This window comes from Cibotium barometz, chromosome 7 (assembly GCF_041138505.1).
Source record: "Cibotium barometz isolate CiBa-2024 chromosome 7, ASM4113850v1, whole genome shotgun sequence".
Lineage (NCBI taxonomy): Eukaryota > Viridiplantae > Streptophyta > Polypodiopsida > Cyatheales > Cibotiaceae > Cibotium > Cibotium barometz.
Genome location: NC_141052.1, coordinates 12,042,580 through 12,171,909, shown reverse-complemented (window position 1 = coordinate 12,171,909; position 129,330 = coordinate 12,042,580). Strand labels below are relative to the sequence as shown.

Here is a 129,330-nt window from a genome sequence, read left to right as displayed (position 1 = left end):
TTTTTATGCATAAAAGAATAATTTTTATTATTATGAAAGTGTTACTTTCATCAAAATGGATTTTTATGCATAAAAGAATAATTTTTTTATTATGAAAGTGTTACTTTCATCAAAATGGATTTTTATGCATAAAAGTGTTACCTTCATCATTATTGATTTTTATGCATAAAGGGATGCATAAAAGATTTTTTTTATTATTATAAAAGTGGTACTTTTATTATTATTGATTTTTATGCATAAAATAATGCATAAAAGGATTTTTTTATTATAAAAGTGTTACTTTCATCATTATTGATTTTTATGCATAAAGGGATGCATAAAAGAAATTTTTATTGATTTTTATACATAAAGGGATGCATAAAAGAAATTTTTTTATTATTATAAAAGTGTTACTTTTATCATTATTGATTTTTATGCATAAAATTATGCATGAATGAATATTTTTTTATTATAAAAGTATTACTTTCATCATTATTGATTTTTATGCATAAAATAATGCATAAAATAATGCATAAAAGAAAATTTTTTATTGTAAAATTGTTACTTTCACTAATGTCGATTTTTATGCATAAAAGGATGCATAAAAGAATTTTATTTTTATATCAAAATAAGAGTTCTCTTTAATCCTATGTCTAATTTTCCTGAAAATCGGTAAATGATTAAGTAAATACTCTGTGAAAGAAAATCCTACCGTTTCATATTCTCTAAGATGACAATGAGAAAATTCAATGAAACTATCGAAATCAAAATTTTAGATAAATGATTCCTCATAGGAATTCGTGATTAGTTTTAAATTCAGTAAAGTAGTAATTGAAATATTTTCCTTTGATAAAGATAGTTCAAGAAGAACCTTTCCAGACTCAAAACTTGAATCAAACTATAACCAAGACATAACTCCTTCGTCAGTTTCAAGAAATGACGATGTGACCAGTTCCATAATCTACACTCAAATCACCCACCGAATCTAAAACTAAGTTGAGACCTTTGATTTTGATCCGAGGATTAAGAATTCAGAATTCGAGGAAATCTGCTTGGGAATCCAGACTCTAATCTAGAAGTCTTGGGATACGGAATTAAGATATACTCATTGTATTCAAAACAAAATCAAAACTGAAAACTTGCATAGAAACCCTGTTTTCTTAAAAGACTGTCTTACGCGCCAGAATGCTGGAGGGAGCATTTGGTATATGTGTTTTCTAAGGGAAGTTTGGTTGCAATAGCTGGCGAGGAGTGTTCAAAGGACAGCTCACGTGGCAAAGCCTGCCCAGGTCTTGACCACGGTATGTTTAAAATGGTGCGCTTCCGGTACGATGGACGAGGGCTGACAAAGCGGTCCCTGAGTGAAGTGCCAGGACACCTAAGGAGGATCCTGGAGGGTTCTAACCAGGTGATGCACGGGCTCACGGTGCTGAGGACACCCATGCGTATGTCGAGGAAGATATTGTATGATGGACCAATGTTTATTGTAATCTATTATTGGATCTCGTTGTTGACCCGTTGGTTTGATACTGTTTTGTGAGAAACAAAGACTCAATGGGAATTTTGAGTTATGACATGTGTAACCAGTAATTGTTTGTTTGTCAATGGATTGTTTTATAAGTTAAAGTTTAAAGAGGAGTGTGTGCGTATCTGTATTCTAAAGCAAAAGTTAAGAAAGGCATTCAATTATGGGTGGGTGGGTACTTGTCTGGTTTTACCATTCCAGTGGTTGGGTGGTGGCTAACCCATGGGCCAGATGGGGTTAGGTTGGAATTAGTAGAGTTTTAATAATAAAATTGATTAATAGGAATACGCTTAGAACTCGAGTAATTAATTAGAATCTTGAAGACTTCTCTAAAGAATAAATCAACGGCTATGCCTGATTCAATTAGGAAAAAAGCGTTGATTCTTTCAAGTTAAGTCTGTAATAGTTTCCCTTCTATCTGGTTTATTCAGATGAAGGTTAGTTCAGTATCTTGACCTCGTTATAGAAAATTTCGTTAAGAAAATAAAAATGGTGGAATCGTCCCCGCTTTGCGGGCATGAGGAAAATTTTCCGGTTTCGGTTTTTGGAAGGACCACCAGCTTAGTCTCGGGCAACCAAAGAGAAAGAGTTCCGCCTCAGACCGCAGCAGCCAGAGCAGTCACAATTGCAGAAGTAGTGGAAGAGGAAAGAGGACAAATTTATGCTGCAATTGAAAACCAAGGGCCAAATCGTCAATTCTCCGTCATCAATACTCCAGCTGAGTATCAGGGTAAGCCTTTTAAGCTTTTGATTGATTCAGGCAGTACTCATTCTTTCATTCCCCCTGGATGCTTGCGTAAGCTAGTCTTAGATCAGAAATCTGGGAAACCTATGCAAGTTGAATTGGCAACAAGTGGGAAGATTCTTTTCACTCACCTTGAAACAGATCGTATTCAGTTCAATCTAGATGGGAATTTAACTGACTGTCAGTTCAGAGTTATACCTTTGGGAGTTGTCGACGGGATCCTTGGAATGGATTGGCTCCACAAAAATCAAGCTGACATTCACTATCATAATGGAACCATTTCCTTCCGTGACCTTCATGGAAACAAAGTTCAAGGAACCGAAATTTCAGGATCCCCAAGTCTGCATTTAGTAAAGGCTTCTAAGTTACTAAAAGGACTTAGAAAGAAGCAGCACATTTATCTTGTCAAAATGAATCCGGTAGACTCAAGGTTAAAAGCTAAAGAACTTGAATGGTTAAGTGATTATGATGATTTATTCCCAGCAGAGCTAACAGAGATGCCTCCAATTCGGGAAGTAGATCATGTGATAGAATTGACCCCCGAAGCTCAGCCAGTAGCCCTGCGCACGTACAAAATGCGAGTTCTTGAAGCCATCAAACTCAAGGAACATCATAGATAGCTGTTAGAACAAGGGTTTGTAAGACCTAGTGTTTCACCTTGGGGTGCGCCAGTTCTCTTTCAGAAAAAGAAAGATGGAACGCTAAGACTCTGTGTGGACTACAGAGGTCTAAATCAGCTGACAGTTAAGAATAAGTATCCTATCCCCAGAATTGATGAGCTTTTGGACAGGCTAAGTGGAGCCCAGATCTTCACAAAGATAGATCTTAAATCAGGGTATTATCAGATCAGGATTAATGAGCAAGATATCGCGAAGACAGCCATCAATACTCGGTATGGGCATTATGAATTCACTGTCATGCCATTTGGATTGACAAATGTCCCAGCTATATTCAATCGCTTAATGTAGGACATTCTTAGAGAATACTTGGATGATTTTGTTCTTGTTTTCTTTGATGATATTCTGATTTACTCAAAGAATGCAGCTGACCATGAAGCTCATGTCCGAAAAGTTCTTGAGATTCTAAGGATGCACCAACTCTTTGCAAAAAAGAGCAAATGCACTTTCTCTGCCGACCATGTTGAATACTTGGGCTTTCTGGTATCAAAAGATGGAATTTCTCCAGACTCCGCAAAAGTCCAAGCAGTTATAGATTGGCCTGAACCAAAGACAGTGAAAGAAGTTAGAGGATTCTTGGGATTGACTGGTTGGTATAGAATTTTTATATCAAAGTATGCTCTCATAACTTCCCCCCTGACTAGTGGGCCATATCTGATTACAAAGAAAGTAGGTGACTTAGCCTACGAGCTTCTTCTGCCTCCTCATCTTAAAGTACATAATGTATTTCATGTCAGCCTTCTTAAAAAGTATATACCAAGCTCGAATCATGTGCTTGATGATGAAATCTTAACTTCTTCAACCCAAGGGAAGATGGAACTCCAACCTGAAGAAATCCTTGATGTTCGTGAAAAGGTTCTCAGGAAAAATGTGTGGAGAAGATAAATAGAAGAAATAATGAAAATCCCCCCAAAAATGAGTAAATACTCACATAAGATGAAGAGTGGACTAAGGACCAAAGGAGAAGCTTAAAAAATGGATTGTTGACACCTCACAATGGGGATTCGCCCCCTCATGAATGAGGCGCCTACTTCACATGTGGAATGGAGTTTTAAATCTTCAAAAATTGAGATATTTCATCTCTCCTCTCTCCTAATTCAAGTCTAGTTCCAAAAAGTAAGCTAAACTGACCCAAAAATTGACCAAACTGATTTGGAAAATTCTAGAATCAGTTTGCTTGGTTAGGAGCTCACTTTTTCCTACAAATAGAAGCCTCCCCCTTTGTTGAAAAATAATAGTGTTTATGCACTGTTACTCTACTCCTCCCAAGAGCCAAGAACTGTGAATTTCTTAATAATTCACTAGTTTTTGACCTTTCCATCTTCTAAAGATTGGTGGCCACTCTTGTTACAAACAAGAGTAGAACCCTCAAACCATCAAGCCAAAGGAAAGCTCCCAGAATTTATGTAAGTTAGAAATCTTATATTTTTCTTTATTCTTTTTATGCTTTTTTATTTTTTGTGTTATTTGAAGTGATAAATGGACGCTATGCCTTGTGGAAAGGCTTTCCCCCTCTCTCATTCTTAAAATCAGCCCTTCTTTATCCTAGTTAAGTGAACTAATAGTTAGAATTAAACTCTCATATTAATTCTCTTTTAAAAGTGAAAATTGTTTAGTTTAGAATGCTTAAAACCAATTGAGGTTAATTTTTAAGTAAAAATAAGTAGGAAAATTTGAAAAATGGTCAGCCATACAAAGGAGGTTATGGCGAATTTTTTTAAAAATTTGAAAATAAGTATTATCTTTTATTATTCTAAAAGAGTAATCCCTATCGTTTCTATATTCTAAAAGTGTCATTTTCATGTATAGAAGATGCATATTGATTATTATTTTTTATACATAAAAGAATAAATTTTTTAATTATGAAAGTGTTGCTTTCCTCAAAATGGATTTTTATGCATAAAAGAATAATTTTTTTAATTATGAAAGTGTTACTTTCATCAAAATGGATTTTTATGCATAAAAGAATAAATTTTTTAATTATGAGAGTGTTACTTTCATTAAAATGGATTTTTATGTATAAAAGAATAAATTTTTTTAATTATGAAAGTGTTACTTTCATCAAAATGGATTTTTATGCATAAAAGAATAATTTCTTTAATTATGAAAGTGTAACTTTCATCAAAATGGATTTTTATGCATAAAAGAATAATTTTTTTATTATGAAAGTGTTACTTTCATCAAAATGGATTTTATGCATAAAAGAATATTTTTTAATTATGAAAGTGTTACTTTCATCAAAATGGATTTTTATGCATAAAAGAATATTTTTTTATTATAAAAGTGTTACTTTCATCATTATTGATTTTTATGCATAAAGGGATGCATAAAAGAATTTTTTTTAAAATTATAAAAGTGTTACTTTTATCATTATTGATTTTTATGCATAAAAGAATTTTGTTATTATAAAAGTGTTACTTTCATCATTATTGATTTTTATGCATAAAGGGATGCATAAAAGATTTTTTATTATTATTATAAAAGTGTTACTTTTATCATTATTGATTTTTATGCATAAAAGTATGCATGAAAGAATATTTTTTTTATTATAAAAGTGTTACTTTCATCATTATTGATTTTTATGCATAAAAGAAATTTTTTTATTGTAAAAGTGTTACTTTCACTAATATCGATTTTTATGCATAAAAGGATGCATAAAAGAATTTTATTTTTATATCAAAATAAGAGTTCTTTTAATCCTATGTCTAATTTTTCTGGAAATTGGTAAATGATTAAGTAAATACTTTGTGAAAGAAAATCCTACCGTTTCATATTCTCTAAGATGACAATGAGAAAATTCAGTGAAACTATCGAAATCGAAATTTTAGATAAATGATTCCTCATAGGAATTCGTGATTAGTTTTAAATTCAGTAAAGTAGTAATTGAAATATTTCCCTTTGATAAAGATAGTTCAAGAAGAACCTTTCCAGACTCAAAACTTGAATCAAACTATAACCAAGACATAACTCCTTCGTCAGTTTCAAGAAATGACGATGTGACCAGTTCCATAATCTACACTCAAATCACCCACCGAATCTAAAACTAAGTTGAGACCTTTGATTTTGATCCGAGGATTAAGAATTCAGAATTCGAGGAAATCTGCTTGGGAATCCAGACTCTAATCTAGAAGTCTTGGGATACGGAATTAAGATATACTCATTGTATTCAAAACAAAATCAAAACTGAAAACTTGCATAGAAACCCTGTTTTCTTAAAAGACTGTCTTACGCGCCAGAATGCTGGAGGGAGCATTTGGTATATGTGTTTTCTAAGGGAAGTTTGGTTGCAATAGCTGGCGAGGAGTGTTCAAAGGACAGCTCACGTGGCAAAGCCTGCCCAGGTCTTGACCACGGTATGTTTAAAATGGTGCGCTTCCGGTACGATGGACGAGGGCTGACAAAGCGGTCCCTGAGTGAAGTGCCAGGATACCTAAGGAGGATCCTGGAGGGTTCTAACCAGGTGATGCACGGGCTCACGGTGCTGAGGACACCCATGCGTATGTCGAGGAAGATATTGTATGATGGACCAATGTTTATTGTAATCTATTATTGGATCTCGTTGTTGACCCGTTGGTTTGATACTGTTTTGTGAGAAACAAAGACTCAATGGGAATTTTGAGTTATGACATGTGTAACCAGTAATTGTTTGTTTGTCAATGGATTGTTTTATAAGTTAAAGTTTAAAGAGGAGTGTGTGCGTATCTGTATTCTAAAGCAAAAGTTAAGAAAGGCATTCAATTATGGGTGGGTGGGTACTTGTCTGGTTTTACCATTCCAGTGGTTGGGTGGTGGCTAACCCATGGGCCAGATGGGGTTAGGTTGGAATTAGTAGAGTTTTAATAATAAAATTGATTAATAGGAATACGCTTAGAACTCGAGTAATTAATTAGAATCTTGAAGACTTCTCTAAAGAATAAATCAACGGCTATGCCTGATTCAATTAGGAAAAAAGCGTTGATTCCTTCAAGTTAAGTCTGTAATAGTTTCCCTTCTATCTGGTTTATTCAGATGAAGGTTAGTTCAGTATCTTGACCTCGTTAGAAAAATTCGTTAAGAAAATAAAAATGGTGGAATCGTCCTCCCCGCTTTCTGGGCATGGAAATTTTTTTCGGTTTTGGTTTTTGGAAGGACCACCAGCCTCGTGCCCGGACATTCGAGGGCTAGGCCCCGAGTGAGAAACCCTGCCCCGCGCAAGAGGAAGGTACTTCCGCTGCTACCATCCGAGAATCCGTTGCGCAGAGAGGGCGGTGGGATCTCACAGTGTGTGCGGTGTGTACATGTGTGTGTGTGTGTGTGTGTGTGAGAGAGAGAGAGAGAGAGAGAGAGAGAGAGAGAGAGAGAGAGAGAGAGAGAGAGAGAGAGAGAGAGAGAGAGAGAGTATGCATGCATATGCATACATCTGCATCTATGTGTAGAATGTGCTTGAGAGAGAGTGAGATGGGACAGACCTGGAGAGAGAGAGAGAGAGAGAGAGAGAGAGAGAGAGAGATGTAACGAGGGAGAGGGTGAAAAGAGAGAGAAAGAGAGCGAGAGAGAGAATTAAAAGTAGCTTTTAATAAAATATAAACAAAAATATAAATTAAATAAAAAACATACATGTATATGTGTGTATTTTTATTTACATTTATACATACATACATATGTATGTATGTATGTATATGTATATATGTGTGTGTGTGTGTGTGCATGTGTTTCTATGTGTGTATGATATATCTACCATAGCTCATCACCCATCTCCGCACATTAAAATTTAATCAAAATTAATTAAATTATATCGATGTTTGTATTTATATTTTTAAATACATGTATATATGTATAAGTATATGTGGCTATGTATCTAAAACATAATATTGTATATACTATATATTTACATATGTGTATGTGTGCGTGAGAGAGAGAGAGTGTGAGTGTATGTATGCATAAGTGAGTGAGAGAGAGAGAGCGCGCGCTTCTATGTGTGGGAGAGTGTAAGAAGAGAGAGGGGGGGTGTGTATGTGTGTGTGTGAGAGAGAGAGAGAGAGCGGATGTGTATATGTGTGCATGTGAGAGAAAGAGAGTTCCAACATTTGAGAGTGTACGTGAGAGAGAGAGGGAGAGGGTCATGTGCATGTGCATGCGTGTGAGAGAGAGATGGTTGTAGAGAGGGAATAGTTCTTTTCTGGAACCTTGATCTGCCGCAGCAATGCGCGGGTGATATACATGTGAGTTTTTTTTTTGGATGTGGATTTTACATGTGAAGTGAAGCGAGAGGGAGTGAGAGGTGGGTTGCCCAAGCTTTTAAGGAGCATCGGCTACGGTTTTCTTAAATTAGGGTTTCGGGCCTGATACGGTTAGCAGAGATGCAGAGAAGCTCAGAAATGGCGCAAAATGGGCGACTGATCAACCAGCAGAGCACTTCGGAGCTCAACCTCACGGTCTTGCAGCGGATGGATCACCATGTTGAAGAGATTCTCATCACTGCCGGGCATGTCACTCTCTACGAATTCGATGTGGACAAATGCCAATGGGTGAGTCGAATTTTTCTTTTGCTTTACTAGGTTTTGCAAACAGACATTAGGGTTTTTCTCTTCTGCATAAGATATGTTAGGTTTTCCTACTGCGTGACTGTTTATTTGATTCATTCGGTCTTGGTTGTCCGTAACTGGGAGTGCATCCGCGTGTCTACCGGTCTCTGTGTGTGTTTCAGATCATCTGGTGTTGGGCCTTGGATATCTTATCTGTTCCCTGTCACTCCATTATAATGCTCCCCAGCCCTCTTCTATGCCTTCTTATTTTGGGAACAAAGAGATCCAAACACTGCTGATCAGTGTATTGATATAAACTTGAGTGACGCTCAAAATTCGCAGTGCAAGCGTTGTGATTGGACTCTGATCTGATCAATAGCAATTCCAATACATGTAATATGCAATAAACGATCCATATAGAAACCATCTTTGTGGGGAGATTTGGTGGCTCAATCGTTGTAGGTGCCTTAGCCTTTGAATGAGTCCATCTATATCTGTAAGGATCTATTCTTGTATATGTGTGTGTGTGTGTGTGTTGTGTTTGTGTGTGTATATATATATATATATATATAGAGAGAGAGAGAGAGAGAGAGAGAGAGAGAGAGAGAGAGAGAGAGGTCTAATAGCAGGACAACTCAAGGGCCAAAACCCAAGCCTTTTTGAAAAGTGTGTGTGTGTGTGTATATATATATAGAGAGAGAGAGAGAAGAAGAAGAAGAAGAATGTATTATCGTCCTCTGGGAGCCGATAAACGGCCCATGGGACCTCCACGAAATTATTACAAAGCTGTAAGAAACAAAAAAAACAAAGCCTCCTCCCTTCATTGGAGGGAAATACAAAGCCTTCTCCCTTCATGGGAGTGATATGGAGCTTGTCGTATGGTCGCATTGTGCTGTAAGGTAGCCATGATGTTTAAGAATCTTGGTGATATAAATGCCTACAGCAGCAAGCTTGGCATGTGTGAGCAGATCCACCAAGTCATGATATCCTTCTAGAATGGTACTAAAGTCCTTTCTTATGTGGTCATATTGTGGGCATGTTAAAAGGACATGTTCCTCCGTCTCCACTGCTCCCAAAGTGCATACTTTGCATAGTCTTTTCTCTTTTGGGATATTGCTCCATGCTCGTTTTTCAATCTCGAGTGTGTGTGACCTAGTCCGGATAAGTGCAAGACCTCTCCTTGCATTGGCGGGAATAGGCATGCTTATGTATTTCTGAGCATTGTCTTCTTCACTTGAGTATGTGACCCAATAGTTTGGGTTGATGTGTGAGCCATAATATTCAAATTTAGCCCTTTTTTCTGATGATTGCCATTTACAGTGGAGTGCTTCCAATAGTGCTTGATGAAATGCCTTCTCATCTACTTCATCTGATGCTGCATTTAGATAGGAGTCTACCTCCCATCTTTGAAACCAGCCGTTGATGTCATGCATCCATCCTGAAGATAGCATCTTGCTTTTGTTTGTTTTCTGAGGTCTTTTACTTGCTAGCAAAGCTTTCTTCGGTAGTCTCCCCATCTGCATGGACTTGACCTTCTTTATGTACTTGAAAACCCTTTGGAGTGCTCGAAGCTCGATGGGTCTGCTGCGTGTTTCAAGCATTAATATAGAGTAAGGTGTAGTGGTTTTGACTCCTAGGTGTGAGGAACGCCTTTTGCATCTTCTCAATGTCATTCCATGTTGATGGTGAGATACTTCCACCCCATACCTCTACTCCGTATAGCACAGTTTGTACGACATAAGCATCAAATAAGATACGTCTGATGTGCCATCTCCTGAATGTTATTGTTGCTGCAATCATTCTCAAAGCGGTAATATTTCCCATCCAGCATCAATCCTTCTTTGTATGCACTGATTCCATCTGTGGTTTGCTGGAATATCAACTCCTAAATATTTAAATGAGTGCACCATTTCAATTTGCTGACCATTGTACATAATATCTGGAGCTTTGGTAGGCTGCAGTGTTTTCACTACCATTATTTTGGTTTTGTCAACATTTACTGCTAGACCACTTTCCTTGCAGAAATTTTGAAGCGTGTGCATCATTCGCTGCATGTTTTCTGCTGTGTATGAGAAGAACACTACATCATCTGCATATAATAGCAGTAATATTGTGTTTTCCAAGAGTTTGGGGCCTTAAATCTGTTCAGCAGATGCTGTTTGCTTGATCATCTCTTCCAGCCTCTCAATGCATAAACCAAACAATGTTGGTGACAGCGGGCAGCCCTGTTTAACAGTTGCTGTGGAAAATGGACGACATCCCATTTGTGGCTTTAAGTTGACACACCACCTTCTCATACAATTTATTTACAGCCACTCTCACGTCGTTTGGCACCCCTAAGTGTACCATTCTCTCCCACAAACTATTTCTTGGCACTGTGTCAAATGCTTTCTTGAAGTCTATAAAGCAACAGAAGAGGGGCTTTCCTTGCAAGCGGCTCTCCTCCATGAGAACTCGTATTGTGACCAGATGATCCGCAGTATTGTGGTCTTTTCGGAAACCAGCTTGTCCAATGGCGCTTTTTTTTGTGCATTTCTGTCCACAAACTGAGTTTGCTCTCAACTATTGTGCTAAATAGCTTCGCCATAGTGGATCCAACCATTATGGTTCTATAGTTGGTAAGCTGGTTTCGATCTCCTCCTTTATATATAGGTTTAATCCAGTTCTCTTGCCAATCTGGCGGAAAACAATTAACAATTGCATCATTCAATAGGCGGGCAATACATTTTTGTGTGTTCTCTTCTGTCCATTTGATTAGCTCAGCATTGAGGTGTAGTGTATCAGCGGCCTTTCCATTAGCCATTTTCTTTAAACCTTCCTTCACATCTTCTAATGAGAAAAATGCCTCATCATGGAGGTGGACTGTGGTTGTGACCATGGGTGGAGCATGCGGGTGTGTATACAATTTTTTGACATATTGGAGCATTTCATCCTCAGTGAAATCTCCCATTATATCAGTTTTCTTCCCTTTGGTGCCTCTCCATGTACCTCTTGGATTTTTGGCAAATTCAGTTGCATCCTCCCACTCTTTATCCAACAGGTATTTCCTCCTTTTTTTACGGGTGAGTGTGTGAAAATGCCTTTCAGCTTCCCTACGTTCATCACCATTTTGCATTTGTTTAAGCTTCAGCCTGGCTTCCTTACATTCTTCATCGAACCATTTATTGTGTGGCAGCCCTTTGATGCATCTCTTCTTACTCTTTTTGCCCAATAGTGAGTGTGCCGCTGATAGTATAGCTTCTTTTACATCAGTCCAACTCAGCTTGTGTGTGATTTTGAGTGATTTGTCAATGGTTTCAGCATATTCCTTTCTCTTTTTATTGTCCATATTGAAAGACCAATCTGCTGCGGTGAATGTTTCCATTTTTGTCATGCCTGAAATGTTCACTTTGAAATAGAGAGGAGTATGGTCCGGCGACTCTGGGTATTTGGGGCCAATCATATAATCCACCATAAGATGTATAGCATCTAGGGAGACCAGAACATAGTCTATCATACTCGATCCTCCACTAGCAGGAAAGCATGTTGGGACCCTTGTGTGTGGGAAAAGACATGTACCATTCATTACTAGCATGCAAAGGCTGTTTACCATACTGATCATTGCTCTGCCATGTGCATTGATCAGTACATTACTAGAGAGAGAATGGTCTAATAGCAGGACAACTCAAGGGCCAAAACCCAAGCCTTTTTGAAGTATACATATCCTGGTCTCACTGGCTTGTGGGGAAAAAGATGGGGCCAGCTGATGAGAGCAGTTGCCTTTTCCAGCGCATATGTTCACTTGTTTGTGGGAGGTCTGGATCTCTAGGAATGCCCTGATTTTTGGAGAGGCAATACCCAAAGGGTGCAAAGAAGTGATTAATGTAGTCAAGATTAATATTGCAAAGTTTGTGCAGGTGACTTCTTGGACCTATGAGCCTGTTTCTATTGTGACATAGAGAATCTTGCAATAATACTCAAGCATGTAGATAAACAGATGTGTGTGTATTAGCCTGCTGATCTGGGCACCCCTCATATGAAGTGTTTGATGCTGCCTGCATGGACCTTGAATACAGTGACTGTTGGAACCATAGTGACAGGGGGACGCCCACGTGGGACGTGGGAACGCCGTCCCGACTAACGGCATTTGCGTAACGGCGACGGGACGGCCTGGGGGACGGAACGGACGGGCGTCCCCGCCCGGGGGGACGGGGGGACGTTGTCAGCTGGGGACAGGGGGACGCCTGCAACAACGGCTACAAATTCTACAACGGCTACAAATTCCAGCCGTTTTTTTTTCATGCAACGGCTACTAGCCGTTGGCGGCTGGCCGTTTGAGAGTTTGAGAGAGAGAGAGAGAGAGAGAGAGAGAGAGCTGGTTCCTCTCCACCATCTCCCTCTCCTACTCAAGCTTTCCTCTCCACTATCTCCCTCTCCTACTCCACCACCTTCCTCTCCACCCTCTCCTACTCCACCACCTTCCTCTCCACCCTCTCCTACTAGACTACTTCAATCTTCCCTCTACTTCTTCTCCTACTCTACCCTCTAAGCTCTCTCCATCCTCTTCTACTAGACTACTACTAACTTAGTTACTAACTATTCATGGCATCCTCTTCTCGTGCGGGCGGTAGGAGTAGAACGGATGGGTGGTCATGGTGGGATGAGGTCAACTTCGAGCCTCCTACTCATGCGGGGGGTGCACGTCCATGGACATGCAAGCTTTGCCCATATAAGCGTGTGGGTGGGGCCAATAGGGTGAGGGCCCATTTGTTGCACGAGCCCGGTCATGAGGTGAAATTTTGTGAGCGGGTCACACCGGAGATAAGAAAGGAGCTTCTTGCAAAGCTTGCCGCCCATCAAGCTTTGAGTGCAAGCCAAAGGGTGCGTGGAGTGGATCCCAACACTTATGTCACTCCAACCCAAACATCAGGTTCTACATCAGGTGGTGGTGCATCTTCATCTACCCCTCTATCACGTCCTCCTCGTGGCACTACTCGAGGCTTCACACAAGCCGCCTTCTCAATGCCGCAACCTAGTCCACCCTCTCTCTCTCGTCGGCAAAGTACTCTTGAGGGGAGTTGGGATCCCAAAAAGAAGGAGGAGGTTGATGCCGTGGTGGCCCGTTTCTTTTTTCACGACACTTTGCTTTTCGTGTGGCACCGTACGTATTTCACTCACATGATTTCATCATCATGTCTCACGAGTCACGATTCACGGGTCACCATTTTGCCATTCTAATTACTTACCCTCTTTTTTTTTGAAATGATAAATAGGTCCGACTACTTCAAAACGATGGTGAAGAAGATTGGCGAGTACGGTCCTCACTACACACCTCCATCCTCCGAAACTTTGCGGACCACTATGCTTGACAAGGAGGAACGCCTTATTGAGCAAGCGGCGGCAAACACAAAGAGACAATGGGCTCGCAATGGAGTCTCTTTGATTGCAGACGGATGGAGTGACACGGGAAAAAGGTCTATCCATGGCCTTGTGGCATACTCACGGGGGGAGATGTACTTTGTCTCCTCACATGATGCTTCAGGGACGGGAAAGAGTGCGGATGTACTTGCTGCTGAGTGGAGTAGTGCTGTCGAGATTATCGGCCCCGAATGTTTGATCGGTTTCGTCACGGATGGTGAGGCGGCAAATAGGGCAGCGAGAGCTATTCTTGAGAGTATGTATCCTCAAATCACCGTCTCTTTTTGCATGGCACATTGTCTCAATAATCTTTTGAAAGATATTGGGAAATTGTCATGGATTGAATCGGTGATTGATGATGCATGTGCAATTGTGACCTTCATCAACAATCACACATACCTTCGATCCGAGTTTGGGAAGAGGTCCACAAAGGTCCTTCTCAAGTACTCGGACACTCGCTTTGCATACAACTTTCTTATGTTGCATCGCTTGAAGGATTGTCAGGGTGCCGTGCGGCAACTATTCATCAGTGATGAGTTTTCTCCTCATCTTTTGCACGTACACAGGTAGGGATTTCATGCAAGAAAAAGGTCGACGATGCTGATTTTTGGGAGGACCTCAAGCGCACTGACGCCATGGTGCATCCCATTGTCCACTTGCTCAGGATTGTTGATGCTATGCAGCCATGCATCGGCAAAGTATATGAAGCCATGGACCAGATGATAGAGAGTCTTGAGAAGCTTGAGCCAGACGTAGATAGATATGAGGAGATCCACTCGCTTTGTGTGGCGAGATGGAGCTCATATTCCTCTCCTTTACATGCAGTTGCTTTTATGGTGGACCCAGAATTTCAGGGAAAAGGGCAGGAGGGTGATAAAGAGGTGAGCAACGGTTGGAGACTCATCTTGGATCGCCTCACGCCGGATGCAGAAATCAGGCGCAAAATTAGAGACTAGCTCAATAATTACAGGGCATTTCAAGGCTCATATGGATGTGCAGATGCGCAGCAGGACAGATTCAAGGTTGGTGGTGGGAGGACTTCGGATCAGATGGACCAGAGCTACAACAGTTGGCGATCCGGATCTTGAGCCAGTCCGTTAGCTCTTCTTGCCTAGAGCAATTATGGTCCTCCTACAGTCACATTTCATCAAAGAAAAGAAATCGGCTTGGGGTGGAAAGAGCTAATGATCTTGTCTTCATTAGTGCAAACTTGCGCATGCTTGGCAAGAGTGTAAGATGCAATGCCGATACTTTTACACAGTGGGAGATGGAACAAGAGGAGGCAGCTACAACTATTGCACAGGAGGGTGGGACAGATGGTTCTCATCATGAGCCTTCATCGGATGACACAACCCCCATCCACACTTCACGCACTCATGATCATGAGGCTAGCACCTCTCTTATTGGGAGCGCAGAGTAGGAGAGCGAGTGACTTATATTTTGTATCGCCTAGGCCCCAACATCTTTTGAGTATATCTATTTAATGTTATCAACTTTAAAGTCTTTCTTTTCCGACTTTGTAAGTCTTGACTCTTGACTCTTGCACCTCGTAGCGTAATTTAATTTTAAATGTAATGTGTATCATGATTAATAACTTTTGGAGTTAGAAAGCTTGTTGTTATTGATTGATTAATCTTGATTCTTTACTCCTCTAAAATTAACAATTTTGAGTGCCGTCCCCACCCCCCGTCCCCGTTCCCTACCTTTAGCCGTCCCCGTCCCCGTCCCCTGGTAACTATGGTTGGAACCTGTAGTTGTTATTACCTCATGTCTCTGGATGCTGCTTTTGCTGGGTCAGATCTGTAAGGATGAATGCTGCTAGGACCTCCCCATGGACCGCAGAGAGTTTTAGCCTTTAGGAAGAATGGTGATGGTTTCATTGATCTGGTTATTGGGTCATAGAGAAGCCCAGGGCTCAGTGGCAGATTGGGGGATGCTGTGTTGGCTGGCTCATAAGCCCCAGAGAGTTATAAGAATGCTGATGTTGCTGGGACAGGTGTGACCCTAGTATACTTTTAAGATATGAAGTTGCTGCTGCTGCTGTGTCTGACTTTTGGACTGTTTGGATCTGGATGGTCGACGCCACTGCTGCCGTGACTGATACAGAGATCGCGGTGCTGCTGTGATTAGTCCAGAGTCTCCATGAAGTTCAAATGCCATTGTGTTTATAGTAACTTTTATAAGGGCCTGCTTTACTTTTATACATGAGAAGTGGTGCTTATCTTATGTGGGGGCTTTGTCATTCTTACTTGATGATGAATCTATGTAACCTGGTTTTTGACTAATACATAAAGCCATTTGCTGAGAGAGAGAGAGAGAGAGAGAGAGAGAGAGAGAGAGAGAGAGAGAGAGAGTTATTCAAAAGATCCAATGGGTCTATGAGATCAAAAGTGATACAATAGTGTCCATGCAATCTCATCATGGTACAAAAGAATACAAAGACTAGAGCTATGAGCTGGGAATGTCAAATCCAAGCCATATGATACTAAATGGGATCATCATCATCATACAGCCTATGGAGCTAACTGTCAGAATATGCAGCGGAGATGAAGACAAAATCTGAAAACACGAGCAAGTGCACTGCAGAAAAAACACAGCAATAGAGAGGGAGAGAGAGAACTCTACTATATACACAAGAGAAAAACCCGGAATACCCAATACAACATGTGTGGGGGCAAGGGGCCATTTTATAGGGCCCCTATGAGCCAGTCGGCTAGCCCAAAAAACAGCCGACAGGAGCAAAAAGCTGACGACCTGCTCATGTCTCCAGTCGGCCAGCACACAGATGGAGACGTGGACCAGCAGGGGCAGTCGGCCAGCATCCAGGACACCTAGACCAGCAGTCGGCCAGTGTCTGGATCAGCCAAGAGCCACAGAACAGCCTTCCACACCTGGTAAAAATAGGGAAAAAATATGGCGAGTGGGGAAGAAGGAGAAAACACCTAAATCGGGCGGGCACACCCACAACAGAGGCCCTGGTGTAAATATACAGCTAGGAGATGACTGCTAAGACCCCCTCTCAGCTCCTGGATGTGAAACCAACCCCAGGGAGCTGGAGTGCTGCCGGACAAAGCCTGAGATGGAGACTTCGTGAAGAGGTCCACCGCACTGTCCTCCGTCGAACAGCACTCTAGCAAGATGTCATTAGCAAGGATCTTTTCACGAACAAAATGCCTCTGGATGACAATGGGTTCCTCTAGTGGAAACCCAATCCTGCCAAGTAACCTCTGCAACCGTACCACCTCGTAAGCAGCACCACAAGCAGCCCGGTACTCTGTCTCTGTCGACGACAAGGCAATAGATGGCTGCCTCTTACTGCTCCATAAAACTGCTCCTGAGCCAAGGGAAAAACTGTAGCCTGATGACAAGGTCCTCGTGTCTGGCTCTCCTCCCCAATCCGAGTCACTCCATCCGTGGAGTCTGACTCCATCCATCAATCCCCCTCGTGTGTTAAAGAGTCCAAGATCCTTCGCATGCTGCAGAAACCACAAGATATGCAATCCCGTCTCCCAAAGAGTCCTCTGCAAACATGAGCTCAACAGCCTTGTCCAATTTGGTATCCAGCAACCAAATCAATGAACCATTTTGCTTCCGAGTCAAAGAGACATCATACTGCTCACAAGGATCAACACCTATTACGGTGGGATGCCAAGTCTTGGAAACCTACTGAAGACCACTCAAGGTCTTCGGAAACCTATAACCAATCCCCTCTGAATCCGGAACCACAAAGCGTGGAGAATGTGCAACATCCACCTCCTTTTGCAAGTAATCAATTGTCACCTGCCTGGCTTTCCAATAGGTCCCCGTGGAAAGAACTCTCTTAACTACATGAATTTCTTTGTCCCGAATGCTATGAGACATCAGAGCATAGGTTACTGTAAAGTTTCCTCTGATTGACGAACACAAGAACTACCAACATCTGTACTGGAAAGTTCCTGCCAACTGCTGCCATCATCTGGCAAGCCATCCACCAACTGGTCCGGGAAAGCCTGCACCTGCAGCGTATCCACACTTAAGTGGCCATTACCAGACTGCCACTCATCACAAAACTGAGGACTTGGGAGAGAGAGTGCTGAAAGTTTGTAAACTCCATTCTCCACTCCGCCTTCCCAAACTACCTGGCCTGTTGCTTTGTCTCGGAGAGCAACAAAATGCTCATCAAACTCCACCTGTATTGTCACGTGCACACCAGTCAGGTGTACAGTGACATGGCATCATTTAGCATCATTAGCATCATCAGGATTTTATCAGGCATTATTCAGGCATTTATGCAATTTTATAGGCATTTATGAGGCAGCCGACTAGCATTATTGGTATTTTATGGGAGATATGAGTCTTACAGTACTGGCCGACTGCATTAATGCTGGCCGACCAGCTCTCTCACCCATATATATTCAGGCGCCTTCCCATTCAGCCATTCAAGCACATCCTCATCTGGATCATCATGCGTTTTCAGCCTATCATCTCAGCATTCAGCATTCCAAGTTCATCATAGAAGCATTCAGCAGTGTGTTCTCCAACGCATCTCCTCCAGGAAGCATTGGGAGCAGCATAATCAGCAAACGCATCATCATCAGCATCATCTTCAGCAAACGCATTCAATTCAGCCCTCAGATCTGCAAACGCATCTGCGTTTCATCATCAGGTCAGCATTCAGCATCTGTTCCAAAGCCTCCCTTCAGCGTTTCCTTCCCAGGAGACAAGGGAAAGATAGTGGACAGCAGTTCCTTCAGCATATTCAGCATATAGGCAGCATATTCAGCAGTATAGATCCATTTGGATCTCATTGTAACCACATTCATTCATCTAATATAGCTGCATTGCATTGACACCTATTTGTCTATCTCTTAAACATCATTAAGTGCAGTTTAGTTAGACTAAGGTTGTGATTACTACGGTCATAAGCTCTCACATGCCACGTATGCCAGTCTTGCAAACCTGATGCACTGACAACAGATGAAAACCAAGTGATGGAACATACAACACCTGGGAGGAATGCTTCCCCCCTCTGCCATCGGGAACTATCTCCAACCTGCCCTCACTGTGAACTGGGATAGTGGATGTATCCCCAGTAAGAATGTGACGAGAATACCTATAGAGATCCTGTAAATCTGAACGGGAAGGAGTCATGTGCCTAGAAGCACCATTGTCTAGAATCCACTCCCGAGTATCCGTAGCGGAGAGTCCTCCAACCACCTCCCTGCACGAGGAAAATGAAACACAGGTGTCCATAACCTCCATGTGCAAAAAAGCTAGAGTCTTCACGGTTGTTGCTGAGGATTTGGCACCCTTCTCGGTGCTCCGCTTGGGACACTGCCTCCAATAGTGGTTTTTCTCGCCACAATCATTACAGGTCCTCTCGGTCTTCAGTTTCTCGCGGTCTGCGTCGGACATCTTCTCAGAAGACTTCTTCGATGAAGCCTTCCCTTTGCCCTTGTTGTTACGGCCTTTCGACCGTTGGCCAGTTAAGGCCTTCGAACCTCTGCCTTGTGGAGGGTTGGTGAATCTTTCCTCCTGGTCCAAGACCATGGGCACAAGCTCCTCCCATGTGATGGTGCTGAGCCTGCCCCCACTGGTAATCAAAGAAGAGGAAAATGCTGAGTACTGAGAGGGTAAATGCGACGGCAACGTGATGGCCATATCCTCTGATGATATCTCTTTCCCAGCATGGAGAACTTCCTGCTGAAGAGCCTGCAACTTGTTGATGTGCTCTCGCATCGTCGATGACTTTGCAGGATTCATCACCTGCATCTGTACTTCCAAGGAAATCCTCTTCATGGGCGATAGCCTGTTATAGAGAGGCCAAATGCTGCCATATACCTCTAGCCGCGTCATATGCTTGATATGATTGATCACCTGCGGTGTGCAATTGAGGAAAATGAAAGAACGGACCTTGGCATTGACACGATACCACAATTGTGCTTGTGCCTCGCGTTTCTTTTGAATTGAGGGTAACTCCCCTTCCTCTAACTCCGGCCGTGGAACCCCAACAACAATGAAATCAGCAAGGTTGTAAGACTCCAAAACAGATTCCATCATTACCTTCCATATGCCGTAGTTGTTCCCGTCCAACTGACGGTGCACTGGGAACGTGGGGAGTGTCGGGATCTTCACATGCTTCTCAGCCATCTCAAGTAAATCTGCCATTGCGGGGGTGTAACTGAAAAGGGTGGGTGGGTGGGAAAAAAGAAGAACTTAAACCTGCAAGTGGTTGTCCAGCAAATCAGCCCGCCTTCCTCTTGCTTCTCCCTCTTCCCGAACGGTCCAAAACAGTACTCCAATCAGCAACAAAACAGCCCCCCTCTTGCTCACACAATTCCCAAGATTTATCAAGAGCCTAGAGTTCTGATACCATGTCAGAATATGCAGCGGAGATGAAGACAAAATCTGAAAACACAAGAGCAAGTGCAGTGTAGAAAAAACACAGCAATAGAGAGGGAGAGAGAGAGAGAGAGGCGTGTAACTCTACTATATACACAAGAGAAAAACCCGGAATACCCAATACAAAATGTGTGGGGGCAAGGGGCCATTTTATATGGCCCCTATGAGCCAGTCGGCCAGCCCAAAAAATAGCCGACAGGAGCAAAAGCTCATGACCTGCTCATGTCTCCAGTCGGCCAGCACACAGATGGAGACGTGGACCAGCAGGGGTAGTCGGCCAGCATCCAGGACACCCAGACAAGCAGTCGGCCAGTGTCTGGATCAGCGAGGAGGCACAGAACAGCCTCCCACACCTGGTAAAAATAGGGAAAAATATGGAGAGGGGAAAAATGAGAAAACACCTAAATCGGGCGGGCACACCCACAACAGAGGCCGTGGTGTAAATATACAGACAGGAGATGATTGCTAACACTAACCCCCTGGTAGGAGGAGGGAGCCATCATGGATATCAAGCAGTGGGGTAGCTTGGAGAAGGCTCTACAGATCCACTGGGCGTTGGAAGGTGGCTCCATGCTTCTCCAAGATCTCCGCAAGCTGGGGCTGATGTTTGTGTTTCTGACGAGGTCTAGGGAATCTAGGATGACGGGCTCATTGTAGTGCCATGGCCTGATCTAATGTCACACCAAAGTGGGGCTTGGCGGGTGGTCGGGTACTCGAGAATGTGTGGCTTGATGAGGCTGTGGGTATGCCATCCATGGCTGGTGTGGAGTCCTCTCATGGTCGGAAGAATTGAGTGATGGTCACCTTGGCCGGGGTGGATGTCTCCCATTAGGTCTCAACTCTCTAATCAGTGAGTCTCTGTGGCTGTGACGCTCTAGTAGGATTCTGTAGGAAGAGGCCTAGGTACCACTGATTTGGATAATCCGTGGTCCTGGGTAAGGGTTCAAACCCCTCTCTGAAGAGATAGTGGAACCTCCCTTGGATCTCATAATATACGGTGCCTTGCATTTAAAGTGCTCCTATGACTCAAACCTCCCTCTGGCATATAGTGCATATCCTCTCCTCACGAGGGGACTAGATGTCTCCCATGAGGTCTCGACTCTCTAATCAGCGAGTCTCTACGCGGTGAAGCTCTAGTAGGAAGAGGCCTAGGCACTGTTGATCTGGATAATCCATGGTCCTGGATAAGGGTCCAAACCCCTCTTTGAAGAGACAGTGTGATATGCAGCGGAAGTCTTTGTATTGGAAGATCCTGTCACACAAATGCTCACACCGTCTTCTGTATCCTGAGTTTCGTGAGTTTAGCAATCCACTTTAATACTTCAAACTTTAAAGAGATGAGAGAGAGAGATATGAGAACTATAACACCAGATTGGGTCCCGAATTACCCACTGAAGGGCCCCCTATCCCGATAACGAGATAGTATTTGCTTTATTTCTTTAGAGCGAATGACTGTGGACTGTAGATAAGCCAAACGCAAGATCTCGGAGGATCGGAGAGTGGCTGATCTGTACACTGCTGTAGAACACCTCGATGACTTGATCTTGAGCCTATGCACTCTTCCCAAGGGCATGAGGAAGGGCTGCACACCTGAGGCTGAGAGAAGAAGAAGGTGGACTGTTCTACACTATGTTAGAATGCTGAAAACACTTATGAATGCTGTGTTACCTTCACCAGATGACTGCTGCATGTGTGGATGATGCACAGAAGGCTGGATACTGATGCAAACTGCAGATTCAGGGCTGGAAACTGCTGTAGACAGAAACGCAGATCTGTGGAGAAGCTGCTGGACTGAAACGCAGAGGTCTTCTGCTGCTGGACAGAAAAACGCAGGTCTGCTGGCGTTGAACTGGGCTGGATTGTGTGCTGAATCTGGGCCTGAATTGATGCTGAATCAGGGCTGAATGGATGCTGAAGGCAGGCGCCTAGGGCTGACTGAAGCTAGGGTTTCTCAAGGGGCTGGAGAAGCAAGCTTATGAGCTCCAAGGGCTGGATTAGTCTAGGGCTGAAAGCAAGGGGTGCTCCTAGGGCTGAGGAGGAGAGCTCTTAGCACAATGAAGACTGAATGAGAAAATAGGCTCTAGGCAAGTCTATTTATACTAACTGGAGGTTGGTCATTTAATAAAGTTTATATTTATAAATGCCCAATAATGCAAATAATGCTAAATAAATACTAATAAATATGGAAAAAATACCAGATAAATCCCAGTAAATTCCCTAAGGCTTCGGGGATGTTCTAAATGATGCACAGGCATATGAATGCATATTATGCAGGATGTAGAGGGCTTTCTGATGCAAACCCTAAGGCTTCTACTGACTCTACATGCATGAATGATTCTCTCCAAGTGGGTTAAGGGACTTGACTGACTGACTGACCCGCTAAGGCTGAGGAATGACCTACGTAGCTCGTGCCTGACTTATCCTGGACTGAGGATATACAATGGGGTCACGGCGTACGACAATTATCATCCTATTGGGTTCTAAAACTGTACAACTGTTGCACTTCTGATGATGAGCCATCTTGTCACCATGCACTGAGTGTAGAGTGCATGTGACATTCCCTCCTGATTAGCTTGGCGGCAGGTTCATGGCTTCCAAGTAGTCCGCCAGTAACTGGGGATACTCCTGGAAGAACTCCTCGTCGAGCCATACGGCTTCGTGGGTGCCTCGATCTCGGAACTTCGTATAGAACTGACGAATCTGTCGACCGGAACCATGCTTCCATCGATGAAGAAGGATCTGTTCAGGCTCAATAACTTCTGCCTCGTCTACCACGTCTGGCTGCTGTTCATCTGAAACATCAAACACTTCTGGACCAACATATGGTTTTAGCCAAGAAACATGGAAAACATCATGCATTGTCCAACTAGCAGGCAACTTTAACTTCATTGAGACATCACTTATCTTCTTAACTATTGGAAAAGGGCCAAAACTACGGAATGAAAGCTTGGGACAACGTTTGCCCACTTGTTTCAATCTCTGCTTCATGATACGCAAGTAGACCCAATCCCCTTCCTTGAAGTGGACATCTCGTCTAGACTTATTTGCCTGTCTGCTATATGCTTCCTGAGCTTTGGTCAAGCGGTCCTTGACTGACTCAATAATCTCAGAAAATACTTCCGTGGTTGTATTAGCCTCTAAAGATGGAGACACCATTCTCGTCAAAAGAGAAGAAAAACGGCGACCAAAGGCTGCTTCATATGGAGTCCGTCCGACACTGGATGAATGAGTGTCGTTCAAGATAGCTTGGACCAAAACGGAAGATAGTGCTCCCATTTGGACTGCTGGTCATGACAATATGACTTGAGGACATCAAAGGCCAACTGATTATAAATTTCTGTCTGGCCATCTGGCTGGGGATGGAATGCACTAGACAACTGCAACTTAGTTCCAAAGTTTTCAAATAATGCCCTCCAGAAATGCAAGGTAAACTTGGAATCTCTGTCTGATGTTATGGTGCTAGGCAAACCACAAATTGGATACCAATGCTTGAGAAACAAACGGGCCACGTCCTCGGCTGTGGCCGTATGCTTGCATGGGATAAGCATGCAGAACTTACTAAAGCGATCCACAATGGTAAAACACTGAGTGTTACGGGATCCAGTGGATGCTGGTAGAGGCCCTACAAAGTCCATAGATATGTCGATGAAAGGTCCGTCGGGGATAGGCAAAGGTTGAAGTAAACCTGCCTTCTTTGTATGGGGAACCTTGACTTTTTGACAAATCTTACAGGCTTGTACATGTGCATAGACATCACGCCTCATCTTTGGCCAATAAAAGGACCGTTCTAATTTCTCGAGGGTACTGTTGATACCCCTATGTCCTCCAACTAAGGAGTCATGGGCATCGTGGAGAAGAGCAGAACGCTTTTCCCGAGTAACACAGAGACGGTTCTTGTAGAACAACCAACCGTTCTATACTGAATAGTGGCCAGGCTCAGAAGTGAGGGCCAAACTATACTGAGTACCAAACTCAGGGGAGTCGACATATTGGTCTTTCATACTATCCAAGTCCTTCCCCGTGATTTCGAGAATGGTAGCTTCGTGGACTGCCTGGATGCTGGACTTTCGACTGAGAGCATCTGCTACTGGGTTATGCTTACCAGGGATGTATTCAATCATACCTCCAAACTGTTGGAAGATTTGACTCCACCTGGCCTGTCGATCACTCCACTGGGCACTTGGCATAGTCTGAAGCCACTTAAGTGCTTGGTGGTCTGTTTTCACTGTGAAAGCCTGTCCATAAAGAAAAGGCTTCCAATGTTTGAGCGCTGTGATCACACCCAAAAGCTCTTTGTCATATACCGAATAATTCTTTTCGGCGACATCCAACTTTCTGCTGTAATATGCCACGGGTCTATTGTCCTGCTGGAGGACTGCACCTATGGCTACATTGCTGGCATCGGTGATGACCTCGAAAGGTTCGTCCCATGATGCTAACTTTAATACAGGTGCTTCTGAGGCAGCATTCAGGAGTGCACGGAATGCATCAAGTGCCTTACCTGTAACTGAGACTTTCTGCTTGCGAGTCTTCACCCCCTTGAGCAAGTCGGTAAGAGGTGCTGCAAGGTTGGAAAACTGATGGACATGTGTGCTATAGGCCTGACAAAGACCTACGAATGAACGGATTTCTTGGGCGGTCTTAGGAATGTCCCAATCTAAGATCTCCTGAACCTTTGATGGGTCCAGTCTAATCCCATCGGAACCGATGATGTAGCCCAAATACTGAACTTTCTTAACACCAAAGATAGACTTTTTGGCGTTTATGTAGAGCTGATTATCTCGCAAAAGTTGCAAGACTTTCTCCACATCTTTCTCATGCTGCTCCACAGTGGCTGAGAAGACTAGTATGTCATCAAGGAATATGAAAACACACTTCCCAATGTGGACTACGAAAATCCTAGACATCATCTTATTGAACGTTGCGGGTGCATTTGTAAGCCCAAAAGGCATGACTACGAACTCGTAGTGACCACGCTCTGTCCTGAAAGCTGTTTTTGGAATGTCAGCTTCAAAAATGCGGACCTGATGGTAACCACTCTTGAGGTTGATCTTAGTGAAAAACTTAGCACCGTCTAAACGCTCCAAAATGTACTCTATCCTGGGCATAGGAAACTTATTCTTGATAGTGAGTTTGTTTAATGCCCTGTAGTCTACACAAAGGCGTGCAGACTTGTCCTTCGTTTGGACAAATAGGATAGGTGCAGCAAATGGGGAGGAAGAAGGCCGAATGAATCCGGCTCGGAGAAGCTCAGATAGCTGCTTTTCTAACTCGCCCTCTAAAGTCTTGGAAAGACGATAGGGAAACCTGCTAGGAGGATCTGATCCAGGGACCAAATCAATGTGATGGTCCTCAAGGCGAGAGGGTGGGAGACTGGGCGGGAGATCGTCCCTAAGCATAATGTCCTGGTGTCTGGATAGGAGGTCTGCTAACTGAGGGACTGAAGATGTAATGGATGCTACTAATGAGGGAATGGCTGTTTGAGCACGAACATAAAGGAGTGCTCCTTCTGCTCCCTTGCGGATAGCTCGTCTGGCCTGGAGATGTGAAATCAATGGGATGCCAAGAATGCTTCTATCCCCTCGAATCATGACAGGCTCAGGAAAACCTTTACAAATAGTAAAAGTGTCCTGCCCCCAATTGGGAATAGGCTCATACTGACGGAACCACTGAATTCCTAAGATCATGTCACACCCTAACAGAGGGGAGACGATGAAATCTCGTTGAAATGAGGCCTTCCGAACTTCAAAGGCAAACTGCTGTGCCTTCTGGGAAATGTGGGTGCGAAGACCAGGTGTAAACCCGTCCACATCCAGATGATATGGGACTAAAGTGCAGTTCAATTTATTAGCCAACTGGGGAGAGATGGCGTCTTCAGAACTGCCCATATCGAAAAGGACTACAAACTGTCGGCCCTGGGCAGAGCCATAAGCTCGGATGAGGCTCTTCTGAGCAGCATCGCTCTCACCCTCCTGCTTAGCATCAAATACCATGGATGGCATAGGATGCATGGAAGGTAAAAGTTGAACTGCATTTGAGGTAGTAGGCGGGGTTGGAGGAGCTGGGGAGGCTGTGGCAACTGTGGCAGAAGGAGCTTTGGCAGCTTGTGCCTCTTGCCATTTGTGGCAATCCTTCTTACCATGCCCTATAATATGACAGAAAAAACATCTATTTTCTGACTGGTACTTCCTTTGCTCCTCTGGAGGAAGATAACCTCCAGTAATGCCTGCTTTAGCCTTTTCATCAGGGGTTTTCTTAGGTTCTTTATCCTTCTTACCTCCTGAACTGGAGCTATTACTGCTGTCCTTCTTAGCATCTTTAGAAGATGCGTTACCTTTCCCTGTCTGTGTGCAGCTGATTGTTGCTGTTGGGGTTTGGTACTGGACTGAGATGTCTGCTTGGGCTTGCCCCCGTTGAGCTTCATTTCTTCATTCTGAGCGAGAGTCAGAGCCCGGTCATATGTACTTGGTTCAAAGTTACGAACTGTGAACCGAATGTTGGAGTCCAATCCACGAATGAATTGCTCCATCTTGGCCTGCTCAGATAACCCTAACTGCTGTGCTAAAGTAATAACCTTACCGGAAAACTGAAGCACTGGGGATCTGTTCTGTCTGAGTCCATAGAACTCGTCTTTCAGACCGGTCATGTACTGGGGCGGGAGAAATCTGGTCTTCAGGTCATGGACAAAGATGTCCCAGTCAAAGGCTGTGACACCTGTGGCCTGGTCTGTATGAATACTAGACCAATGCTGCCACCAAGTGACTGCCTCACCAGTGAGATGGGGAGCCGCTAAGTGGACTTTGTCTTGTGGGTCTGTGATCCTAGCTAATGGAAAATGAGCATTAAACTGATGAACAAATTGATTAACTGATGAATGATCACACTTACCATCGTACTTACTGAAATTTGGTTGACTGCGAATGATGGTGGTTGATGCTGCTGCGGGCTGCTGGCTGGTGACACCTATGACTGGGGAGACTGAGGAGAGCTGCTGATACCTCAAGTGTATGGCCTCCTTTTCCCGTTGGTGTTCGAGTAACATACGTTCTCGATCAAGCTCACGTTGGTGTTCCCGAGCGGTGAGTTCAGCCTGACGCCGGTCTTCGTCGATCCTGCGTTGGGCTTCCTCATAGTCTCGTCTTTCTTCTTTTTCGGGCCTCTCTCCTTTGTTGTTCCATCTGAAAGAAGAGGGAGATGTAGTCGGGTGTTGCTGGAGGTGTAGAAGGACGTGCTGCTGCTGCCTCCAAGAGTTGGAGACGCTCCATGAGCAGCTGGTTCTGAGCTCTAAGAAGAGCTATGGTGTCTGCTGTAGGCGGAAGAACAAAGTCTCCTTCGGGGGAGACGTCTTCCAGCTGATGAGTACTCTCTCCTGTAGACATGATGCTGAAGTCGGTGGTCGTGCCAGAACGCAATCTAACCATCCAAGGATGCCCCCACGCTAGGATACGGTGTGTGTGGACAATCTGAATCTGATACCAATGTGATATGCAGCGGAAGTCTTTGTATTGGAAGATCCTGTCACACAAATGCTCACACCGTCTTCTGTATCCTGAGTTTCGTGAGTTTAGCAATCCACTTTAATACTTCAAACTTTAAAGAGATGAGAGAGAGAGAGATATGAGAACTGTACACCAGATTGGGTCCCGAATTACCCACTGAAGGGCCCCCTATCCCGATAACGAGATAGTATTTGCTTTATTTCTTTAGAGAGAATGACTGTGGACTGTAGATAAGCCAAACGCAAGATCTCGGAGGATCGGAGAGTGGCTGATCTGTACACTGCTGTAGAAACACCTCGATGACTTGATCTCGAGCCTATGCACTCTTCCCAAGGGCATGAGGAAGGGTTGCACACCTGAGGCTGAGAGAAGAAGAAGGTGGACTGTTCTACACTATGTTAGAATGCTGAAAACACTTATGAATGCTGTGTTACCTTCACCAGATGACTGCTGCATGTGTGGATGATGCACAGAAGGCTGGAGACTGATGCAAACTGCAGATTCAGGGCTGGAAACTGCTGTAGACAGAAACGCAGATCTGTGGAGAAGCTGCTGGACTGAAACGCAGAGGTCTTCTGCTGCTGGACAGAAAAACGCAGGTCTGCTGGCGTTGAACTGGGCTGGATTGTGTGCTGAATCTGGGCCTGAATTGATGCTGAATCAGGGCTGAATGGATGCTGAAGGCAGGCGCCTAGGGCTGACTGAAGCCAGGGTTTCTCAAGGGGCTGGAGAAGCAAGCTTATGAGCTCCAAGGGCTGGATTAGTCTAGGGCTGAAAGCAAGGGGTGCTCCTAGGGCTGAGGAGGAGAGCTCTTAGCACAATGAAGACTGAATGAGAAAATAGGCTCTAGGCAAGCCTATTTATACTAACTGGAGGTTGGTCATTTAATAAAGTTTATATTTATAAATGCCCAATAATGCAAATAATGCTAAATAAATACTAATAAATATGGGAAAAATACCAGATAAATCCCAGTAAATTCCCTAAGGCTTCGGGGATGTTCTAAATGATGCACAGGCATATGAATGCATATTATGCAGGATGCAGAGTGCTTTCTGATGCAAACCCTAAGGCTTCTACTGACTCTACATGCATGAATGATTCTCTCCAAGTGGGTTAAGGGACTTGACTGACTGACTGACCCGCTAAGGCTGAGGAATGACCTATGTAGCTCGTGCCTGACTTATCTTGGACTGAGGATATACAATGGGGTCACAGCGTACGACAATTATCATCCTATTGGGTTCTAAAACTGTACAACTGTTGCACTTCTGATGATGAGCCATCTTGTCACCATGCACTGAGTGCAGAGTGCATGTGACAGACAGTGGAACCTCCCTTGGATCTCATAATATAGGCTGCCTTGCATCTCCTCTGACTCGACCTCCCTTTGGCATATATTGCATATGCTCTTCTCACGAGGTATCAACATGGCTCTCCCTGTATTTATCCTCCGGTGTTGGGATGACACCCGCAATTGACCCACTGCAATCCACATGGCATGTTACATGGTCCTGGATAAGGGTCCAAACCCCTCTTTGAAGAGACAGTGGAACCTCCCTTGGATCTCATAATATAGGCTGCCTTGCATCTCCTCTGACTCGACCTCCCTTTGGCATATATTGCATATGCTCTCCTCACGAGGTATCAACATGGCTCTTCCTGTATTTATCCTCCGGTGTTGGGATGACACCCGCAATTGACCCACTGCAATCCACATGGCATGTTACATGTACATGTCAAGATATTTGGCCCTCAGTATGAAACCATCCTTTGTTAGCCTCATGAAAGTATCCATGTAGTACTGCCGTTTGTGTGAGTGGCTCATGTGTTGTGATCTAGGTATCTTGGATGTGTAGTCCCAATAAATCATATTTGATCACCGGGTTGTGTCCTCCTATCATCCTGAGATAGCCTGATGAATGGGGAGTCCGGGTCATGTTGGAGTGGCGGGAGGTGATCCATCCTGAGTCCTTACCTCGTGAACCAAGTGCATACTCGACTATACTATGACTTGTGCCCATCTGGTGGTTGATGTTGGGATGACAATAGGGCGAGCCTTGGGAGTCTCCAAAGGGCCATGGCACTGATTATGTGAGCTGTCCTCTACTGCCATGGGTGTTGCAACAAACTTTGCCAGGATAATATCATGTGGGACCGATGGTTTGCTACATATCGTACTGGAGAGCATCATGACCTTGGGCATCTCTATCTTCGGCCATTTGGCCGCTGTGAGATCGGGTGCCCAAAAGGGTGCTCCATACATCAATGCCGGAGTGACCAAGGTGTCAAATAGCCACATCTTGGTTCCCAGCTCCTGGATATGGGCCTGGAAGCACTCTCTCCATGCGAGCGAGAGAAGCGTACACTCTGCAACATGGCTCATCGAGAAGACCGGTTTGGTCAAAGTGACTCCCAAGTACACATGAGTGTGCAATCTCCACTAGGCTGCCCACGTAGGTGAAACTTAGTCGAGATGTGACAAGAGGGGATGGGTTGAAGACCATAACCAAGGTTTAGTGTGAGATCCCGTTGTACACAAGTCTTTTAGTGTGTCAAGATGCCTCTGGAGAATTTCCAATAAGCACAATGTCATCAGCATAGTGGTATGTCTCCTCCCCCCCCCTCTCCCTCTTATCAACGTAGGCCGAAATCTTGTCGATGGAGAGGCCAAAGAGAGTGGGAGATAGTGGGCATCCTTGCTTCATTCTGATGGTACTGGAGATCTCCTCTGATAATCCTCCTCAGCATCTCACCTACCCTACGATTGACTCAGATAATGCAATTATTGGGAATTTTGGACTCTTATGTGTGAACTACCTCATAGAAGGCTGTGTGCTAGTATTGTGTGAACCCACTCTTATGGTGGTTCAATAATATCTAGATATTTTTTACCTGTTTGACATAAGCAATGATGTCATCCAGAGGAGCCTTCTAGGCTATAAAAGCATTGTATTTGGTGAAGCATACACATCAATCTAATCCAGTGATCATTGAGTCGTGCAATCATCCTCTCTACCACTCTCTCTCTTCTCTCTCTACATAGTCAACATGAAGAAACTTTACCCACCTTAGTCTTCTGTCTCTGCTCTTCATTGTTATCAACAAATGGTATTAGAGTGGGAAGCATCCAAACTAGCTCGTCATCCATCATTTCTCAACTCTGTGCTGCCCTACTCTGCATCTGTCCATCGTAGCCTTGAGTTGAAGCTGCTATCGCGCGCCACTATTGTCGTCGTCTTCTGTGTGCAACTGCGCCTGCCACCTGTTGCCATGTCTACAGCGCCACACTCCTCGCCTCCATTTGCATTGACTTGAGCACAACCTGCCGCTCAGTAGACTAGTGTCACTCTTCGCCACCTCCAGGCTGCCTAACCACTAGTATTGCCTATGTTACCTGTCTCCACCTGAGCAGTAGTAGCCCTCGATTAATCTCCACCTGAGCAACAGCAGCCACCAATTGTTGTAGCTCTGTCTTGTTGCACCGGTCACCTAACAAGAGCCACCACCCATCTAAGCACAAAGCAGCTAGACACTTGCAAGAAAAATCAAATGGTAAAATTCGTGCAGCTATACATCAAAAAGTTATCGCTTTCTTGATTTTTTACCTTCTGCATCAAAATTGCAGCTCTTGCACATATCCACATTTAGGGGTTTCCAAAATCAAGGCAATAATTGCCTAATTAAAGCCTACATGTAAGCCCTACGGGGCGTGCAATGATAGACTCAACCATGTGTCCAAGCGATAAAGATATAGAGAGAGAGGGGAGAGAGAGAAGGGAATAGGGATCTTGCACAATACACCACACTAAGCGGGGAACAGGCCCCGCCCCCTTTTAGGAATTTATTCAGGAACAATCCACGGACACCCTGGGCAAGATCAATACAATCAATGAATACAAAACAAACAAATATGCCGATGTAGGATATCCAAGTCAATGTCGATGTCGAGGCACGAGATCTCTAATGCCGAGCACACCACGAGGATGACCCACAAGTAGCTCCCACTGGGCTAGTACCAAATCTAATATCCAAATCCAAGTCCAATGAATCCAAATCCAAATCCAAATCCATGTCCAAGTCCAAGTTCAATGTCTAAGTTCCATCTGTAAGTTCCATGTTTCATTCCCAAACTTCATGCCCAAGCTATATATCCAAGTTGCATGTGTAAGTTCCATGCTTCATGTCTAAGCTCTATGTTCCATATCCAAGCTTGATGTCCAAGTTCAAATCCAAGTTCAAGTAGTCCAAGTTTCCATGAGTAATCTCCACAACTCCTACAACCTTGTCGATGAAGAAAACCATGGAAAAGCTCTTTCTCGCAAGAAAACTGATATAAAACCTGTTTTAATGGTTTTTGGGTGATAAAAACATCCAAAAAGTAGTTTTTAGGTTTTTTGAAATTTCTGTCCGTACAGCTCCATGCGCATCCATATTGCCCATGCCTATGCCCATACAAGTCTAGGACTGACCGTACATCTGAAAAGCAAGTTGGAGAAGGTGTTGATGGCGAAGAAGAAGCTCTCCATGATCATAATGATGCCCACACGGTTAGCAGTCATCTCCTGTCTGTATATTTACACCAGGGCCTCTGTTGTGGGTGTGCCCGCCTGATTTAGGTGTTTTCTCATTTTTTCCCACTCTCCATATTTTTTTCCTTATTTTTTCCTATTTTTACCAAGTGTGGGAGGCTATCCTTTGGTTCTGGGATTGATCCAGGTGATGGCCGACTGCTCTTGCTGCTCCCCGTCTCTCTCTGTGGCTGGCCGACTTCACACGTGTGCTGGCTGACTGGGATTTTCAGCAAGTCCGGTGTCTTTTGATGCTGTCGGCTGTCCTTGCTACTGGCCGACTGGATCATAGGGGCCATATAAAATGGCCCCTTCCCCCTACACATCATGTATTCAGATTTTGGGATTTTCTTGTGTATATATAGCAGAGTTGCACGCCTCTCTCTCTCTCCCTCTCTATTGCTGTGTTTTTCTGCAGTGCACTTGCTCTTGTGTTTTCAGATCTTGTCTTCATCTCCGCTGCATATTCTGACACACACACACTCCATGATCTCCTTCAATCTTCAATGATCTTGTTCATGGTACTATGTCAAAACTCCATAGGATCTCCTCGTAGAACGTTCCTGGTACGAGACTCGAAACCTGCAAACAAACCAAACAAACAAGAAGGGGGTGCAGGCCTGACTCACCTCCCAACCACGACAGCTGTGGGCAAGCCCACAAGGCTTGGCTGTCCCCATCGAGCCACGAGCTGAGCTAACTAGATGGACGTACCGACCAATCTCTACCTCGTGACGTCCCATACCGCCACGAAGCTACCCTTGCAAAGCCTCGAGACTGCTGTCGGCCTCGGCTGCATGAAGCAGGTGCACGTCTGCACTAGATCCAGGCTCCAGACCATAGAGCTCTCACAAATCATGCGAGACTCTATATGACTAATGACTAACCTTGGCTAACCTTTTATAGGCTCTTGGCCGATCATCGGGCATCCACACTTGGGTGCCCGCCTGTCCATACTTGGGTGCCCGCCCGTTAGTCTATCACTAACTCTGCTCGCCAATCAGCCTGCCTAGCTCCAAGCTTCCCCAAACCTCGAAGCTAGTCTTGTGTGCTATCTCGATAAACTGTCGTGCTAATTGCGTAGCTGTAGTAGTCTTCCGGGTCGGTAAAAATCTAGCCACTTTTTGTCAAGCGATCTACCACAACCCAAATAGAATCGTGGCCTTGATGTGTTCTTGGCAATTCGGTAATAAAATCCATGGAAATACTTTCCCATTTATTACCTGGGATTTGCAAAGGATGCAACAACCCAGCCTGTCTAAAGCGTTCAACTTTATTTGCTTGACAAATTTGACACTTGAGAACATAATCTTCTACATACCCTTTCATCTTTGGCCAATAAAAAGTGTGTTTCACTAACGATAGTGTCCTGTGTACCCCAGGGTGTCCAGCAGAAGGAGCGTCGTGACACTCCTTAAGAATCTTGGACCGAATGTCCGGGATTTGTGGTACACAAATTTTGTCATTACGGAATAGTAAACCATTCCGAATCATCCATTGGCCTCCTGCAGCCTGAATGGTAGGCTGTTCAGTCATCAAGTCTTGGTCAATCAATGAGCCCCCGTCCTGGATCTTCTGCCAAAATGGACCAAAATAACTATCAGTCCTGCAAAGCCCTCTCAATGACTGAAATAAGTCAGTAGAAATCTCGGTGAACGACAAAGTATTCACCTCTCTAATTCGACTAAGCGTAGCTGCAACACTATTCATGGACCCTTTTCGATAATGAATCTCAAAATCAAAATCTTGCATTAACTCAGTCCAACGAGCTTTCCTTCCTCTCAAATCATCTGCATCACACACATACTTGATTGACTGATGATCAGTCAATACCACAAACTTGGAGCCATATAAATAATGTCTCCAAACCTTGAGAGCGTGAATCATAGCTCCTTCTCAAGGGTTGGCCAACGAGATTGAGTGTCGTCTAGCTTTTTACTTTCAAAAGCAACAGGTCTACCATCTTGAAATAGAGCAGCCCCGATGGCATAGTCACGGGCATCAGTTTCAAGAACATAAGGCCGACTAGGATCGGGTAATGCTAAGATAGGTGCTTCCTTGACTTTATCTTTCAAAAGTCTGAAGGCCATATCCAGATCATTATTCCAAGTGATAGGTTGATTTGACTTACGTCCACGACCTTTCAACAAGTCAGTCATCGGTAGTGTGAGCTGAGAGTACTCTCGCACAGATTTTCGAAGAAAAACAACAAAACCGACAAAAGAACGAAGTTGTTTCACTGTTCGTGGTATAGGCCAGTCCAGAACCTTCTGAACTCGGTCATAGTCAATGCTCAATCCATCTCTAGTGATCTTGTGTCCCAAGTAAATGATGTTTGTCATAAAAAACTCACATTTACTTAACTTAGCATATAGTCGATTCTGTCTTAAAATAGATAAGACAATCGTGAGGTGTCTAACATGATCCTTAAGAGTACGACTATATATCAAAATATCATTCAGGAACACAACCACAAATTTTCCCAAATGTTCACGAAAAAGATCGTTCATCATTTGTTGGAAAGTGGTTGGAGCATTGGTTAACCCAAAAGATAATACGAGAAACTCGTAATGGCCATACCTAGTCCGAAAGGCGGTTCGTTCGACACGCCTTTCATGAATACGTATCTGGTGATAGCTAGTACGTAAATCTATCTTCGTGAAATATTTCGCTCCTGCTAACCTGTCAATGAGGTCATCTGATCTAGGGAGAGAATAACGGTTCTTAATTTTCAGCTTGTTCAATCTCTTGTAATCTATACACATTCTCCAGGTGTTGTCCTTCTTTCTCCTAAGCAACACAGGTGCACCCAAGGTGATTTACTTGGACGGATCTGGCCCATCCTCAAATAATCTTCGAGTTGTTTAGGCAACTCATCTTCCTCAGCTTGGCTCATCCTCGTAAGGTGGAATACTAACAGGATGAGCACTAGGGATCAGGTCAATACGATGATCTATTGCCCTTTCAGGTGGTAAACCCGATGGCAATCAAGTATCTTCTTTAATTCTTTGCTTTCAAATACACTTAATTCATTGACATCCATGGAAGGTATGAGAAATGAAGAAAGTGGAATCAATACACAATGGAAAGCGATATACAAAGAAGAATCCATTATATTTCCAAAATCAATTGTATTTACAAGAGGTCCCTGAGAGGGATGTATACAATCACCTAAGATACTAAACTGGGTGTTGCTATGTTGAAAAGAAAAAATATGACTAGACCAATCTATCTGGACTTGAAGAGTCTTAAACCACTCAATCCCTAATAACAAGTCTACATGTTCTAGGTGCATAATATAGCAAGTATAGTAACTGACGTACCTGGCAAAGACAACTGGTTAGCTGTCTTTGGCTTGGGTCCTGCGTTGGTCTTTGCACCCTTTTGCTTCGGGCACTCGTTACGCATGTGTCCTTTTTCTTCGCAGATGAAACAACGTCCCTCCTTCTTGAGCTTCAAAGCTTTAAGGAGACGTTTCTTCTTCGCTGGTGTCGAACTTGAATTCTTCGAAGGTTGGTCCGAAGACTTTCCTTCAGTCGAGTTAGCCATTGGTGCGGAGAACTTTTTTTTGTGCTTGTTCCCTGCTCGGTAACGGGTTTAGACTTGGAAGAGACCATTGTATCATCATAGATACGAGTGGAATGAATGGCCTCGTCCAAAGTTTTGCATTTGTTATTTTTAACTTGTAAACGGTATGAGTCGGGTAAACCGGCTACAAAGAACCCCAAAAGAGTTGTGGGATCCATCTTTGTAGCTTTCATCTGCAAGTCCCTAAATTTCTGGAGGTAGACCTCATAAGTGAGGTGCTGCGAGGTCATGGTCAAAGCAGTAAACCGGGCAACAACATCATAATCATCCTCTTTCTTGAGGAATTCTTTCTTGAAGACATCTTCGAATTGTGACCAAGTCGATGGCTTAGGGTTGAGTTCCTTCCACCAAAGCAAAGCTTTGCCTGAGAGGAAACCTGCTGCTAGCTGGATCTTTTTCCCATCGTCATATGGATGGAACTGAAAATGGACTTGCCACTTATGTAGCCAAGTGTCCACTATCTCCTTGGTACGCTGCTTTTGCTTGCCCCCGAACTGTTCCGGAGTAATGTTGGGGCCTAAAGCAGAGGCCAAGGTATCCATACCCGAAAGAGTAGATAGAGTAGTGGTCAAAAGAGAGAGAGAGTTCTGCAAAGCTTGCATCTGCACAGTGATTTGTGCTTGACGTTCCGAAGAAGCAGCTTCGAGAGCAACTTTAAACTCTTGGAAATCTGATTTTGACACATAATCGTCGAAAAGGTCGGCATCGGTATCTTCCGTAGCCGGCAAGCCTTCGCGTTCGATAAGGGGCTCCAACTCAGATTCTTGGGTCAACATCTTGAAGAGGGCAAGGGGAGAGAAAATTCGATCTTGCACAAGAAAAGTGCTAGAGAACTTGAGAGCTTGAGAGCTTGAAAACTTGAGAGATGTGTGGCAAGAAGCCCGCTTAAGGGGTTTATATAAGCTTCCCCAAAAGCAATCTTGAGCTTTTGCTTGTGTTAAAAAAATAAATAAATAAAAAATTTTAATAATAAATAAATAAATAAATAAATAAAAAATATATATTCTGTTTTCTTAAAAAAAACACCTTTAAGCTTTAAATGGGACTTTAAACTCTTTAATAAGGTTAAATTAAAAAAAAAACGAAAGCAAAGTGCATGTTTGTTTTTTTTTCAAAAAAAACAAAAGCTAAAATCGACGCTGCAATGCTTCTGTGTTTGTCCTTCACCCACCTGGATTTAGTGCCGCCTGACGCCTGTGTGGCTTGAAGTCTCCGCTGCCTGCGCATGTGTGCCCTCCGTCGGCGCATAGGCGTGGCTGCCTGCACATGTGTGCCTTTGGCTGCCTGTGCCTAGGCTTGGTCGCCTGCCGGCCTATGTTGCCCACGTCGACAGTCCATGCGTGCTTGCGCCGCTTGTACACCTGCACCCACAGCCCGTGCAAGACCCGGCCAGCAGTACCCGACTGCGCATACAATCAGCCGGCGAACTTCTCTCTCTCTCTCTCTCTCTCTCTCTCTCTCTCTCTCTTACAAAAAACAGCCGCCATGCTTTTTTGTTTTCTCTCTCTAAACTGTTCAAACAGTTGCACAACAACAACCCTTCTTCTTGCTAAGCAAACAACCCTTTCTAGACCACCATCTCCATCATCACCGGTCTCTTCGATGAAAAAGCAACATACTAATCTGAAAAACAGAAGTATGCATAGACAAAAAACAGCAAGCTTCTTGAACTCATACCTTTTCTTCGACCTCATCTTCTCTACCTACCGACTTGCTCGTTCACGAGGCATGCTCTGATACCACTGTCAAAACCCCATAGGATCTCCTCGTAGAATGTTCCTGGTACGAGACTCGAAACCTGCAAACAAACCAAACAAACAAGAAGGGGGTGCAGGCCTGACTCACCTCCCAACCACGACAGCCGTGGGCAAGCCCACAAGACTTGGTTGTCCCCACAAAGCCACGAGCTGAGCTAGCTAGATGGACGTACCGACCAATCTCTACCTCGTGACGTCCCATACCGCCACGAAGCTACCCTTGCAAGCCTCGAGACTGTTGCCGGCCCTTGGCTGCATGAAGCAGGTGCACGTCTGCAGTAGATCCAGGCTCTAGACCATAGAGCTCTCGCAAATCATGCGAGACTCTATATGACTAATGACTAACCTTGGCCACTCTTTTATAGGCTCTTGGCCGGTCATCGGGCGTCCACACTTGGGTGCCCATGCGTTAGTCTATCACTAACTCAGCTCGCCAATCAGCCTGCCTAGCTCCAAGCTTCCCCAAACCTCGAAGCTAGTCTTGTGTGCGTGTAGCACACGGTAGATACACACTGTGCACATGACATACTACAAGAGAAGTCAAATCCTTTTTATACTTGTAAGAGAGCTTGCTTTCTGCCAAAAAGCCTTCATGCTTTTGCTTTGCCTTTTTATGCTTTGCTTTTCTCTTTTTACCTTGCCTTTTGTGCTTTTTACTTTTACTAATAAAATATTACTCAACTCTTGGTGCTTTGCTTTTTTGGCTTTAAGGCCTTGCTTTTTGGCCTTAGAGCTGCTTTTTGAGAAAGCGCCTTTTAGCTTTTTGGTCCGGCTCAGTCTCCTCTTTGCAATGGCGCCCTTGGCTCGTAGTCAACCCTGTTTGACTTTTTGCTTTTTCTTACTTTTTGACCAAGAATGGTGCTATTTCTTAATCAAACCTAATGGACCCTGTCTCTATGTCTTCTTCCACATGTCTGGTGTCCGGGCATGGATTTCATCTTGTGAAAAGAGGTAGGAGGACCAAATAGTTACATTCCCTCCCTCTTACATCGCAGTTGTCCTTAACTGCGGATTGCAAGTGTTTCAAGCACATCCATATGTCCCTGGTACATCCATATGTTCTTGGTACATCCATATGTTTTACGGTACATCAACTACATCCATATGTTTCAAGGTACATCAAGTACACCCATATGTTTCAAGGTACTAGCCCTATCTGGTGAGCTTGTGCATATGGTCTTTCCTCATATCGGTGGTGTCATTTGCTCATTTGGCAACATCTCAATGCCTTTTCTTTGATCGATGTCCTTGTTCTTGATGGTACATCTTCATTACCTGTCACATGTGTTATATAAAATAAATGCATACTTACCTCCTACAAAAACTAGCCACAAGCTAGTCAACAAACAAGTATGCATCATTCGCGTCTACTGGGTATTCCAGGTATTGGCCAGGTAGTCTTGAGCCCAATGGACTATCACATGCCATAAATCCAAGTATTGTCCATACATCAAAAATAGCACACAAAGTCAAAGAAATTCAAACATACATCAGTATGTAGTGCACAAGTAATGATCCTCCTGTTCATGGATTGTCGTGTCTGGTTTCATCGAAACTGTGTTGAGCCATTTGGCCACTAGGACCGCTCAGACTATCCTCAAGGCCATCTGGTCACTCGGACCGCTTGAGAGTTCATCAATAGTCATCTGGGTCATCTGGTCGCATTGTCTGCCCGACTATGAAATCCAATATAGTCATCCGGCCATTTGGTTGCAATGACCGCCCGACTGTGAAATCCAATATAGTCATCTGGGCCATCTAGTCGCAATGACCGCCCGACTGCGAAATCCAATACAGTCATCTGGACCATCTGGTCGTAATGACCGTCCGACTGCGAAATCCAATACAGTCATTTGGGCCATCTGGTCGCATTGACTGCCCGACTACGAAGTTCAATATATCTGGCATCGTTGCCATCCAATGGGTTAGCTGGCATCGGTTCTCCCATATACGAATCTCGTATTGGCATCATTGCCATCCAATGGGTCATCTGGCATCGTTGCCTCCCATATACAAATCTTGCTCCTTGGGCTATCGGGCTTCGTTGCCACCCAACTAGAGCATGTCCAAGTAACCATTATAAGCAGAATAATGGTTAGTTCCAATCCAGTATATACACACACAATGAAGAGAGCTAGAGGCACAATCCCTTCTTGCTCATCAATCGTCTGCAAAGTACTCATCATAAGAGCATAATTCACTGTGGGAGTGGGAACCCGAGAAGATCTCCTCAGACCGGATGAAGAAGTAGAGACCTGGTCATGCAACTGACTGTCAGAAAGGCAAGAATCTCGAAGTAATTGCTGGACCCAACGGGGTGGACCAGCCCTCCTCACAAATGTGGAAGAGGAAGTATCCGCAGCTGTAATGGACGCACCCAGGGTAGCCGGGGATGAAGAAGGGACGTCCGAGAGTGTGGGAGATGATGTAGAGGCTGTCCAGACTGGCTGAGAAGTTCTGGAAGATGGTCCAGCACTCTGTATGGGGCTGGAAACAGCAGAAACAGGGGCTGAAACAGTAGCAACAGCGGGCTGAATCGCTGCCGAAGTCACCGGAGGCACAGGGGGTGATGAAGTGCCTGATGGGAGCAATGAAAATTCACCGATATCGGGCGGAAATGGATCAATATCCTCAGAAAACTGCATGGGTGAAGAGGAATCAAATCCAAAGAGGGTCTCATCAAAGCGAGCATCATGAGATATGATGATGTCCTCCAACGCAGGATCCCAAAAGCGGTATCCTTTCGACTTCGAACTATATCCCGTAAAGATCATCCTCTTCGACTTTGGGGAAAGTGTAGTCCTCTTTTGACCTGGCACCTGTACAAACGCAACACAACCGAAAACTCGTAAGTGTGAGACGGAGGGCTTATGTCTAGAAAACGCCTCCTCTGGTGTCTTCCCAATCGACCGCCTTTGTGAGAGAGCGATTGATGAGATAAACTGAGGTAGCCACAGCTTCACCCCAGAAAGAGGGAGGAAGACTTGCATGATGCAAGAGGGATCGAGCCATCTCCTTCACTGTTCGGTTCTTCCGCTCCACTACTCCATTTTGCTGAGGAGTATAAGGAACAGTCGTCTGCCGCTGGATGCCTTTAGAAGTAAGAAACTCATCAAAAGGTTCAAACTCACCACCATTGTCAGTTCGTAAGAATGAAACTTTGCTTTGAGATTGGTTCTCAACCATTGGAAGCCAAGACCTGAAATTGGCAAATGCATCAGATTTGCGTGCCAAGAAACACACCCATACCTTCCGTGTGAAGTCATCCACCAAGAGCATATAATGACGGGCCCCGCCAAGGGACTCAACCTCCATAGGGCCAGCCAAGTCTGCATGGATCAACTCAAGTCTCCGAGTAGCTCTATGTGTAGCCTCTTCTGGAAAGGACTCCCTGTGATGTTTCCCCATCATGCAAGAGGAACAAATGTGTGGGAGAGCTCTCAACTCTGGAAGTCCACTTACAAGTTGCTTGGAATGAAGCTTTTGCAAAGCGGCAATAGGCACACGACCAAAACGTGAATGCCACAAAGAAGTATCTGCAATAGAAACTAAGGCATGGGAGGGAAAGAAAAGCTGATGAAGATGAGATTCCGAGGAAGAAATCTGAGAAGAGAAGTTGGTGATCTTGTAGAGGCCTTCATCATGAACACCATTAGCCACAACTGTTAGAGTCCTCCGATCAATCACCTCAATCACCTCATCATCGAAATAAATGCCAAGTCCCTTCCGAGCAGCCATGTTCACTGAAAACAAACTCTTCGAAATACGTGGCACATGTAAAACATCATGTAAAGTAGCAGAGGAACCAAAAAAAATGTTACCAACTCCATGGACAGGTAAGGAGGAGTCATCTCCAATGCGTACAGAAGAAGAAAGTGGCTTGTAATCCTCCATAATGTGAGAATGTTTGGTCATATGTGCCGAAGCGCCGCTATCACCAATCCACTCAATTTCTTCATGTGTGGCACTCACCTCTGCATCAAAAGTGATCTCTGTGACCACAAGGAAGGAATCCTGTGAAGAAACGGGAGAATCTGTAACTACCATGTATGCCACTTTGGCATTGCCCTCCTCTGGAACCTTATCCTTGCCTTTGTCCTTGGAATCTTTGTCAGCATCTTTGGAGGTGTCCTTGACTTTGTACTTGGCGGCTTTGGAATCATTACACTTTGCAAAACACCGAGCCTCCGTATGGCCAGGCCTGCCACAATAGGCACACTCCTCTTCTTTGGAACCTTTGGATTCCTTAGAACCCTTGCTTTTGCTCTTCTCGCTTTTGTTGTTGCTGCCTCCTTTGCCTCCTTTGAACTTGCCCTTACTTTGGGCAACAAAAGCAAAATCTGTCTTCCCTTTGCCTCTCAATAAACATTTGTCATGTAAGTAAGTCACAACTTCCTCAAAAGAGGGTAGAGGCTCACGGAAGTAGATGTGATCTTTGAAAGAGTCAAAGGATGATGGCAGCTTACCAAGCAGTTTATGGATCGGGTTGTTGATCGAGCTCCCATACTCCTCAAGCTGCCTCTTGATCCTTGTGAATTCCCCAATCTTATCAATGATATTATCTGAGTCACTGATGGTAATCTTCTCAAGATCCGCCTCCAACTTAGCAATCTTCACGGAAGATACTCTCCCGAACCTCCTCTGAATCTCATTCCACATCTGACTGGCATCACTCCGGGAAGATATGAATTGTGCCTGGATAGATGGTGTCATACAATGGATGATGATGAGACGGGCGTGTGCATCCAGAACTCCACGAAACGCGGGATCCACCAAGTGAGGAGTGGTGACAGAGGGCTACACACCTGCTCCTTCAAGAAGCAATTGCGTATAAAACGACCATGTTGCTTGCAAATGAAGATCAGTACCAGGATGCAACAAAAACGATACTTAGGGCTCTTGAAAAGAGTCCCACTTTGTAGATGAATGTGGGAGAGGGTTTGATAATAATCCCACATGGGGACTTATGGGAGTCCTAGAATTTTTGTATAAAAGGTGGCTCATTTGAGAGCTTAGGTACACTTTGGGCTTAGTTCATGCAAGAGCTCCTTTGAGAGACCTACTCTCCCTCTTCTCCATAGAGGTGAAGACTCTTCTCTCACCCCATCTACATCATTGTATGAGGTAAACCTCTTCATTGAATCATTAGCAATGTCATGAGTCTTTCTCATCCTCTTCTCTAATCATTTTACTCTTATGCATGCTTTTAGTATTTCATTTTTGAGTACATGGATTGATTTGAAGCTTTCATGGAAGCTTGATGCTTGAATGTATGCATGCTTGTAGGAAGATAGGAGTGGAGTGAGGTCTTTCTCTTTGCTTGAGTGCATAGTGATTGTATTCCTCTTGCTTGTATTTGTGAATGAATGGGTGTGTAGGAATGAGGACAAGTTGAGCTTGTGTGTATGCTTAGTCTAGTGTCAAGTGATGGTAGCCATGAGCATTCTCTCCATTTGTGGATAAGCTCTTGTGCACCGGTACGGGTTGAATCCCTAGCTCCGAAAGGGATGCAAATCCCATTGGAGTGAGCTTAGTGTGGATCGTACTCCTCTTACTACAAGAGAGAGAGTTTTCCGTCTCTCCATTGGCGCCGCTGCCGGGGAGAAGACTCAAATCCGGTTGAGAGTGTGTGGAAACCACCACTATTTCCTCTTTTGGTTGCAAAACCATTGAGTGATTAGGTTAAGTTTGGGTGTGTGATCCCGGTGTGAGTGGATAAGGTAAACCATTGAGCGGTTGAGGTTTCTCCCGCATTGTTTTTTTTATGTTTTATTGTTTATTGCTTTTCAAGTACCGTTCATTATGCTTACCTTCATTGTTTTTTGTCATTTCATTCTTTCATGCTCTTCGTTAACACGTGATTAGTAAAAAAAGAAAAAAGAAAAGAGGTGCGTTGCTAAGCTCTTCCATAGCTTATGCAAGCCCCATAGACTCCCAAGCAAGAAGTCCGCTTAAGGATGAGAGGGGAGAGGGAAAGAGAAGGGAGATAGGAAGTGTTGGAGGCGACCTTTCTTTTGTTGTTTTGTTGTGTTGTTAAAGTGTGGGGAGGCATCTCCATAATCGCAGCAAAGAAAAATAAATAGATATATATATATATATATATCTATTTATTCACATATATATACATTGGAGAGGCTGTGGGCGGCCAGTTGGAGTGGGCGGCCGGCTTATAGTGAAGGCTTGTGGGAGCTAGAACATTGGAGGCTACTTTTATATATATATATATATATATATATATATATATATAAAAGTATATACATACACTGTTGGAGGAGGCGTAGCAAGAAAATATATATATTTATATATATATTTATATATGCGTTGAATCATGAAAGCCAGCTGAAAGCGAGGAGCAGAGGTCGTTTTAAATATATATATATATATATATATATATATTTTATATGTTGACATGAAGAACCTGCAGAACCGTTGTGGAGAGGTCGTCTGCATCGAGCGCCGTTTATATATATAATTTTTTTGTTCGTTGACGTGACAGCTGGAGGGAGTCGTCTGCATCGAGCGCTGCGTCTGCCAGTGGGCGCAGCCTGCAGAGCATTAGCCAGTGTGGAGGCAGCGTAGAGGTTGGCTGCACAGCTGACGTGGCCAAAGGTGGAGTCAGCTGAAGCAAACGAAGGGCCGTTGCAGTGGAAGACCGGCGTGGAGGCCACGAAAGCAAGCGTGGAGCTGTGGGCGACGTTGTGGAAGCGAAGGCCTGCAGAAGGCGGCTGGAAGAGGGAAGCGAAGGTGTGGGCGGCAGTTGGAAGAAGGGGCGACGGTTGTGAAGACGGCTGGTGAAGACGGCTGTTGACAGCAGGGTGGCGGGGCTGCAGCTAACGCCGTGAAGCAAGCAGCGTGGACTGGCTGCGTGGAGTTGGAGGGTGAAGTTGAAGCGCTGCAGCCATTAGAAGAAGCTCAGAAGCGGCTGCGGGAGAGCGGGAGCGGCGGCTGTGCTGCTGTAGAGCGCCGGCTGAAAGCGAGCGAAGGAGAAGAAGGATAAGGAAGGTGTGGTGACGTCGGCATCAACTGCAGCAAGGGCTGGTGTGAAGCGGCGCCAGCTGTGAGGCGGCGAAAAAGAAGAAGAAGCACGTGAAGAGGTGTGGGTGCGCCGGCGCAGAATCCGGGAAGCGGCGAGCGGCGAGGGATAAGGTAGGTGGTGCAAATTTTATTTTTTTTATTTTTTTTATTTTTCATGTTTTTGTTTTATTTTTAAATAAAAAAAAATAATAATAAATATAAAAAAACAAAAAAAAATATTTTTTTAAAAAAAAAGAAAAAAGAAGGAAAAAAGAGAAAAAAACAATTAAATATTTAAAAAAAAGAAAAAAAAAGAAAAAAAGAGATAGAAAAAAAAAGAAACAAAAAAGAATAGAATTTTTTTTTTAAAAAAAAAAAGAGACTAAAAAAGAAAAAAAAGAAGGAAAAAAGAAAGAAAAAAACAATTAAATTTAGAAAAAGAATAGAAAAAATTAAAAAAAAAGGAAAAAAGAGATTTAAAAAAAAAAATAAAAAAAAAAATTAAATTATTTATTTTTTTTAGGAGTCCATATTGTTTGCATATTTTTTATTTTTTTTCATTTCTGTAATTTTTAGCATATTTAGTGTAATTTGCATTGTTTTAAATTTTTGTAATATATTAAAAAAAAAAACAACAAAACAAAACAAAAGAAAAAAAAACAAAAAGAAAAAAAAGAAGAAAAAACAATTTTTATTTTGAAATCATTGTTTATCATTTAAAATTTTGCATAATTTAAGTAGCTTGCATTTTTTCTTTTTATTTTTTTAGAATTTTTGTACTTGCATGCATAATTAGTAGATTTATATTTTTTACAATTAGGCACGACATTTATTAGTTAAAAAAAAAAAAAAAACAAACCAACAAACAAACAAACAATAAAAACCAACAAAAGAAGGAAAAAACAAACAAAAGAATTTTTTTTTTGATTTTTTAGGAGTCTATTTTTTGCATAATTTGTAATTCTTCATTCTTTAATTTTTTGCATAATTAGTTTAACTTGCATTTTTTAAATTTTTTAACTTTGTGCATAATTAGTATTTTTTAGTGTGATTCATAATTTTTGTGTTTAAAAAAAAAAAAAGTAAAAATCATAAAAACATAAAATCATTAAAAAAAAACATTTAAAAAACAAACAATTAAAAAATAGGATAGATAGTTACGCCACACATATTCTTTTTAGTTGCCGTTAGTGGTTAGGTAGGGTAAAAAATATATATATATATATACATATATATATATATATTTATCAAAAAAACAAAACACAAAAACCAAAACCAAAACAAACAAAAACAAAAACACATAACAAAACCAAAAAAAATTTGACCTTATGCACTTACGGTCGGGACGTCTTGTAGATTCTGCCATAGGGCCTAGGGCACCTTCTAGAGTACCTACGCAAGAAAGTGGGACCCAATCGGTAGGCAATTTGGCAGATATTGCTGAAACCCTTTCTGAATCTCAATCCGATACCCTTTCCTCCAGAACAACTAGTTCATTGTCCATGGACAATCTAGGGCCATCAACTAGTCATCCCGTAGCCCAAAATAGGACACCCTCAAGATCCTTTAATCCATTTGAGGCCGACACCATGGGGTTAACATTCAATGTGCGACTCCAATATGTCTACACAAATGCTCAAGGAGCTGAGATCTTTAGGGACCCACAACAAAGGTACCTGGTTAAGATCGCAGACATCTTCTCAGAACTTGATAGAGCACCTCTAGTCAATGACCAGGGTAACATGTACATGGGTGGAGATGGTGTTCGCTATGAAGTCACCTACCATCCAGAAAAGGTAGACAAATTAGGGGAGCTCTCTAAAACAGAGTTTTTAGACGTGTCAGAACTTTCCCGAGCAAGGGAGTCTAGAGATGACTGGCTCATCGAGCCGGACAAGCCTGGACCTTCCAATGCCCAATCCTCAAAGCCATCCATAGATGATTTGCTTCTAGTAGATCTCAATTTGGAAAAGGATAGGAAAGGCAAGTGTAAAATGGATCAAGGGGCTGAAAGCCAATGGGAGTTTGTACGACAAATTCCTGTGACGAAGGTCTTACAGGATGACCAACTTCAAGAGGTCTATAAGGATTCGTTAGAGGGATATTATGCCACGACTAAATCGCCAGAGCTGGATCTTCCTCTAGCTTATGTAGTGGTAGTTGAGAAGTGTGCAGGACACATGAACAGAATAGTTGATAAATGGGCCAATGAATACCGAACGTTAGATTGGAAAGAGATTAGGGAACTCACGTGGAAAGGACAACCATTATTTATGGAAGTGTTCTCAACACATACAGCCAAACCAGGAGAGACAGCCTTTCTTGGAGAAACTGTTGCTCCTCCCCTACGAGAGTTCACTAGAGAGGGACCTTCAACATCTAAGTGGACCTCTGCTAGTAGCCCAACTCTAGCACCACGATATCGTCCTACACCAAATGTGCGACCACAGGTCACACCACCACAACAACATCTTTCCCACTATGACAATCGGATGAGAAGGGAGCCAACTCGGCTTCCTATAAGTGCACCTCCTGAAATGAGGGTGACAAGATCTTTAGAGGGGTTTGGTGAGGCTGGTAATAGGGTACCCACACCAATTTTGGAAACATATGGACCATCTTTCCAAAGAGAGGAACAGTTCCCACTAAGAGCGAGGGGCCGTAGGCCCTATGATGAGTATTCACGACAAGTAAGACCATCAACTCTTCAGAAATTGGTAAAGAAATATGAAGGGTCGGGAGATCCATACGACCATGTAGCAGCTTTTAGGCAAGCAGTTCGAGCTGAGCAAGTTGCTGATAAGCATACTCAAATAGAAGGGTTTGGACTCACTCTTGAAGGAAAAGCCCTTGCTTGGTTTCAGGCATTAGAAGCTTCTGACAAAACTTCTTTACGAGTTTTGGAAGAGAGATTCATTGCTGCTTTTTCTTTGATGGGAATTCAACATGACACGGTAGCACACATCTACTCTTTCAAGCAAGGAGAGAATGAGAGTGTTAGAGACTGTGTAAATAGAATGAAGCAGTACATTAATCGTTGCCCAGAAGATGAGAAGCCCGCCCAAAGTCGATTAATTTCTCTCTTCTTAAAAGGCCTCAAAAATTCGACACTGCATACACATCTCTATGCGAAGAAACATACAAGTTTCAATGAGTGTTGCCATGATGCTATGGATTTCACCGATAACTTCAAATTCCAGGATGGTTCTGGCCCTGAGGTTAAACCTAGAAATCAATGGGGTGATGACCAAAGTTCAGGGTCTAGCGCACTAGTAAATCCAGACCAAATAGCCAACCTAGTGCTAAGGAGATTAGGACAGACCTATCGTCCACCCATGCAGCCACAACAACAGCAGCAGAGAATGAGGAGTATACTTCCTACAGGGCCTCATCTTTGTGGAGCATGTGGCGGTGACCATAAAACAGAGGACTGTAATACCTCTTCTCCTCTAGTCTCAAACCAACCCACGAAGAAGTGGTGCCAAGCCTGTGCTTGGAACTTTACTCATACCACCCAGGATTGTACTCGCATTGCGAGAATGAGACAGGAACGTGAGCAACCGAGGGGTGGAGTGGCTCCACAAATGTATCAACAATATACAAATTTTGAACGTAAGCCACCGATGACACAAGAACAAGCACGACCTGTTCTTGGTGCTCAACCTCCTGCTCCAGGGACTGCTCCTGTGAGGGTTGTCGACTATGACAATTCAAATATGTGTAGAGAATTGGTAAACCCAGGCTATGTGGAGGAAGAATATGTATCATATTCATCCAAAGAAAATATCTTTGAAAGTCCCATATACCCAAGCCCAGCACTGGAGACTCAACCAGGGGAACAAAACTCTTTAATGTTGCTAGGCGGCTACCAACCTAGGACTCCAGGCCCCTCAGGTCAATGGCAGCCAAGGAAAGTAGAGGCTAAACCAATGGGCCCCTGTTATGAGTGCGGAGAACCCCATTGGGCTCGTGATTGTCCACATCGCTCAAGGCAAGCATCTAGGTCCAATACAACAGTGCAACAGTTTCCACCAATAGAAAGATATTGTCTGGGGTGTTGTGTCGAACATTTCCCGAAGGATTGTCTGTTGAAACCACATGAGGAGGGCAACTCCCAACCAAAGGTTTCACTTAACCTTGTAGGGGCAATTCCATCACCACCTTCATCTGAGAATGAGGATGTCGTGCCACTTAGAGTCATGACTCGATCACAAACACGAAACGCTGAAATACAAACTGATGAGACACCTCGAACTAGGGACGCAAAGACAAATCTAGTGGACAAGACCCTACAGTCCAATAGAAAAAAGACCACTAGGAGAAAGAAGAACAGAAACAAGCAAACTAAAAGTACATCCACTAGTTCTCAGGAGACCTCTAAACAAAACATACGGGATAAAACTTTTACATCCCAGGAAGTGCGTGAGGAACATCAACCTCAACCTGAGCCTAGTGTTAAACAAGATGAGGCTAGTACGACTGAGGATAGTTCTGGGGGTTCTGTTTTTGTGGATAAAGTGAATGAGACTCTAGAGGCCATCATTGATGCTCATAGAAGTCGCATTGCAGCCTTATCAGAGCTACCCAAAAAGCTTCAAGAATACCCAAACCCTCGTGAGGAGAAGATCAATCTAGCTGTACATCAGCAACTCATTAGGGAAGCTCAGTCGATACTTGAGGGACCACCACCACCTATTCCTCGGGGCCCAACCTCTCTTAAGCCAACATTAGAAACTATACCGGAAGTGTCATCAAGTCGGGAAATGAAAAGTGAGTTCATTTCACAAGCTCAGAGCGAAAGGTCTGCACCAATTGACACTCCATTAAAAGATGACATTCTGCCATCACCCAGCCTTGTCTTCCCATGCAATGATGAAATTATTGATGCTAATGAGGACATGGCAAATGACATGTGGGCCGCAGTAAATGAGAAAATTAATGAGAACATGTCTTCTGTTAGTTCGCCTCCATTCTCTGAGGTGGATTTCACCAGAGACTCAGAAAACAAATTTAGACACCCAAGCATCCAGGAGGAAGTTCAAACAATGGTTTCTCCTAGAAGTAAGCATACAATGAAAACCTTACCATCCTATCTGGGAGAATATGAGAACTGTTCTCAAACCTTGAGGATACCCTCCATGCATAAAAGGTTGACTAAGGAGAAAGATATGAGTATGGTGCAAGCTATTTTGTCAGCGCCAGTGGCTTGTAACTTACCTTTGCTTGAATTGATAAAGCTTAAACCTGAGTTGTGGAATGATATTGCCACATGTTTGTCAGAGCAGGTATTGCTACAAAAGGGTCACCATGAGTGTACTATACACCCTGAGACAAAGCACGTAATGCCAGTTCCTATCAACAAAGTTGGAAAATTTTGTGAAGACGATCAGGGAAATGCTACCCTCCCATTAGAAGTGCGAAAAGTATCTTCAACTGCAATACTTGATAGTGGAGCAGGAGTGGGCATTGTAACAAGGTCTATTTGGGAAAAATGGGGCAAACCAGCTATTAGGAGTACCAGGATGCGCTTGCAGCTAGCAGATGGAAGCTTAGAACATCCCCTTGGGCTGCTTGAGAACATATTGGTCACCACATGTGGGATTGAATATGAGCATACCTTTGCAGTGGTGGATTTTGGAAAGCATCCAAACTATGAAGTGATATTGGGTAGACCATTCATGCGACAATTTCAAATGATTCAAGATTGGGGATACAATTACTTGTACCTCAGACATGATTCTGTCATCACAAGGGTCAACCTAAGGAATCACTCATATCGTGATGTAACAAGGTCTCCAATAGATGAGTTTGATTCTGCTTCATCTGAGGGCTCAAAAATTACATTGTCAGATGGGCGGGAAGATCTATGGATGTGTGGAGCCTCATGTAGGGATTTCAACACTGAGAGACTTAAGGGTAATCGAAGTGTATCTGACGAGGCATACATTCCACAACCCTTCCCTGAGCATTTAATTGATCCATTAGAATGGAGTCATGTCCTTGCAACATTATCGACATGTGCTTTACCGAAGCCAATTCAATTTTGTGACTCAGATGGATATGACATTATACCTATACGAATGGTACAACCATGTGCTCTTCTAGATCATTTGTACTATAGGGATACATCCAAAACAACAGCTATGCATGTCGAGGAAGTCTCAGTTGAGAATTTAACACTCGAATCTGTTAATGATGCTGATAAGAAAGAGACACAAGCTCCAACACAAATGATGTGGATAATTGATGAGTACTCAAGTAAGGGCCATGGCTGGCATGTTCCAACTACTCTAGTTGCTGCTCAAAGAAGGCCAGGTAAGAAGGAATTATCAATGTGGCTACCCAAAGCTGCGTACAAACTTGTACCATCTAGTCCAGTTGCTAAGCCTCTTAAGAAGCACATCATTTCCAAACCCAAACCTCGGATTGTTACTCGATGGGTCCCAAAACAGGTTCTTAAAGCACAAGGTTATTATGAGGGGGCAACAGCAATTTGGCTTCCAAAATGCCATGCTTTGCTAAGGGTAAAAGAATGTTTCAAAAAGGTTCCAAGAGCCACCCTTGATTTTCCATATCAGTGGGTACAAAAGAAATCAACACAAACTCTTCAAGAAAGGAAAGGTGGCTGTGATAGCACTTACAAATCCACTTGTGTTGATCTTCCTAAAACATGTATTGAAACACCGGCTGTCCCAATTTCTCCTTATTACCCAATTCCATCATCAACTGATGTACCTAAGACTCATCCAACTTCAAATGAGTCTCATTTGAGCATAGATTCTAGCAATTCAATGCCTAAATCCTCTTATCTTGCTCAAATTCCAAGACAATTGATAAAGTTCCCACCCAAGAAGGACATACCTAAAACCAAAGATAAGGCATTAGCACTACAAATAAAGCTCTTTGGTAGATCAATGTTTGAATAGTGTGGTGCCGTACGCCTTTAAAGGATTATGTTCTTTTTGAGATAATCTCCACCACCAGCGCAAGGGTAAGTTCAACGACTCCACAATAAGAACGACAAGCCAGGGCACTTTTCTCCCATTGGGTTTTTTCCCTCGGCTATATTTGGTGATTGGCACCACTAACAAATTTTATTCTTTTGTTTTTTCTTTGTTTGTTAATAAAACTTTGTGCAGAGATCTCAGCTTAAGAAGAGCATCAGATACGCCCCTACAGTCCACCTATCGTGCACACAAATTAGGAAGGGGGGAGATATGCTATGCTTACAAAGATCAAGGAGGAGCAATCTGCACAAAATCAGCAATTATTCAAGGCAAACGAACAACATCAACAGGGCACTACAACAGGTGTATGCAAATCTTAATCTTTATTTCTTTAAGTGCTCTTATCTTTCGAATATATGGTTTGCATGTTCACACAATATTGGCTGGCTTGAGTTTTTGATTTGTAGTTAAAATATGGTGAGTGAATTCTAGAGTCTTAGAAGACTTAGTAAAAGATATGTCTATCCAAAGACAGTGTAGGATATATACCAAGGGAGTATGCCAAGTACTTATGTCTTCAAGGTATATTAGTTATCCCTAGTGGTAGTTATCTCTTAGATATGAGCTAGGTGCTACGAGTAATAAAAATTTATGAAAATATACCCTACAAAAATATATATACAAGGTGAATTGCGACATGAAGTGTCTACCGCCATGCGAAGTGCTTGGTAGGACCTGGGGATGTCTCAGCACCTTGGGGCCGATGCCTTGGTTTCCATGGGGTGAACACTGATGTTTAGAAGCTTCAGAAGAAGACCTTTGAGGAATCTATCGCCTTGATAGATGTTGGTAGGACTCGGGGGTACACTATGGGCCCTCAAGACCGATGCCCTCATCTTCAAGGGGTACTCTTTAGGTCATAAAAGAAAGAAAAAGGGTCTGTCGCCCTTGAGATACTTAGCGGTCTTTAGATTCTCTTGGCGGAGGTCTCTTGGCCATTGCTTGGGTCTCATGGGGATAGAAACTTAATCTTTATCACCTTCTATACACATATCAAAAAAGAAAAAAAAAAAAAAACCAAGAGAAAGCTCCAATCACCTTTGCTCATACTTAGGAGTAGGGTTGCCACTTAGGAGTAACTTACATACTGATAGGACATTGAGACTGCGGTCATAACCGGAGGTGTACAACGACACTTGCCTTTGCATAGCATTATCTACTACCTAAGTCTCACTTTGACTAGTTTTTACTCACCTCTTTTAGTACTCATTAAAACTTTAATCAGCCTTGCACTTGTATGCTCACGTGTGTAATTATTATTGCTGATTTTGCTTTTCTTTTCTTTTTATCAATAAAGGACTTTACTCGTATCAATTGTTTTTTGTTGCAGCTCTTGCTACTACCGCGCTCGAGGACGTGCGCAAAATAGGAAGGGGGGAGTGTTGCTTGCAAATGAAGATCAGTACCAGGATGCAACAAAAACGATACTTAGGGCTCTTGAAAAGAGTCCCACTTTGTAGATGAATGTGGGAGAGGGTTTGATAATAATCCCACATGGGGACTTATGGGAGTCCTAGAATTTTTGTATAAAAGGTGGCTCATTTGAGAGCTTAGGTACACTTTGGGCTTAGTTCATGCAAGAGCTCCTTTGAGAGACCTACTCTCCCTCTTCTCCATAGAGGTGAAGACTCTTCTCTCACCCCATCTACATCATTGTATGAGGTAAACCTCTTCATTGAATCATTAGCAATGTCATGAGTCTTTCTCATCCTCTTCTCTAATCATTTTACTCTTATGCATGCTTTTAGTATTTCATTTTTGAGTACATGGATTGATTTGAAGCTTTCATGGAAGCTTGATGCTTGAATGTATGCATGCTTGTAGGAGGATAGGAGTGGAGTGAGGTCTTTCTCTTTGCTTGAGTGCATAGTGATTGTATTCCTCTTGCTTGTATTTGTGAATGAATGGGTGTGTAGGAATGAGGACAAGTTGAGCTTGTGTGTATGCTTAGTCTAGTGTCAAGTGATGGTAGCCATGAGCATTCTCTCCATTTGTGGATAAGCTCTTGTGCACCGGTACGGGTTGAATCCCTAGCTCCGAAAGGGATGCAAATCCCATTGGAGTGAGCTTAGTGTGGATCGTACTCCTCTTACTACAAGAGAGAGAGTTTTCCGTCTCTCCAGACCAAGTATGGTAGTTTGTAGCAGTCAGCTTCATGGAATCACTCACTTGAGGGGGTGAATAGGATGGCACATGGGAAGAGGTTGGGATGAGGGTTTGTGGGAGGGGAGAAACAAGAGAAGTGGTGGTGGTGGGGAATATGGAAGGAAAAGAAGCCGGAATCTGGGAATAAGGTAGAGAAACAGGAAGTTGGGAAGAAGATCCCTGTGAATTTGGGGCTTGGGATCGGGGAGAAGAGAAGAGAATCCCCGAGTGAGAAGAATGACTATGACTAGAAGCCATATCTCCGATAACGCAGCAAAATTCTCCTCTTCAACAAAGCTGATCAGAAAATCGGCAAACTCCTCCTCGAAAGCTGAGTGCAGCCAAGAGAAAGGAAGGAGAAGAAGGGATGGGAGGGTGGGAAACCAAAAGGAGAGGTAAGAAATGACTCCCTTGGGTTAAAACCCTTGATGGGGAGAAAACCAGAATTAGGGTTTAGAGTTCATTCATGGGAGACATACACAGAGAAGCAAGGGAGAGAGAGAGAGAGAGAGAGTTGTGGGGATAAGTCAACTCATGAGGCATGAGTGTGTGACTCCCCTATCACACATGTATATTGCACTAGTACACATAGTGCACTTAGTACATTAAAAGTACTAAGTGTACTATGTACTATAACTTATGGGCTTGTACACACTATAAGGGTGGGCATAACGCCTTTACCCCAACAACCTCCCACTTAAAGGCAAAGTGCCCTTAAATGAAGGAAAAGAAAAAAAATCAGCATGTACATGATAATATACAAGGCCATATCAAGGCTGAAACTGGCCTCATCCAATGCCCATCAAGTGTCTGCAATGAGCAAACCGCTCCGGAGGCAAACTCTTTGTCAACAGATCAGCCGGGTTGTCATCCGTGTGAATCTTAACAAGCTGAATTTGCTTGTTCTCTATCACCTCTCTGATGAAGTGATACTTCACATCCACATGCTTCGTCTTTGCATGAAAGACAGGGTTCTTTGCCAACTGGATGGCACTCTGACTGTCACAATGCAACAATGGAATATCCCCTGTATAGCCCAAATCAACCACTAACCGAGATAGCCATAATGCCTCCTTGCAAGCCTCTGTGGCTGCAATATACTCGGCCTCTGTAGTAGATAAGGCTGTGCACTTCTGCATCCTGGATATCCATGACACAGCACCTCCTGTGAATGTAAATACATAACCGGTAGTAGACTTCCGGTTATCTGGATGACCGGCATAATCCGAATCCGTGTAACCATGCACTAATGCATCCTGTTTGCCAAAGCAAATGCACAAATCCTGTGTGCCCTTCAGGTATCTCATGACACCTTTCACTGCTTCCCAATGCTTCTTGCCAGGGTTGGCCATGTATCTAGAAACCACTCCCACTGCAAATGCAATGTCCGGCCTAGTAGCAACCATGGCATACATGAGACTGCCACAAGCTGAAGCATACGGAATCTTGGCCATATCAGCCCTGTCACTATCCGACTGTGGGCTGTCCATAGCACTGAGTTTCACATATGGAGGCAAAGGAGTACTAGCTTTCTTCCCCCCGTCCATATTGAACCTCTGCAAGACTTTGCCAATGTATTCCTTCTGAGACAAATACAACACATGCTGATTTCTGTCCCGAAGTATCCGCATACCCAAGATGTGATTTGCATCACCCAAATCCTTCATATCAAAGGTTTGATGCAGCCTCTGCTTCAAGGCATCCATCTCTTTACGAGATTTCCCGGCAATCAACATATCATCAACATACAAGATGAGGATCAATAGACTGCCATCCAAAGCTTTCTTGGTGTACAAGCAGTGATCTATGTCACTTCTCCTGAAATCTTGAGATTTCATGAATGTATCAAATTTGTGATACCATTCCCTTGGTGCCTGTTTGAGCCCATAAAGACTCTTTTTCAGCTTGCATACAAGCTTCTCCTTTCCACTTACTGCATAACCCTCTGGCTGCTGCATATATATCTCCTCATGGAGATCACCGTGAAGAAAAGCAGTCTTCACATCCATCTGAATCAAGTCCAGATCATCATGCGCTACCAAAGCCAACACAGCTCTAAGTGTGGTCATTTTGACCACTGGAGAGAAGATCTCATCAAAGTCCACACCATATTCCTGCTTGAAGCCCTTAGCCACTAACCTGGCTTTGTATCTTGGCTTTGCATCTGGTGCAACTTTGAGCCTGTATACCCACTTGCATGGCAAAACCTTCTTGCCTGCAGGCAAAGGCACCAACTTCCAAGTTCCATTTTTATGCAGAGAATCCATCTCTGACTTCATGGCACGCTCCCATAGAGCTTTGTCTGCCCTCTGTAAAGCCTCCTTGTAACATGAGGGCTCCCCATAGTCAGTGAGCATCAAGTAGTCAACCCCTGGAACAAACCTGTCAGGGGCTCTGGAGGGTCTAGTGGACCTCCGTACCCAATGACCATCATTTGCAGGTTGCTGTCCAGCCTGCATATCACCCATTGGTGGCTCCTGTTCCATGCCATAAGGCTGAAATATCATGCCCGGTATCTCCTCCAACTGTGGTATATCCATAGGGATATCTTCTGCCATCTCTGGCTGTCCATTTGGACCATTTTCAGCACCATTTAAGGGCTGGTTTTCCTGCTGTAATGGCTGATTTACAGCCCTTTGTTGTTGTCCATGATGTCCATCATCATCAAAGATGACTCTGCCAGGCTCCTGTTGCCTTGCAGGCTCCTTATACATGCATGTTTCATAAAAAATGACATCATTGCTGCGTATGATCTTTCTATTTATGGGATCCCAAAGTCTATACCCCATTTCACCTCTGTCACCATATCCTAGGAATATGCATTTGTGAGACTTGGGATCAAGTTTGGTGCGCATTTCCCTGCGTATGTGCACGTACGCAACGCAACCAAACACTCTCAAGTGCTTGTATGACGGAGGCTTCCCTGTCCATACTTCTTCTGGCACTTTCCCACCAAGCCTCGTGTTAGGTGACCTATTTATAAGGTGAACGGCTGTCATAACAGCTTCAGCCCAAAAACCATGAGGTAATGCAGCATGTGACAACATAGAACGGACCTTCTCCTGAATGGTCCTGTTCATCCTCTCTGCTGTCCCGTTTTGTGGAGGATCATAAGGAGTAGAGAGCTCCCTCTTGATGCCTTTAGCATCACAAAAGTCCTGAAACTGTTTGGACATATACTCTCCACCATTGTCGGAACGCAAAGCCTTCAGTGTTTTGCCAGTTTGATTCTCAACAAGAGCAACAAACTTCTCAAACACTGAGAATGTATCACTCTTCAAACGAAGAGGATAGACCCACACCTTGCGTGTGGCATCATCAATAAAAGACACAAAGTATTTTGCCCCTCCCAAAGAAAGCTGAGGCATCTCACATACATCTGTATGCACAAGCTCTAACTGAGCATCTTTCTGTCCAAGAGCTTTCTTGTGGGGGCACTGTAGTTGCCTACCATATATACAATGCTCACAAAACTGAAAACTTGAAAACTTTAGAGAAGGCAAGTAACCCAAACGAGACAATTGCTCCATTCCCTTGACACTCATGTGTCCCAACCGGCTATGCCACATAGAAATTTCCGGCAGCTCGGTTGCATTTACATTAGCATGGTGACAAACACCTGCATGCATAAAATAAAGAGTGTCCACCTTAGAGCCTCTGGCAACAACCAGTGAGCCCTTACTAATCTTCCACTTTCCACTACCAAATGTGGTAACATAATCAGCATCATCAAGCTGTCCAGTAGAAAGCAGATTCTTCTTGATCTCAGGCACATGCCTGACATCATGGAGCATAAGCTGTGAGCCATCTGAAAATACAAGCCTTACATCACCTCTGCCAAGAATCTTGCATGCATGGTTATCACCCAAATAAACCACTCCTTCATTGCCAGCAGTGTACCTGACAAACAAGTCTCTGCAACCTGTGACATGAAAGGAGGCACCTGAATCAATGATCCATGAGTGCATACCATGACCACCTGTAAGAAGTGAATGGGCATCAAGTGAAGACGTAAAGAGGACCTCATCCTCACTGCCACCTGCATGTGACACATTGATTTCTTCAATCTTGACTCCACTTTTGCCCTTTGGCTTTACATCTTTGGCTTCATCTTTCTCTTTATCTTTGCCTTTTCCCTTTTCTTTTTGATCATTTTTCCATTTGTAGCATTGTTTCTTGATGTGTCCCTTCTTGCCACAATAATGGCATTCCAAATCCTTTTTGGAGCGAGACTTGCTCCTTCCCCTTTCTTGGCTTTTCCCCCTTTGCTGGGATCTCCCACGTGCATTCATTGCATTGGACTTTCCAACAGAGTTGTTTTTCCTGTTCATCTCTTCTTGAAGAAGAGCACCCTCAACATCTGCATATGACAGCATAGCATGCGAATTGCTAGTGGCTGTCCTGAATGTGTCCCAACTCTCTGGCAAAGTGCATAACAAAAAAGTGGCTTTGAACTCATCGTCCATTGCCAACTTTTGATTAATGACCTGGCTGACAATACCATTAAACTCATTTAAATGGGCTGTCATAGACGCCCCTTCCTTCATCTGAAGACCTATGAGTTTCTTCAACCAATACACTTTGCTTGAGGCACTTTGTTGGGCATACAAGTCCTGCAATCTCTGCCACATTCCCCAAGCTGTCTTCTCTTCACGAATGCTGAAAAGTAATGAGTCTGACACAGACAACATGATAGTAGATCTTGCCAGCTCATCCATATCTTCCCACTCTTCAGCAGTAAGAGAAGCGGGCATCACACCCCTTTCTTTGATAGGCTTGTGCTGCTTTTTCTGAAGCAACACATTGTAGCACTGGGTTTGCCAAATATCATAATTATGCGAGCCTTCAAGCTTCTTGATGTGAAGCAATGAAGAGCTCTCACCTGTGGTTGCCATAGCAAAATGCAACCTGTAAATGCCTGACTCCCTGCAAATGTGCAAACACTGCACCCAAAATGTGCAAACACTGCACCCAAAGCACACAAAGTGCTCACAAATGTTCTCCCAAGCTTTATCTCCCACTGCGGAAGCAAGAATGCAACTTTTCTCCCACTTTATGTGATGAAAACACCAAAATCTGGTTGCTGCAGATTTTGGACAGCACCTTAAATGTGCTCTTTTGCCCTTCCAAAGTACTGTACAGCAGTACCAAGTGCTCACCAATGATGTACCAAACCTGTACCGGCAATTTCAGCAGCTGAAATTGAATCTTTTGGTCACTCAAAACAATGTACAGCCATGCCAAAACATGCACGAAGCTGTGCCAAATTTGTACCAGCCGGTACAGTAGCAATAAATGCTCTCCTGGCTGTCCAAATGAGTAAAAATCAGACTTTTACAGTCCCGAACACTGCATAAAACAGTCCCGAACAGAAATTGGGCAAAAGCCCCTTGACTGCAAGCTGATTTTTGAGGATTCAAGGCATAAATGTCTTGCCTGCTGCTTTGCCAAGCTCAACAAGCATACAAACTTGAAAAGCCCCTTGATTTGAGATCAATTTCTGATCATGCATGGTACATTGACGCACATGAAGGCATCCAGAGTGTTCACGATGCTTCCCCCTGGCAACATATACATCAAATACATGAAAGCCCCTTGATTTACAGGCACATTGAGTGCTTGTAAGGCATCAACACATTATCCACAGCATCAAATGCGATTGCCTGCATGCAAATCAACCAACTCGGCACAAAAGCCCCTTGATTTGCACTGCAATTTGCTGCAATTTTGCCCAAATGTGCGATTTTTCACATCATACAGCATGTATGAGTGCTTAATTGCACAATTACATCAAAAGCCCCAAATTTCGACATCCAATTTCTTGCAAATTGATCCTGATTTGACCAATTTCCTGCAAATTTATCCTGATTTGACCAATTTCCTGCAAATTTATCCTGATTGTGACCAATGTCACCCAATTTTGCCAATTTTGCTCAAAAATTGAGCAATTGGGCACCTGTACCTGCTCAATTGCTTGAATTGATAAGAAATTCGCAAAAAATTGAAGGCAAATACCTCTGAAATTTTTGAATTTCTCTGATTTGCAGGTTGATTTCTGTTGCAGAAGGGGGGGGGCTTGATGAATATGCTGCTGCTGTATTGATGCAGGCAGGCCAAGGCTTCTCCTAGCTGCTTTGCTGAAGGAGACTAAGATGCAGAAAGAGTGCCTTCGATTATGTTTCCAGACGAGTAGGTGCTGTTGGCCGACTTGAGGAGAGGCGCAATTGATTCGGCATGGCGGCTTCAAGATCCAAGCTGAGCTGGGAGGACACGGGAGCCTCCTGCGTGCGGGCAGTCGCGTAGCTGTTCCAGTTCGCCAGTTGAACGCCCAACGCTCAGCGCCACGTTTATGAGCGCCACCCGCCTAGCGCCATGCCTGAGTTCGCCCAGTCTATATGACGGGCTCCGCTCAACGCTAATACGCTGAAGGGCCTTCGCCTAGTGCCTTCTACGCCCAGCGCCAACGCCTTCGCTCACTTGCCTACGTGTCCGCTTGGGTATTCTTGCTGCCGCCCAGCGCTGAAGTGCTACGTCGCCTAGCGCCAGTGGGCAGCCCAGCGCTACACGCTTGTAGTCGACTCTGTATTGCTCGACTGCTCACACTCGACCTTCGCTTCTCACGCTGAAGGGCCAGCGCTCACCACGTTTAATTGCTCCACGTACCAGTTGATGGAAGCAGGCGACCTGCAGTTGATTGAAGCAGGCGACGAGCAGTTGATGGAAGCTGAATACGACCAGAACAGACTGAGGGAGGGACCACTAAGCTCTGATACCAGTTGATGGGGAGAAAACCAGAATTAGGGTTTAGAGTTCATTCATGGGAGACATACACAGAGAAGCAAGGGAGAGAGAGAGAGAGAGAGTTGTGGGGATAAGTCAACTCATGAGGCATGAGTGTGTGACTCCCCTATCACACATGTATATTGCACTAGTACACATAGTGCACTTAGTACATTAAAAGTACTAAGTGTACTATGTACTATAACTTATGGGCTTGTACACACTATAAGGGTGGGCATAACGCCTTTACCCCAACAACCCTGTTGTTGTAGCACCAAAATACGGGGCTAAGATCTGAAAACGCAGATCTCAGGCTGAAAACGCAGCACCTCTGTGGAAAACGCAGCACCTCTGTGGAAAACGTAGCTCCTCAGTGGAAAAACGCAGCTCCTCAATGGAAAACGCAGGTCCACAGCAGAAAACGCAGCTCCACAGCAGATGTAGATGCGGTGGATCTTTGCCTACAGCAGTAGATGTAGAAAACGCAGGTCCCTTTGCAACACTAGGCTCTGATACCATGAAAGAATGGCTGTAAATCAGAAAAAACAGCAAATAGATCTTGCAAAGAAGCACATGTGCAAAAGAACTGAAGTAGAAAACTTGTTATCTGCTGAAGTAGAGCACGAGGGCTGCCCGTAGGTGCATACAACCAACAGCAATGGCTGAATAATGAAGTGCTAATGATGCTAACCCAAGCCACCTATTTATAGGTTGGACAAGAGCTGGTCGGCCAGCATAAAAACAGTGGGCTGGCCGACTATGCAAAAAATACTAGACTAATGTCTAAAAAAATAGACAAAAATAGCAAAAAATATTTAAAATAAGATGAATGCATGGCCTCATAAATCTGGCCAGATACAGCATGAAATATGTACATATATGCCCAATCTGGAGATGATAATGCCAACACCCCAAGCCTTGAAGCTAGTCTTGTGTACGTGTAGCACACGGTAGATACACACTGTGCACATGACATACTCCCCTTCCTCTAAGAGCTCACTCCTGAGCTCACTAAAAACCCAGGGTAATCCCTATGAAGGGTAGTTAATGTCTCCCATGTAGCGTCCTCCTCAACACGATCCTTCCACTTGATCTTGTATTCCGTGAGAAGTGTATTACGTAATCGTCTTTAACAAAATCCAAGGATCTTTTCTGGTTTGTGTGGAACAAATGTCATGTCCTCGACATCTATGATTTCTTGAGGAGTAACTAACTGGTCTGTTCCACCCAGTACTTCCTTAAGTCTACTGACATAAAATACGAGATGAACTTTCACATGAGAAAGCAAATCCACTTCATATGCAACTGAACCAATCCGTCGTGTAATACGAAATGGTCCACAGTATCTAGGGGATAATTTTGGAGATCGACCTGTCCGTAAGGTCTCGAAATCTTTCGGAACCTGGAAATACACCATCGTTCCTTTAGAGAACTCTCTTGGTGAATGGTGTCTATTAGAATAAAATCTGTCTCTGTCTTGAGTACTTCTAATAGATTCCTTCACAACTTATAACATTTCTTGCATATCTTGCAAAAAATTACGTGCTGCATCATGCTGAAGTCCTGAAAATCCCATTGTAACAGGTGATCTAGGTTGAAAACCATACATAAGCATGAAAGGACTAAAACTTGTACTCGTATGCTTAGTACTATTATATGCAAATTCTAACATAGGAAGATAATCCTCCCATGAACTCTGTTTTTTGGAGACATATGCTCGAAGCATATCCTCCAAAATCTGATTAACTCTTTCAATTTGGCCATCAGATTGAGGATGATATGAGAAACTCAAATTCAAAGTTGTTTCCAACCTCTCAAAAACAAGTCTCCAAAAATCACTTGTAAACTTAGAGTCCCTATCACTAACTATGTCCTGCGGTAACCCGTACAGTCTAAACAATTACTCGATAAACTGCCTTGCTAATTGCATAGCTGTAATGGTCTTCCGTGTCGGTAAAAATCTAGCCATTTTTGTCAAGCGATCCACCACAACCCAAATAGAATCGTGGCCTTGACGTGTTCTTGGCAATCCAGTAATAAAATCCATGGAAATACTTTTCCATTTATTACCCGGGATTTGCAAAGGATGCAACATCCCAGTCTGTCTAAAGCGTTCAGCTTTATTTGCTTGACAAACTTGACACTTGAGGACATAATTTTCTACATATCCTTTCATCTTTGACCAATAAAAAGTGTATTTCACTAAAGCTAATGTCCTGTGTATCCTAGGGTGTCCAGGAGAAGGGGCGTCGTGACACTCCTTAAGTATCTTGGACCTAATATTTGGGATCTGTGGTACACAAATTTTGTCATTACGGAATAGTAAACCATTCCGAATCATCCATTGACCACCTGTAGCTTGAATGGTAGGCTGCTCAATCATCAAGTCTTGGTCAATCAATGAGCTCCCGTCTTGGATCTTCTGCCAATATGGACCAAAATAACTATCAATCTTGTAAAGCCCTCTCAATGACTGAAATAAGTCGGTAGAAATCTTGGTGAACGACAAAGTATTCACCTCTCTAATTCGACTAAGCGCATCTGCGACACTATTCATGGATCCCTTTCGATAACGAATCTCAAAATCAAAATCTTGCATTAACTTAGCCCATCGAGCTTTCCTTTCTCTCAAATCATCTGCATCACACACATACTTGATTGAATGATGATCAGTCAATACTACAAACTTGGAGCCATATAAATAATGTCTCCAAACCTTGACAGCGTGAATGATAGCATAAAGCTTCTTCTCAAGGGTTGGCCAACGAGATTCTCGAAAGCAACAGGTCTACCATCTTGGAATAGAGCAGTCCCGATTGCATAGTCATTGGCATCAGTCTCAAGAACATAAGGTCGACTAGGATCGGATAATGCTAAGATAGGTGCTTCCTTGACTTTATCTTTCAAAAGTCTGAAGGCCATATCCAAATCGTTATTCTAAGTGATAGGCTGATTCGACTTACATCCACGACCTTTCAACAAGTCGATCATTGGTAGTGTGAGTTGAGAGTACTCTCGTACAGACTTCCGAAAACAAACAACAAAACTGAGAAAAGAACGAAGTTGTTTCATAGTCTGCGGTATAGGCCAAGCCAGAACCTTCTAAACTCGGTCATAGTCAATGCTCAACCTGTCTCTAGTGATCTTGTGTCCCAAGTAAATGATTTCTGTCATAAAAAACTCACATTTACTTAATTTAGCATATAGTCGTTTCTGTCTTAAAATAGTTAAGACAATCGTGAGGTGTCTAACGTGATCCTCAAGAGTATGACTATATATTAAAATATCATCTAGGAACACAACCACAAATTTTTCCAAATGTTCACGAAAAAGATCGTTCATCATTTGCTGGAAAGTGGCTGGAGCATTGGTTAACCCAAAAGGTAATACGAGAAACTCGTAATGGCCATACCTAGTCCGAAAGGCGGTTCTTTCGACATGCCTTTCATGAATACGTATCTGGTGATAGCCAGTACGTAAATCTATCTTTGTGAAATACTTCGCTCCGGCTAGCGGGTCAATCAGATCATCTGATCTAGGGAGAGGATAAAATTTCTTGATTGTCAGCTTGTTCAATCTCTTGTAATCTATATACATTCTCCAGGTGTTGTCCTTCTTTCTCCTGAGTAACATAGGTGCACCTCAAGGTGATTTACTTGGATGGATCTGGCCCATCCTCAAATAATCTTCGAGTTGTTTGGCCAACTCATCTTCCTCAGCTTGGCTCATCCTGTCATGTGGAATACTAAAAGGTTGAGCACCAGGGACCAGGTCAATACGATGATCTACTGTCCTTTCCGGTGGTAAGCCTGATGGCAGTTTCTTAGGAAATACATCTTGAAACAAATCAAGTATCTTCTTTAATTCGTTGCTTTCAAACGCACTTAATTCATTAACATCCATAGTAGGTATGAGAAATGAAGAAAGTGCAATCAAGACACAATGGAAAGCATTTTACAAAGAAGAATCCTTTATATTTCCAAAATCAATTGTATTTACAAGAGGTCCTTGAGAGGGATGTATACAATCACCTAAGATACAATACTGGGTGTTCCTATGTTCAAAAGAAAAAGTATGACTAGACCAATCTATCTGGATCTGAAGAGTCTTAAACCACTCAATCCCTAATAACAAGTCTACATGCTCTAGATTCATAATATAGCACTCCAGAGTATCTTCATAGTCCTAAATCCGGATTGGTAGCTTCTCCACCTTTCGATCCCATACTTGCTGACCCGCAGATAGGCGTACTTCATAGGTATGATCGCTAGGTGTTGTGTCAAGACCCGATTTCTGCACAAGTTTGTAATTAACAAAGTTGTGTGAGCTGCCAGGGTCTAGAAGAATATATATTCTATAGCCATTCACTTCTCCATAAACTCGGAGAAATCATGCAAGCCAAAAACTTTAGAGTTGAACATGCAATCAAAACATGAACTGGGCGAGGAAGTACAATAATTGAAGTATCTGTTAAAGACAATTGGTTAGCTGCCTTTGGCTTGGGTCCTGCGTTGGTCTTTACACCCTTCTTCTTCGGGCACTCGTTACGCGCATGTCCTTTTTCTTTGCAGATGAAACAACATTCCTCCTTCTTGAGCTTCAAAGCCTTGAGGAGACGGTTTTTTTTTTGTTGGTGTCGAAGTAGAATTCTTCGAAGGTTGGTCCGAAGACTTTCCTTTTGTCGTGCTAGCCATTGCTGCGGAGAACTTTCTTTTGTGCTTGTTTCCCTGCTCGGTCACGGGTTTAGATTTGGAAGAGACCATTGTATCATCATAGATATGAGCGGAATGAATGGCCTCGTCCAAAGTTTTGCATTTGTTGTTTTTAATCTGTAAACGTACGAGTCGGGTAAACCAGCTACGAAGAAACCCAAAAGAGTAGTGGAATCCATCTTTGTAGCTTTCATCTGCAAGTCCCTAAATTTCTGTAGATAGACCTCATAAGTGAGGTTCTGCGAGGTCATGGTCAAACTGGCAAACTGAGCAACGACATCGTAATCATCCTCTTTCTTGAGGAATTCTTTCTTGAAGACTTCTTCGAATTGTGCCCAGGTTGTTGGTAAGTTCCACCAAAGCAAAGCTTTGTCTGAGAGGAAACCTGCTGTTAACTGGATCTTTTTGACATCGTCATATGGATGAAACTGAAAATGGACCTGCCACTTATGTAGCCAAGTGTCCACTATCTCCTTGGTACGCTGCTTTTGCTCGCCCCTAAACTGTTCCGGAGTAATATTGGGGCCTAAAGCAGATGCCAAAGTATCCATACCTGAAAGAGTAGATAGGGTAGTGGTCAATAAAGAGATGGAGTTCTGTAAAGCCTGCATTTGCGTAGCGACTTGTGCTTGACGTTTTGAGAAAGAAGCTTCGAGAGCAACTTTAAACTCTTGAAAACCAGATTTTGAAACAAAATCGTCGAAAAGATCGCCATCGGTGGTTTCCGTAGCCGGCAAGTCTTCACGTTCGGGAACGGGTTCCATCTTCGATTCTTGGGTCGACATCTAGAAGAGGGCAAGATGAGAGAATGCTTCGCCTTGTACTAAGAAGAGTGCTAGAGAGCTTGAGAGAGGTGTGGCAAGCATAGTCACAAGGGAACGTCGTTCCAAGCTCTTGGAACGGGGGAACGCGTTCCATAGAGATAGTCGTTCCCGTTCCCGTTCCAAAATGGCACCGCAGACCATGTAAGAAATATAAGTGAACTATGTATCATGTAGAACACATCTATGCATTATCATGGCCACTACTGAGATGGTTTGAGGTTCTTTCTTTACTATGCCTCTTTCCAAAGCATTTACAGATATATAAAGTAAATTTATAAACACATTTATGCAATGATGTGGCGTTCCCGATTCCGTTCCCTTTTATTCAAGCTTTTCGTTCCCGTTCCAAACAATCATCCGTTCCCCAAAACGTTCCCGTTCCCTTGTGACTATGGTGGCAAGAAGCCTCCTTGAGGGGAATTTATAAGCTTCCCCAAAAGCATATGTAGCTTTTGCTTTTGTATGTAAATAAATATATATATATATATATATATATTCTTTAAAAAAACACCCATGAAGCAAGGCATGGGGTTTTTAAACCCCTTTTTCTAAGGTTCATAAAAAAAACGAAAGCAAGGCGTGGAGGTTTAAAAAAAAAAAACGAAAGCTAAATTTATTAAAAAAAAAAACTCCACTCGGCGACTGTGCTTTTCGCGTGTTTCTGCAGCATCCTTAGCCCCGCCTTCATGCCACCCGTCGACTACTTGCCTGCCTACGTGTACCATCCACCTGTTTGCACCGACTAGAGTGACGCCTGTGCGTCCATACTCGCCCGCCTGTGTGTACCAGCCTGCCTGCGTGCACCACCCGTCAGCCTGTGTGTACCACCCACCTGCGACGACTGGTGCAGACTCATGCGGCTGGCGTCTTCGCTAATGTGGGTTGCCCAGCCACTGAGGCGCCACACAGCTACATCCACACAGGCGATACAGCCATCGCTACCTCTCTCTCTCTCTCTCTCTCTCTCTCTCTCTCTTTCTCGCTTACATATTTACAGCCGACATGCTTTTCACCACTTCTCTCTCTTTCTCAAACTGTTCACACAGTTGAAAAAACACACAATCCTTCTTCTTGCTAAGCAAAACAACCCTTAACAAGACCATATCCCCCATCACGAGTTCCAACAATGTAAAAAAAAAACATGCTGAATCTGAAAAAACAGCAATATGTACAGAAAAACAACAATCTTCTTGAACTCATACCTTTTCTTTGACCTCTTTTTCTCTACCTACCGACTTGCTCGTTCTCGAGGCTTGCTCTGATACCACTGGCAAATCCCCATAGGATCACCTTGTAGAACGCTCCTGGTACAAGACTCGAAACCTGCAAAACAAACCAAGCAACGTGAAGGGGTGTAGGCTTGAATCACCTCCCAACCTTGACAGCCGTGGGCAAGCCCACAAGTCTTGGCTGTCCCCACCGAGCCACGAGTTGAACTATCTAGTTGGACGTGCCGACCAATCTCTACCTCGTGACGTCCCATACCGCCACGAAGCTACCCTTGCGGGCCTCGAGATTGCTGCCGGCCTTGGCTGCATAAAGCAGGTGCATGTCTGCGCTAGATCTAGGCTCCTGACTATAGAGCTCTCACAAAGACACAAAGACACGCGAGACTCTATGAACTATTGACTAACCGTGGCCACCCTTTTATAGGCTCTTGGCCGGTCATCGGGCGTCCACACTTGGGCGCCCGCTCGTCCATACTTGGGTGCCCGCCCGTTATTCTATCCCTAGCCCAGCTCGCCAATCAGCCTGCCTAGCTCCAAGCTTCCCTAAGCCTTGAAGCTAGTCTTGTGTGCGTGTAGCACACGGTAGATACACACCATAGTTTTTTTCATACTCGTATGGAAAATATTCCATACTTCCGTATCCGTATGCGTATGGTCGCGTATGGTCACGTATTGAAAAACTTTTCATACTCCAGCCAAAAAAGAAAATGTTTTGCATCTTCTCTAGACATAGAGATTAGTTGTCAATGTGTGAAAGTCATGACGGATGAAACATGGTTAATTTGTGAAAACTATGATAGACCATCTATCATGGCTTTCACATACTTCAAGTCTCTCATGGTTCACTTATTTGAAAATGGCATGTCTACCCTTTAATTTAACACGTATGGAATTTCTCCAAGGTTTGAACCATACGTATTTCATAGTTCCAGACTCATACACGTATGTCGTATGGTTGCCGTATGAAAAAACTATGCCTACAAGTGACAGGTTTTGGCATTTGCCCACTCCACTCCCTAGTCCCTACTTATGTAACATGTTACATGATACATCATTGATCATACATGTATGATGTAAACAAGTTACAGTAATATAAAGTCCGGAGTTTGGATTCTGGCTCTACATCATTTATGTTTTTTCTAATCCCAAAATCTTTGCAGTTTCAAGTTTCTTTGGTTTTTTTTTGTCATATGTAGCATGTTTTTCCTTAAATTTAGGGTGTCGTATGGTATCCAACGTATGGAATTTCTTGGGAGTGTGAACCGTACTTTTTTTCGTACTTCCATACCCGTATGCGTTTGCCGTATGGTTGCCGTATGGAAAAACTATGATACACACTGTGCACATGACATCATGTTTGCCCATCTGTGCTCTACTTGGGTTTGGGTAAGATCATCCCCTAGGTATATCTTCTCTTGTTGGAGAGCCATCGGTGTATCCATGAAGGCCTCTCAGTTAGCAAGGTCCAAGAATTTCAAGATGAGGGGGTGCTCCCGTCAGGTGTCGTGTCGTCCCACATGCCATGTGTCCACATAAGGGGTCCCTTCCACTTTGAGTTTCTTACATAGGGCTAGAGCGTCAGTCTTGGGGGATTCCCCCTTCTTAAGTCCTGTCACCCTCACACGAAGAGCGCAAACTGTTGGGAATCAAGGTCTTACCTGTGTGTGTGAGGCTTCTAAGCCTGGATAAATGTGTGGTAACGTGTGTGTGTGTGTGTGTGTGTGTGAACAATCTCTAACAAGGAGTAAACACTCACTTAAATGTTTGTGTATTTGTGTGTGAACCACCTCTTAGAGGGGCATGCATAATATCGAGATAATATGTGTGTGATATAAGCAGTGATGCCAGTAAGAGGAACCTTTGTACTTATAAAGGTACATGTACTTCATGGAAGAATTAACTAATATCTATCACATCATTTGTTCTTTCTCTACTTATTGCTTAAGTATTGCGGTCCACGCTTTCTCCATCTCTTGCTTTGAGGCCACTAAACCTTCGTGCAGTTTGTTTTTCAGGCTTTCAACCTCCAAGGTAAGGGAGGGATTAATTTCCCCTTCTCCCTTCATCTGTGCTTTGCATACATGTAGATCCTCCTTGAGGTCTTCAACTTGTGCTTTCAACTTTCCCACTTTGGTCACATGGGCTTCCTTGAGCTCTTTAATTTCCCTATCTTGTGTATCTTCTTGGCTTATCAAGATGTCCCTGATAACTTTCAGCCCGTCTTTCGCCTATCCGCCTAAGGGGTGCTTATCTAGCTTCTCCGAGCTAGCGAGCATGTGTTTCTCCATCTTGTCAATGATTATGTTTAGTTCTGAATGCAGGGCCCTCCCATTTCTAGGATCTCTTCATCTTGGAGAGAGAGAGAGAGAGAGGATTATGTTGGGGTGGGTGAGTGGGAAAACGGATGAGGATGGATGGTCATGCGCAGCGCAGCACGGGCAGAACAGCAGTGCGGCGCGGAGGGAAGAGCGCCTGTTCGGAACATAGTAGACATGTGCGGTGCATGGAACAGAGCAGCCCGGATAGAAGAGCACCCCGAGAGAGAGAGAGAGAGAGAGAGAGAGAGAGAGAGAGAGAGAGAGAGAATTTTATTAACGTGTACTAAAGATCCGATGGGCCTATGAGACCAAAAGTGTTACATATGTTCCATGTGTAAATTATGAACGTAAACATGGAAACATAACAAAGCCAAGAAAAGAAGGCGTGCGTACTACAAGCTAATTAATTTTACAATTATCCTGACTTTTTGGTATCTCTCTTTTGTAGAGCCGGAAGGATGTGGAAGGGTCACTTTTTGTTGTGAAAAGGTGAGTTTACACTTCATTTGCTCATGATTAGGGTGTGAATGAGTTGTCTATTTTGTTTCACCTTTGGGGTGGGGCGCAGGAGGACCAAACCTCGTTTTCAGTTTATTGTCATGAATAGGCGGAGCACAGGTATGCTGCTTTGAAGGTCTGAAATATTCATTTGACACTTGCATGGTCAACCTGCCAACTTTGTCTTATTGACTCTTGAGTGGTGGTTCTTTCTTGTAGAGAATTTGGTGGAGGATCTGCTTGATGAATTTGAGTGTGAGGTGCAACTCCCGTATTTGCTTTATCGCAATGCAGCTCAAGAGGTTAATGGCATTTGGTTCTACAACTCCCGAGAGTGTGAAAAAGTTGCAAGCCTATTTTCAAGGTAACTATTGTTTTCTTCTTCCAAGAGTAGATCCTTCTTTTAGTTAAAAGAAAATCTGCCTAAAGGCGTAATACAACCCTGTCCATGACGCTAAGAGAACTGAAAAAAATGCAGGGGAGGCTCCCTCTGTGGTTGGCCGCTCTTGGAGGGAGACTACATCATAGGCAGAGAGAGTGAGGGGAGCGCCAAACAGGTGGCTTGTGATGCCAAATGATTGTGCCCTCTTTTTGGATGAACAAGGGTCCGGTGCTCCAGGTACAAAAGAAGACTGCCTGCACCACTGTCTCTGCATGCGCAGTGAGTCCCTTGCCAAGCGCTCCAGACTTCTCCGCATGGGGTGAATGAGATCAACCCATATAGCTCAAATGGTCTCCACTGGGGGAGTGGACTTGCCTGCAATAGTCTTGCTACAGCGTGCTTGCAATATGTGCCAGGCCGCAAGGCTGCATATGAGCTCTCAGTGCTAGCATGTGCCAGTCTCCAGGGTCTAGTGTGGGACGGGGGCTGTTGCGTTGGTGCAAGAGCATGAGGGCTAGGTTTTCTCCATCATCCTCATAGAAGAGTGCAGGCCTGGCCTCCACCTGCCATGCAATTGGCTCCCAAGTAATTGTGCGGGCAGTGGTAGGAAGTGAAGAGACGGAGAATGCGCCATCAAACATGTTGGGCCGACCTTCCCTCCCCCTTGGAGTATTTCATTATCCAAGGAGAAATATAACATGTACAAGCTTTGAGAGCCTTACTCTCTCCTCATGGGAGATACCGGATTATCCATATACAACCATAAATTAAGGCTATCCAGCATGTCCTTCCATAGGCGCACAAACATGTATAACAACCCATATGGCTCTTCCACAAGCACATAAACTTGTAAACGACTCCATTTGGCTCATTCATGAGCTCATAAACCTGTAAACCAGCCCACGCGGCTCATCCATAAGCGCATAAACCAGTATAACAGCCTGTATGTCGTATGTATAAGCGCCAAAACCTGTAAAACAGCATGTATATTGCATAAAACCAGAAATTGCAACAAGATTTTGGACTGTTTTGCTGAAAAACAGCCATCCAGGGTGTGCAAGATGGTATAGAGTAGTGAAAATCATCTTCCCCAAGCTGGATATGGTTATGGTGAGCTTAGAAATGAAGAGAAATGGTGAAAAATCAGAGTTTTCAGCCTCCAAAAACTTGCCTGAAGCTCAAACTCGCCCAAGAGATAACTCTCTCATGTTCAAAATAAGCAAGAAAATGCTACAATGCCATGTGTAGAGCTCATGTTCAAAATAAGCAAGAAAATGCTACAATGCCATGTGTAGAGCTGAATTGACAAGTGTGAGGACACTTGTCTCACTTTTATTGTAGCATGCGCCGAGCTAGGACCCTATAAAACAACGAAGCCTTTCTTTAAACTTGAGTTTAGAACCATGGATCTCTTTGATTTCCCATAGCTTACGCTTGTACATGTGCAAACCCTATCCCTAACCTACAAGTATGTAATGCTCCTCAGACTCGATTTCCCGGAGTATTACATAGACGGCATACCTGTCTGTCTCGTCGGATGAAAAATCTTCTTGCTTTTTGGCATACATGCTATGAGTCGTGCCACATGTGAACATGGGCTAACCAACGACACTTTTCTCCCTTTGGGTTTTTTCCCTTGGATATCTTGAAAGGACATCACCACTTTTATTGTATTTTGATATTATGGAGTTGACTTTCTAGCTCCACACATTCCAATGCAATCCATTGTGTGAGCATCACTATTCTCTTTGTGCTTGCTTGCTGTTACTGATTCTGTGTGTGTGTCTGTTTGGAACCCTAACCCTAATCTGTGATGACAGGCTTGGGCCAACAGTGGTATCAAAGCCACTTCTCCTTGTCGCCCTATTGTCCGTCTAGTGCGACCACACGTTCCGTCCAAATGCATGTGCAGTTTCCTTCCGGCGTCCCCAGCTCTATCGATTGCACATTCCTTCTGTCCATCTGCCTTATCACTGGCAGTTGCGTCTGCTTGCTATCCACCGCCAGGCCTGTCACTCTCTGCCCGTTTTCACCTCCGCGAGCGGGCAGCACTAGTGCGCAGAGGATTGCTGCCGCCCGCTAGTCAATGATGCTCACCTACGTGCCACTTGACAGAAGTTCGAGTTCCGCTGGTTCGCCGTCGTCGTCGTCGCCGTCCTCGTCCATTTGTCATTCTGCTTCTCGTTGTCGCCCATGCTCCCTGTCTCCGCTGAAGTTCGCCGTCGCCCAAGCTGCTTGTCTCTGTTGCTCGTTTGTGATCGGGCGACCCCCTCACCTCAGGCAGCCACCCCAGAACCAACAGTGGTCTGGTATTTGATTTTGGGTTCATTTCATGGGGCTTTTGTGAATTACTTGCTTCATTGCAAAATTTAGATATAGGCAACAAAACAAGGCAAGATTTGGTGCAGGGTTAAGTGAAAATTTGGGAATTTTTCAAAATTGGTGCTTAAATGCACAATTGCAGTTACAGGACACAGACAAATTTGGGGCTTTCCTAAAATCAGTGCTTAATCACACAATTAAAGCTCATTGGTACACAGATTTTTGGGGCTTTTGTGATTTGTATTGGGGACACATTTGCACAGGACCTTGTGGTTGCCTGGCATTGCACTGCGGTGCGTTGGGATTTTGCCTGTAGGTGTTTTTTGCAACATATTTGGTTGCACGCGTTTGCATACCTCTTGGTAAAGAGATTTCAGCATTATTGGCTGGTATCGGAGCAGAATCGAAAGAGTTGGTTGCCTTGTTACTACAGGAGGAGCAGAATCGGAAGAACAAATCTTCCGTCATGCGTGGCAATGATGGGGCTTTGTTTAAAAAGCTTATGGCTGCAGCCTGCCCCTGAAGGGAAATGGGTAACATGGGAAAACAATTCTTCTTATCCAGTTCAGGGGGTTGATGAGGTGATCCTCACAAGAGCAGATGGTGCAAGACTTATGTCTTCCAGATGTATTGTATGTGCTTGGAATTAAGAAGAATTTGCTGTCTATCTCCTCTTTTGCTAAAAGAGGATATGCAACGAAATTTGAGGGCGACAGGTGCATAGTGAAAGGCTGTGAAGGTGGCTTTGCAGTGGTCACTTTCGGCACATTGTACCATGGGTTATATCAGCTTGACAGGTTTGACAGGAGAGAGCATGATGCTCATGTGGTTACCACTCTTACACTTGCCATGCAAGAGGTAGAATTGTGGCATGCCAGGTTTGGGCATGTAAATTATGACAGTTTGATGCTATTGCAAAGGCACAAAATGGTACAGGACGTGCCTCACGTAAAACTGCCACCAAAACATGTATGTGAAAGATGCATATTGGGTAAAATGTTGAGAAATGCATTCCCAAAAGATAGATCAACAAGGGTCGTTTGGACATTACAGCTTGTGCACAGTGATGTGTGATCCTATGTGGACACCATCTATTGGAAAGTATCTATACTTTGTAACCTTTATCGATGACTACTCCAGATTTGCTTGGGTGTATCTCTTGAAAGAAAAATATGATGTATTTGCATGTTTTCAGCATTTTGTGGCACAGGCTTAAAATCAAACAGGTTGCAAAGTGGAGGCCCTTTGTGCAGATCGAGGGGGGGAATACATGTCCATTGCTTTCAAAGCTTTTATGGCAGAAAAGGGAATAAAGCATCAATGCACGATGCCATATTCTCCTCATGAAAATGGTGTTGCCGAGAGAAAGAACAGGTCATTGATGGAAATGGGAAGATGCATGGTTAAAGGGAGAGGCTTGCTTCACAAATTTTGGATGGAAGCAATCATGTGTGCTACACGTGTTGAATAGATGTCCACCCAGAGCATTAAAACCATAACGCTATATGAGGCCTGGCATGAAAGTTGATCACATTAGAGTTTTTGGTGTATAGCTTATGCACATATACCTCAGCAATTGGGAGGTAAGCTTGATGACAAAGCAGCTAAGTGCATATTTGTGGGTTACAACGGTGGTAGTAAAGGTTACTGTCTCTTTAATCCTTCCGCACAAAGGATTTTGGATAGTAGAGACGTCGTGTTTGCTAAAAATTTAGACCAGCCATTGGCTGAATTTTTTGGACAGCCACCTTCAGGCCCACTTAACCCTAACCCTAATCTATGAGACAGGCTGCCACATGTGAACATGGGCTAACCAAGGGCACTTTTCTCCCTTTGGATTTTTTCTCTTGGATATCTGGTGTGAAAGGACACCACAACTTTTATTGCATTTTGATATTATGGAGTTGACTCTCTAGCTCCACACATTTCAATGCAATCCATTGTGTGAGCATCAATCACTATCCTCTGTGTACTTGCTTGCTTCTACTGATTGGGTGTGTGTGTTTCTGTTTGGAACCCTAACTGTAATTTGTGACAGGCCTGGGCCAAAATTACTGCCGACACCATCTGATAGGTACTCCATCTGGTGGCCGACAAGATCTTGCTCCACACACCATGCTTTCCATGCTTATGACTGCTTCCTTTCATAATGTTGTATCTGCTGCAAATCATTGCAAATCAGGGATTAGCCTAGGATTAGCCATGCCCATGTGCATGCACTTTACATCCCCTTCTGCTAAACTTGATGACACAATTCTAACTTCTGACCCTGGATGACTGTCATCATCGCTTGTCTCCATATACGGTCTCCCATACTTTGTCATCCTTACCTTCTTGGCAACCTTTTCACTCAAAACCTTGCCTTAGGTCTTCTGAGTCCACTCCAAGTCTGGTGTAGAACTGTGCATCTGTTCAACTTATCCCCTTGCCCTTCATGCTCTCTCCATGAACACTTTCTTTGGTCTTCTTTTCCTACGTATGCATGTCCAAACTGCGAGTCCTCTGGACCTCTTAGCATAGAGGTTTCACACAGCCCTGTGCCCCAAAACATCACACTGTTATTCACCTCTAATTAGCCAAGAGAGTACATCCATGAGGCCCAGTAAACACGGTCAATTTGCCCATGCACGTAGCCAAAACCACAGCCATGAAATAGTCCATGAACCCTTCCTGAAACATTCAATTGTTGCTCCTGTTTTTGCCCTCTTGGGCTGCAAATTCCTCCTCTCACAAGGAACCGAGAGAAGAACCCCCGAACAGCCCTTTGACTGGAAGAAAGAGAAGCTATGTACTCCTTAGGCTCGCATGCGTGTGATCAGAGCCCATCTTCCTTGCCTCAATCTCCATCTTCACCAAGACCGATCGAGAGAGAGAGAGAGAGAGAGAGAGAGAGAGAGAGAGAGAGAGATATTTTATTAACGTCTTCCAAAAGACTGAACTCGGCCTATGAGACAAATCGGTGTACCTGTGTGGGGTATCCTCTCTCATCCCAACAAAATGAAAAAGTACTGAACTAAAAAAAGCTGAATCTCGGTGTGCAATAAGTACAATGAGTGGGAGAGGTGATGGAGCTCTACTACTAGGAGAATGCAAAGCTATATGCATGGAGTATACAATCATGATATGCAACCTAGCTAGCTCCATCCTATACCATACTGGGGGTATAGAATGGTATACATCAATGAAGGGGGTGTCCACAGCTCCCTGAAGAACATGCCTGGGTTTGCTCTGAAGCGAGTCAGTCGCTCCGCACCCTCTCTGTGAAACCGAGCTCTGATCTCTGTCATCTCTCTCTGGTATAGGCGTGGTGTCCGAAAGCCAAGTGTCCTCTATCTCCTGCGGGCTCTGAGTGTCTCTGCTCTCTGGAGAGTAATTCCCTACTGTGTAGGGGCTGGGAGTGGGGTGGATGTCTGAAAAATGTAGTAATCTGTGTTTGTCGTCCCCCCTTTGGAGCTGTTTGAGCGTGTAATGATGTCTCTTTGTGACGCTGTATGTCTAGAATGAATCTCCCCAGTATGCGCTGGTCTGCTGCCTCAAAGATCTGGCGTAGGGAATGTGGCTCTCTAAATAAAATGGGATATCTCTCTCTGATGGCTGTATATGCTCTGCATCTGCATACATAATGCTCTTCACTCTCCACCTCCTCTCTGCATAATCTGCATACCCTCTTCTCTCGGGGGATCCGTGCTGCTCTGCCAGTCTCGATCTCCAATCGATGTGATGAGACTCTAAGCTGACCAATAGCTACTCGGGAGCCGTGTGGTAAAAAGCCCTCCATGTATCTAGGCCTCTCTATAAATCCATCATCAGTGATACTCATGAAGTGATCTCTGTAGTATAGCATCTTTGGTGGAAGAGGCTGTGTAGGTGATATCCATGTCTCTCGTGTATAGAGCTGCCATAGGTCCTGTCTCAATACTCTGTTCCTCTCACTATGAGAGAGACGGATATGTGGTGCATCCCTGTCATACTGGAATGGTGGTAGATGATCCATGTCTAGGCCATGCTGTGAGAACCAATGTGTGACCTGTGCATACCATGGGAGGCGCAGCAAACTCTACCATCATAGGAGGCGCAACAAACTCTGCTCGGATAATGTCATGAGGTACTGACAGTTTGCTGCGTATCATGCGTGCCATCATGAGGGCCTGTGGTCTCTCTACCTGTGTCCACCAATGGGTAGCAAGTCCTGGCGTCCATACCGCTGCTCCATACATCAGTGCCGGTGTGACTAATGTGTCAAATAGCCACCCCTTCGTCCGGGGCTCCTGAAAATGCGCCTGGTGGCACTGTCTCTCTAGCATAGCCAATGCTGCATATCCCCGTGTCAATCTGGCTCTGGCTGCTGAACCCATGGTGAAGCGCGTGGCTGCTGCAGAGAAGGTAACCCCTAGGTACACGTATGATGTCACCACCTCCACCTGGCGTCCTGCGAGAGTGAATGTCAGCTAACTCCTGCCCTGTCTCGATGTATGAAAGACCATAACCTTGGTTTTCCCAAGGTTCACAATAAGACCCCTCTGTGTGCAGAAATCATCGAGTGCATGTAGATGCTGCTGTAGACCTCCTGGAGACTCAGACACTAATACAATATCATCAGCATAAAGCATAATATGTACTGAGGTACCTGCTAGATCAACTCCATCTCCGCCTCCCGGTGTAATGAAGTCAGCCACCTCATCAATGTATAACCCAAATAGCGTGGGGGAAAGTGGGCATCCTTGCTTCACACCAATGGTGCTAGCAATAGTCTCGGACATACCTCCTGGGCATCTGACTCGCCCAAAAACCTGCTCATATAATGCATAGATGCCCCATGTCATATCTGCTGGTATGCCAAGAGACTGCAGGCGCTGAAAGAGCCTCTCTCGTGGTACTATGTCAAATGCCTTGCGGAAATCCACAAAGCAGCAATAGAGCTTTCTCTTCCTCACTCTGGCCTGATCAATCATACATCTCAAAGTGAATACATGGTCAGTGGTAGAGAAAGGCTTCAGCCCACATCTCCGCTTGCAACCTGAGTGTAGCTTCGAGTGTTGCCCTTGCAGTCCAACAACTCACGAAAAGAGAGAGAGAAGATGAGAGAGAGGAACTGGTCGACTGTGCACTTCCTGCAGTCAGAAGCCGTCTGCAATCCTGTCGACTTCCCTTCCAAGAGAACGAGAGAACTAATAATTCGCCGGCAGATGCTGCAGCCCGACTATGTGCCTAGAGAGAGAACCAGCCAACGTTGCTGCCCGACTGTGCGACTAGTGAGAGAACCAACCAGCGTTGCTGCCCGACGGTGTGCCTAGAGAGAGAACCAGCCAGCGTTGCTGCCCGACCAGCCCGCCTGCTATTCCATGATCCCTAGCACCTGTGTATATCTGCAGTTCAGCCGCTAGCCCTTCCAAAAAGCAAAGCCCCACGCGTCCAGCTGCAGCCTGATTCTCTCCAAAAAGCCACCCAACCTATAATAGTGTGGGCTCCCTAAAAAGGCCACGATTCACTTCAAAAGGTTTTTCTTAATTTTAAAGGCTTTAAACCTTTGTCACGTTGTCCCCTCCACACATGGTTTTATTAGTTTTTTAAAAACTTGTCCCCTTGTCCCCTAGTGTGAACATTTTAAAAAAATGTCTTGCTCACCGACCACCATGCTCACACTTATGTTGCACAAATTCACAGGGTCATTGAAACCGGCCTTCAGAAATCTGACAGGCGGTGAAACAAACACTCGCACACAAAACACTTCATCACCCATGGGGACTTGGAAAAGGAAACAAACAGGGGGAGCTAGAGTGCTCCTGCAAATAATACAAGGACACCGATTGGCCCCAAAACGCAGTGGCGCCCCTTGCGGTATTTCTATACTTGATCAAAATTTGAGTACAAAGTACAACTTGTCGAATCCTCTACCAATAGGATCCCTCGAAGCTTTCACCCAGGACATCCAAATAAGAACTCTCGTTATTACAGCGAAGCATTCCATAGAGAAGGCTCACCTGTACAACACCTCCCTGCTTGAAAAGGTCTTCTCCATCTCAACCATGGATCCCACAAACCCTTTCGTAGACAGCAGTAGGGCTATACCAAACCATATGATCTTCCCTATAGTCACAGCTTGCATGTAACCTTGAGAAAACTAGAACCTGTCCACATGAATCCAAAGACATGCTTTCCACATGAAACCAAAGACCTGTATCCCATAACCATAGGCTTGTTTCCTCCATACCAAAGTCCCGTTTCCTCTCGAAAACCAATGTCCTGTTTCCATGACAGATATACCATCAAATCACGGTTGCCAAAACCTAGAGAGAGAAAGATAGAGGACGTGCCAAGCAATCCTTGAATACACATAAGTCCAAGTCGAAGAGCAACAACACATCTCTTCCAAGAACATCATCTTGTGCATGTTAACTTGATCCTCTGTATCCCAATCTCGTAAACAAGGCCTGCAATCCATGATGAGAGAGAGAGAGAGAGAGAGAGAGAGAGAGAGAGAGAGATTTTATTAACGTCTTCCAAAAGACCGAACTCGGCCTATGAGACAAATCGGTGTACCTGTATGGGATATCCTCTGTCATCCTGACAAAATGAAAAAGTACTGAACTAAAAAGCTGAATGTGGGTGTGCAATAAGTACAATGAGTGGGGGAGGGGATGGAGCTCTACTACTAGGAGAATGCAAAGCTATATGCGTGGAGTATACAATCATGATATGCAACCTAGCTAGCTCCATCCTGTACCATACTGGGGGTATAAAATGGTATACACCAATGAAGGGGGTGTCCACAGCTCCCTGAAGAACATGCCTGGGTCTGCTCTGAAGCGAGCCAGTCGCTCCGCACCCTCTCTGTGAAACTGAGCTCTGATCTCTGTCATCTCTCTCTAGTATAGGCGTGGTGTCTGAAAGCCAGGTGTCCTCTGTCTCCTGCGGGCTCTGAGTGTCTCTGCTCTCTGGAGAGTAATTCCGTGCCGTGTAGGGGGTGGGAGTGGGATGGATCTCTGAAAAAATGTAGTAATCTGTGTCTGTCGTTCCCCCTGTGGAGAGAGAAGGTCTCTCGGCTGTGTGGCAACCCCACCTGCTCGCGAAGAGAGAGAGAGAGAGAGAAAACCCCTTGGCTATTAGCCCCTCGGCGCCTCCTTCGGCTCGCCTCCTTCCAAGAGAGAGATAGAGTCGTGCTGTTCAGCCCTTGCGCCTCTGTGGCCGCCTGCAGTCCTCCTGGCTGCCCGACTGGCTGTAGAGAGTCTCCGGCCTCGCCCGTTGTTGGCTGAAGCCCATACGTGCTCATTTGTGCAACCACTTGGCGTAGAGAGCCTCGCACCTGACACCTGCCTAGCTGCCCTGACTGGCTGCAGCCCACCTGGCGCCCGTAGCTGACTGTAGCCCATGCGCAACAGCGCCCTGGTCTTCCACTCGTGCACGCAGCAGCACTGACTCCATACAGCAACCTGCCCAACGATGACCACCAACCGGCACTCGCCCCTGCTGACCACACGGCGACCACCTCCCGTCACATGGCCACCCTTAGGCCCTGTTATAAACATGCGATTCAAATCGTTTTTCTCAAAAAAGGCAAAGGCAAAGATTAAAAACGCATGCCTCCAATAATAATATTTTTAAGTCATCAAAGGTTTTAAAAACCTTATAAACTTAAAATCTCTTTTGTCCCCTTTCACACTTGGGCTGGCCACACATATGGGTTTCCTTTTCATATCCAAACTGCTGCCTGTTCACACTAACCATCCCGTGCCCGTGCCCACCTGCATGTTGTCCAGAGGAAAAAACACAGGGTCGTAACAATCGTGACACTATCCGCTGGCTGACACGATCCTGCTCCACACACTATGCCTTCCATGGCAATGACAGCTACTACAACTCCAAAATATAATGTTTTATCTGCTGCAAATCAGGGATTAGCCTTGTCCATGTGCATGCACATGGCTTTGTCTCTCTCTCTCTCTCATGGCTTTGGGATGGACCTCCTCCCCCTCTCGCCCCCCCCCCCCCCCCCCCCCCGGGAGTACGGCTTGGACTCCCCCTTCCTTGGTAGAGATTTCCCTGAAGCTTCATTCCTACAGAGAGCATTTCTTGAGGGTCACTGGGGATGGCTTCATTTAGAAACCAGTTATCTCACACAGACACTTGGCCCACGCCGTGAGGATTGCCATTGGTCGACTGAGGGCATCATCACACAGCTTTCGGATTCAGATAAGGAGAGCAGAGAGGTATGTCAATGGAACTGGCTGACAGCAGGTCATCCAGTTTACTATTCCTTCAAGGGCCTATAAAAGGCATCGCTTGACTCCTAGTAGAATATCTGACACCTCACAAGTGTTAGGTCAAAGTAGATAGGTAGGATAGGGTCTTCCACATGGAGAATCCCTCTGTAATACCGTACTTTACAATAGTATCACTGGTGTAGTCACACTCGTTCAAGGCTTGCATGGTTTGTTGTACTCTAGTTGAGAGTGTTTCACTTTGATTTGCAGGATCTCAAATGCCTACTCTAAGACGCCGCCAAAACGACAGGTGTTTTCTCCTCACAGGTTAATCAAAGACAATTCTTCGCATTCTCCATTGTCTAGTGTGGCTTTCTGACTTTTACCACTGGGCTGTAATACTAGGCTCACAAATCTGCATGAAAGTAGTATCTGCATGGTCTTGATCTTGTATCCATGCATGTGCTTGCCTTTTGAAAACTCTCTTTAAGTTTGGTTTAGCTGCTGGATTGGAGCAGGGATGAATTTGAAGAGCTTGAAGCAGTTCCAACACCAGCCACTGTTGAAGGACCTTTGGAACCATCGTCAGCCCCATCTTCCGCTGTGGGAGCCAACGATGACCCTTTGGAGTGCTTTTTTAGTGTATGCTTGCTGAACATACACCATGAGTGAGAGGATGCACGAAGAAGATTCGAATGCTTCAGTGTTGTTTTCTATTTGCGTTTCTAGCTCCCTTATCATCTTCTATCTTTTGTTGCAGAATGCCTTGCATGTTAGTGCACATGAACCTGTAGCTTCCTGAAATGTAAGGTCGTTGGCTGCTTCATATCTGTCTTCTCCACATCCTTCTGATGGAGTGATGCCCATATTTTCTCCAGTGCTTGCAATTCCGCCTCCACCTCTTCCACCACCACCGTTACCACCATCAACAAATCAACTGGTGGGCCAGACTGGGAATGCCAACTCAGAAGTTCCTTTAAAACCTTACTTCTATGTGCCACCTCCTTTACCTTCTTCACAGCCTCTCACACTTCATCCTCCACCTGCATTGCAGCCATCTGTTGGGGCTTCTTTACTGCAGCCATTCCCTCCACCAACTCCTCCATCTCTAGCACCAGCTTCAACCTTGCCTATCAGGTCATTCATCAGCAAGGAAGGAGTTCGTGATGCACTGTTCCAACTGGCACAGGTAATGTTATTCTCATCCCACCACTTTATTCAAACAGGCTGAAAGACAACCGTGCTGAGTTTCACAAATTTCTGACATGATGTGAACTTGGGGCTTATTTTGTGTTTTGTGTGTGTGTGTGTGTGTGTGTGTGTGTGAGAGAGAGAGAGAGAGAGAGAGAGAGAGAGAGAGAGAGAGAGAAATGAAATGAAATGAAATGTTATATTAACGTCTTCAAAAGGCCAAAGTGACCTATGAGACCAAAGTTACAACCATGTGACATCTGATACACTGTCTGGAAAAAGAAAAGAAAGAACTGAAGGTAAGTATCTAGCCCTACAATACATCAGTAGGGAGCATCCGGAAGCAGCAACTAGGGAGAGTGGGAAGCTAATGCTACTAGTCAATATGGGGTACATGAGTACATGGATACATGAATACATGAATATGGGGGAGTACAAAAGTGACAGTGAGTACAATAGTATATGGCTGGAGTCGTAATCATCCTAGGAGCTCTAGCATGGGTCTCTGCCGGATGGCCTGGATATCTGCCATAGTGAGATGCCTGGTCGGACGAGCCCGATGCCTCGCAATGATGCTTTGAATCCTCCGGTGTAGGCACTGTCTCCGATGTAAGGATCTGCGAACCCTAGGGCGTGGATCTGCCCAACTGGATAGCTCTCTCAACTAGAGTCCCACGGGGTGCCCACTGTTGGGCTGTCGGCTATGTGTCCTTCCGTGTAGTCCCTCTAAAGAAGTCAGTAATCTGTCTCTGTGTGGACTCCCTGCCAGTCGGGCGTCTGCTCTTGATAATGGACTCTCTAAGCCTGCGGATCTCCAGGAGATAAAAACCCAAGCATCGCTGATCACAATAGTCCATGACTCTAGCCAGTGGTCCAAATCCCTCTCTGAAAAGGCAATGGTAGCGCCCTCGAATCTCATAATATGCTGTGCAGCGACAGATGTAGTGGTCCTCCGTCTTTGGCTCTATCCAACAAATCTGACAAATCCTGTCCCCTGGAGGTATGCCTCTAAATCTGCCTGTCTCTATCTCTAACTGATGTGAAGAGGTGCGGATCTGCCCAATGGCGCACCTCAATCCATGAGACAGATGGGTATCCATGTAGCTCGGTCTAAGTATAAAGCCATCCTCAGTGGTGCGGAGAAGATGGTCTCTATAGAAAGCCATCTTCGTCCCCAACTCCTGTGAGGGCTCTAGCCATGTCCTCCTAGTGTCCAACTGAATGAGGTCCTGTCTGATGACTCTACTAATCTCAGAATGTGTCAAGGTGAGAGAGGGTGCCTCCAGAGAGTACTGGAAGGGTGGAAGTCTGTCTAAACTGAACCCGTGGAGCTCAAACCAGGATGCTATCTGCCCATACCAACATGAAGTGTCTCCCTCCATGGCTAGTTGATGAGAGGACTCTAAAGCAAGTCGTGCATACCGGTGTCAGGGAAGCTCCCAGGTGCTATGAATGAAGGACAGTGATCTGGCAAGAGCCTCGACTACGATTGGTGGTGCTCCCATCTCGGCTCTGATAATCTCATGGGGTACCGAGGCCTTAGCCCGAATCATCCTGGAGATCATGGACACAAGTGGTCTCTCCATCGATCTCCATCCATCGTATGTGCGTCCTGATCGACTGTGACGATCTAGGCTAGGCCCCCAAATCTGTACTCCATATAGCATAGCCGATGTGACAAGCGTGTCAAAAAGCCACTGCTTAGTGCGTGGCTCCTGAAACTGTACCTGTGAGCACATCCTCTCTAGACCTCCTAGTGTTGCATATCCTCTAGTCAATCTGGCCTCTGCTGCCCCCCTCATGGAAAATGTAGGCCCAGTGAACACCACTCCAAGATATGTGTATGAGTCAACATACTCCACTGTCTCCTGCCCATATGTGAAAATAGGCGCTGATCTCCAGACCCACTGAGCTGTAGTGTTAAACACCATAACCTTGGTCTTACCAAGGTTAACTGAGAGCCCATTGTCTTGTGCAAAAGCATGTAAAGTATCCAAGTGCCTCTGCATACCCTCTGGTGAGTCTGCTATAAGCACAATATCATCAACATATAAGAGCAGAGGTATCCAAGTGCCAGCCAACTGGGCTCCTTTGTCCCCTCGTGTCCCAATATAATCAGAGATCTCATCAATGTATAGTCCAAATAGAGTCGGAGAGAGCGGGCAGCCCTGTTTCACCCCTATAGTGGAGTGTACTGGCTGGGAGAGACCCTCTGAAGTCCGCACTTGCCCAACTACTCTCATAAAGTGCCATAATACCCCAAATGAGCTCACATGGAACCCCCAAGTCTTGCAGCCTGCGCATCAGTCTAGCTCTGGGCACTGTGTCAAAGGCCTTGCGGAAATCCACAAAGCCACAGTAGATCCTCCTCCCATGTGCTCTGCCCTCCTCAATGATAGCCCTGAGGGTAAAGATATGATCCAAAGTAGAGAATCTCCTCCTGAAACCGGCCTGTCCCTGAGCTTGGACCCCTTGTCTCTCTGCCCATCTGCCCAACTCCTACTCAAGAATAGAGGCATATAGCTTGGCCAACGAGTGACCAATCATAATGGTGCGGTAGTTAGTCGGCAGGCTCGGATCTCCAGACTTGAGTACCGGAATCGTGGAAGTACTCCAAGTCCCAGGAAACCCCTCACACATGGCTCTATTAAACATGAGAGCTAGCAAGTCTGCAATCATATCTCTAGCATGTATGAAATGCTTGGCTACAATGCCCTCATGATCCTGTGCCCTCCCTGTATGCAATCTGTTGATGGCCATCCTCACCATCTCTGTTGTGAAGAAGGTAGAAGTGGGTGGACAAGGCTCTGGAGGGTTCGGTAGTGGTGGCTGCTCTGGTATTGTGTAGAGGGAGGCTGCATACTCGCCCCATGTATCTGGAGAGGTAATGGCCGGAGGCGGGGGGTGCACTCTAAGCAATCTCCAGGCCTCCCCAGAATCCTGATTCAAAAACAACTGATAGATGTCTCTCTCTCCAGCCGAGCTAAGAATGCTCTCTTCTTCCGCCGAATGAGGGATCGGAAGATGATGTGTGACTGTCTATATGTAGTAACACCTGTGGCCACCTCTCTTTGTAGGCGGGCTCTGAGCTCCCTACAGTCATCATCATACCAACTATTCTGGGGCATGCTTCCAGGACGTGGTCGTACTGTGGGCTGCGTGTGTGGGAAGGCCGTCGCTGCAGCTGTATGTAAAGCCTTTGTCAGGATCTGTGTGAGCTCTGCTAATTGCCTCTGTGGATCCTTTGCACTTAACAAGCTGTAGATCTCTATGGTGTATACTCCATCAGTCTCTCTACAGAAGGTATATCTCGGGTGATAGGAGGACTGCCCAACCTGGCGGGTACTGTAGTGGAAATCCACCGTAAAGGAGAGAAGTGCATGATCCACCGTAACTCCGATGGGCCTGGGGCCAATCGCAAAATCCTGGATACTCGGGATGAAGGTTGGCGAGGCTAAAACATAATCCATTGTGCTGGCCCCATGTCTGTGTGGAAAGCAAGTAAAGCCATTGGCAAGTGGATACCTCTCTAGGCCATTTAAAATGGCCAGCCCATGTGCAGTCCCCATCTCCAAGAGGTATCTCCCATACTCAGTACACTCCACCTCATCCTGTGATCTCCGGGTCAAACACATCTCCTCCACATCTCTCTCTCTCAACATCTCCTCCGAAGTGTCAAAGAAGGAGGTCTGGTATTGAGCTGTTCGTAAAGTCCCCAAGTATGATAACATCCTCCCTGGAGAACTCCCATATGTCCTCATCTAGAATCATATATGGAGATTGCCCCTTGGGCGCTGCATAATGAGATGTGCTGGGTGGAAAGTAACATATAGCAATGTATAGGGGTCTACCCTCATCTGCCCTCACTCTGACCCACATGTACCTCGCGCTCTCATCACGGCGCATAACATGGATGAGTGGCTGAAGCTCCTCTCTAAAAAGAACTGCAACTCCTCCAGATCCGCGACCACCATGCTTCGAACGGGCCCCCTGTCTACAAGTCGTCTCCCATCCGTATCCCGCCACTCTCGGTAATGTGCTGCCTGGGGCCTGATGTGTCTCCGAGTAGAAGATGATGTCCCTATCTCTGAAGCTGTCCTCAAAGGCCCCCACATCCAGTCTCAATGCTCCGTTGCAGTTCCATACTGCAAGTCTCAGACTGGTCCCATAGGTCTCGCACCCAATGTGTGAGAGAGAGAGAAAGATAGACGTTACTAATGTCTACTAAAGACCCAATGGGTCTATGTCATATGAGACCAAAAAGTGCTACATATGTTCCATGTTTAAACATGACCAAAAAGTGCTAAAGAAATGAAAATGGTCCACATGCTACGTGGGCCTCACATGAAGAATGAATTAATGAGGCTCATCATGTGCCGTCCTCCTCTAATATAGTATACATGAAGTCAATGCCCACTGGTTGGGGCGGTGGCTGCCCAGGATGCAACCTCCTGTGCGCTGTCTGAGCACGGTGTCCCGATGACGGTGGAGCTCCAATAGGTACACATACTGCATATTACGTAACCCGTGAGAGAGGGCAGCGGAACAAGAAACACAAGCACACACACTGTATTTAAATCCTATAGTATATATTATGTGCAAGAAAATGTGTTACAACTTCTCAAGTACAAATGGTGATCTTTGATCTGAGCACTAACGCTGCTGTTAGATGGTAGTGCTCAGTCCAAGGTCTCGTTGCAGATCTGTTTCCAGCACCTCCAATCAGCCCTCAGATGGTTGCTCCTGATTGTGTGATCCTGAATATGAGAGATGATGGACTCAATATCCATCCGCGACGCCAAAGACGGTGAGATTACCAAAGAAAGGAGAACCGTTATTGTCAGTGAATGGCTCACCATTGGGAGTTTTTGAAAAGGATGGGATTACAGTGATACCTGGCAAGCTCTCTCTCTCTCTCATGCATGCAAGAAGGAAAGGTAAATAAGGCCTCGTCATTGTTTGTCTAGCAGAGGAACGCCCAAGAAGGGCTAGAAGAAGGTCACATGCGTCAGCAGCAGTTTCCTACGTCTAAACCATGTTGTCTTGCTATGGTTGTCCTTCAAGAGTGTTAGCAGCAGGTGTGTGACAAAGTGGCTCTTCTTTTGAGGTCCACCACTGGCCTTGGTGTTCTTTTCTGTCTTCAAGATCTTCTCGATCTGTACATTTCTCGATCTTCAAGAACACCACTGGCCTTGGTGTTCTTTTCTGTCTTCAAGATCTTCTCGATCTTTACATTTCTCTAATACCATGTCACATGCTAGAGATAAGTCTTCTCTTGTTTCTCTCATCTGGATGGTGCTAATGTTGTGATAGAAGCCTCAAGTTAAATGTTACCTCTCTGTTGATATTTGTGTCTACTCAAGTCTCATATTTGAACCCATGACCCTGACTTCTTCTAGACTAGAGCTCCTAGAGCAGATCCACTACTACACTCGACCTCTAGGTTGATGCAGGAGCCTGCCCGAGAGGAGTGACACTAGACATAGCCATCGAGCTATGCAGAGCCCGATGCCCCAAACCCCGTGGCCCCCCCCCACGCTCGCATCACCACAAAAGGATCAGAGGCATCATTTCCCACCACCACAGGACTTTCTCCCGCCGGCTCAGGTTTACTACATTGGGCACCATGATGCAGCGCCCTATGTGGGTGATGTGAGAGCTCGACGCTCTTTGTATTGGGATCAGCTTTGGCATTTCAGCTCTTGTTCCTTTCTTTTATTTTTAGTACCCATGATGATGTATTCCATGGATTTGATGTAATCTTTTGGTCTCATAGGCAATTTTGGCCTTTTGTAGGTGTTAATATAACTCTCTCTCTCTCTCTCTCTCTCTCTCTATAGCCATATACTGTTGTACTCATTGTCACTTTTTTACTCCCCCATATTCATGTATTCAGGTATCCATGTACTCATGTACCCCATTTTGACTAGTAGCATTAGCTTCCCCCCTACTGATGTATTGTGGGGCTATCTCTTTTCTTTTCCAGACAGTGTATCAGATGTCACATGGTTGTAACTTTGGTCTCATAGGTCACTTTGGCCTTTTGAAGACGTTAATATAACATTTCATTTCATTTCATCTCTCTCTCTCTCTCTATGTTCTCCTGTATGATTCGCAGCAAACCATCAGTCCCACATGTGGGAGAGTGGCCAACCCTGCCCGACTGCCCTTTGGTGCTGGTCGCCCACACCTGACTGCCTTCCAAAGCTGCCGCATAGCCCAGGCCCGCCCTTCTCAGGGCTGCCCAGCCAAGCCTGGCCCTAGGTACACTGGTCTGGAACCTGAGCCCGGGGTCTGGACCACGTGGAGGTGCGTCACACTCTCCCACTCCTCAGGGCTGCACTGGCCTGGAACCTGAGCCTGGGGTCCGGACCACGTGGAGGTACGTGACAGTCCTCCACTTGAATCTCAGCTGTCCTGAGCTTCATGCCCTCGTGATAAGCTCTCGGAAACTCCGTTCTGCTGGCTGAGCTTCAACCTTAGTGAACTCTTGGTAATCGTGGCCAATGCTGCCACATAAAGCATGCTACCTCCAGTTCCTTGGTTATGACATTGCTTGATCCTTGAATCATGAAATTGTGGTGCTATTATTCCCAGCTATTAATAGGGAATCATCAGTGCTTGTCCTTTGCTCTTCAAGTAAATGCACGAAGCACCCAGTTGCTGCTTTCCTCTCTTTAAAATAGTTTACATGCCATTTTTGGACTGAAAATTTAACTTTCCATTACTAGAAGGCTTTTTGTTTATCCTCACCTTTGTTGGTGTTGTTGCAGAACGTCAGTTTTATTGACATGGTTTATGAGGAAATGTTGAAGGCACATGGATTGTCAACATAGCTTCTGCTATGGTGGTCAATGCCGTTTCAGTTTTGCATTTCCTATGTATATTAGTCTTAAGCCTTGTGGTGAAGGTTTTTAGTGTGTTTAAATTGAGGTCTTACAATTGTGCCATAGCTCTGTAATAGCAACGAACATGACACTTGTGCTTGGTTTAGCCAAATGCCACAAAGTTGAAGCTGTACAAATTCTTTGTTCATGTTCTTTAAAAGTCTAATGTCGCCAATATTGTATGTGGCATTACTGAATTATACCTACATTGGTCACTGTCCAGTGTGATATATGCTCATGTAAACTGTATACAGCGTTTAATGTCATATATGCCCTGGTAGAGAGTATCTACCTTCTTTCACTCCCACTATGCTCACCCTGGGAGTTTTCAGAGAGATGGCACAGACTTGAATGCGACTAGTCTCATGGATTAAACTCACCCACGTGGCTTGCAATGCATTGCCCCAGAAAGCTAAGGAATAACAAGACGCCATGCAAGTAAAGGGGTTACAAATGACGTGCAATTCCTAGGCCATGATAGATCTCATCAACGGGAAAAGAGGGTACACTACTACGTTAGTGTAGTGTAGCCTCTAGGCATTCGTTAGAGGAAAACTCCTGGATGAGGGTTGATACGTGGAGCAATGTTGCTGAAAGAACGATGCTAGTGCAGTGGATGACTCTAAACGACATTCAAGATAAGATGCTTGCTTTCAGAAAAGCTTCATGTGCACTTGCACTTGCACGCACACACAGGTCCAAATAACTCGTTTAAGTCTCTGATTAGCATATGCATGTGTAAATTCAGTAACATTGTAATTGATACTTAAGAACAGTTACCTAGTATTGTATATATTACCACACGACACAAGGGTGAGCTATAATGCAACTGTTATATTAGTAACAGCACTCCCATATAGAAAATTGGCATAGATTCTATAGGTATGTCCATTACAACATTCTCTCTCTCTCTCTCTCTCATATATATATATATATATATATATGTGTGTGTGTGTGTGGGTGCAGGTGGCTGCACGTATCTATGTATAGATCTATACTCAATTTAAGAGCTCGGGCAATTTAAATAGAAAAATGACTTCATGAGCTTGTCAAGTTTGTTGCACGAATGACATCATAATGTCATATTATTGATGACACGTTGTAGGTATAGGAGCTACAGGGATTGTTATTAAGTTTTGATTAGTGTCTAGGTGACCACTTGACAGTTCTTAGCATAGACACTAGATGGTGGTCAAGTGTAGCTAGATGGTTAGGAGATGGTTTATTTAGACTTTTTGCAATTTAGTGCTTTGTATTGTGTTGTCTTGCTTCCATTGTTGTGTTTTTTTACATGACATTAGAGCATAGACTTTAGGAAGAGCTTGTTTTGATAGTTTGCTTTTTGAAGGAATATTTTGGAGAGATGGTCCAACGTGCAAATGTCACAGTTGCTTGTGGTCGCTCTCCATCTTTTGGTGATGGGAAGTTGGATGAAACAAATTACTCTCTAGAACTTCAAAAGTAGGTCTATCCTTGATTTATATGTGTTGCGAAAAATTGCTATAGGGGTTGATATAAAGCCGGGTTCAACTCTAGATCCAACAGGTCTACTACTACAAAGACCATGCCGCGAGATCCTGCTCTTGCTTTGGTGTGGATATGAATTAATGTAGATATGCTATGTGCCATCGTCACTAGCGGGGTTCAACTTTGGATCCAACAGGTCCACTATAGAAACCATATAGTGAGATCTTGCTCTCGCTTTGGTGTGGAGATCTGTTATGTGTCATCGTCACTAGCGGCATTGATTAGGTAATGACCTTGATTCAACATGCTATTACACCTTCTGAAGCATGACCAGTTCTAAAGAGCGAGTATGAGTTGAGGAATTAGATAACGAATTATAACTTTGAGAATCAGCTTGTAGCAGAAAGGCATTATGAAGGAGAAGTAGTAATCCGGATAAAGAATTTGCAAGATTAGCTGGTGGCAGTGGGGATCAATAAGGTCAATTAGGAATTGGCATGCAGGTGTATTAGCACGTAGTCTCCAAAGTAAAAAAGTTTGGTGAACTCGATGAACATGTAGGTGTGCAACCTAGCTCTTACTTTTGAGGAGTTCGATGCAATGTTGGTGGAGGAGGAGATGCGTTTCAAAGACAAAGATGGTAGTAACGTTGCATTTTTTGAAAATGTAAAGAAAGGCAAGAGGAAGGGCTCTAGTAATCCCAATGATTTTGAGAAGAAGAAGAAATTAAAGACAAAGTGTTTCTACTACGGTAAGCTTGGTGATGTGGTCAAATCATGTATATTGAAGAGAGTAGATGAGAAGAATGTCACTTTCAAGTCTTTGAAGAAGCTCAATAACAATGTTGAAGAGGAATTGGAGCTGTTTGTGGTAGTAGAAAAAATTTGTGCAAAGGTAGAACATTTCTTAACACGACCGATGATGGTTCATGGATCATCGTTAGTAGAGTATCCGAACATATGACTAATCAAAAGAACTTATATCTCTTTGAAGCATGTGGGGGAGTCTATTGTGGTAGTGGTTAGGAACGATGGGAAATGCCCAGCCATGGGTTCATTTACCATTTCTTTTGTTTCTAGCAATGGTGATACTAAGAAATTGTTTGATGTCTTATGTGTTGACATCAAGAGGAATCTGTTGTCTATTAACAGGCATAATAGCTAACCCCGTGACGTAAAGATTCTCTTCTTGATAAGGCTAATGTAGTCATCACAGATGATAGCGGCAATGTTGTAGGGGGAGAGAATCCAACACAACTTATATGAGCTGTTGGCTTTTAAAGCTTGAGTTGATGTCGTGACAAGTAAGCTATGGCATGAGAGATTTAGACACCTGAGCTTTGTAGTCTTAGAAGAGATGTACAAGTATGGGATTGTGGCACATCTACCGACACTTTTAGAGATATGAGATGTGTATAAAGCTTGTATAATGGGCAAGCAACATTGCTATGCATTTACACAAGAAAGCAAGAATCGTGTAAAGGCTTCTCTAGACCTTGTACATGCAGATCTTTGTGCCAATCATTGCATAGGGTGGTTCTTCCTTCTTCTTGCTACTTTAGTAGGAAGATGCAGACGTATTTTCTACATTTGGTTGTGACTATTTTGTGCATGTTCCAGACTCATCAAGAACTATGAATCTTGTATATAACTGTTGATAAGTTTCTAATATAACTATTTTATGTTTAAAAAAAAGAACTCAAAAGGTTCAAAGGTGCCATCCTCCATTTGTGTGTAAAGACCTTAGAGCATGCGTAAAAATAAAAATAAAAACAGGCATACAAAAATTGTAGGAATTTACTTTTTGGGAACAGTATGAATTAAAACCATCGCTTTGTTCTTCTTTCTTCTTCTTGTTCACCACCAAGAAGAAGATTCTCCTTGGATCTCTCGATCGCTGCGTTCCTTCCTGCGAATCGGAGAGACAACAAGTCACAAGGTCAGATCAAGACAACCGCTCCATCGATGCTGCTTCTTAGGTTCGGGCACAACTTCTCTGTCTCTCTCTCTCTCTCTCTCTCTCACACACACACACACACACACACACACACACACACACACACGTATTTTAGAGGATCTGTGTATATTCATGTGTGTACACATGCATATATGTGTGTAATTATGTGTGTATGTGTGTGCATAAACCCTAATTATATCTTTTACCATCTTGGAATTCAAACTCTTATTGTGCCATTTCACATCCTAGATCTCAACTCAACATTCATTACTACAATGGAGCCACTGTATCATGTCTTTTAACGTGGATTCAAGCTCCAACATTTAATACTATGTTAGTGCCATGAATCAACATCTTCTAACAATTTGGATTTACAGTGCATTTCGGAGTTATAACTAGTCATGTCCTATGTCAATCATTCATTAGCCATATCCATTCCTGTCTTGTAACATCCCTACATCTGTAACATTTCTTGCTATATTGAAGCCATAGCTATTAATGTAATCTATCATTCAGGATCACAACTCTTACATTCATAGCTATGTTAGAGCCTTAACTAGCCATGTCTTTGGACAAACCCTACATTTGTGGTTGTATTGGAGCTATAGATATTCATGTCATCCTACATTTGTTGTTATGGACTCTTAACGTTCTCTAACATCCTAAATTTTATACCTAAATTCATGCCTGCACATGCTATGCTATCTAGATTGTCTGTGGTATGTTTGTGGCTTTTTTTAGCGCCTGTATGGGACATCTTGTCTTGCCTTCTTCATGTGACCTATATTACATGTTGGACCTATATCTATTCATGCTACTTTTTCCATCCTGATATGGTGTAGCTGTGCTATTTATCATTATAGTGATTTGGACCCATAGCTGTTGATACTCTCCCTTAGTATTGTCAAATCTACCACCTGCAAGGGTCCCTTAAACTCGATGTCTCTACTTTCAATGCTACATTTGGTCTAAACTTAATATGTGACATGATGTTGTGACAGATGACGTTAAATGTGAAATGATGTGCATATGTGCATGCAGAGTTTGTTATTTAAAAAATCAAAAGTTGTTTACCTTCTAGCCATGCAGCTGATCATGTTAATCTTTAAAGAGGCCCAAAATATTCATGTTTTGTGCAGTTCAAGGTGCTTAAACAAAGTTGTCACTGTGATCCAAGGTGTTAGGTGAGGTACTTAGGATATGTATTGATCAGAATAAGGTACATTAGGTATGTTTAAATAAAAAAGGTAAAAATATACAATTCTATATTTGAAAGAATTGCGCATGGAGGATCGATACAAATTGCTTGGAGAAGCATATGGGTTGGAGGATCGATACACATTGCTTGGAGAAGCATATGGGTTGGAATATGCCAAAGATTTGGTGAGCAAGATGGGCTTTGACTCTTCTAGGCAACATTTTTGTCTCTAAGATTTGAGAAGGAAGTGGTATTGAAGGGGAAAAAAGTGTAATTCAAGGCATAGCTGCATGAAACCCTATTTATACAGCTAAAGGCCTATAGGCAAAGACACATTTTCACGCTTTTATGTTGTTTTTGCATTTTGATGATGTTTTGGTGTGCGAAATTAAAACATTAGGAAAACTTTTGCTAACTTTCCTATATGTTTACAAACCTTGTTTTACACTTTACCACAATCTTCACTTTCATCCTGTCATTGTGGTACACTAAGCTTCACAACCATGTCATGGTGGATCAACCTAGATATGGATTAGTAAAACTACTTATGTCATGTTGGATCAACCTGGCTATGGATCAGTACAACTACTTTCCTAATCATCTTGGTAATGCATACAAAACACACATGGATTGTGCCTCTTTTTAGGGCCTTCAACTGCTCTCTCTCTCTCTCTCTCAGATGGCTTCAGAGAGAGACCCTCATATCAGGTAGAAACAAGGAGGGCGACCAATTACAAGCCAAGCCCTTAGACTTGACATTTATTGTCACATACATTAGGCCTAAGACGCATGTGCCATGGCTAGCGTAGGCCATGCACAAGGGGGACGCCTTTGTTAGCCCTCATTTATGAAGGGACAGGTCATCAAGTGATTTTGAGAATTAGGGTTTGCACATGGAATGGGTAGGTGGGGAACCAAAGAGCACCTAGAAACTGGTATGGACAGCATTGGGTATCATTAGAATGCACGACACTACTAAGGTTGTGGATTTGGGGCAAGAACCAGAGCAAGAACAGATCAAATGGGTTTGGGCAAGCTGTGGGAAGCCGTGGAGCGAGCATTGGCCATGTGTCCAAGGGGTGGCTAGGATCTGTGATGTAAAACTCCTTAAAAGGGAGCAAACTAAGGTCAAAAGGGTCTTAGTAATATTTTAAGCTCTAGATATCCTATTCTTGCAATTATGACTTTCATCATTTGCCTTAATACACTCTACATTAGTGGAATTTAGATTAGAGATAGAGCTACAAGTAACTTCACTAAATGGGTGTGTTTGAATTTTGAACACCCCTTGAACATTGGCCCTCCACAACAGGCGACTAGATTGGGGATTCGATCGTAGGAGAGGTGAGTGTTATGACTCACCCTAACCCTCCTTGAAATACATCCCAAAATGAGATTACCTGGTGAACCGTAACTATCGTGAGAGGATCTTTCCAATGGCTGAGCTCGTAACCCTTGAGGTCTCCAAACTCTACAACTCCTTGAGAAGTAATTCCACCGTGTCTCCCACAAGTGTTATCACACTGTCACGTTGCACTATGGGTCCTCGTCCCTCCTCTCATCTCACTTCACTCACACACACTCACTAGCATCATGCATTAGGGAGAGAGATTAGCAAGAGAAAGATTCGATTGCACAGTGGGAGAGTATGTTGTATTATGAGAGAAATTCACTTATATACATGGCCATAAGTGTTCACACTCACTTAAACTGTGGCCGGCCGGGCACTTTAGGCTCATAAGAGGCTTAATGCTATTACAATGACTACTCTCATAATATATCCATGAAGTACATCACTTAGGACTTCATCCTAACTTGCTACCACACGCTCTTGAAGCGGGAATCGCCATAAATACTCCGTCACACCATTACGGGCACCCGTCCAAGCTGTAGTTTTGGACACTATTGCTTCATATCTTGAATGTATGACCCTTTGGTGTATCTACCATGACTCCTTGATGTAAGATAATGGCAGTAGCTCTTGTTAATCCTAGAATTGGATTAACATCTCCCCCTTCCTGATGGCGATCACGTCCTCGTGATTGCGTTGTGAAGACCTTTGTGTGGGGAGAATGAACAAGCTTTGTTGATGGCTTTGATGTTGAGTGACGTTCGATGGTCTTTGTTCCTCCGGAATAAATAAGAAAAGCTAATTAATGAATGAAGAGGTTACTGGTGTATTGGGAATTCCTAACGGGGTGGGGAGTGGGGGGTGGGGTTTTTTGCGAATGATTGTATTTTTATATTTGTTTGAGCCCCTTTTTTTTTACTCAATTTGTTTTTGGCAATCATCGACAAGGTTACAAGTGACTTTTGTTAATGGGGACACTAAGAGATGTTAATAATGGGAGAAAAGAGAGGGAAGGATCTAGAGGAACGTAGACTTAATCATCAGAACAAGATGGTGATTCTCAATTCCTCATTTGATTCATTGAAGCGCCATTCATTATTTGAAGAATTTGGCCTTTGATGATGTCCCTTTGTGTGGCAGGATTCTTGTCAAATGTTGTTGAGTAGGACCTGTTCCTGACTTTTTATGCCTATGTACTTTTTATGTTTTTTATGTATATTTAAGTTACCTTATGAAGCAGATTTACATGAAGTACAAGAATTAAGTCATATAGACTTTTACTGAACTGCTCTGTGTTGAAGTAGCCACTTGTTGGTGAGGATTGAAAGAATTATGTTGACTTGCGAGGCGAATATAGATATCTGCAGAGTAAGGATTGAAGATCATTGATTTGTGAAGATGGTGGCGTCATTTGAAGAGGTTTGTAATTTGAAAGAAAATTCAAGGCGATGGGTTATACCATTGACCAGACTTTTGCCCACCATGGTCCCCCCATCCAGAGATGTACTTGGAAGTTGTCGATGGTGAGGCTTTGGTGCAAATGTTCTCTAGTGCATGAGTATGGGTATTTACTCATGGAGCAGCTGCTAACAGGAATTTAGCCAAAAGAATAGTAAGCAATAAGCTAACAGATATATAATGGCTATTGAAGATTATTAAAAAAGGTTAATGCATGAGATGGCTTATTCCGTGGATGAGGCTTAAATTGTGAAAGTGCAGGTTCTTAAGCCGTGAGTTGGAACTTCGTGAATTGTAATTCCGTGAGATGGAATTCCGTGAATTTGTAAGTTTTGACCTCGTGAAGTTGCAGGTTTTGACCTCGATAGTTTTTTTTTGGGTCATCTAGGTCATGACTTGCAAGCAAGCAATTGCTTCTTATGCACTTATTTCTCACATCTAGAGAGGTGACAAGAGCATTGTTATTTTGTCCTTGATGCACTCATAAGTCTCCGTTGCAGATGTGGGTATTGATTCTGGAATTTGTTGCTCAGATGTTGTCGAGAGGAGGCAGTAGGGAGGAAGAGTGTTGATTGTTTGGTTGAACACACAAGCTCTTGTGTTGGTGCTGAATGCATGAGAGTTATTGAGTGATTTGCTTATCGTTGCTTGGGCCTCTATTCTTATCAAACTTTAGGTGAAGTTGTTGGGGTTGAATTCGGTGGTGAGGGTTTCTTCACATTGTTTGATTTTGGCAACCATATGATGGAATTACCATCATAGTATCCTTGTTGTTGAAGCACATGCACAAGCACCCATCTTTGATGATGAACACTGTAAATTGGTGGCCGATGTGCTTGGTGTGGAGGCTTTCTTCTTTGTGCAAGCTTAGAGGACTTTGTGATGCGCTTGGGAATCCAAGCTTTGGTATTTCTTTGGTAGTATCCCTATGCATGTGCAACAGTGCTTTTGGTACCCACACTTGATGACTTGGTGGAGTTTTGTGAAGAACTCGCATAGGCTTTTGTGGACTGTATTTTGGAGTACCTTTCTTTTTTCTTTGCATCCGAGTGTTGTGTTGGGGAAGAGGTTTTGATTGTCGAGGCACCCAAATTTGATTGGCACCTTCATAGTAGCCTTGAGCTACAAGTAGCTGCTTCTCCACCCACATTTCGATACTATTAAGATATTGTAATTATGGTAGTCTTGGTGGAGATTTCTTTTGGGTTGATGTGGAGGGTTTGGGGCCCTCCTTGACTTTGGTTGGCGCTAAGGCTGCAAGTTTGAGACTCATGGGCATTGTTGATGATGATGAGGTTAGAGTCTCTTGTGGAGTGGCTATCGATGACAAGGCCTTTGAGCATGTGGTTGTCTCCTTTGGTGAGGTTTGTCTCGATGAAGATGCATAGGTTCCGAGGTCTTTCCTTTTTGAGTTCCTTGTTAGAGATAGATGGTTTGGCTGTGGGAACTTCTTCTGGAATAGCTGCTGATTGCAAGGTTTTGGCATCAAATTTCGTAGGTAAGGATGGGGTTGAAGGAGTAGATGCTTTATCGGAGTCAGTCGTTTGACACAGATGGTAGGTCATTCTGTAGAGGGGCTTTTGTGGAAGAGGCGTGTATCCTTTTGCGTTCAGCTTCATAGATATCCATTAAAGTTGGATCCTCTTCCTTGCAGTATGGTATTGTCAACTTTTTGTCGTTGACCATCATGATGTCTCTATCTCGCTAGCAAAGCACAGTGGTGCTTGGGGGGTAGCAATAGTCCATGTATGTCCCAAGATTAAATCTGCTTCCAACACATACTCAACCACAAAAAACTTGCAAGTAAGGGGGTTAGTTTCAATATACATTATTGTATGTTCAAAGTACCCCAAACATGGCATGCTCAAGTCTTGTGTAAAGGTAATCCTTTTAGGATGTGCCATGAGTGTTGGTTGACCTAACAAATTCCATACTTTGAGGGTCATGAGATTGTGTTCTCGTGTTGGATAAAGCTGTGCTTGAGCTCTGTGGTGATTTTATTTGAAGTTTCCAATTGCACCAAAATCCTAGGGATCATTTCAGTAAGATATTTTGGAGCATGGATTCATCTATTGAATACAATGATTCACCTATCCAAGTTCTGCTAAGGATGACATCATACTCAAGAGAATCTAGGGTAACATGGAATGTAAATTCCATATCGCCAGGGATTGTTTGAGTAGTGTATCTAAAGTAACCTGGAACTTCAATGTTTTGTCCATTGGCTCCTCTTGCAAGACTATTGCTTATAGGGATGAGTTTAGGTTGTCCCAATGACACCCAAGTGTCTATTGTCACGATGTTATGACTAGCTCGAGAGCTAATCAATGCGCGTTTGCACTTAACATCATTGCGTGTAAGGAAATCCAACCATACCATGATAGAATCTTCCAAAGGAACCATGGGTGTTTCGATTATTGTTTCAATAGATCCTGTTTCTGTTTCATATTTCCATTCACTTTTATCCTCTGTTTGGGTCTCAGCTTAATCAAGAGTACCCAATGCGTACACTGGCACACTTGGCCCTTTGACAAGTCTTAATGAGGGCTGTTTGAAAACTTGCAAATCTTCACAGTCCTATTTTATGAAGTTTGTTATATCCTTGTATAACTTAGGTTGAGCCCTTAAAGGTGCAAGTATTGATGTGATGCTGGCTTTATCATGAGAGAAAAGCATTCCTCCAAATGAATTTTTGAGAGACTGTTTTAATCTCGCAAGGGAATTGTCAAATTCCTCACGTGCTTTCTCAAGTGTATAGTTTGTACAATCTATTTCAAATGACTCTTTTGTAAAGAGTAGGTCTTCCTCTTGAAAGGGAAAGGGGTACTCCTCTAGGCTTTGTATCTTGGTTACTGTTTAAGGTTTGGCATTATGAGGCTTAATCACAACCGCTGACCCTGTAAGACATTCAACCAAGCTAAGCATGCTCTCCTGAGCTTGCCTTTTGCATTCCGCATATGTCATGTGATCATTATTATCCATTTGGGGTGGTTGGGTGCGTTCTAGTTTCTTGATTGGTCTATGTGGTGCAATTGAGCGAAGAGTAAGAACTTGTTTCATCCTCACTTAGTGATGTGCTAGAACTTGTTTCATTCTTTGACTTTATTTGGTTTGTCAGTTCTTCATTATGTTTACCCATGCAATGAGATCGAATTTTCTTTTGGGTTTTTGTATCCTGTGTTGCACATATGGGTGTTGAGGTTTGTGTGGTGGTTTTTGAGGTGGATGCTTCTGCATCATGTATAGCTTTTGGTTCTTTTGTGTTTATGTCCCCCTTTTGGGTTTATGTCCTCTACAAGCTCCTTTTCCTTGTCTTTTAATTCGACCTTGGTTTCGACAGTTTGTTATTCTTTATTTTTTTTGGTTTTAGAAGATTTTGCTCTTTCTTTTGGGTTCTGTTTTGAAGCATGTTCTTCTACCCATGTTGAGGTATTGTCTTTTGCATTCCTTTTGACTGTTTCTCGTGCCTTGGCTTGTAAGCATGTAACTTACATTCAAGGGCACCATGGACAATTGCCTATTTTGTACATTTAAGATGTTAAGAGTTGTATTTTGTGAGACAAGTTGCATTGAAGCAACTCGTCTTGGGCAATCTTGGAACATGTGAGCAATGCCACATCGTTCACACATGGGCTGCAAGGTGTCAGTGACTATGGGCATGGAAGTATTCCAAACTGTGCAGTCTACTACCTTCTGAGGTCCACGACAATAGAAACACTGAAGTATCTGATTAACTGCTTCCTGAGCAATTTCTACCCTTTGGATTGTTTCTGTTTGGTGCACGGGAGATGGAGGTTTTGAGTCGGTTGTGGATGAAGTGGGACATTTTTTAGTATCATGGTCAAAGGTTTTACAATATATGCAGTATAGAAGAACAGGTGCCTTGTATGCACAATGTGAGGATTAGGATGGTCGTAGTGATTGCATTCAACACAAGGCATTTCGTTCCTCACTTTTAAAGGCATTAAGGATGTCTGGTTTTGAAGGTTTTCATCCTCTCTTAGAGATGTTGACTGTAAGGTTTTAAGCAAGGTTGCATAAAATTCTAGGAATGTCAATTCCGAGATTGATATTTCTTTTGCCATTGCTTCAGTTGGTTTAGATGAGGAACACCTCGTAGCATGATCATCTTCTAGCATGTTGTCATCTAAACGTATTTCTTCTTTACAACATTGATTGAATGTTTCCGGATTGGTTACAATGATCAAGTTATGTAAGCTGTTATTCCTTAAGCCCATCATGAAACATCTCTTCAATTGAACATCGTTTAATTTTTCCCATGACTCACAACGTGAGTCCAAGAGTTTTATCCTAAGAATAAAATCTCTAATGGATTCATTTGGTTGATGCTTAATTGAATAGCACTCTGTCACACTGCATTCCACCGATCACCTTGTTTGTAAAAGCCATGTATAAAGGCTGATTTCAAGGTTTTGAAGTTGGTCTTGATTGCCGGCATCAATGCGATGAACCATCGACTAGATTTTCCCTCTAAGCATAAGTTCAACGCATATACCTTAGTGGGGCAGTTGGGATTTCCAGAGGCTTCACATCTCTGTTCAAACATTTGAATGAATTGAAGAGGGTCTGTTGTTCCGTCATATTTGCCCATAATTTTAAAAAATTGTACGGTCGTATTTCTGTATGTCACTGAGGCTGTATGTGAATGCTCTTGTTGGAAGAGACTCAGTGAGTCCTTGGGCCACCCCCCTTTCTAGACTAGTCAGTATGTCCAAGGTGTGGGCATCCAAGAAAGGGTTGGTACTTATAGGATTTGTGGGGATGTTGGGCAAGGGGCCAAAGCCCGATGGGATCGAAAATGATAGGGGGTGTAAAACTTGATGACACGCTTGTTATAGGCATGGCCAATGGCATTTGGAGGTGAATTTGTGGCATAGGTCTTAATGGCTCGAAGATGTTAGCCATTGGGTTCAGTCCTTGTGATCCTTGGCAATCCCTCTATTGTGGCCATGTGAGAGTACCTAAATGCTCCTCAATGAGCTATCACAGTTTGTTTGTTTGTTTGTTTTTTGCTTTTTATACTTTTCCACAGCCTGTTACAGCCTCAAGAGGCTTGGCGTACTCTTCGTTGGATCAAACAGGTGTCCGTTTGTCCTAATTAGCTTAGGCGCTATACGCACGTGAACGACCAGAGATATTTTTTTGAAAAAAGTGTATGCTAGGAACTTCCCAGATGGAAGAGGTCGTCCTAAAACCTATTTTCCATCACTGTCTCAAGACGATAAATTTTTCTGAGAAATTGTTCCATGTTTCGCAGCACGTTTTTGAAGGGTGTTCCAAAAGGAATTTTGAAAAACTCTGTCTGAGAAAGTTGTCGTATTTTTGGAGTACTACAACTTTGTTCCCCTGAGTCATCTGTGATTTTATCATTAAGACCCTCCAAAAGTAGCCCGAATATGGCTCGTTGTCGTTTTCGCGCTATTTTTTTTAATGATTTTTGGGCTATTTTTACCTCGATTTTTGGGTCGAATTTTGAGACTGTTGGTTGGAGGCCAAAATAGTCGATTTTGACTTCAGACGGCTTATTCTAAACTCAAAGAACTCGATGTCAGCTTTTCGATGAGCCCTAGAGCGCCTTCATCGGATATACAGTTTAGGAGATATGGGCCTCCAAAGTTTAAGTTTCACACAATGAAACTTTAAATTCACGCCGTGAACCGGATCCGCTTCACAAAAAATCCAAAAAAAAATTAACGCCGATTTTTCATGGTTGGAATTTTTTTCACTGTCATAATTTCTTTCATTGTCGAAATTTCTCACTAGAATTTCTTTCATGGCCGGAATTTTTTTTGTCGGAATTTCTTTCGTGGCTGGAATTTTCACGGCCGGAAGTTTTCGCAGGAATTTCTTTCACGGTCGGAGTTTTTCGTCGGAATTTCTTTCACGGACGGAATTTTTCGCGGGAATTTCTTTCATGCGGTCGTTTTTTTTGGGAGTCTAGTAGGAAATACGAATTTTTCCTTTTTGGGGGGAAATATTTTTTGAATTTAAAATAAAAGGGGTGTGGACATTTTCCCAAAAAGGTAAGTGGGAACCAAAAAAGTCAACCTTTTAATGACACCCCTTACACCCTTCATAAATGACTCCCAAAATGGACAATTTTGACAACTCATGAGCATCTACTCATTGAATGCTCATTAGTCTTAATGAGTTATGTAAAAAAGTGATTAAGGATTAATGCAAGATATGAATGATTGCATTTTTATATTTGTGTGAGCTCCTTTTTTTGGCTCAATTTGTTTTTGGCAATCATCGGCAAGGTTATATGTGATTTTTGTTAGTGGGGACACTAAGAGATGTTAATAATAAGAGAGAAGAGAGAGAAGGATTTGGAGGAACGTAGACTTAATTATCAGAATGAGATAGTGATTCTCAGTTTCTCATTTGATTCATTGAAGCGACATTCATCATTTGAAGTAATTGGCTTGTGATGATGTCTCTTTGTGTGGCAGGATTCTTGTAAAATGTTGTTGAGTAGGACCTGATCCTGTCTTCTTCTGTCCATGTGCTTTTTATGTTTTTATGTATATTTAAGTGCTCTTATGAGGTAGATTTACATGAAGTACAAGAATTGAGTTATATAGACTCATATTGAACTGCTCTGTGTTGAAGTAGCCACTTGTTGGTGAAGATTGAAAGAAGTACACCGACTTGTGAGACTAATATAGAGATCTTCACTAGGGATTGAAAATCATTGAGTTGTGAAGATTGTGGTGTCGTTTGGAGAGGTTTGTAATTTGAAGGAAAATTTCAGGTGATGGGTTGTATAATTGACCAGGCTTTCGCCCACCATGGCCCCCCCATCCAGAGATGTATCTAGAAGTTGTCAATGGTGAGGCTTTGGTACAAATGTTCTCCAGTGCATGAGTATAGATATGTACTCATGGAGCAGCTACTACATTAATTTAGCTAGAAGAATAGTAAGCAATAAGCTTAACAAATATATAGTGGCTATTGCATGATATTGCCTAATCCGTGATGGGACTTAAATCGTGAAAGTGCAGGTTCTTAAGCCGTGAGACTATAATTCGTGAGAAATTGGCTGTGAAGGGTTACTTCGTGAAATGGCCTAATTCAGTGAATTTGCAGGTTTTGACGAGAGTTTTTTTTGGGTCATCTAGGTCATGACTTGCAAGCAACAGCATCTTATGCACTTATTTCTCACATCCAGAGGGGTGACAAGAGCATTGTTATTTTATCCTTGATGCGCTCATAAGTCTCCGTTTTTGATGTGGATATTGATTCTTGAATTTGTTGCTCAGATGTTGTCGAGGCAGTAGGGAAGACTGCTGATTGTTTGGTTGAACACACAAGCTCTTGAATTTATTGCTCAGATGTTGTCGAGGCAGTAGGGAAGACTGCTGATTGTTTGGTTGAACACACAAGCTCTTGTGTTGGTGCTAAATGCACGAGAATTGTTGAGTGATTTTCTTGTCGTAGCTTGGGCCTCCATTCTTGTCAAACTTTAGGTGAAGTTGTTGGGGTTGAAGTCGGTGGTAAGATTTTCTTCACATTGTTTGATTTTGGTAACCATATGATGAAATTACCATCATAGTATCCTTGTTGTTGAAGCACATGCACATGCACCCATCTTTGATGAACACTATAAATTGGTGGCTGATGTGCTTGGTATTGAGGCTTTCTTCTTTGTGCAAGCGTAGGGGACTTTGTGATGCGCTTCGGGACCCAAGATTTGGTATTTCTTTGGTAGTACCCTTGTGCATGTAGCAATATTTTTGGTATCCACACTTGTTGCATTGGTGGAGTTCTTTGAGGAACTCGCAAAGGCTTTTGTGGACGGTGTTGTGGAGTACTCTTCTTCATCCTTGGAATCTGAGTGGCGCATTGAGGAAGAGGTTTTGATTGTCGAGGCATCCAAATTTTATTAGCACCTTCATAGTAGCCTTGAGCTACAAGTAGCTGCTTCTCCACCCATATTTTGATACTATGAAGATATCATGATTGTAGGAGTCTTGGTGGAGTTTTCTTTAGGGTTGATGTGGAAGGTTTGGGGCCCTCCTTGACTTTGGTTGGTGCTGAGGCTGCAAGTTTGAGACTCATGGGCATTGTTGATGATGATGATGAGGTTAGAGTCTCTTGTGGAGTGGCTGTCAATGATGAGGCCTTTGAGCATGTGGTTGTCTCCTTTGGTGAGGTTTGTTGATGAAGATGCATAGGATCCGAGGCCTTCCCTTTGAGTTCCTTGTTAGAGATAGATGGTTGGCTTGTGGGAATTGTTTCAGGAATAGATGTTGATTGCGAGGTTTTGGCATCAAACTTCGTAGTAGGTGAGGATGGGGTTGAAGGAGTAGATGCTTTATCGAAGTTGGTTGTTGACGCAGATATGGTAGGTTTTTGTGTAGAGGGGCTTTTGTGGAAAAGGCTTGTATCCTTTTGCGTTCAACATCATAGATATCCATTAAAGTTGGATCCTCTTCCTTGCAGTATGGTATTGTCAACTTTTTGTCGTTGACCATCATGATGACTCTATTGCTAGCAAAGCACAACATTGGTGCTTGGGCAACAACAGTCCATTTATGCACCAAGATCAAATTTGATTCCAACACATACTTAACCACAAAAAACTTGCAAGTAAGGGGGTTAGTTTCAATATACATTGTATGTTCAAAATACCCCAAACCTTGCATGTTCAAGTCTTGTGTAAAGGTAATCCTTTTAGGATGTGCCGTGAGTGTTGGTTGACCTTAATAATTCCCATAGCTCAAGGGTCATGAGATTGTGTTCTCATGTTGGATAAAGCTGTGCTTGAGCTGTGGTGATTTTATTTGCAATTTCCAATCCAACCAGAATCCTAGGGATCTTTCAGTAAGATATGTTGTAAGGTTTCTTTCTCCCATAATAGCAATTTTACATTGCTAGGTAACTGTTTGCATGGATTCATCTATTGAATACAACGATCCACTTATCCAAGTTTCACCAAGGATGAAATCATACTCAAGGGAATCTAGGGTAACATGGAATGTAAATTCCATATCGCAATATCAATTGTTTGAGTAGTGTATCTAAAGTAACCTAGAACTTCAATGTTTTGTCCATTGGCTCCTCTTGCAAGACTATTGCTTGTAGGGATGAGTTTAGGTTGTCCCAAACAATGACACCCAAGTGTCTATTGTCATCACGATGTTATGACTAGCTTGAGGGCTAATCAATGCACGTTTGCGCTTAACATCATTGCCCGTAGGGATGAGTTTAGGTTGTCCCAAACAATGACACCCAAGTGTCTATTGTCATCACGATGTTATGACTAGCTTGAGGGCTAATCAATGCACGTTTGCGCTTAACATCATTGCCCGTAGGGAAATCTAACCATACCATGATAGAATCTTCCAAAGGGACCATGGGTGTTTTGGTTATTGTTTCGGCTTCAGATCTCGTTTCTGTTTTATACTCCCATTCACTTTCATTCTCATTTTGGTTTTCAGCTTTTTCAAGAGTACCCAATGCGTACAGTAGCACACTTGGCCCTCTGACAATTCTTAATGAGGTCTGTTTGGAAACTTGCAAATTCTCACAGTCCTATTTTATGGAGTTCTTTATGTCTTGGTATAACTCAAGTTGAGCCCTTACAGGTGCAAGTGTTGATGTGATGCTGGCTTTATTATGAGAGAAGAGCATTCCTCTGAATGAGGTTTTGAGAGACCGTTTTAATCTTATAAGGGAATTATCGAACTCCTCACGTGCTTTCTCAAGCGTATAATTCGTACAATCTATTTTAAATCACTCTTCTGTAAAGAGTATGTGTTCCTCTTGAAAGGGAAAGCGGTACTCCTCTGGGCTTTGTATTTTGTTTGCTGTTTTAGGATTGGCATTATGAGGCTCAATCACAACCGGTGTTCCTATAAGACATTCAACCAAGCTAAGACTGCTCTCCTCCTGAGCTTGCTTTTTGCGTTCCGCATATGTCATGTGATTATCATTATCCATTTGGGGTGGTTGGGTGGGTTCAAGTTTCTTGATTGGTCTATGTGGCACACTGAGCGAAGAGTAAGAGTAAGAACTTGTTTCATCCTCACTTAGTGATGTATTAGAACTTATTTCATTCTCTGACTTTCTTTTGTTTGTCAGTTCTTCATTATGTTTACCCATGCGACAAGATCGAATTTTCTTTTAGGTTTTTATATCCTGTGTCGCACATATGGGTGTCCAGGTTTGTGTGGTGGTCTTTAAGGTGGATGCTTCTGCGTCATGTATAGCTTTTGGCTCTTTTGTGTTTATGTCCCCTTTTGGGTTTATGTTCTCTACAGACTCCTTTTTCCTGGCTTTTAATTCGACCTTGGTTTCGACAGTTTGTTGTCCTTTATTTTTCTTGGTTTTAGAAGGTTTTGCTCTTTCTTTTGGGTTCTGTTTTAAAGCATGTTCTTCTACCCATGTTGAGGTATCGTCTTTTGTGTTCCTTTTCCACTAATTCTCGTGCCTTGGCTTGTAAGCATGTAAGCACATTCAAGGGCATCGTGGACAATTGCCCATTTTGTACACTTAAGATGCTAAGAGTTGTATTTTGTGAGACAAGTTGCATTGAAGCAACTCGTCTTGGGAAATCTTGGAACATGTGATCAATGCCACATCGTTCACACATTGGTCGCAACAAGGTGTCAATGACTATGGGTATGGAAGTATTCTAAACTGTGCAGTCTGCCACCTTGTGAGGTCACGATAATAGAAACACTGAAGTGTCCGATTAACTGCTTCCTGAGCAGTTTCTACCCTTTGGACTGTTTCTGTTTGTTGGTGCATGGGAGATGGAGGTTTTGAGTCCATTGTGGATGAAGCGGGACACTTTTTAGTATCATGGTCAAAGGTTTTACAATATATGCAGTATAGAAGAACAGGTGCCTTGTATGCACAATGAGGATTGGGATGGTCGTAGTGATTGCATTCAACATAAGGCATTTTGTTCCTCACTTTTAGAGGCATTAAAGATGTCTGGTTTTGAAGGTTTTCATCCTCTCTTAGAGAGATGTTGGCTGTAGGGTTTTAAGCAAGGCTGCATAAAATTCTGGGAATGTCAATTCCGAGATCGATCTTTCTTTTGCCATTACTTCACTTGGTTTAGATGAGGAACACCTCGTAGCATGATCATCTTCTAGCATGTTGTCATCTAAACGTATTGCTTCTTTACAACATTGATCGAATGTTTCCGGATTGGTTACAATGATCAAGTTGTGTAAGTGTTATTCTTTAAGCCCATCATGAAACATCTCTTCAATTCTATATCGTTTAATTTTTCCCATGACTCACAACATGAGTCCAAGAGTTTTATCCTAAGGATAAAATCTCTAATGGATTCATTTGGTTGACGCTCAATTGAATAGAGTCACCCTTTATTCTCTCCCAGTAGATACTTCTCACCTTTTCACAGCTTCTCTCTCATTTACAGATTCTCTTTTACAGCCTCTGCTAAGGGCTTGTTCCTGCACACACCCTATTCACTTGTATATTTCAACACCTCCCCTCAAGTGAATACTCCTAGCACACCTGGACCCTATACCAAGTTTCCCTCTTACTTGGTAGCGCGACCAGTGCCTCAAGTCCCTAAACTCATAGTCCTTGACACTCTCTCTCTCTATGTGTCCAAGGCTACTACAAGTGCCCATGACCTTGACTAAAGTGCTCACACATACATCTACCACATGGCCTATATCATCGGTGGCTCAGAGGTGGTTTTACTCTGTTGGGGCAGGCTACATTGGGTTGTGGGGTTTCTCTCTCTCTCTCTCTCTCTCTCTCTCTCTCACAGAAAAGATGATCTGACTCCACTTCCTTAGGAGCCTCCATGAAGTTTGTCGATGTCGTTCCTTCTCCACTGGCTGTAGCAGTCTCTTGCCATGTATCCTGGCTTCCCACAGTTGTGGCAAGTGAAGGTCCTTCCTCCTACTCTGCCTCTCTCTCATCCTCGTCCTTGAGAGAATCCTCCTCGGGTGAAGAATGCTTTTTCTTCTCCAGCTGTTGAGTCCAACCATTTCTTCTCTTTGACCTTGGTCTCTTGCTCTAGTAGAGCTCCTTCTATCTCGTGTAGCTTCAATTCAGGTACATTCTTTAAGGTTGCTACAATGTTTTCATATTCACCTTTGTCCACACTCTTCAGAAGCACTACTAGTGCCTCATTATCTTCTTCCTTCTTGCCATTGGCTGCCAGTTGTTGGTTAATGCTTTTGTATTTGTTCAAGTGTGTGATTAAAGGTTCACTATCCTTCATATCCAATTTATAGAATTGCATTAACAGATTTATCTTTGAATTTTTTGCTTGAGTGCTAAATAATTTATTGAGTTCATCCCATGCATCTTTTGCCCATTGTATCCCTGTGATGTGATGAATGATTTCATCATTTAAACTGAGTGCGATGAGTCCTAATGCTTTCTCATTCCTGCTCTTCCACTCATTTTTCCCACTCACCTCTGGGCATTCATCTCTTCCCTCAACTAGCCTCCATAGATTTTTCCTCATGAGGAGATACATGGTTTTTGTTTGCCATGTATAAAACTGCTCCACCCCATTAAATTTGGCTATCTGTTGTGCCGCCGTGCTCATGATGATGTGAAGGGGGTCTTACCTCTTGATCCAATTTCAAGATTCAAGGGCAGTGTCTACCCTTTTACAATTCAATCTGGTGTTTAGGGGATGAGTACAACATATTTATCAGCATAAATTCACCACCAAAAATTACATAAAACCAAGGGTAACAAATCTGTACTGAATGGTTGGAGTATCAAACCATCTCCGAATTGCAATCTAAAGTTATAGGGATCTGTATCAGATACCCAATGGTTAATTTGAACCCTCAATTGCACTAAAATATAGTGATTAGTACTGATTAATCATTGATTAGTAAAATAATCCTCTATTTTGTGTGCAAAAAACAGAGTATGCAGGGAGTCTAGATCTGGGGCCTTAGAGTTCAAATGAGCTCAACTCCTTTCAAAACCATCAATATCAGTTAGTCTAGTAGAGGATTAAGTCAAGAAACACAAGATTTGACCAAACATTGAATGCTTAATCTCTGTTTTACCAAAGTCACATGCAGATTTGATGGAGAGCTTGGATCTCACTGTAGACTTGATGAAATTAAAAACTGTCTTCACCAGCTTGTAGAGAACCCTTACCGTCCACTACTACCAAGGTGGGGGTTGGCGGGCAGATCAAAAACCCCTGGGGCCAAGAGGAATTAGACCCATTGTATCTGGTGCAGAAGGGATCTCAGTTTTGCTTCAGAAAAACGGTGCTTGAAAAAATGCAAAAATCTGTAGCTGCAGCTGGCGGTTTGATGCTTTGAGTTGATGGGCTGAAGCATATGGAGTGTAGCTATGTTTGGCTAAAAGGGTTTGGGCCAATGTTATGTGTGAAGGGAAAGAGAGCTCCTCCACGAGCTGGGGGTACAGAGGTTAATTGAAAAAGAGCTAAAAAAGTGATTTTTTTCTAATCCTAATTAACTAGGTGATTAGAAAGATAATGGGCTCATAAATTTGATGGATTCTAAGCTAGGCTCTGATACCATGTTAAATTTGCAGTAATGTGATGAGCTATGGCGGATCAAATGCTAGAATCAACATCATTAGTAAAGAGATTAGACGATGATTAAGATGAGATTAGTGAGCAATTAACTGATAGCTTAATGTAGGCATGGATAATCAAAAACCAGTAAATTCTCATTAGGCCAATGCCTCAATTTATAGAGTTCACATCCAAGCATCTAATCCCATTGATCTTTCCTTGATTCACTCCACCTCTTTTGCTTGATTCTCTCCACCTCTTCCCAAAATATCTCCACACATCCTAAATCTTCTCATGCTACCCTTTATTCTCTCCCAGTAGATACTTCTCACCTTTTCACAGCTTCTCTCTCATTTACAGATTCTCTTTTACAGCCTCTTGCTAAGAGCTTGTTCCCGCACACACCCTATTCACTTGTATATTTCAACAGTCCTATGATTGAAAGAGTCATATAGCCAAGCTGTTAGGTCAAGGTTTCTATAGGAATTGAGGCCCCAAACTAGTCCTTTGCAACTATTGTTGTGCTGTAGGGTTTGTGCAATAAGGGATCTAGGATTACTAAATCTCATATCATGCAGGGTTGTTCTCCCACCCATGATTGAAAGAGTCCTATAGCCAAGTTGTTAGATCAAGGTTTCTATATAGGAATTGAGGCCCAAACTAGTCCTTTAGTTGTGTTGTAGGGTTTGTGTAGTAAGGGATCTAGGACTACTAGATTAAGGGGTAGTGTTGAGAAATTGATCTCGTAATCCTTTTTTGGACGGAGAGAGAGCATAATTTCTTTGTATTTATATGTTTGATTGCAATTCAAAGGTTTCTTTAGTCAAAGGTTATTCATCACATTGGTGATTTTAAGAGTCAAATAGTAGAAAACAAAAAGTTAAGGTGTTATTTATGAGGCACGTGTTTGGTTCTAGGCACATGGTTTAAATTGGGTGACATGCTTTGTACTTGTCACATTGGTGATTTTAAGAGTCAAATAGTAGAAAACATTGGTGATTATTCATCACATTGGTGATTTTAAGAGTCAAATAGTAGAAAACAAAAAGTTAAGGTGTTATTTATGAGGCACGTGTTTGGTTCTAGGCACATGGTTTAAATTGGGTGACATGCTTTGTACTTGTCACATGAGATGTACCATGGAGTGCAAAGAGTTAGTCATTAATTATCTTTTGAGAGCTATAATTTTGGATGTACCTTGGCTCTTGAATCAATGAGAAGGATTATTAATGTTTGCCTTGATTAGTGTGCCATTGTTAAGCTTCTTGTAATCAAGCTCTAGCTATCCTAATCTTGTGGTTATCCTTTTCAATCCACCCTAGATTAGTGGAAACGTTCATAATTTCTAGTTTTCAGGCTTGTAATTTTCATTCTCATATTCAAATTACTCTACAAAAGGGGGGAATCTTTGCCATTGGGGCCCAATGTAGTATTGCATGCGGGTGATTGATCATGTGCCTGATGTCTATGTGATATGTGTGTTCAATTTTATTTGTGTTTGATTAAATTGCTTCAGCTAGGAAAGAGTAACAGGAAAATTTTCAAACCAAAAATGTGGAAATGTTATTTACCTAGAGCCACCACTTCCATTTACTATTTGCTAATATCCTCTCAAGATATTACCCACTAAATTGCCCAACTATCTCCTCCACATTATGATCTCCCCCAAGTTTCTCCTCTTTCTTTCAACATTCTCTCATACTTTTTCCCCAATGAGTTTTTATTTATGTTAAAGACCTGCCCTGCCGTTTCTTAGCAGGTTTTGTTTCTTAGTTTTAGGCCTTTTTTTCTTGAACATACATCAACCATTTTGGTACCATGCAACTATGCATTTGAGCTGCAGTGGCATGTACTAGTGGTTGAACATGTGATAGATTGTATTATTTTATGTATATTTCTCATAAGGGACTATGTATGCACATATACCATTTGTTCTGCATGTTGTAATCTGAGCAAAGTGGTTTAGGTTTCCTTTTAAAGAAAAACCCTTTCCCAGTTTGGGCAGGCTTGATTTTAAGCTTAGAGTTTCTTAATTACCAAGTATCAAGGATTTTCCATGCACAACAAAAGAAATAAAAGCTTGCAGAGTTGAATTTGTAGGATAGGAGGAAGCGGAGTCTTTGGTAAAGTAAAGCAATAAAAGCAACTGTCTTGGGTTGGTTTATCATTTCATCTCATAAGTTCTTGTGCTAAGTCAGGATGGAATATGTTGTTTTTTGCTTGTTTTTCTCCTAGATCCGCACAATGGACCAAGCTTAGAGAGTACAAGTTAGACTTGAATAATGTGAAAAAGGATGTCAAAAATTTTGGCTTCCTTGAATGAGTACGCTAACTCGAGAGACGAGTTGCTTGAGGCAGGGACTTGCTACTAGCAGTGCAACGGTGCTTATATTCTATTGTGTTGCAATAATTTCATAATGTTCCTTTTCATTAGGTCTTTTTGTTACTCTCTAGGAGTTTGTTCATTTCATTTATTCACAACAAGTTGTTTTTGCGGGCATCACAAGCTTACATGGATGTGTGTATGCATCCACGTGGGCATGCAATCAGACACACCATGCTTACGCATAAATGTGTTTAAATGCATGCACATAATTAAGTCTATGAATGGTGTGTAGGCTTCAATAGATCAAAGACAAAGGTTGCTGATGTCAATTGAGAGATTAAACTAGTTAAGCGATAGAATTAAAGACAATAAGAGACAGATGCTGGAAACTGAAGAGTTAGGTGTCTCCATCCTTCAAGACCTTCACTAGTAGCGCCAGACTCTCTTACATGTGCAACTGACATGGTTAGATGTGTAATATTCCCATAGCCTTTCTTTGCATGCTGTGTGGAATATCCTCCTCTCTCTATATATCTCTACACACACACACACACACACACAAACATTTTGGTTTGAGTTAGGGGTTCTTGTTGTACACACACACACACACACACACACACACACACACACACACACATGTTTTGGTCTGAGTTGGGGGTTCTCTCTCTATATATCTCCAAACACACACACACACACACAATATTTTGGTTTGAGTCGGGGGTTCTTGTTGTATCAGCTGCATGGAGTGGATGATAATCTTGGGAGAAGCAAGAAAATTCTGAAGAACATGACAAGTAGGATGGGATGCAACAAGTGGATCATGGTGGGCTCATTGTTCTGCTGCTTGTCATTATAGCTGTGGTACTCTATCTGAAGTTAAGAAATTAATCAAGAAATTGATGACATGGAAATTGATCCATTACTAAATAAACTGTGGATGTTTGGAATTCTTTTCTTGTTGTGTGAGAATCTAAACTTGTATATTTGCCCTTGTAGAGGATGTGTTTTGAGTATGGACTCTTCATGAGTTATTTTTTATCAAAGTAGGCTTTAATTAATGGAAAATATGATGTGGTTTTGAGAAATTTCTTTGGATTGTTGTTTGGAAAGAAATCATAGTAAATCCTTTTTTTCTCTCACCCTCCCCATCCCCTGGACAATCTCCCCCCACCCCACTTTATCCCATCCCCACTTACTTTTCAATTATTTTGTTATTTTATGAACCCCATTGGTTAGTTTGTTCATGGTTGTTAATTCTTGATACTATGATCCCCGTCTTCTCTTGCTTCTCAATCTTTTCTCTCTTACCTTTTGGCATTTGCTATAGGGAATCTATGAACTGTCAGCTACTAGCACTAGATTTGTGTGCACAAATAGTAGTGTGGTTTTATTGGATTCCACTATATAGCTCACTGCTACTGAAAGATCCCTGCCCCCTCCACGCAACGAATTTCGGGGTGCTAGCAGCGGGTGGAAGTAGCACTTCTTGCGCAGGAGGACAGAACCTCTCACTCGGGGCCTCGCCCGGATATCTGGACAAGAGACCAATCTCGCGGTTCTTCCAAAACCGATCCTGGAAAAACTTCCCTCGCCCAGCAGACATAGGCGATTTCTCTAGGATATTTTATTCTAACGTAGTCAAGGTCATCACTAACTAAACTGATCCGACCGAACCCGTAAGTCTCATGGTCAGATTAAGGAACAGTCTTGCACTTGGATCATAGAGTCCAATGCTTTTTTCCTCATCAAGAGGCACAGCCGTTGATTCTTTTCCATAGAACAAGGGTTATTCGGGATTTACTTCAACTATCGCAACTTAACAGAATTGAGTCTCATTTTAGGGATCCATCAATCCACCCCATCCAATCCCATGGGTTAGGCAACTCCAACCCACTGTAGTGATAGGATCCATTTAGAAATTTGGTTATGTTTTACCCCGGGTACCAGAGAAAAGAGTTCCCAGGCCCCCTAGCCGGCGCTTCAAGCAAACTTCAAGATAGTCACACCACTTACACACCCAATATGAAATTGCCTGTTTCACAAATTCAGCTGTCTTTAAAACAATCTTTTAATGAAACCATAGTATCACTGATCATAATCCTCCAAAATATCCAGCTTCATTTCTAATTTCTAATCATTCCTTCATCGGTGTACCTATGGCATTATTGGCAACCAGAACGCTCACCACCTGTTCACTCAGGGGCCTTTTCAATAGTTCCTAGCTCATTATACCCGGTAATATGATCACATAAGAAAATCCAGATGGACTCTCCGTTTGAAGATCAACAAGATTAACCAACAGATCCATATAAAAGAGCCATGGACTCATCCGTTGAGGACCAGCAAGGACAATCAACCAAATCTATGCCCGAGTTTAGAAAATAACTCTAACACCTTGTTCTATTTTTCTTCCCCGATGCACGCGTGGGTATCTTCGGCGACCCAGAGCCCGAGCACCGTATGGTCAGCACCCTCTAGGCTCCTTCGCAGGTCAGCTAGCGCTTCACTCATAGGCCGCTTCCTTGGTCCCTCAACCACTGTACCGGAAGCTCACCATTCAAATCGAACCCTCATGTTTAAGGCTTGATCTCAATTTTCAAGCTTGTGCACAATCCTAAAATGTGGCTCAAGTATGGGATCTTAAGAAAAAATAATGAGATTATTCGCCTCAAACTCAAGTTTAAGCCCCATTGCATACTTCATAACTCACAACATTACTTGCCTATCAAAAAGGGTACCTACCTATTTGCATCCTCTACATGAATAAGTACTTCTATACACTTTTATCCCAATGTGCATACTATGTTTATGTCATTTAAATTTATGTCATGAAATTCTATTTCTTTCTAGCTGTCAACATGCTCCGATGTTCTTTTATATATGCACGTGCAAAACATGTGGAGCAAAGGAGATAAAATTTTTCTTATATAAGGAGCCTCAAGAAAGGGTCGTGGAATCGTTCTCTCCAATGAGCTTTATGGCACCATCAAAATTGGTGATGCATGTGTTTCAATATAGGTTCTTGAAAGCTTTGAGGATGTCTATACTATTCCCTTTCCAACAATGGATGCTACTACACTAGGTGAAGCAGTTGGAGGCATTATTAGATAGCCAATTTACCATGTTAGTTCAAGATGCATCAATTACCATGTTACTTCCGTATGTACCAAGAGATGAAATGGATTGTAGAGAAATGGATTGCATCAATAACAACATTGAGGAAGACATGCTTCACTAACTTGAATGGACACCACCAAGGGATTCTTGGAGAGAAAAGGGTCTTTGTATGGAACGAGGATAAGACTAAAAAACTTGGGGATGGGGTCATTCTATTGGTTCACCCATACGAGGCTATCAACTTCTTAAGGAAGCAGACCCATTAATTATTATTGATAAGCCTTTGTATGTACCCAAAACACCCTCAATACATGCATCATAATTACCAAGCTCGAGTTTGATTAGATGGCCAAAAAAGAAACTCACTTTTGAGGAGCTAAAACTAGTCAAAACTCATGTAGATGATGATGACCACAATCCTCTTGATGATCATCAACATCAATTGATGAGCAGTGACAATGATAGTAATGAACAATCATATAGATGAAAATAGTAGTTTGGAGATGGTTGAGTGAGAAGAATGTTACGGAGAGAATGAGGGTACAAACAAAGAGACCACCATATGTTTACCTTTGAAGAGAAGGTATGTAATGAAAATAAGGCAAAGCAAGGAAGGAAGACTAACGAGAATGCAACTTTCTCCAAAAAGTGTACTTGAGAAGATGTCTAACAATGATCAACAATTGATTTGCTATGAAAAAAATTTGTCAAATGGTTGATAGAAGCAAAATCTTGCAACACACGATTAGAGTTTTGGGATCAAAGCTTCTCAAATAGGTTAAACCTACATATATGACTTTTGGGGTCAAATCTACTCAAACAAGTCAAACCTATATGTTTTAACTTCATGTATGATGGAAGAAAAGTTTTCAACACAACACGCTACATTGTACATGGAATTATAAAAACTACTTTCTACACATACAAAAGAAGTTATATACAAGGATCAAGGACCGTGACTCATGGGACACATGTGGAAATGGGAAAAGCAATCATACAATATTTCATTGATAAAAATGATGAGAAAATGCCTTATAAATCCAGGACGTCTTTGCATGGGACTCGTGAGACATAGGAAGTTCTTCCAGCCATGTATAAATAGGTGGACATCTTTCTTGAGGTTAATAAAACACTCAGTTCTTTGGGATATAAATATATTTCATAGCCCACTTTCTCTCGATTGTGGAATACAGCATTCAAGATTGTTACTCTCTCCAAAACTAGCACATTTTCAAAGTGTGACATATGTGCATCCATAAAGTTAAAATTAGAGTCAACAAAGAATCAAGTGGAGCGGGTTAAGTACTTCTTGGAGAGAAGAATACATATGCTACATCAAATGAGTTGTAGAAACGTGTACTATGGTGGAGAATGTACTCAGAGTTGTATCCAACAAAATATCTATGCATCATTCATGAAAAATTGGACCAAAAGAAAACTTGCATATCACGAGCGACTCCAGTTCTTTCCTGAAGCACTTAACCAAGTGATGTCCCTTCCAATATCATTGACAGGGAAGCTCACTCATGGCCATTGACAAAATGCTTATGGACACTTTTCAATGGGATTGTGGCCAAGTGATCCCCATTTCACAATTGGTTCTTTATCAAAATATCTTACAAACTTGGAGAGAACAAATAGTCATGTGCATGGTGATTTGGTAAATGATAATGGCACTACTCAATCATCACACAACATTTTGAATGCTTGATGTCTATAATAGCATTGGATCATCATATGGGGATAAAAATGGGAAAAAAAATATTATTTTTTGCATCAAAGGATCCTAAGCAGATAAAAGACATTGCCAACAGGGACACTCAAGATAGTAGTTCAATGGTAGAAGATGACGTAAATAAGCAAAAAAAAAAAGGACACTCAAGATGGTAGTTCGATGGTAGAAGGTGATGCAAATAAGAAAACAAATGAGGGCAGATATTTTCAAGTTTAAGCCTCAAGTTCTTTGAAAAAAATATTATTTTTCTCAGAATAATTTTCGTGGAGATATAAAATCCATAGGTTTCCCCTCTCTCTCTCTCTCTCTCTCTCTCTCTCTCTCTCTCACACACACACACACACACACACACAATAACAACAACACCAATCAAAAGCTAAATAGGTATAGAAAAACAAGGTTTATAATCTCTATTTTTTTATAATTAAAAAATAATTTTAAAACATAAAATTTAATATTTTTAAAAATTAAAATTAATTAGTATTTTAAAAATTAATATCATTACCTTTAAAATAAACTAATTTAAATCTTTATCTCTACTTTATTATAATACACTAGGCGCTCTTTCTCTCCCTCACCTATAAAATCGAGTTCGATGCAAGTCATTAAAGCAGTCACTCTCTTATTAACAAAACCTCCCCATTTCAAAACATAAGAAACGATATCTTTCAACATCTCTCACTCATAACGTTCTGCAAAAAGCACTTTCAAATTTTCGTGTATTGACCAAAGGGAAGAGTGCCAAAATTGTGAAATTTTCACAAAATTCCTAAATTTCTTTTCTAAGGAGGATAAATTAGATAGGTTGAATTACTCCCTATGGAGTTTTATGGTCAAAAATGTTCTTGTTTACATTATGGGGTCTTGTCAGTGGTGATGAGACGAGCCCTACCTTGTCACAATTACTCCTACTACTCCTCAAAGGAGTCAAGGCCAATAGACCCAGCCTCAAGCGCAACCATCTTTGACACAGTTAGTTTCTTGATAGTGGTGCTTCAAAGCATAAAAAGTTTGGTCAAACATATGGAGACTACGCAAGGTGTGGTTACATTGTTACGTGTGCTAATATTGCCTCTTACCCGTCTCAAAGGTATTTGTGAGATAGTTCTCACTACTGTTAGTGGTGAGGATCTTTGTCTTCAGAATGTAATTTTTGTTCCACGAATTCAAAAGAATCTACTTTCTATGCCCACTCTATTAAGGGAGGTCTTAATGTTGAATTGGCGATGATAAATATATTATCTATGTGACTAAAATTAGGTCAAACAGATTGTACTTACTAGATCTCTAAACAATGGTGGTTTCTATAAATTGGACATGTATGAAAAGTGTGATGTTGCTTGTCTCACACATACACCTTTAATACAATGAAAGATGCCCATTGTGGCATGCTAGCATGATGTTGCTTGTCTCACATACACCTCTAGCATGCCCATTGTGGCATGCTAGGTTTGGCCACACTTGTATTGGTGGTTTGATGCTTTTGTAGAAACATGGGATACTAGAGGATCTTCCTTAACTTTATCGACCACCAAGATATGTTTGTGAAGGATGCATCCTTGGCAAATATTCTTGCCAACCTTTCCCAAAGAATGTAGCACAGATAGAGATGATTACCAATTACAGCTCATACTTATTTGGGAGGAAACTTATACTTTGTTACATTCATTAACTACAATAAGTATAGCTAGTCTTGCCCTATGAAGAAGAAATTAGCGGTATTTCTCATTTTCAACACTTTGTTGCTATGGTTTTAAATGAAACTAGCTTAAACGTTCAAACTTGCATTCAAACAAAGGGGGGAATACCTGTCTAATGCGTTTAAAGGTTTTTTGGCACAAAAAGGCATTAAGCATCAGTGTAATGGTGTTGCTAAGAGGAGGAACATGACTCTCATGGAGATGGTTGGATACATGGTTAAAGGTTGATAGCTTCCATATAAGTTTTAGATAGAAGCAGTTCTTTGTGATGCCTATATGCTGAATAGGTACCCCACTATCGCTCCTTATGAGGCTTAGCTCAATGGAAAACCTAAGGTTGAACACATGCATGTTTTTTGTTGTTTATTAGCATATGCACATATGCCAACACAAAGAAAAACTAAGGTTGATAACAAGGCATTGAAATGCATTTTTATTAGTTATAGTTCTAAAAGAAAAGGTTATCATCTCTACAATCCTCTCACAAAGAAGATTGTTGTTAGTAGAGATGTTGTTTTTGTGAGGATTATGTCTATCCCAATGATAGAATTCAAAAAGCTTGCCTATGCCAATTATGTGAACATGTTTAATGGGTTATTACATATGCCAGTATTTGTTAATTTTCATTAGATTTTGCCTACTGATCCTTGTTTGTTGCGCACGGGGAGAATGCTTAAGGACTTGATGCACCAACTTTAGATTAACTAGATGATGCAATAAATGCTAAAAGATCAATTAATGAATCTAGGCCTATGCCCAAATGGGCTAGAAGCACCTTGCACAATAGCAAATTATTTGCTCCTTTGCAAAGTAGAACCAAATCCAGTGCTAGAATCACTTCTTCAACATATATTGTTGAGTTTGCATTTCTTAGTTCTCTACATGATGTAAATGAACCTAAGACTTTTGAAGAGGCTCAAGGAGATCCAAATTGGGTGAAAGCCATGCAAGATAAAATTAATGCCATTTAGAAAAATGGTACATGGGATTTAGTGGATCTGCCACTTCGTAAGAAAGCTATTGGCACTAAGTGGGTTTTCAAAGTTAAGAGAAAGGTAGATGGATATATTATGATAAACTCAAGGCTAGACTTCTTGTTGCAAAAGGTTATGCCCACTAGAAAGGGATTGATTATGATGAAACTTTTTCTCCCACTTCTCGTATAACCTCTATCTGATTTGTTTTTACTTTGGTAGCCCATCATGGATAGAAATTATACCAATTGGCCATCAAAATAGCGTTCTTGAATGGTGACTTGCAAGAAGAAGTTTATGCGAGTCAACCAGGTAGTTTTTCCTCCCAACTTAGTCAAGAAAAAAAGATATGCAAGCTTAATGAAGATTTATATGGTTTGAAACAATCTCCCAAAGCTTGGTACCACAAGATTCGTGCCTATTTAGCTGAATAGGGATTTCAAAATAGTCCTACGAAAAATGTGTGAAAGGACAAGCATGTTGTTATCATTCTCTATGTAGGCGACATGCACCAATGAGGATTTTATTACAACTTTCAAGGCTGACCCTCAAATTTTGAGATATCAGATCTTGGTCTTTTACACTACTACTTGGGTATGTAGTTTATACAACAAGATGATGGTATAGTAATTAAGCAATCAAAGTACATCAAGGCACTTCTTACGAGGTCCAATATGTAAACCAACACCAATGGAACCTAGTGTAAAGCTTAGTCTGTAGGATGCCAGTGAACCATTCGATATAACCATTTATGATCAAGCTGTTGGATGTTGGCCAGACATCCAGTATGGTGTGTCACAACTTTCAAAGTTCATGCATTGCTCAGGCACTAAGCATTGGTAGGAAGTTAAATGTATCTTCATATACTTGCAAGGCACTCAGGATCTTGGATTATTCTATGCCAAGGGAGGTGCACTTTTATGCCACTAGGTTTTTCCCCATGGCCATCTAGGTGTGAACGAGCACCTTAGGATTAGCTAGTATATAAGCAACCTCATCCATAGTTTAGTTTTGTTGCTCATTTGTAGTTTCTCCTTTGTTCTTGTAGAGAGAGCTTCATATCTCTCCTTTAAGCTTGCCAATCCCTCTCACACTCTACACCTCTGTGTTCTTGTCTTTAAGCATTATTTGTGTGTGAGTCCGGCTCCATTCTATGAGCTACCAGGTGGGTGGCTCATAATTATATTCGATTTAAAGCCTAAGGTGGCGAGTGCTAGTCAAACCCTTATTCGTTTCCCTTATTTTGGCTTGTGGAGTTACAATGGTTTGTGTACGATGTTGTAGTGGGTACGCTTATCACGCTATATCAAATGTGAGTTGGTCTTGGGCAAGCACACGGGTAGGTGGATGGGTGTTGCATTTTTTGGTGTCAAAGCATTGTGTATTTATTTAAATAATGCTAATCGATAGCTTAAACTTGGATAGTGTTAATCAAGGAGGATTGATGTTGCACATTTTCATGTGAATGAAGAGATTTTTTGCATGAGAATGTCCATTGAAATGGTTATTATATGGTTAAAGGCCGGAATATTTGGCTACATAGACCTTAATAAATTAAGGTGCATATATCCAGTAAAAAGCCTTCTGCACAATTTCTAAAGTACCTAAAATTTTAAAAAAAGTTAGAGTGGAGAAGAGGGGAAATTAAAAGTTTAAATCATTTGAATATGTGGTTTAGAAACCAAAATCAAGAGTATGTTTACAAACCATGTATGTGGGAGCATATCGAGCTTTTTGTAAGTTAATGTAAGTGAGTTTTTGGTGTTTTGAAGAAAAGGAAAGCTTATATGAAGTAAGTGTGGATTTTTCACATGCCTACTTGCATTGGAAGAAGCAATTACTTGTCTAAATCAATGGAAATTTCACTATGGACTTGTGATTTACTTCTACGGGGACCATCAATTAATAGAATGTTGTGTACTTGTTTCCTCCTTGTACCCAGTAGATAAATGATTGGAAATTCTTAGAAAATGACTTCTTAATGTATCTGTAAGCATGTGAAAACTCGTGAGAAAGAGAGAGAGAGAGAGAGAGAGAGAGAGAGAGAGATATAGAGAGAGAGAGAGAGAGAGAGAGAGAGAGATGATTCGGATGTTCACATGTGGAGGCCAAAGGGATCCCCTATGTGAATGGTACACATGTACCCCTAATGTATCAATTCTTGACGTGTTGGGCCTCCTTTCCTCTCTTTTAGAACTCGAGTAGGAGGAAAAGTTGAATTTTTTAGCTTTAACACCTACTTTAAAGGTTTTATGCATTATTTTTTGATATCTTTTGGTTTCGCATATTTTGAAATTTCCAAAAATCATTCCTTTGTATTTTGAGTCTTGAACCCCACGGGGTAACATGTGCACATCTCCTTTTCAAGTTTTATTTCTTACACACCTTTAAATCTCTTACAAAAATCATCCATAATGAAAGATCCATGCCCTCTCTACGCATTGAATTCTGGGGTGCTAGCAGCGAAAGTAGCAACTTCTTGCGCAGGGCAGAGCTTCCCACTCGGGGCCTCACCCACCACGAATGTCCAGACAAGAGAATAATCCCTCGATTCTTCCAAAACCGAACCCGAAAAAACTTCCCTCACCCAGAAGGCATAGGGGATTTCTCCAGGAAATTTATTCCAACGTAGTCAAGAGCCTTAACTTCCCTTTTGCGTTCCGACCGAACCCACAAATCACATGGCTGGAAGGGAGGAACTTGTACTTGGATCATAGAGAACGCTTTTTTCCTCGAAAAGAGGCACAGCCATTGATTCTTTTCCATAGAACAAGGATTATCCGTGATTTACTTCAACTATCGTAACTTGAACAGAATTGAATTTTATTATAGGAATCCATCAATCCAGCCTAACCCCATCCAATCTATCCCATGGGTCAGCCAACCGCCCAACCACTGTATTGATAGGATCCATTATGAAAATTTGGTTATGTTTTGTCCTAGGTACCAAAGAAAAGAGTTCCCAGGCCCCCTAGCCAGCTCTCATGCAAAAATTAAATAGACAGACCACTTACACACCCAATATGAAATTACCTTTTCTCTGATTCAACTATTTCCAAAACAGATTTGCAATAAAACCACAGTGTTTCCTTCCTAATCCTCAGTATTCCATTTCCATTTCCATTTCCAATTTCCAACTTTTCCACTTTCCATTCCTAAGATTCAATTTCAGCCATTTCTTCCTCAGTGTACCTATGGCATTATCGGCAACTAGAACGCTCACCACCTGCTCACTCAGGGGCCTTTTCAATAGTTCCTAGCCCCATAGAACCTAGGAGTTTAATCACATAAAAACCATGTGGAATCTCAATTGGGGATCAGCAAGATCAACCAACAAGTTCCATGTAAAAGAGCCATGAACTCATCCGTTGAAGACCAGCAAGGCCAATCAACTAGATCCATGCCCGTGTTCAGAAAACAGCTCCAACTCATTTTTCTTCTTCATCGCACGTGTGGGTATCCTGGGCAACCCAAAGCCCGAGCACCGTATGGTCAGCACCCTCTAGGCTCCTTTGCAGGTCACCTAGTGCTTTACTCATATAGGCCGCTTCCTTGGTCCCTTATCCACCGTACTGGAAGCTCACCATTTTAATCGAACCGAGGCTGGTCTCAAGACCTCGACCAACCTTGCCATGCGAGACGTCCTGTATTGACTCTCTGTCAGTTGTTGCAACCTTTTCACTTAGGTCCTCACACACGACCTTATTCCACAAGATAGTCAAAATGCTTCCCCATCATTCTTGACATAAAACAATCTTTAAAAACAGATTTCATATACAAATACAGTTTCCAACAAACTCCCATTATTCCACGTCATTTCTAATTATTCCACATTCTTCTACATCAATTCACATTGCATCATTCCACATACATTCATATCCATTCACATCGTCCTACATCCATTCACATCATTCCATATCCAATCACATCCATTCACATTGTCCTACATCCATTCACATCATTCCATATCCAATCACATCCATTCACATCGTCCTACATCCATTCAAATCATTCCACATCCATTCACATCCATTCATTCACATCGTCCTACATCCATTCACATCATTCCATATCCAATCACATCATATCACATCCATTTGCATCCATTCACATCATATCACATCCATTTACATCCATTCACATCATGTTGCATCCATTCACATCATTCCATATCCATTCAGATCGTCCTACATCCATTCATTTACATCGTCCTACATCCATTCACATCATTCCTACATCCATTCATCTAAATGAATCATTTCCATAATTCTCATAAATTGAATGATTCTAGAAAATTTGTGCATAACCTTCTTTATTTTTCTGACAATTGAATAATGCTCAATACTTCACTTTTAGCATAAAATTTATTATGCATAAATTCATTCTTTAATGATATAAATTTTTCCATAGCTTCCCTATATTTTCTAAGAAATGATAATGCTCAAAATTTCACATTTAAATAAATAAAAATACCCATATTTTAAAATATGCCAAAAATTCCTATTTTAATATTCAAAAAGTTTGTACCTAGAATATCGTGTGAAAATTCCTCTTTTTGCATCTAAATTTTTATGCATGTATCAAAAATGTTAGCATAACCCTCTTTCAACTTAAAATGAATTAATATAATTTTTCTTAATCATCAACAAGCTTAAAGAAATTAATCATCATTTTTAACTAGATTAAAATCATAAAAATACCTAATCTTTTTCTCTAGCTTGTCAAGCCTAGAGTTTTGTTTAAGATAATGAGTTTATCATTAAGAACCATCCTTCTAACAAGGATCTAACCATAAAGATGATTAATCTTTCCAACAAAAAGAGAGATTTACTAATAAAAATACTATAATTAAGCATAAAGATTAGTATTAAGCCATTTAAACATTATGAATCATTAGAAAGCTTGATTTCAAGAAAAAACCATTTAATTGAAAGCTTCCCAAGCATTAGAGGGGTTGGGAAGGAGATAACCATTGAGAAAGATAGAAAAACCATTGGATTAAGGCTTACCTTTGATTTTGGCTTGATTATTTAAAGAAAGAAGTGAAGCCCACAAAGCAAGCTTTGGCCACCAAGTTGGAGAGGATAATCTCCAAGAGAGATCTCCATTGTGAAGCTCCAAAGCTTCCAAAAGTAGAGGCAAAATAGAGGGATAATAGAATTACACTAAAATGAAGATAATATTGGTATGTAATTACTCAAAGATGAAAATACAAAGGAATGAGAGTCTATTTATAGGTAAGGGAGGCCACTAAATAAGTCCAACTGGGTTCTAGAGGCTTCCAGCTTCAGTTTGACCCAATTTGGACAAGATTTGGACCAGTGCGGCTCATTTTTGATCCAATTTGCAGGAGAGATAAAAATATCTCATTTTTTTGAATTAAAAATGCAAGTTAATGGTGATGAAAAAAAGGCACCTCCTTCATGAGCCCTTTCCCTCCTTACTGAGGTGTCAAAATTTGATTTTTTTTTCTAATAAACCTTAATTTTTAAACTAATAAACCTAGTACTTGGCTTCATCTTATGTGAGCATTTACTCATTTTTTGGAGATTTTCTTTTATTCTTTGTATTTCTTTCATCCCAACACTTGGATTAATCCTATTGGCCCTTTGGAACCTTATTTGGACCTTAATAATTTTTTTTTAAAAATGTGGACCCTTAGGCTAAGGTGTCTTATACACATATTCAATTAATTTCTAATGCACATTGGAAAATTCTTTTTGAACTTCTGTTTTAGGGGAATTCATCTTAGATATTAGGAGAACTTCGTATCCAAAAATATCTCAATTTTGTATTATCTCTCTCTAGAATATTTTCTCTCTCTAGGCCAAAAATAAGAAAAAATAATATTTTCTTGTATTCAAAAATAGGGGATGATTACATAAACTGAAGGGGAGGTTCTTACACCTTTACATCTCCAAAGCTAGAGGGAGAAATCTTACACATAAACCATTACAAGGCTTATACCTTTGTAAAGCCTACATACCAACAAGCAACCATAAACCCTTACAAGGCATATACCTTTGTAAAGCCTACATACCAACAAGCAACCTCAAACATTTGTTTAAAATCATAAATGACCCTTATATAAGATTTTCAAGCTTCTTTGCAAAATCAAGAGCCTAAAGTTAATATGAAGCACATCTTTTGCTTCTCCATGCATCTTACCAAAGTGTGGCTCTCTCAACAATCCTCTTACCTTATAATTAAGCTAAAGCACATCTTTTGCTTCTCCGTGTGTCTTACCAGAGTGTGTCTCTTGTTGAAAATACAAGTGAATAGGGTGTGTGCGGGAACAAGCCCTTGGGATAGAGGCTGTAAAAGAAGATGAGTAAATGTGAAAGAACCTGTGAAAAGGTGAGAAGAATCTACTGGGAGAGAATAAAGAGTAGCATGAGAAGATTTAGGAAGTGTGGAGATATTCTGGGAAGTGTGGAGTTATTCTGGGAGATATTCTGGGAAAAGTAAAGAGGTGGAGAGAATCAAGGAAAAGAGGTGGAGTGAATCATGGAGAAATCAATGGGATTTGATGCTTGATGTAAACTCTATAAATTGAGGCATAGCCCTAATGAGAATTTGCTGGTTTTTGAGTATCCATGCCTACATTAACCTATTTACTAATTACCTTACATCTTAATTATTTGCTAATCACTTTGTTAATGATGTTGATTCTAGTGTTTGATCCACCATAGCTAATCACAATGCTCAAATTTCAACATGGTATCAGAGCCATGCCTAGAATCCATCAGATTTATGAGCCCATTATCTAATTAATTAGGATTAGTAGATAATTAAGAAATAATCAAAATTTTAGTTATTTTTCACTTCACCCCTTTACCCCCAGCCAGTGGAGGATCTCATTCATCTTGCACACTCACAACTAGGGCAAACCCTTCTAGCACATGGTAGCCAACATCCTTGAGCTGCAGCCAGTTGAAACGAAAGCGAAAACCGCCAAAGCGTTTAGGAGAAATCGTCATTTTCGCTGGCACCAATTTTCTGAGGCATTTTTGACATTACTACTTCCATAGATCAAAGGTCTCTAATTCCTCTTAGCCCAAGGTGTTTTCAAGCATGCTCTACAAGCTGGTGAAGACAGAATTCAGTTTCATCAAGTCTACAATGAGATCCAAGCTCTTCATCAACTGCAGGTGACTTTGGTAAAACAGAGATTAAGCTTTCAATATTTGGTCAAATCTTGTGTTTCTTGGCTTAATCCTCTACTAGACTCATTGCTATTGATGCCTTTGAAAGAATTTGAGCTCATTTGAAGTCTAAGGCACCAGATCTGGACTCCCTAAATACTCTGTTTTCTACACACAAAATAGTGGATTAATTTACTAATCAGTGATTAATCAATGCTAATTACTATTATTTGGTGCAATTGAGGATTCAAATTAACCATTAGGTATCTGATACAGATCCCTATAACTTTAGATTGCAATTCGGAGTTGGTTTGATACTCCAACCATTCCGTACAAATTGGTTACCCTTGATTTAATGTAATTTTTGGTGATTTTATGCTGATAAATTTGTTGTAATCATCTCTTAAACACCAGATTGAGTTGTAAAAGGGTAGACACTGCCCTTGAATCTTGAAATTGGATCAAGAGGTAAGACCCCCTTCACATCACCATGAGTACAGCACAGGAAATAGCCAAATTTAATGGGGAGCAGTTTTACACATGGTAGACAAAAACCATGTATTTGCTCATGAGGAAAAATTTGTGGGGATTAGTTGAAGGGAGAGATGAATGCCCAGAGAGAGGGGAAAATGAGTGGAAGAGTAGGAATGAAAAAGCATTGGGACTTATTGCACTCAGTTTAAATGATGAAATCATTCATCACATCACAGGGATACAATGGGCAAAAGATGCATGGGATGAACTCAATAAATTATTTGGTACACAAGCAAAAAATTCAAAGATAAATCTGTTAATGCAATTCTACAAATTGGACATGAAGGAAAGTGAATCTTTAATCACACACTTGAACAAATATAAAAGCATTAAGCAACAGCTGGCAGCTATTGGCAAAAAGGTAGAAGATGATGAGGCACTCATAGGCCGCTTCCTTGGTCCCTCATCCACCATACCGAAAGCTCACCATTTAAATCGAACCGAGGAGGCTGGTCAAGACCTCGGCCGACCTTGCTACTACGCGAGACGTCCTCCATAGACTCTCCGTCAGCTGTTGCAACTTTATCACTTAGGTCCATGATCTCATTCACAAGATGGTCAAAATGCTTCCCCAGCATTCTTGACATAAAACAGTCATTTAAAAACAGGTTTCATAAATACAGTTTCTAACAAACTCTCATCTTTCCACATTGTTCCTCCACATCATTTCTCGTTATTCCTTATTCTTCTACATCAATTCACATTGCTTATTCCACATCTCATCATATGTATTCCCACTGTCCTTCATCCATTCTCATCCAATCACATCATATTACATCTCATCACATCTATCCTTATCACATCACAACATATCCACATCACATCTCATCCATTCATATCACATCACATCCATCTACATTCATTCAGATCCACATCACATCATATCCATTCACATCTCATTACATCACATTTGGCATCTCACCACATCCACTCACATCTCATCACACCCATTCACATCCCACATTCATTCACATCTCGTCACATCCATCCTCATCTTATCACATTCCATCCACATTACATTACATCCACATCTATCCATATCACATCTCATTCATTCCATCCACATTACATCACATCAACATCTATCCATATCACACCACATCCATTTATAGCTCATCACATTCATCCACATCCATTCATTCATTCACATTCACATCTATCCACATCCATCTCATTCACATCCACATCCATTTACATCTCATCCACATCTCATCACATTCACATCCACATCCATTTACATCACATCACATCTCATCCACATCTCATCACATTCACATCCACATCCATTTACATCACATCACATCTCATCCATATCTCACCACATCCACTCACATCTCCTTACATCGCATTCACATCTTATCACATCGCATTCACATCTTATCACATCCACTTTTAGTACCATTTTCTACTTTCGATACCGAGATAGGACTTTTCTAAGTTGCTGCCAATTGCTTGGCCTAGTTAAAAGTACTTTTTCTCGATCCCATTGAATCTACGTATTAGAGTGTTGTTGAAGGTTTAAAAAGGAAAAATAAACCTTATCAGAATTGAATAGTAAAACTCAAAAAGAGCATTTACGTAATGTATTTTCATTCTTTAAGCTTCATTAATGAGAATTAATTCTAAACTTCCGTTTACTCACTGGATCCTCGATCCTCCCAAGAATTCCAGATTCTCTTTTTTGAATAAGAATTATCGTAGTTTT

At 42.6% G+C, this 129,330-nt stretch overlaps 2 pseudogenes across 1 annotated transcript; both read left to right on the top strand.

The window, feature by feature from the left end:
- The first annotated feature begins 7,937 nt into the window (after positions 1-7,937).
- Positions 7,938-89,438, top strand: LOC147636688 (mRNA-decapping enzyme-like protein; annotated as a pseudogene). Its single transcript, XR_015266195.1, has 9 exons — positions 7,938-8,127; positions 8,238-8,433; positions 70,101-70,141; positions 70,221-70,270; positions 70,370-70,514; positions 81,326-81,382; positions 81,574-81,697; positions 81,816-82,244; positions 89,020-89,438. The product of XR_015266195.1 is annotated as an mRNA-decapping enzyme-like protein (transcript).
- LOC147636689 (uncharacterized) lies at positions 13,194-16,170 on the top strand (annotated as a pseudogene).
- Positions 89,439-129,330: the final 39,892 nt, after the last annotated feature.